The following is a 144,179-nucleotide window of genomic DNA, read 5'->3' as shown; positions in this document are numbered from 1 at the left end:
CTAATTAGTGGATGATTATTGTGAATTTGGTTACCTTAATTTAGAGTTGGGTGAGCAGTGTTTTCGAGAGAGAGACGATGTCTGCGTGAAATAAACAAAGTGCCTGTCCGCGTCCAAAAACATCGGGCCCCGGAGAGAGGAGACGCCCACTCTCTCCCAGCTCTCTCACAACCCCCCTCACCCCCTTACCCTTATTTCCACTAAATTCTCCCAAATTTCATTTCGCTCTGGAAAATTTCCGCTACATATTTTCCACTCTCCAATATCCTAGAATCGCTCTCTCAGCTTCAATCCCCCCACTACACCTGAATCCGCTACTACCATTTCAACCAAAATAGACCACCTGAGTGTCCCCTCTCTCACCTCACACTCTTCTCCTCTCTCTCCTTTTGTTAGAGATCTATTTCTATTCGAGCTCATTCTTAGAATTCGGTCGAATCCATCCACTTCTGTTGATTATTGGTGGACCATTCTTTTTCCCAGATCTCATCATTTCTCAACCCATCTCTTTCCAATTCTCATGAACCTCTCATATCCTTCACTTTTAATCATTTCTCAATCTCCCAAATTTGCACTCGCATCCACTCCCTCTGTCTCTCTCTTGGTAGAGAGTTAGTGGGGAGGATATTTTTAATATTCTTTCCGAAGAATGGACATTGGTATGTCCAAAGCTCCGCCAATTTATGTAGATGCATAACAATATAATATCTATAGTTATTATATTACAAATTACTTTTTCATTTCATATACAGTTCAATAATTATTTTCTTAGTCTATATTATGTAAATTCATCTATAATTTTGCTGTATTGTAAGCTATTGTATATAAGTGTAAAAGCCAGTATATATTGTAATCTACATAAATAAAGTACTCAATCAATCAATCAATCTCTCTCTTGGTAGAGAGTTAGTGGGAAGAATACTTCGAATATTCTTTCCAAAGAATGGACATTGATATGTCCAAAGCTCCGCCAATTTATGTAGATGCATAACAATATTATCTATTTTATCTATAGTTATTACAAATTGTTTTTTTTTTTCATATTATATACAGCTCAATAATTATTTTCTTAATTTATATTTTGTAAATTCATCCATAATTTTGCTGTATTGTGAGCTATTGTATATAAGTGTATAAGCTAGTATATATTGTAATCTACATAAATAAAGTACTCTGTCAATCAATCTCTCTCTCTATTAATCAATCAATCTATCCATCCTTTATCCTTATTCATCTTCCATCTGACATATTTCACAATATTAGGTAATATCGATATTCAAATAATCGCATCCAATCTTCATTCATATTAATAATGATTCAATGATTTTTCATACATTGTAGATTCGTTTGATAATTAGCTATACAGTCATTCATTGTAAATTAGTGTATAAATCAGAATTTAATGTAACTTGCATGAATAAGGAACTATAATCCTTATTGATTCAAGTCAATCAGATGACCAGATATGAAAATATAAACAGATATACAGAAATTGCTCGCTTAATATAATAGGTTAGGATATCTGGTTATTTTTATATCTGGATATTTATGTTCAACGGATCTCGAAAACGGCTCTAACTATTTTCACAAAATTTGGAAAGTAATCCAAATTTCAAAATAATATGATAATCCAGTATCTGGTAATCTGATCAAATCTTCTATCCTCCATCTAATCCTCCTCTTCTATCCTCCTTCGTAATCCAAATTTCATAATAATATGATAATCCAGTATATTATCTGGTTATCTGATCAAATCTCCTATCATCCATCTCTTTCTACTTCTCATACCTGCCAGACGTGTGCCATTGTTTCATCAAACTCTTTTTTCTCGCATTTTCTGCGACCCTCCCACTCTCTCCCCCTCTCCATCTAATTCTCTCTCTCTTACTCTTTCTCTCTTTTGGGAGAGAGTTAGTGGAGAGGATGTTTTGAATATTCTTTCCAAATAATGGACATTGATGTGTCCAAAGCTTTGCCAATTCATGTAGATGCACAACAATATTATCTACAGTCATTCTATATTGCTTTTTTCATATCATATACAATAATAATACAGTTCAATAATCATTCTCTTAGTCTATATTATGTAAATTCGACTATATATTTTTTGTATTGTAAGCTAATGTATATAAATATATATTAAGCCAGTATAATATTAAAATCTACATAAATAAAGTACTCACTCAATCAATCAATATCTCTCTTGTATCCATAATCCACTAATTAGATTATAATCTAATCTCTCTCCCTCACTCTTCAATCTAATCTTATATCTCTCACACTTTCTAATCTTATCGAATCTGATATCTCTCTCTCTTTTTCTCTCTCTCTCTCTTTCTCATTCTCTCTAAAAATCATTCATCCCATAATCTCCCAAATTCACTCACTCTCTCAATTTCTTTCTATCTATCCTCTTCCCACTCTTTTCCTTCACAATTTTATCCTTAATTCCCCCACTTTTTCCTCATAAAATACTGTATCCCTATCCTTCACTTCTTCCTCACTCTTCAATATCCTCTTCTTCGCTCTATTTCGTCAACCCAATGGACAATCCATAAATATATGAATTCAACATTAATAATACCCATATAATAATGGGTGATGCCCATATAAGCTCTAAGACTTGTGCGTGGGTAATGAGTGAGAGGGATGATGATGAGAGATGACGACTACTTTTTAGGTAGTCGGGACCGACGGGATATAGTCTTCTCCGAAAGACGGAAAATTATACTTCGAATTGGTTATCTCTTCAACTTCCAAATTTATCTTCCACTCCAATTCCCAACCACAAAATTTTAGCTCTATTTTTATTATTCACCTATCATCTTTTCATTTTCCCTGAGTTATCACTCAATCCTGAATGTCCTTCCTGTCTCCCTACATATCACAAACTTTTCTTATAGTTTTTCTCACTAATTTCTCTATGGTTTCTTGTTAATTCTCTCCCTTACCGTTTCCCAGGTTTGGATTTCTCTACAATATTCCAGAACTGTCATCACACCACCAGTATGATTGTATTTTATCCGTATTCCATTTGGTAGAGAGTTAGTGGGGAGGATATTTTTAATATTCTTTCCGAAGAATGGACATTGAAATGTCCAAAGCTCCGCCAATTTATGTAGACAATATAATTATCTACAGTTATTACAGATTGCTTTTTTCATATCATATACAGTTCAATAATTATTTTCTTAGTCTATATTATGTAAATTCATCTATAATTTTGCTCTATTGTAAGCTATATATAAGTGTATAAGCCAGTATATATTGTAATCTAAATAAATAAAGTACTCAATCAATCAATCAATATTCCAATATTTTTCCTTTCCATCCTATTTCTCTTTCTGGAAATTTCTGTTCGACAGTAAAGTTACCTTTTCTCTCTGACTAGCATCATTTCCAACTTTTCTTTTCACTCTAAACCTCTTCCTTTCTCTCACTGACTCTCTCCCACTCTCTCTTGTTTCCCTTCTCAAGCTATTTTGTGCCTCTTTCTGGAATTTTTTTTCGTGGGTAGACCTATTTTCCTCTTAGTCGAGCATTATTTCCGACGTTCCTTTTCTCTATGACCCTCCTTTCTCTCTTCCACTCTCTTTCTCTCACTGACTCTCTCTCTCACTTTGTCATAGATTTTCTTCTCATAATATCTATTTCAAAGAATTGTGGAAATTGTTGTTCGTGGGTGGATCTATCTTTTCTCTCAGTCGAGCATCATTTTCGACTTTTCTATCTGAAAATTTTTTCTCCCAAACTCTTTCTCTTACATCACGCTATCCTGTACACATTCTGCTTCTCTTCCTAGAAATTTTTGTTCAACAGTGAAGCAATCTTTTCTTCCAGTCCAGCATCATTTTCAACTTTTCTTTTCTCTATGAGCATCTTTCTTTCTCTCACTCTCTTTCTCTTTGGTAGAGAGTTAGTTAGGATATTTCTAATATTCTTTCCGAAGAATGGACATTGATCCGCCAAAGCTCCGCCAATTTATGTAGATGCATAACAATATAATTATCTATAGTTATTATATTACAAAATTGCTTTTTCATATCATATACAGTTCAATAATTATTTACTTAGTCTATATTATGTAAATTCATCTATAGTCTTGCTGTATTGTAAGCTATTGTATATAAGTGTATAAGCCAGTATATATTGTAATCTACATAAATGAAGTAATCAATCAATCAATTAATCTCTCACTGACTCTCACTCTCACTCTCATAACTTTGGTTTTTATACTATCCTTTTCAAAAAATTCTGGGAAATGTTGTTCGTATGGGTAGAGCTAGCTTTTCTCTCAGTGGAGCATCATTTTTGACTTTTCTTCTTTCTATCAGTCTCTTTTCCTCTCCCACACACTCACTCTCTGTCTTTCACACACACACACACCACACACACACACACACACACACACACACACACACACACACACACACACACACACACACACACACAATTTCTCAATATTTTTTCTCTTTCTAACCAGTTCAACCATCGCTTGTTCCTCTCTTTCATTCTTCAACTCTATTCGGTTGATATTATTTCGCCGATTGTCAGCATTTTTACTCTCACATCTCCTGCCGTCCTTTCAAAAAACATCATTACATCCATCATTCCGTGCCAGTCGTGCTCAACTTTTCATCAGACTCTATCCTCTCGCATTTTTTGCTACCGTCCCACTCTCACTCCCTCTCCACCTGATTCTCTCTCTCTCTCTACACCTCTCTCTTTCTCCGTCAGCCTCTCTCTCTCAAGATCTCTCACTCTTTCTCCCTCTATCGCTCTATCTCACACTCAACCTCTCTTTTTCTCTTTGTTTCTCTCTCACTCTTTCTTCTCTTTTCTCCCTCTCTTTCTTTCTTTCTCTCTCGTTCTCTCTTTCCCTCTCTTTCTCACTCTTTTCCTCTTGTTTACTCTCTTTTTCTCTCACCCACCCACTCTCTCACTCTTTGTCTCTCTCTCACTCTCTCTTAATTTTCCTCTCTCACACAGACCCTCTCTCTCACTTACTCACTCCTCACTCACTCATTTACACTCTCTCACTCACTCACTCACTCTCTCTCTCTCTCTCTTTCTCTGACTCCCTCATTTGGTAGAGAGTTAGTGGGAAGAATACTTCGAATATTCTTTCCAAAGAATGGACATTGATATGCCCAAAGCTCCGCCAATTTATGTAGATGCATAACAATATTATCTATTTTATCTATAGTTATTACAAATTGTTTTTTTTTCATATCATATACAGCTCAATAATTATCTTCTCAATTTATATTTTGTAAATTCATCCATAATTTTGCTGTATTGTAAGCTATTGTATATGAGTGTATAAGCCAGTATATATTGTAATCTACATAAATAAAGTACTCAATCAATCGATCAATCTCTCTTTCTTACTCTTTTCCTCTTGGTTATTGTCTTTTTCTCTCTCCCACCCACTTTCTCACTCTTTTCCTCTTCTTTTTCTCTCTCTCACTCTCTCTTAATTTCCCTCTCTCACACATACCCTCTCTCTCACTTACTCACTCCTCACTCACTCATTTACACTCTCTTACTCTCACTCTCTCTTCCCCCCTCATTCTATTTCTCCCATTCTCTCTAACCCCTTCTTCATTTCACTCTCTCTTACTCCCTCACACCCTCTCTCACCCCTTCACTTCCTTTCTTTCTCTCACACACTCTCTAATGTGTGATCGTTTAGGGTTGTGTGGCAAGAGAGGACCAGGAGTCCTAACTAAGCCCTAATATAGGCAAATGATCAATCAATCAATCTCTTTCTCACTCTCACTCTCTTCTCTTTCTCTCTATCTCTCTATAGAGAGGACCAGGAGTCCTAACTCCGCCCTTATAAAGACATATAATCAACCGATCAATCAATCTCTCTCTCTCTCTCTCTCTCTCTCTCTCTCTCTCTCTCTCTCTCTCTCTCTCTCTCTCTCTCTCTCTCTCTCTCTCTCTCTCTCTCTACCACTCGCTACCCAGGTGGCGCGGTGGTAGGGAGAGCAGTCAGGAATAATCCCTCTAGAAAGAGAAAAACTACTGGAGAGCTTTAGACTGTGACCGACTAGAAGTATCAGATAGACGTTTGTTGTGGTAGGGGTAGTTGAAAGGAAATAGAGAGAGAGAGAGGGTGAGAGAGAGAGAGCGAGAGAGCTCACCAGTAGCTTTTCTCTTTCAAGAGGGATTATTCCTGACTGCACTCCTTACCTCCACGCCACCTGAGTGCTAATTGGTCGGAATGCGAAATTACACAAAAAAACCTCCGGTATTATTTTTCCGGGTAGGAATTTCAGTCGTTTGTTGTGCTGAAATCTGGGGAACTCTTTCTATTGTCGACAATGTGCCTAACACAAAGCACATTCATCTTGTATAAGCGTATCACTTCATTAACCAACATCTAAGCTTTGTCGTTCTGTTAGGTTGATGTTTCTCAAAATAGCTGTAGAGAAAAAGTTGACAGGCAAAATATACAGGCAAGTGTAATAATAATTTGTTCCATCTTTCTGATCAACCGAGATACAAAATTTTTAGTATAATGTATATTTGGACTGTAAATTTTGTGATTTTTATAAAAGTGTTTTCATAACCTCATTTGGACAATTTTTATCAAAATTAGGGAGAGGAACAGTTTTGGGTTTATCCTGTTGATTCTCTCCCAATCATTAATTTGATGTTGTGATTAAGGAATGTAATAAATGTAAAATAAATATAAGTCATATAACAGGAATTCAGGCTACCGTATTGATATTGCATTAAAAAAAATGTTGTGTTTTTGAGAATATAGTGAGTCCCACGTTATGATGGTAGTGTTTGATCAGCAATGGTATTGCTATCCTTGTCTATCATTCAACAAAGTGGATAGCGCTATCGCTTTCTCGCTTTGCTCTGTTGCCAGATCAACAATGTAGAATTATTAATAAATTAACAAGATATTCCATCTTCTACATTTCTAGGTGGCTTCCGAATCACTGGAATTGGTTCTCTGCAACAAACTACACAATGCAATGCTTTCGATGATTTCAGTGCCAAGTTTTTCATTATCAATTTATTCAATAATTAACATTAAATGATTATTAATCATCATTATTATGATCATTATCATTCATAATTTATTCAATTATTTACACAATTTTTATAAAAGTGCCAGTCTTGATAAGCCCATTACACAAAGCGTAGTAATGCTGTGTAGATAGTGAGTGAGGTTATTATTGTAATCATAAGTATTTCAAAATACAGTAGCTTACTTGAAATTTGCAACTTCTCCGTTATTTTAATTATAGGGAACTAATATTGGCCATCTTAGTTCTAGCGGTTACATGGATGATATAGATCTGACTAATATTATAAAGTGGATTCAACAACTTGCAATCCACTTATTGAATTTCAATCTGTGAAACACTGTTATTGAACGAGCGTTAGCAAGTTCTCATATTTGATATTGAATGGAAAAGACTAAGAAATTGTCAAAAAACCACTGATTTATTGATAATTAGAAAGACCGGTTTCGGTTTTTACACCATTGTCAATCTCTGAGAGTTTATCAGAAACCGGTCTTTCTAATTATCAATAAATCAGTGGTTTTTTGACAATTTCTTAGTCTTTTTCATTCAATATGAATAATTACCACAATATCAACTTCTCAACTACACAAAAAGTCTCATATTTGACTTGCTGAAAGCTGAAGTCATTGTACGTCTGTTTGTATATTCTACAATAACTTTAGAAAGAATTGGTCAATCAGCTTCAAATTTCGAACACGTATTTTTCGAACCTTTTTACAGGTCAAGTATGGCGGACAACAAAATTGACTCACTCCGTCATCCTTTTTCAGGATAACAAAATAACATTGAAAGTGCATGAGAGAGAAATTGTTATGATTTAGTCAGCTGGAGGATTCATTTCATACAATTACTTCAGTTTTCCATTCATTCATCATAACATCAGCTGAGGTTATCTGAGAGCTATTACACGCGCTGACACATGATTTCAGCTGGTTAATATAAAATATAATAATACACAACTTTTACATAAACAAAATTATACGTGTTGATAGAACACGTATAATTTTTACATAACACAACTTTTACATAAACAAAAAAATCTGGTGTGGTGCACTCACACAACGTTTCTTGCCCTTATGAAAATTTATCAACTGACGCTAGTGTTCCCGCGCATCTCAAGTCTACTTTTCTAAGATCTGAGTCAGCTGGTGACAGGACAATAGCGCTGCAGACACACGAAGTCTGCTATCTCTTCATAGTGAATAATCTTATTTTCTCGAATTTCGAGCTTATTTTCAATGTTAGGTGAAAATGTTACTGAACATTAAATGTGGAGATTTTTATGCTGGATCTTTTCCACTTGATGTTTTTGTTTGAATTGTATCTGAAGCCTGATAATTGGGAATCGAAAACCAAACTTTGCATAGATGGTGCAGTGCTCCTGAAATTTTTACAGATATGAAACTTGTGGCAGTTAATAGAGCTTATCAATAACCTTTCTAGGTATGAATTTGATCAAAATCGTTGGTGCCGTTTTCGATAAAATCGCGAAAAACCATGTTTTTGACAACATTTACGCCATTTCAGCCGCCATCTTGAATTGCATTTGATCGAAAATGTTCGTGTCGGATCCTTATAGTGTAAGGACCTTACGTTCCAAATTTCAAGTCATTCCGTTAATTGGGAGATGAGATATCGTGTACACAGACGCACACACAGACCAATACCCAAAAACCACTTTTTTGGACTCAGGGGACCTTGAAACGTATAGAAATTTAGAAATTGGGGTACCTTAATTTTTTAATATACTTTCCTTGCTTTGCAATACTTTCCTTACCTATGGTAATAGGGCAAGGAAAGTAATTATACGTGTTGATATAATTATCAATAAGCAGTTTTCACCATTTATTTTCGTCGTAATTTAATATTCAAGTATCTTAAAGTGATAATTTACAAGCAGTTCGTAATGGAAGGAAACATTGAAGATTATGTATTTTTTGACTTGGAACTCTGTATCGAAATCATGTACCACATGACCACCTTCTCATTTTAAAAAAATGAGTTTGAGGGTCAAAAGATGTTGAAGCCAATACAGAGTAATACCATAGAGAAACGATAGCATGAGTAGATATCCCATGGTATAGGGTGTTTATGTCGCAACTTTTACTGTTATCCCAAGCCGATAGTTCACGTAGTTCTTTCTTATGCAGCAGTGTGACGCTGGTAGTCTCTCAAATTGTGCCGTTCATACACTATCACCACAACAAAACAGTAGAAATTGACAATAATCGACAGTAATCGGCTTGAGATAACAGTAAAAGTTGCGACATAAATTCCCTATACCATGGGATATCTACTTACGCTATTGTTTCTCTATGGTAATACAGAGTAATATTTGAAGAATATAACTAATTGTTAGGCCCGGTTGCACAACAGCCGGTTAAATTTTAATCGTGATTAATTTCACGAGAACCAATCAGAGAAGGCGGTTTTGAAAATACGGCTTCTCTGATTGGTTCTTGTGGAATTAATCAAGGTTAAAATTTAACCGGCTGTTGTGCAACCGGCACTTGTTATAACTAATACAGAGTAATATTTGAAGAATAATTTTTCATTTCATAAAGGATCCTCAATGAACCCTACTGTTAGATTATACTTGTTAAAGAGAAATTTAGCTGTTATCATAATTTTCATCAACTCTGTATAATCAAAAGTTGCAGTTTCCCGAAGATTACAATACTTGAGTCCTCTAACCCAGGGGTCACTAGTGGAACAAGTGTTCGTAATCAGAATAATATTTTAAATGTACGTTGAAATTGAGCGATATAGAGGAATTTTTGTCTGGTTTAAAATCGAAGAAAGGTTGAAACTGGGACGTCTGTGAAGTTAGCAGGCATGATAACAGCCCACCAAATTAAAATGTTATCCTTATTGAATGTAATCCCTAGTCCAGCGTTAGTTTGGACTGAACATTGTAACCTCCTTTTTACAAATTTTATGCTTGTTTAAGTGGCTAGATTCCAGATCTGGTAGTTGGAATTGGTGCGGACCAACTTGGGCGCAAAAAAGGTGGCACAGTACATTATTCTATGCAAGTGTAATGGATTTGTAGGATAGGAATGAAAACACGATACTTCAAATTCCAAATTTGTAACCTGTAATGCAGGTTGCATATTCTGCTCCTTCCAACCTGTAATGCGGGTTACATACACAGCCCCTTCTAACATGTAATGCGGGTTGCATATACTTCCCCTTTTAACATGTCATGCGGTTTGAATCACAGAATTAATAATAGCTCCTATAATTAATTATAGGAGTTTTCTCTGGTTTGAATACACTGCTCCTTCTAACATGTAATGCGGGTTGCATAGAGTGCACCTTCCAACATGTGATGCGGGTTGCATATACTGCCCCTTCTTACATGTAATGTGGGTTGCATACGCTGCCCCGTCAAACATGTGAGGCGGGTTGCATACACTGCTCCTTCTAACATGTAATGCGGGTTGCATAGAGTGCACCTTCCAACATGTGATGCGGGTTGCATATACTGCCCCTTCTTACATGTAATGTGGGTTGCATAGACTGCACCTTCCAATGCACCAAAGGTCAATTAAAATATTTCTAAGCTCCTAAATCGAATACTCCAAATGTTTAGCACAACAATTTGAAAATTTTTTTGATTCTCTAATTTATCAAACTGCTTTGTTTCTCTCAGTAAAGCAAAAATAATTCACCTCATATTGAAGTTCAGTCTGAATGAACTTGAATAAACTCATTTAAAATACTCCTGAGCTTCTAAATCGAATTCTCCAGTTTCATTAGAACACTTTGTAGTTGTGTGTGACTTCAATTTATTATTGTAACTGGCAGGAGCGTAATTGATTCATCTAAATTACTATTTAATTATTATTTAACGAACATCCTAAATAAATGCTGTGAATCACCCCGAAGACTTCTGCTACTGCAGACATTGACAACAGGGTTGACAGCTAGATGGAAATTCGATGAGAACTACTATCCAAAAATTAGTTGCCAGCCCGGGAATCGAACCCGGTACCTCCCAATTGCTAGTCATTAATTAGCATTTGAATAAATGCATTCTCTATTTAATTCCATCTGTAAATTACTATTGCTACACTACGACATTGTTACGCTGGAGTGAGTTAGACTCTCATTCGAAATCACAGGTTCATGGCACGTATTTCTGGCCTATTCAGCATAACCCGACCTGTTTGTTATGCTGTGCTGTATGCACGGAGCGGGACACCATTAAGATTACGGAAGCTGTTTAGAGATACAACAAAGTGAGAGACAAGATTGAGAGAGAGAGAGAAAGGAAGAGAGGAGGTGATTCTTGACGAAATTTCACAGTTCAAAAAAGACAAGGGCGAACAGAATGACTGAGTCAGCAGAACTGCTATTTGTCACTGGGGTCTCTCAGAAGGCATACCACCCGCATTGTGTCAAACATCTTCTATCTATATATATAAAAGCGAAATGGCACTCACTGACTGACTGACTGACTCACTCACTCACTCACTCACTCACTCACTCACTCACTCGCATAACTAAAAATCTACCGGACCAAAAACGTTCAAATTTGGTAGGTATGTTCAGTTGACCCTTTAGAGGCGCACTAAGAAATATTTTGGCAATATTCCAACTCTAAGGGTTATTTTTAAGGGTTTAAAGTTCGTCTTTTAGCATATATATTCTTCTTCTCCCAATCTCTTAATTATAATATTGAAACTTCCATATCATATGTTACTATAGAACTATAATCTAGATAGAGTACCTCTTCGAAGCAGTTGTTAACTGGCAACTAAATTAATAATTTTGTCAAGTTGGCATTAAGTTGAGTTGAATTTGTTAGGTTGGCACCAAGTTGAAGATTTAAATGCATTTATCGCGGAGAAATTGATTGGGCACTGCTACTTCAATCCTGGGAATATTATATTACGAGCAGTCAGGCTCGCCATATCCGTTTAGTCTGGACCCCCGACTGGATTGTCCTAACATATGAAAAAATTGCCCAAATGAAAAATGCAGGCGAGCGAAGCGAGCCTGCTGATCTCATTCTTGGACGATCCAGCCGGGGGTCCAGGGGGCGGAGCCCCCTTTCTAGACGGATATGGCAAGCGAAGCGAGCCTGACGGCTAGTATATTATAAGAACGTAGCAAGAAATTCATGCATGCCTGCAGAAAAAATCTGGTGTTGCGCACTCACACAACTTTCCTTGCCGTTATGAAAATTGATCACCTGACGCTAGTGTAGTCGCGCATCTCGAGTCTACTATTCAAAGATATGAGACAGCTGTTGAAAGGTCAATAACGCTGGAAACACACGAGGTCTGCTATCTCTTCGTAGTGAATGATTTAATAGAACCAACAATTGCCTACAGTTTGCAATTTAATAACCACATTTTCTCGGATTTCAAGCTTATTTTCAATTTTGGGTGGAAATGTTACTGGACATTAATTGCAGAGATTTTCATGCCCAATCTTTTCCACTTGAAATTATTTGTTTAAATTGTATATGAAGGCTGATAATTGAGAATATAAAATCAAAGTTTGCATAGATGGGGCAAAGCTCCTAAAATTTTTACAGATATATGACTTGTGGCAGTTAATAGAGCTTATCAATGACTATTTCAGGTATGAATTTGATCAAAATCGTTGGAGCCGTTTTAGAGAAAATCGCGAAAAACCCTGTTTTTGACAACATTTTCGCCATTTTAGCCGCCATCTTGAATTGGATTTGTTCGAAATTGTTCGTGTCGGATCCTTATAGTGTAAGGACCTTAAGTTCCAAATTTCAAGTCATTCCGTTAATTGGGAGATGAGATATCGTGTACACAGACGTACACACACACACACACACACACACACACACACACACACACACACACACACACAACACACACACCACACCACACACACACACACACACACACACACACACACACACAACACACACACACACACACACACACACACACACAACACACACACACACACACACACACACACACACACCACACACACACACACACACACACACCACACACACAACACACACACACACACACACACACACACACACACACACACACACACACCACACACACACACACCACACACACACACACCACACACACACACACACACACACACACACACACACACACACACACACACACACACACACACACACACAACACACACACAACACACACACACCACACACACACACACACACACACACACACACACACACCACACACACACCACACACCACACACACACACACACACACACACAACACACACACACACACAAATCATGTTTTTTGGACTCAGGGGACCTTAAAACGTATAGAAATCTAGAAATTGGGGTACCTTAATTTTTTCGGAAAGCAATACTTTCCTTACCTATGGTAATAGGGCAAGGTAAGTAAAAATAACAGTTGACCGAAAATAAATGGAAACTCAATTTTAGCAGATGCTATCAGTCAACTGTTAACGTCAGACGTGAGGTATGGAGTGACGTCATCTTCTTGCCGTTATGTTTTTACGACGAAAAGGTGAAACAGAAGGGAGAGGGATGTGTGTGTATTGGAGGGAGAGAGAAGGGAAAGTGATGATGATGATCTAGATGATGATGTGGCAGGTGTGAAACTGACTTTCTCCCAATCTCCTTCCCCTCCATCGACACACACTCTCTCTCACACACACACACACACACACACACACACTCACTCTCGCGTTAGGGTTCAACGGGGCAAGACCTACTCTGGAAGAAGGGAAACGCGTAACATAAAACAGAGTTAAGTTTGGGCCCCACGTTTTGGAGATGGTATTTGATGGAGAGAAATTGTAATGCTCAGCAGTCACTGGAGAGTCGTCATTCCCCACAGGGGTCCCCCCCCCCCACCTCGCAGTCTCATATAACCCAGAAAGCAAGTCATCCATCTCGAAGAGTTGTCTGTCCTTGTCCTACTGGTGCCTCGACGGTCATCCCTCAGGATCTCAACCCATGCATCACGGTCAGACTCTATTAAATGCATTTCGAATAGCTGCCGCTTTGTCTATCTGCTGCGTTCATACTTTATTCATTTCTCTCTCACACACAACACATACACTACCTGTCTTCATCGCTCTCTCCTCCCACCTGATTCTCTCTCATTCCTTTTTTATCTCTCTCTCTCTCTCTAACTCTCTTGGTAGAGAGTTACTGGGAAAGATTTTTTATATCCTTTCCAAAGAATGGACATTGATATGTCCAAAGCTCCGCCAATTTATGTAGATGCATTACAATACTATCTTGTATAGTTATTCCAAATTGATTTTTTTCTCCCATATCATTGTACAGTTCAATAATTATTTTCTTAGTTTGTTATGTAAATTCATCTAAAACTTTGCTGTATTGTAAGCTATTGTATAAGTATATAAGCCAGTATATATTGTAATCTACATAAAAGTACTTAAATCAATCTCTCTCTCTCTCTCTCTCTATCATGCCTAATGAAGGCATATAATCAATCAACCTCTCTTTTACGGTTAATTGCTGAAGGGAGCGTATCCTCGATACCCTCTCTGGAAATGTACTTCTAAAGGTCCAAACTTCACCACTTCATAGGAAAGCATTACAGTAGTACCTTAGCTTTCGCATATTTCATCATTTTTCTTGCTCAATATTATTGTAGAACTCTTCAGTTTGATATGATTCACCATGTTATTTTACTGCTACTGATATTTATTTTCAACGCTAGAACACAAGTTGAATTTTGTTTTGTTAAACACATGAATAAAGGAATCTAAATCGCTCTCTCTCTTTCTCTCTTTCCCTAGTTCTTTTTCAAATTATCTTAATTGTTGATAAGTTTCTTATTTAAACATTACTTTGAGTTATGGAACACCGCCTATTCAAGTAGTAAGTTACATCAAAATATTATATTCCCGTTATTCAAATTGACAGAATGCAAAATGATGATAAAAATCTATAGTCAGCTCCATGTTATAATGACAGTGTTTAATTAGCAATGTTATTGCTGTACTTTTCTATCGTCATTCAACAAAGCGAATAACACTATCTCTCTCTCTCGCTTTGCTCTGTTGCCAGATAGTCTTTTAAAAATGTAGACTTAATAATTAATTAATAAAATATTTCATCTTAATTATGAAAATTCATTATTGACCGAACGTAGTGAGGTCTATGTTTTAACTCGGATTAAACGTATACCAAACGTGTTGATAGAATTCGATGAGATTTGGCAGGAATATTCCTTTTTCAACAGCGCGTCGATGTATACACGTTTTTCAAAATTTTGCATTTTAAGGATAATATGAAAAGAACAGGAATTCCTCCATACTCTGATGATATGATTAATAAGACTATAGAATAATTCATAATCAATCGTCTACAGAAGGCATTGACAAGACAGAGGGTCGGCAACGTTGTTCTCCTATCTTTCTCCACTGCCATTATAACGTGGACCTCACTATAGTTTTTGATAAGTTTCTCATTTAAACATTACTTTTGAGTTATGGAACACCGTGGATTCATGTAGTTACATCACAATATTATATTCTCCTTATTTAAAGTGACAGAATGAAAAATGATGATAAAATCTAGTAATTCTGTCCAACGCATCAGCTTTTCTTTTTACTTTCCTTGCCCTATTACCATAGGTAAGGAAAGTATTGCTTTCCGAAAAAATTAAGGTACCCCAATTTCTAAATTTCTATACGTTTCAAGGTCCCCTGAGTCCAAAAAAATGGTTTTTGGGTATTGGTCTGTATGTGTGTATGAGTGTATGTGCGTCTGTGTACACGATATCTCATCTCCCAATCAACGGAATGACTTGAAATTTGGAACTCAAGGTCCTTACAATATAAGGATCCGACACGAACAATTTCGATCAAATGCGATTCAAGATGGCGGCTAAAATGACAAAAATGTTGTCAAAAACAGGGTATTTCGCGATTTTCTCGAAAATGACTCCAACGATTTCGATTAAAGTTATACCTAAAATAGTCATCGGTAAGCTCTATCAACTGCCACAAGTCCCATATCTGTAAAAATTTCAGAAGCTCCGCCCCATCTGTGCAAAGTTTGTTTTTAGATTCTCAATTATCAGGCTTTAGATTCAATTTAAACAAAAAATTTCGAGTGGAAAATATTGAGCATGAGAATCTCTACAATTAATGTTCAGCAACATTTCCACCTAAAATTGAAAATAAGCTCGAAATTCGAGAAAATGTGATTATCCTATTGCAAACTGTTGGCAACTGTTGATTCTATGGAATGATTCACTATGAAGAGATAGCAGACATCGTATGTCTCCAGCGTTATTGCCCTTTCACCAGCTGGCTCAAATCTTTGAATAGTAGACTTAAGATGCGCGGGAACACTAGCGTCAGATGATCAATTTTCATAACGGCAAGGAAAGTTGTGTGAGTGTGCCACACCAGATTTTTTCTATCCGCACCTCTTACACGTCTCTAATAGGCCTTAACACTTGGTTGCATAGAAGCCTGTTAAATTTTAACCGTGATTCCACGCCTCAAGAACCAATCAGAAAATACTTCTTCCCAATAAATCCTTGTATTGATTCTCATGACATTTAATAATGTTTAAAATTTAACAGGCTTGTGTGCAACCAAGCCTTGAAAAATTATTTTCTCCACAGTAAAATAGTTATCAGCTGATAAAATCTATCAGCTATGAATATTCTATTTACAATGTGATACATTTCAATATAATTCATTCAAAATCTCGTCAATCTCAGTACAAGAATCGGAAATGGTTTAATCAAAATCAACTAATCGAAAATGACGGACGTATCTGATACATTTCAAGTAAGGCTCGAGGAAGAGTCTTTTAATTTGTCTGTGTTGTGTAATAGATGGCAATCTGTTCTTGATTCAACCGGGAGTATTCCCAAGGAAATGGAAGATGAAATACGAGGTGCTGTAGGTAAGATTCAAAGACAGACACTCTTTCATAAAGTTGACATTAGAAATAGGTGAATTTAAAATTTTTTAAATAATTCATATGCATTGTAAATAAACAAATAAACAAAAATAATTATTCCTGGACCAAAAATCAAGTGACAAAGCAGTGTGTGATTACATAGTAACCTTAACTTTTTGAAAACATTTATCAACACAAGAAACATTTATCAACACAACAAACATTTTTACATTTTATCAAAATTTTTGGAGAGAAATAGAAGGCTAAAGTGCACGTCCAGTTTTTGGTTGGGATCGATTTAGTATGTTATTTTGAGCACAAAATCACAAAAATTAAACGGCGCTCACTATTGTTTTTATAATAAACTAAGTTCAAAGTAGCAGAACTTTACTACATGCATTCAACCAATAAGTAGCAACCATAAGTAGCTAAGGTTAGGAAAAGCTGTAGGTTAGGAAAAGCTGTAGGTTAGGAAAAGCTGTAGGTTAGGAAAAGCTTTAGGTTAGGAAAAGCGTTATGTTAGGAAAGCTTAGGTTAGGAAAAGCTTTGGGTTAGGAAAACTCAGATTGGGAGTATCATAATTTGGTGATTTCAATAATCAAAATGGCTGCTACTCATATAGGTTAAATGCATGTAAAATTGTGCTACTTTGAATATAGTTTATTTAAAGAACAATAGTGAGCGCCGTTTAATTTTTGTGATTTTGTGCTCAAAATAACATACTAAATCGATCCCAACCAAAAATTTGATAATAGGTATGTTGGCACAGGACGTGCACTTATACCCTAATTTTTCCTCCAATTTTTTATTGTATTATGATTATAGTGTTTTATACAATAAATGAATGAATTTCATTATTTTGATTCAAACCTATACTTTCCTATACTATTGTCTTTTCCTTTAGGGCTACTCTTGAATATAAATAAAAATAGAAATCTAAGTACCCTTTCCAAAATTATATAGCATTATATAGCTGGAACATGATGTGACTATAGTTTTGAAAAGGGTAGGCTAATAAAGCTGCGTTTACACTAAAGTTGATAACAAAATGTTTATAACTTAATCCTTATTAATTCTATTAGATTGAACATATCTTATCATGATGAACATATTATGTGTTTGTTAAGTTCTGTCCAATCTAATAGAATCTATAAACATTAAGTTATTAACATTTTGTTAATAACTTTGGTGTAAACCCAGCTTTAGACTTCTATTTTTATTTATATTCCCTATACTACTTTGTGTATTAAGTTATGTACAGTGTTAATAAGGTAGTCTACATTTTAAACAGTACATTGTAAGTAAACTAGGTATATCTTCAACAACATTTACACTAGAGTTGTCAACAAAATAATGTTCAGTTTTTCTAAGTTGTACATTTTTTCTGTAGAAAAGAAGTACCTAAAATGATGCTATGGTATTTTACAAACTATAGTGAGGTCCACGTTATAATGACAGTATTTGATGAACTTTGGTTTTGCTATCCTTGTCTATCATTCGACAAAGACGGTGGTACTATCCTTTTATAGGTCCACAACGATGCCAATTATGTTTTTGACAGTGTAGAAATATAATTAATTAATGCAGAGAATCGGCATCACTATTCTTCTATCTTCATCCACTGCCATTATAACGTGGATCTCACTATAGCAACAAATTGCCGAAATTTGTTGAAAACTCTGATATAAACTTGTCTTGTCTACAGCAGGTAATATATTATAGTATTTGCTGAAGCTGCGTTTACACCAAAGTTATTAATAAAATGTTAATAACTTAATCCTTATGGATTCTATTGGATTGAACGGAACTTGACAAACACATATGTTCATCATGTGTATGATAAGTTATGATCAATCTAATAGAATCTATAAGGATTAAGTTATTAACATTCTGCTAATAACTTTGGTGTAAACGCAGTTTTACAGTCTATTATGTTGATGAAAAGATAGAATTTATTGAAGGTGGGACTTTGAGAGGGCCGACTGCGTCCTAATTCTGCCCTCCTTAGATTTAAATGAAGGCAAGAATTGAATTAAATTTCTATAGCAATGGTTTACAAATTTTACATATTTCTTTCAATGTTTATAATTTTGCTATTATGTTGATGAAAAGATAGAATTTATTGAAGGTGGGACTTTGAGAGGGCCGACTGCGTCCTAATTCTGCCCTCCTTAAATTTAAATGAAGGCAAGAATTTAATTCAATTTCCACAGCAATGGTTTACAAATCTTACATGCTTGTTTCAATGTTTATAATTTTGCCAAATAATTACAGAATTATTCTTAATTCGCTATAGGTCAGACCAAATTATTGGTAAATGAAAAATTAAAGCAGTTCAAAGACCTCCTGAAGAAGTTCCAAAAAGGCGATACTGATGAGAGTATAACGCCTAATGATCTCGAAGGATTTTGGGAACTTGTTCTAATACAGGTAAAATATCAAAGTATATGATACTTTCTAGAATCACTTTACTGGGGCTACTTTATTCAAATTAATAAAAAACAATATAAAAACTTGTAGTACCCTTTATTAAAAACTTTAAAATATTTGAACTAGTTTCGACCATTGGTCATTTTCAAGTTAAAATGTAAAAAATCTGGTGTGGCGCACTCACACAACTTTCCTTGCCGTTAAGAAAATTGATCACCTGACGCTAGTGTTCCCGCGCATCTCAAGTCTACTATTCCAAGATCTGAGCCAGCTGGTGACAGGACAATAACGCTGGAGACACACGAGGTCTGCTATCTCTTCATAGTGAATGATTTAATAGAATCAACAGTTTGAAATTGAATAATCACATTTTATCGAATTCCGAGCTTATTTTTAATTTTTGGTCAAAATGTTACTGAACATTAATTGTATAGTTCTTCATGCTCAATCTTTTCCGCTTGAATTTTTTTGTTTAAATTGTATCTGAAGCCTGGTAATCCGGAATCTAAAATCGATCTTTGCATAGATGGGGCGGAGCTCCTGGAATTTTTACAGATATGGGACTTAAGGCAGTTAATAGAGCTTATCAATGACTATTTTAGGTATAATTTTGATCAAAATCGTTGTATTCGCAAGAAAATCGCGAAAACCCTGTTTTTGACAACATTTTTGCCATTTTAACCGCCATCTTGTATTGCATTTGATCGAAATTGTTCGTGTCGGATCCTTATAGTGTAAGGACCTTAAGTTCCAAATTTCAAGTTATTCCGTTAATTGGGAGATGAGATATCGTGTACACAGACGCACATACACTCATACACACACATACACACACACACACACACACACACACACACACACACACACACACACACACACACACACACATACAGACCAATACCCAAAAGCCACTTTCTTGGACTCAGGGGACCTTGAAACGTATAAAAATTTGTAAATTGGGGTACCTTAATTTTTTCGGAAAGCAATACTTTCCTTACCTATGGGGCAAGGAAAGTAAAATGATGCTATGGTATTCAACAAACTATAGTGAGGTCCACGTTATAATGACAGTATTTGATGATCTTTGGTTTTGCTATCCTTGTCTATCATTCGACAAAGACGGTGGTACTATCCTTTTATAGGTCCACAACGACGCCAATTATGTTTTTGACAGTGTAGAAATATAATTAATTAATGCAGAGAATCGGCATCGCTATTCTTCTATCTTCATCCACTGCCATTATAACGTGGACCTCACTATAGCAACAAATTGCCGAAATTTGTTGTAAACTCTGATATAAACTTGTCTTGTCTACAGCAGGTAATATATTATAGTATTTGCTGAAGCTGCGTTTACACCAAAGTTATTAATAAAATGTTAATAACTTAATCCTTATGGATTCTATTAGATTGAACGGAACTTGACAAACACATATGTTCATTATGTGTATGATAAGTTATGTTCAATCTAATAGAATCTATAAGGATTAAGTTATTAACATTTTGTTAATAACTTTGGTGTAAACGCAGTTTTACAGTCTATTATATTGATGAAAATATAGAATTTATTGAAAGTGGGACTTTGAGAGGGCCGACTGCGTCCTAATTCTGCCCTCCTTGAATTTAAATGAAGGCGAAAATTCAATTAAATTCCTACAGCAATGGTTTACAAATTTTACATATTTGCTTCAATGTTTATAATTTTGCCAAATAATTACAGGATAATTCTTAATTTGCTATAGGTCAGACCAAATTATTGGTAAATGAAAAATTAAAGCAGTTCAAAGACCTCCTGAAGAAGTTCCAAAAAGGCGACACTGATGAGAGTATAACGCCTAATGATCTCGAAGGATTTTGGGAACTTGTTCTAATACAGGTAAAATATCAAAGTATATCATACTTTCTAGAATCACTCCACTGGGGCTACTTTATTCAAATTAATAAAAAACAATATAAAAACTTGTAGTAGCCTTTATTAAAAACTTTAAAATATTTTAACTAATTTCGACCATTGGTCAGTTTCAAGTTAAAATTTAAAAAATAAACAAGTTCATACCAGATAATATGAACATTATGCTTATTTTTAAATGATTAATTTATTTTTGGTTGAAGTTATTCAATTTTCATCATTATACTTTTAATTTTATCAAAAATAGGATTATTCAAGTCAATTTGAATAATATCATAGCCACCTCTAATACAAGGCCGCGGCCTACGATATTGCAACGTCGCAGTGTAGGCCTACAATCTAATACATGATTGGTTAAAAAGATTTTTATAAATGCCAGCTGATTTTTTTCACCAATCATGTATTAGATTGTAGGCCTACACTGCGACGTTGCAATATCGTAGGCCGCGACATTGTATCAGAGGTGGCTATGATAATATTTATTGAATTATTCCTATTTAATTTTGTAGTTTTATAGAAAAAAATTCTTCTTTTAAATTCAATTTATTACTATCATTACAAAAGCTTAATACTTTTATATTAGAATTTATATCAATATAACTATGATTAGTTTCAGTTGAATGTTCAGCATGATTAAATATTTTAAAGTTTTTAATAAAGGGTACAAGTTTTTATATTGTTTTTTTTTTATTAATCATACTTTCTATATTTTCATCAATATAAATATGAAAATATGCAAAAAGTTCCTTGAAATAAATGTATAATATACAGGAAATTCTGGGAGAGCAATAACCTATAGTGAGGTCTACGTTATAATGGCAGAGTCTGATTAGCAATGGTATTACTATCCTTGTCTATCATTCACAAAGCAGATAAATGGCAGAATATTTTAAACGAGAATGAACAGTTAATATTACATCAATAAACCTGTATCAGCTACCTTCTATAGAAGGTATTGACAAGACAGAGGATCGGCAACGTTGTTCTCCTATCTATCCCCCTGCCATTATAACGTGGACCTCACTATAGGTCTATAATATTATAGTGCTCACGTCAAGTTTTATTTTGTGAGGCAATAATTTTAAAGTATTTCAAATTAAGTATAATTGCAAATGTTGATTATTTCTAATAATAAGAAAACAAAGATATTGTCAAATTTCACTAAAAAATTATTAAAAACTTTAAAACAGAACCATGGTTTCACATAGTTAACCAACGCATCACCAGCTGTACTGAGGAATTTGTGTTTATTATTTCTGTGAGCAGCAAATAATTTCCAATATTTTTCCAATTTCTGTTTTTAATTGTTTGCAGGTCAATGACGTGAAGGGTAAATTTTCGAAACTGGAACATTGGAAGAAAGGGAAATGAATAGATAAGTGGAAATAATATGAGATGTGAAAAAGAAATAACTAATCTTCTTTCCTTCTCACATCATCTATGAAATATGTAACATGAAACACTAAAATACGACTTAGAAAAATTTATAAATTGCAAACAAGTGATAAGTCTGTACTAGTACTTTGAATCTGTCAAATTAAATAAATAACAGAGGATAATAAAATTTCTAGTCCTTGTTAAATTCTGTTCAAATGTGAAGATCAATGCATTACCAAAATAACCTGAATTAATCCAATGAATTAATATTATTTGAAATAGTTATTTGTGCAACTAGTGCGCAAAGTGACAGTTTGCTGCACGGAAAGAAACGTTTATGCACGAGCCATAGGCGAGTGCGGAATAATTGTTTCTTGAGTGCAGCAAACGAACTTTGTGCACGTATTTCACATTAAATTTTTCCTACAGTTACCATTGAATATGAAAAGTGGGTAATTATGGGTAAAATTCCCTGAAATCAATCAAATGTTTTTCTGTGTAATTTTATTATTATAAAAACCTCAATTTATTTAAAATTGAATAATAATAATTGAATTATAATGATTAGTAATTCAATTGAAATTTATCTGACTGCTTGAAGGGGGTTTATCTTATGTAAGCATTGAAATGACTATAATGAAGGCACATAATGGCAAGGCAACGCTGTTCTCCACTGCCATTATAACGTGGGCCTCACTATGAGTGCAGTTACCAACTTAATTTTGATTTTGCAGCACTGGTGCTCCATAAAACCTACTAACTATTTTGCGTTGTCATGCTGCAAATCTGGAGTACGCAAAGTACTCACTTTGCGCACTAGTGCGTAAAAGTGATTCTTTGCGGCCTGCAATCAGTGCAGAAATGGTCACTTTTCAAGGTATCTGTAGGAAAAGAATATTTTCTCAATATTCTTAAAATTGAAGACATTAAAATTGTAACTTGTTTCACAAGATGGCAGTTGAGTGAGTTTTGATGATTTTGTCACATATTAGTATTTATCTACTTCATAACAGCTAATTTATAATATGCTTCTTAATTTGTTTATTTCAAATACTTTACTATTATTTCAAATAAAAAAGCAGCGTCTTAGCCGTAAGAAGCAGAGCCATGGGCCACATGAATAACACTCACGTGTATGATCACATTTTGTATGCGTGTGTGTGTGAATGTGCACGACAGATCATAAACATAAACTTACATTTTTACTTTCCTTACCCTATTACCATAGGTAAGGAAAGTATTGCTTTCCGAAAAAAAATTAAAGTACCCCAATTTCTAAATTTCTATACGTTTCAAGGTCCCCTGAGTCTAAAAAAGTGGTTTTTGGGTATTGGTCTGTATGTGTGTGTGTGTGTATGTGCGTCTGTGTACACGATATATCATCTCCCAATTAACGGAATGACTTGAAATTTGGAACTTAAGGTCCTTACAATATAAGGATCCGACACGAACAATTTCGATCAAATGCAATTCAAGATGGCGGCTAAAATGGAGAAATTGTTGTGAAAAACAGGGTTTTTCGCGATTTTCTCGAAAAAGGCTCCAACGATTTTGATTAAATTCATACCTGGAATAGTCATTAAAGAGCTCTATCAACTGCCACAAGTCCCATATCTGTAAAAATTTCAGGAGCTCCGCCCCATCTATGCAAAGTTTTATTTTAGATTCCCAATTATGGGGCTTCAGATACAATTTAAACTAAAATTTCAAGTGGAAAAGATTGAGCATAAAAATCTCTACAATTAATGTTCAGTAACATTTTCACCTAAAATTGAAAATAAGCTCGAAATTCAATAAAATGTGATTATTCAATTGCAAACTGTTGGCAACTGTTGATTCTATTAAATCATTCACTATGAAGAGATAGCAGACTTAGTGTGTCTGCAGCGCTATTGTCCTGTCACCAGCTGGCTCAGATCTTAGAATTAGTAGTCTTGAGATGCGCGGGAACACTAGCGTCAGGTGATCAATTTTCATAACGGCAAGGAAAGTTGTGTGAGTGCGCTACACCAGATTTTTTATGCATGATGACGCGTGCACTTGCACATAAACACATCCAATGTAATCATACTCTAAGTCTAGTTTCACACGCAATCGGTTCGGTTCGTTACCGAAAACGAATGAGGCTTTCATACATGTCAGGTTTTAATTCGTACGGTTCTAATTAGGCATTTTCTTCTCAAGCACAGCTGTGTTTGGATTTTCACAGTTCATGCTGGTATATTTAAATATAACAGCTGGTGCTGAATTGTAAGGTGTTATTTCTTGAACAACAACATTTTAAAGTTAATTAAAAATTGTGAATAGGTTCTTTTTGAGGATATAGCCTAATTGAATCCAGTAGATTATAAGAATTAATTATTTATATACCTGTGTACTTTTCTTCGTCATACTCGATAAGTTTGATCTCATAGATCTTTCTGAGTCTGAGCTAGTTACTTTTGGATGTTCAGAGAGATAATTTTTTTTAATTGAAAATTTTGTTCCTTGTTTTGACACAAATGGTATATAAACTTCATCTCTTCTCTCCATTGATGAAATCATGTAATATTCGTCGAAAAAAAATAGAAATTCTCCCTGAGTTTTAATTTATATCTTTAATATTTTTTTAGCAAACTATTCATTGAGAAAAAAATGATCCTGTGAACTAACAGAAATGAATTGACCATATGATTTTGACTTGGAAAATTTTGAAACAGATAATCACGATATCAGGTTAGAATAAAAACAAAAAAGACAAGCGCGTGTAATAGTATATTTCGCACCTAGGGTCGAAAATGAGACTTTTCCGGCTCGAAATCGGTTTTCAAGCCTGAGGCCGTAGGCCGAGGACTAGAAAAGATTGAGAGCCGGAAAAACATTTTTGCCCATGGTGAGAATGTTATTTTTCGCCACACAGAAAAATAAAAAATATAAATATGAGAATAATTATTGTTTATTAGGCACTTCCAAAAGCAAAACAGGAAGGTCATAGCTCTAGCAAATCTGAGGTAATCTGAATATCAGGAAATTGTCCAAGTATTTTTATTTTTATTCTGATTTGTCTAAATAACCTAAAAGATTATGTTCAATTATGTAAGAGGTTGAGTTTATACTTTTTATTCTTCCATATGACAATAAGATGATATTATTATAAATGTTTTGATTCTTGAATAATAAACACAAATAATGAAAAGTTTTTTGATCAGCTGTTTTAGCACACTTGACATTTGGCCAATCTAAATGTCAACGTCAACAATGCTTGTTGTTGACTTCTGAAGTTTAGGTTAGAAGTTCTATCATACTCTGAAAATCGAATTTGAATAGTTTATAATAAATATCTTATCTGTATTAAATTCATCCAAATAAAATGATAGTATCTTATTGCAGAATACTTATTCAATTCTAGAAGCATAAACTGATTACGTTTCATAAACCATTTTGTAAACACGTTCACATCAAATCAGAATCAGCTGACTTCAAGGTTATTTTACAGCCCTAGGGCCGTAAAACTTTTACCGTCAGAAAACAATCATTTTCGGCCTCCATATGACGCACGAAAACCAGCTCATTACATCCAAGTGGGGCGAAAAAGATTTTGTTTTTTCCTGTTTCCCTAGCAACGAATTCGAATATGTGATGAATCCTATTGGTGTCGAGGGGGCGTTCGGTGCTATGCGGTTGCTATTCGGTACCGAATTCAAACCGAATTACTTATCGGAATTTGCCGAAAACGAAACGAACCGAACCGAAAGTGTGTGAAAGTAGCCTCTCGCTAGCAACGAATTGAAACCTGGTGGAATTTATTAGAGTCAAGTGGGCGTTCAGTTCTATGCGGTTTCTATTCGGTACCGAATTCAAACCGAATTACTTATCGGAATTTGCCGAAAACAAAACTAACCGAATGAGTGTGAAACTAGCCTAAGGTGGGCAGATGCAGATAAAAAAAAGTTGGGGACAATCCCCCTGCCGTACTGAGGGAGTCAAAATTCTAAAATGTATTATGGATGAGTAACAATAAACATAAATAATTGGATAGGAATCAGCAGATTTGAGAATAAATTAAACAAATTGCAATTTGAAAGCACATATTTATCTTCATTGAAAAAAGTATACAAAATAAATTTCAATCATAAGAACTAAAAATTATAACCAGAAATCAACCTATCTCGAGAAAAAACTTTATAAAGAGGAGCTTTAATATATTTTTTTTAAAGATAAATATGTGAAGAACTTAATGGAGAAAATAAACTATTATCCAGGGCATAATAAATTAACAAAAGAATTAACTCATCTGAGATTATAATCTGTTTCTAATAATCAAGTTTTATGAATAAAAAAAGTCCGGAATTCATATCAATGAAGCTCAATAGTTTAAGCTTAGCTTAAAGTTTATAGCTTGAGCTTAGCTCACTAGTTTAAGCTTAGCTTAAAGTTTATAGCTTGAGCTTAAGCTCAATAGTTCAAAATTAATTTGCATTGGATGTTATTGTAGCTCACTTATAATAATTTTACAAATTCTCAACCAAATTACATTGAATGAAGAAAATGATTCCATATTTCAACTGTCGATTTGAAAAACAGCTTTCAACTTAAGTACAACATGAACAAATGGAATGAAGAGGAGATTCAGTGTGTATAAACTATGTATTCTGTCAATAAATCTACTTTGAAGTCGATTTGGCGAATATAGCATAAATCACAATTTGATGGAAATACATTATTAGCACCATATAATCTTATCAGCACTGAATAATGGGCATGTTAATTTTGCGAATATTTCAACACTAAAATGAATGATAGGCCTATTTCACTTAATATTGTACTTTTGGAATAAGAATAGTTATATTGCCTGGATAGATTGTACTATTACACATTAAATGGTCGTAAAAGAATGGTTAGAATCACAAGAACCCACACTTTAAAATGGATTATCAATTTAGTCAACTACAATCTCAAAGTAGCCATGAAATCATAAATATTGCAGGTTGAAAATTAAGAAGGATAGCTCAAGAAAATGGTTGTTAGATCTTCGATTTTTACCTGAATTTCAATAACGTACTGGTTCAAAAATGAACTGAATTTTCTTTGACCAATCTTGAAATTCTTTGTATGATGCTTAGTGTCGCGTTTATGAACTACGCCTAGAAACAGTTTCAAATAAGCATGCTTTGAGAAAAAATTAGAATCGTTGAACCAGATAATTGAATTTCCCTTATCATTCCCCTTATTCCCTCAATCCATCTAATGGTCTATCAAACCTGATTTTGAATTATCGATTTATAACAAAACCTTTTGAATAGTTACAAACGGTAAATCAATTTATTGTATCATAGAAAATGCTGATACATACAACTATTCACCATTGAGGATTGTGAAATTGGCCTTTTGATGCAAGACAAGTTTGTAAAGCTTGGTGCTTGATTAACTTATAATAAACTACGAATACAATATCTTTATACATAACATCTAGAAGAAGAAACACAAAAGAATGGGAATTTTACACTGCCTACAACAATAAAAAAACATTTACAATTTTCATAAGTTTACACTCGCGTACAATAAATTTTGACATTTAAACATTCTTCAAATATGAAATTTTCATATAAAGTTCAATTATTTTATAGGGTATTAATAGTATGGGTCATAAGAAAGTAGCCATGAGGTCATATAAATTGCAGGTTGAAATAAAAGAAGGACAGCTCAAGAAGATGATTATTGAATCTTCGATTTTTACCTCGATTTCAATAACGTACTGGCTCAAAAATGAACTGACTACATTTTCTTTGACCAATCTTGAATGATCTCATGATAATATTATGATCAAACTTATAATATCATGGTTACTTTCTACCCTTAATCTAATAACTCTGTTGGTTTAGATGTTATAGTTATTTATCATTAAATATCATGAAAATCAGCCTTAGAATTTACAACTTCAGTACAAAAAAGTTATATTTAGAAATGATCAATTTTCATAAATTCCTTCATCTTGAACAACTCTATGAAATGTTCTCAAATTAATTTAAAATAATATTTGAATCGAGTTGAATGTAGAACATTCTAATATCTTTTGATGCAAGAAAATTCATTCCCGATTTATTTATACAAAATGTCTTCATAGACAGGCTAGCGGGATAAGGAAAATTACTCGAATGATGAGCACAAGCTTTTTCAAGGAGTGAAAATCTAGTAAATAGATAACATTAAATTACTCACAGTAACATTAACATACCAACATAAATTATTAGAAGAAATATTTACACTTAGTTGACATTAATACGAAATTCAATTACTTATACCAAAGGAAGCTATAAAAGCGATAATATATATAAAACTCAAAAGTTTCAAATGGTTCAAAAAACGTGATTCTTCACTCTGTTATTTCAATCTTAAAAATATTGTAGACCTGCCATTTTTATTATAGTCCTCAATTTTAAGTTAAATTTGCACCACTAGTTGGATGCTATTGGAAATTGTTTATTCAAATTGTATCAAATATAGCAAACAACATCAACAGATATAAGACATACAAATAAGAGCCAACTGAGGAAACAAATTTTCTGATTGAAACCCTTCGTAATAATCAAGTGTAGCTTACAGCAAAGTTTTCAATCCATTTTTCATTTGGAGCCTAGTTTTTGTGAGAATTCACAGAGAATAGAAACACGTATTTACAAGGACTTGAAATAACATACTTTTCTACATTGGTATTATACGAATAGCCTAATCAAGTTTTTCAACTTCTCCAAAGTGATGAATAACTTATGCATGATACTATAAAACTATAACAATATGACTGGCTTTTGATACTGCAATATAGATTTATCAAGGATAATTCATCAACATTTAAAAGAAAAATCTGTTCCAATATAATATATTGCTCTAAGTAGGAGATTGAGTATGAAAATCCAAATTGCATCATGTTTAATAGAATATAACAAGAAAAATACGTAAAGGTATGATATTTAAACTCAATTGTACGGTACATCAATTTTTAAATCATTCTACAATCCTTGACAACATAACATTTTACAAGCTGTATCAAGAGTTAGTATTACCCAAAACAATAACAACATTTTCTAATTTACAAAAGCAATGAGAGATAATTTTTAACTAGTGAAGCAAAAAACATTTTTCCAAAACTTTGCGCTATCATTGTTGCATTCAAACAGGACCTCCGATATACTATATAGGAATTATATATAGGTATATAGGAAGTCCTGATTCAAAGTTTTATCTCATTTTTTCATTTCAGTTATGAAAATGCTCACTTAATTATTACAATATTTTATATTTTTTGCAATCTCATGACAACATCAAATTATCAATTAAATCTGTTACATGAAATGTGATCATTTTCATTAATTCTAATAATTTTTCATATTTTTTAGTAGGCTGCCTCTTTCTATCACAGTCTCCACTCTGCTCTGTCACATTGAAGAGCCAAATCAATTTGGCATAAATTATATCAAAAAGTGCCATAAATAAATATTTAGAGGTCACTAACGAAAATATTATCACATTCACAATACTGTATTGTATCACAAAATAAGACATTGTTAGCTTTGAAGATTATGTAGCAACAACGTCGTATCAAAGCCATAACAGGATACATTTTGATTTCTCATTTCTGGATTATTAAATTGAATTTTTGGTGAGTGCAATTTTTTTAGGCTGGTAAGACTAGCAGTTAAGAAGTAATCAGAATTTATTCTGAACACAATAAATTATTTATTTCCATTGAAAAGTTGAGGCCTAATTAGTAATGCACATTTCAAATCGGATACACATTAAAAAACATCAAACATTAAAATAACAAAGAATTATAGATTATACATTAGAACTGTACATTTTTCGTGTCATAACTTGAAATACATAGACAGTGTAAATTCCCACGATGGACGCCCTCCAAGTTACACCCAGTTTAGCCAACCTTCAATACCCATTGAATATTTTATATTACAGTAACTATATTACCCTTAGTTATAGGGTAATATAGTTACTGTATTTTTTATGAGGTACTGTATATTAAACATTTTAGCGCAAGATGGGAAACTTGGGAGCTTTAAGGTAAAAATTTGTGATATTCAAGCTCAATTTTTGCATTTCATCAGTTCTTAATACTCTAAAATTATTTTGAGAGATATCTCAATAATTAAAATGGCAGTGGAGTAGCATTTTAAACAATAATATCATAATCTCAACTATTATCCTGAGCATGCGTGTGAACCATACTCCAATCTTGCTAAATTTTCGTTGCGTTAGCACCAATCTCACAATTTCTGACTTATATTAATTATTCAACATAAAATAGTAGTAATGACATGTGAATAGTTGATAATGAAAGGAGGGAAAACATAGAAAATGACTTAATTGGCCCAGCAACAGTTCAAAACAGTCGATATCCTTAGGCCTATAGATTAACAGCAACAGTAAGAATAGTAGTTGTAACTACTGATAGCTTAAAACAATATTAGTTACAATCTTCATTTTTTTATTTGGCGTTGTTGAAAAAGAGAGCTATCTTGAGATATGTTTACACAATAATTTAAAACATGGATACAACGCAAACTAAATTATGCTTAGAGTTCAAACCAAATTCTATCCTATGTCCAGCCATAAAATACAATATTGTTCAACGGGGTGGAAAACCATCAATATAGTGCGTAGAATAGAAACACAAATTTTATTTGGTAGTTTGTGCTGATTGATATTTATGTTTAGCTACACAATATTACTATGTATGTTGATATAGGAGACTTCATACATATTTATTCACACCAATGTACAGATATCAATAATGTAAAAATCTAGTCGCCGTTATCAAACTCTATACTAGGTAGAAATAATTTGTGAAAAAATAGGTTTATCTACATTTTATCTACATCGTTGGGTCGATGTCACATCATTGGAGGAGTAACCTGATCAAACTTATGTATACTAGAGCTTGTAATATAATACACAAAGCTCAACCTCTCCATAACAGTCTTGATCCACATATTTTCGACAATATCATAAGAAAACTCCTGAATCATACAAATGTTAGGTTATATCATTGATCGTTCCAAGTCTCTTGGATCACAGCTTCAATTCATGAGAAAATAATGTTTTTGAGTCTGATATTAGAAGTGGTGGAAGTGATTTGGCTGATTTCAAGTGGCAGTTATCGCGTCAATTCTATGATAGTTGGGTTGTCACAATCAACTAGTTAACGTCCACAAAAACAATCGATTAGTTGCGCGAATTCAATGGGCGATTGGTTGTCACAATCAACTAGTTGAATATTCAAAATTGCAATTAATTACTTGATTGATTAGATTTCACGGTAGTTTGGTTGTAACAATCAACTAGTTAACTGTCAAACAATCAAGTTGTTGCGCGAAATAACTGGCCAATTGGTTGTCACAATCAACTAGTTGACTATCGAAATTAGCAATTAATTACTTCATTTGCAGATAGAATTCACTGGTAGTTTGGTTGGCACAATCAACTAGTTAACTGCCACAAATAAATTGATCAATTACTTCATTAGTTAGACTACACCAGTAGTTTGGTTGTACAATCAACAAGTTGACTGTCACAAATAACATTTAACTAGTTTCCCTACTTCACCGGTAGTTCGGTTATCACAATCAACTAGTTAACTGTCACAAATAACAATCAATTGATTCATTAGTTAGAATTCACTGGAAGTTTGTGCTGATTGATATTTATGTTTAGCTACACAATATTACTATGTATGTTAATATAGGAGACTTCATACATATTTATTCACACCAATGTACAGATATCAATAATGTAAAAATCTAGTCGCCGTTATCAAACTCTATACTAGGTAGAAATAATTTGTGAAAAAATAGGTTTATCTACATTTTATCTACATCGTTGGGTCGATGTCCCATCATTGGAGGAGTAACCTTATAAAACTTATGTATACTAGAGCTTGTAATATAATACACAAAGCTCAACCTCTCCATAACAGTCTTGATCCACATATTTTCGACAATATCATAAGAAAACTCCTGAATCATACAAATGTTAGGTTTATATCATTGATCGTTCCAAGTCTCTTGGATCACAGCTTCAATTCATGAGAAAATAATGTTTTTGAGTCTGATATTAGAAGTGGTGGAAGTGATTTGGCTGATTTCAAGTGGGCAGTTATCGCGTCAATTCTATGATAGTTGGGTTGTCACAATCAACTAGTTAACGTCCACAAAAACAATCGATTAGTTGCGCGAATTCAATGGGCGATTGGTTGTCACAATCAACTAGTTGAATATTCAAAATTGCAATTAATTACTTGATTGATTAGATTTCACCGGTAGTTTGGTTGTAACAATCAACTAGTTAACTGTCAAACAATCAAGTTGTTGCGCGAAATAACTGGCCGATTGGTTGTCACAATCAACTAGTTGACTATCGAAATTAGCAATTAATTACTTCATTTGCAGATAGAATTCACTGGTAGTTTGGTGGGCACAATCAACTAGTTAACTGCCACAAATAAATTGATCAATTACTTCATTAGTTAGACTACACCAGTAGTTTGGTTGTACAATCAACAAGTTGACTGTCACAAATAACATTTAACTAGTTTCCCTACTTCACCGGTAGTTCGGTTATCACAATCAACTAGTTAACTGTCACAAATAACAATCAATTGATTCATTAGTTAGAATTCACTGGAAGTTTGTTTGCCACAATCAACTAGTTTACTGCCACACATGACAATCAATTACTTCATTGAACTTCATTGGCAGTTTGGTTGTCACAATCAACTAATTGACTGCCACAAATGACAATCAAATACTTCATTGAACTTCACAGGTAGTATGGATGTCACAATCAACTATTTAACTGTCACATATCACAATCAATTACTTCATTAGTTAGACTTCACCCGTAGTATGATTACCACAATCAACTAGTTAACTACCACAAATGACAATCAATTACTTCATTGAACTTCACTAGTAGTTTGGTTCCACAATCAACTAGTTAACTGCCACAAATGACAATCAATTACTTCATTGAACTTCACTAGTAGTTTGGTTCCACAATCAACTAGTTAACTGCCACAAATGACAATCAATAACCTCATTGAACTTTACAAGTAGTTCCGTTATCACAATCGACTAGTTGACTACCACAAATGACAATCAATTACTTCATTAGTTGGACTTCACCGGTAGTTTGGTTGTCACAATCAACTAGTTAACTGCCACAAATCACAATCAATTACTTCATTAGTTAGATTTCACCGGTAGTTTGGTAGTTACAATCAACTAGTTAACTACCACACATCACAATCAATTACTTCATTAGTTAGACTTCACCGGTAGTTTGGTTGTCACAATCAACTAGTTAACTGCCACAAATAACAATCAATTACTTCATTGAACTCCACTGGCAGTTTGGTTGTAACAATCAACTAGTTAACTGTCACAAATGACAATCAATTACCTCATTGAACTTCACAAGTAGTTCCGTTATCACAATCAACTAGTTAACTGCCACAAATCACAATCAATTACTTCATTAGTTAGACTTCACCGGTAGTTTGGTTGTCACAATCAACACTAGTTAACTGCCACAAATAACAATCAATCACTTCATTGAACTCCACTTGCAGTTTGGTTGTAACAATCAACTAGTTAACTGTCACAAATGACAATCAATTACTTCATTAGTTAGATTTCACCGGTAGTTTGGTTGCCACAATCAACACTAGTTAACTGCCTCAAATGACAATCAATTACCTCATTGAACTTCACAAGTAGTTCCGTTATCACAATCGACTAGTTAACTGCCACAAATCACAATCAATTACTTCATTATTTAAAATTCACAGGTAGTATGGTTGTCACAATCAACACTAGTTAACTGCCACAAATAACAATCAATTACTTCATTGAACTTCACAGGTAGTATGGATGTCACAATCAACACTAGTTAACTGTAACAATCAACTAGTTGCGCGACTAGTTAGTTTGTTAACTAGTCGACTAGTTGTCGGTCGTCGTCGGCTCTAGCGACGGGCGCCTCACAGCCGCAGTAGGCATCGCGTTTGATGCAGTAGTCGAGCACCGTGCGCCAATAGGGGTCGTGCACCAGCAGGTGCGGATCACCGATGATGACCAGCAGTGCGCGTGCGCGCGTCAGCCCCACATTCAGCCGCTGCGGCGACGAGATGAAGCCCATCAGCTGCTTGACGTTGCTCTCGTCTCGGGTGGTGCGTACAGTAGATAGCAGGATCACCAACCGCTCCTGGCCTTGGAACTCCTCCACCGAGCCCACTTTCGGCATGCTCAGCTCCAGTTTGGTCAGCAGTTGCCGGATTTTGAACGCCTGAAACAGTCGAAATGAAATACCGGGTGTTTCAAAAAGAATGGCTCAATTTTAAACAATTATATTTATTATATTTATTTTTTTATCAGTACTTTTGTTCTTTGAATTATATTCAGGATAGATTTTTTTTGTATTTTTTAGTTCTTATTATTTTTTATTGTATTTCTTTTCTCAACTATAATATATTTTATCTATTGTCATTATTATTTATTAAGTTAAGTTTTGCTTGTTTTGAACTGTCCTTTAGTTCTGTTCAGTGATGCTCCTGCAATGCGAACGTGACCTTGTCATCAAGGTCTTTGCATGCAGTATTTTATTTCGTGCATTAATTATGGTGTATTTTTGTAAAACAGAGTAGCTGTGCTAGATTACATTTCATCATCCTATAATAAGAATTAATACAATTAGTATTATCAGCAAATTTCATATTTATTCAGTTAAAAAGTTGTCTTAAGTATTGTTTTATTATTCTTATTTGCTATCTTTTTTTTAGTTTTGTGCGCTGTTCTGTTGTTGTAAATTGGATGCGAAATAAAAAATCTTATCTTATCTTAAAAAAATGGTGTATACAAACCAATTTTACATTAAATTACTAACAGAAGTATCAAGTTTATGATGATGTGTTATAAGTGTTCTATGTTCCCTCTTTTTGAGGCTCGGACGACATCAAGACGGTAGTAAAATTAATCCCAGACTGTTTGCAAGATGTCTGTCTTCTCGGACTATAGCTACTGCATCAGTTATCCTGGTTTTTAGCTCCTCAATATTTATTTATTTATTTCATTGACAATTTTTTTTAAATTACCTCAGTACAGCTGATGATGCGTCGGTTAACTACGTGAAACCATGGATCTGTTTTAAAGTCTTTAATAAATTATTAGTGAAATTTGACAATATCTTTGTTTTCTTATTATGGAGAGATTTCACAACATCACCATCAATTCTACTAAATATAATATGATTGGGAGAAGACAACAGGCAGTTTGGTTGTAACAATCAACTATTTAACTGCCACAAATGACAATCAATAACTTCATTGAGCTTCACGGGTAGTATGGATGTCACAATCAACTAGTTAACTGCCACAAATAACAATCAATTACTTCATTGAACTTCACAGGTAGTATGGATGTCACAATCAACTAGTTAACTGTAACAATCAACTAGTTGCGCGACTAGTTCGTTTGTCAACTAGTCGACTAGTTGTCGGTCGTCGTCGGCTCTAGCGACGGGCGCCTCACAGCCGCAGTATGCATCGCGTTTGATGCAGTAGTCGAGCACCGTGCGCCAATAGGGGTCGTGCACCAGCAGGTGCGGATCACCGATGATGACCAGCAGTGCGCGTGCGCGCGTCAGCCCCACATTCAGCCGCTGCGGCGACGAGATGAAGCCCATCAGCTGCTTGACGTTGCTCTCGTCTCGGGTGGTGCGTACAGTAGATAGCAGAATCACCAACCGCTCCTGGCCTTGGAACTCCTCCACCGAGCCCACTTTCGGCATGCTCAGCTCCAGTTTGGTCAGCAGTTGCCGGATTTTGAACGCCTGAAACAGTCGAAATGAATACCGGGTGTTTCAAAAAGAATGGCTCAATTTTAAACAATTATATTTATTATATTTATTTTTTTATCAGTACTTTTGTTCTTTGAATTATATTCAGGATAGATTTTTTTTGTATTTTTTAGTTCTTATTATTTTTTATTGTATTTCTTTTCTCAACTATAATATATTTTATCTATTGTCATTATTATTTATTAAGTTAAGTTTTGCTTGTTTTGAACTGTCCTTTAGTTCTGTTCAGTGATGCTCCTGCAATGCGAACGTGACCTTGTCATCAAGGTCTTTGCATGCAGTATTTTATTTCGTGCATTAATTATGGTGTATTTTTGTAAAACAGAGTAGCTGTGCTAGATTACATTTCATCATCCTATAATAAGAATTAATACAATTAGTATTATCAGCAAATTTCATATTTATTCAGTTAAAAAGTTGTCTTAAGTATTGTTTTATTATTCTTATTTGCTATCTTTTTTTTAGTTTTGTGCGCTGTTCTGTTGTTGTAAATTGGATGCGAAATAAAAAATCTTATCTTATCTTAAAAAAATGGTGTATACAAACCAATTTTACATTAAATTACTAACAGAAGTATCAAGTTTATGATGATGTGTTATAAGTGTTCTATGTTCCCTCTTTTTGAGGCTCGGACGACATCAAGACGGTAGTAAAATTAATCCCAGACTGTTTGCAAGATGTCTGTCTTCTCGGACTATAGCTACTGCATCAGTTATCCTGGTTTTTAGCTCCTCAATATTTATTTATTTATTTCATTGACAATTTTTTTTAAATTACCTCAGTACAGCTGATGATGCGTCGGTTAACTACGTGAAACCATGGATCTGTTTTAAAGTCTTTAATAAATTATTAGTGAAATTTGACAATATCTTTGTTTTCTTATTATGGAGAGATTTCACAACATCACCATCAATTCTACTAAATATAATATGATTGGGAGAAGACAACAGGCATATCCCAAAACTGACTTCTCCCAAATTTTCACAAATAAAAGTTTCAAAAAAGAATAAGGTTAAGATTTCACTTTCACTTCAAAAAGTCCAATTTCCACTTCAAAACTAATGACTAAACTAAAAATTTTGAATTTTGATATTTAAAAACTGATTAAAAACAAAAATATTTCACTCAAATCTCTACAAATTGGAATTTTTTGAGTAATTTTGCAAAATTTTGAGCCAGAAAAGAAACACAACTCAATATCAAGTGCTAAAGGAGGAACAAAGTTAAAAAGATCGTGTTTATGTTCCTCCCTTAGCACTTGATATTGAGGAGCTGAAGACCAGGATAACTGATGCAGTACCTACAGTCCAAGAAAACATCTTGCGAACAGTCTGGGATGAGTTTGGCTACCGTCCAGATGTCGTTTGAGCCTCAAAAGGAGGGCACATAGAACACTTATAATACATCATCATAAACTTGATACTTATGTGAGTAATTTGATGTAAAATTGGTTTATGTACACCATTTTTTAAAATGAATATAACTACTTAAAATTAGGCCAGTCTTTTTGAAACACCCGGTAGAATGCACAAGCCAAAATGAAATGATTAAGGGCCGATTTCCGAGCTCGAGATTCAGCTAAGTTCTAGACTTTAAACAGCTGGAGTCAGAAAATTGGCTTCCCGAAACGGGGCATAGTTCTGTTGCAGTCCACGTTTGAATAAAATTTCGAAAAACTAGAAATTGAGCACAAAATAAAATAAAGAAAAAGTAGTATTTATCATCTATTTTGAATCATTTAAGAATGTTTCGTCAAGGAAAAATGTTTCCAATTATATAAATGAGAAAATAAAGATCATCATAAGAACTGCGACTACATGCCGTTTCGGAAAGCCAATTTTCCGACCTCAGTCTATAACTTAGCCAAATCCCAACCTCGGAAACCGGCCCTAAAAATCTGTGTGTGGGTCAATGAGTCACTTTGCTAATCCAAAATTGATTTTATAGAAATATAGTTGAATGGATAAAATCTGTTAATATATCTTACCTCATCCATGATTGATCTCCTTATCTTTCGTCATGTCCATTCAGATTTTAGTTTCAATTTAGGTTGTTCCCTAAATATATCTATAGTAAAGCACTACTGTTGTTTCTATTTTTTTTATATTGATCTATCGATAAAATGGTTTATTAATTTTTATTCAGGACTAGCAGGTAACCCGTGCTCCGCAAGGATCTATTTTAAAACTTTACAAACTGAAAACTTGACGTAGGCTAATAAATCTTGAAGAATTGAAAATAGGCAGCCATCTCCAGTTAATTAAGAATCTTTATGCAAAATTTCAAGTTAATCAGTTTAGTAGTTGAGACGTGATGATGCGTCAAACATAATTTTCCTATCCCGTACGTGTAAAATCCAGTTCTTTCCTTTATTGTAGTATAGATTTCCAAGATTGATGCTCGTTGCAACAAACAAGCTACTAGTTTTGTTGGCTACACCAATAAGGTTATGTTGAAAGAATTATATGTATCTAATTAAATATTTTAATATTGTTTTTGTTTCAAAAATTGTAGGATATGACAAATATTTTTCAAGTGTTCGTGTTTTATTTCAATGTGTAAATTAGTGAAGAATTGGAAAGTCGCACATAACCTTTATTTGGACAATTTATTTTATGAAATTGGGATGAAAAGAAGTTTTGAACTGTAGTCTGTTTCTTTGTCCTTAAGTTGATTGTAAATGATGAATAAATAAATAAAGAATTTGATTTGATAGTAATATTTATTTCAATTGCCTACCTGTTTATTGTAAGGTGTGATAATGCCGATATCATCGCCTTTGAGCCCGTAGCTGATGAGACGCATAACGTAGGCGATGGTCTGCACCACCTCGTGTGGGTTGAACCAGGACGGTGAGTCGTCCTCCTGGTAGTTGAGGCCTTTGACGCCGTGGAAGACCAGCGCCGGTGGTAGGATATTGGCAGTCGACTTTCTAGGAGGCAGCTCAGCCTTCAGTCGCATCAGAAGGCTAGCTTCTAATCCATCTTCCGGCACCTGACATTTAAAATAAAATGATCAATTTATTTTATAGATATATTTTATCTGACAATAGATAATTGAATAAAAATACTAAGAAATTGTCAAAAACGACAGATTTATTGATACTTGGAAAGACCGGTTTCGGTTGTTACACCATTGTCAATCTCTGATAAATCAAAATCTGATAAATCAGAGATTTGACAATGGTGTAACAACCGAAACCGGTCTTTCTAAGTATCAATAAATCATTACAAGTATCAATAAATCATTACTAGTATCAATAAATGTTACACCATTGTCAAATCTCTGATAATCTCTGATTTATTAGAGATTGACAATGGTGTAACAACCGAAACCGGGTTTTCTAAGTATCAATAAATCTGTGGTTTTTGACCATTTCTTAGTATTTTTATTTAATATGAATAATTACCACAATATCAACTTCTCAACTACACAAAGCGTGACAATAGATAATGTTTTTGTAATTATTTTCATTTGTATGGCTTGAATTAGAAGATAATATTTTATGATTTATTTTAGTTTATTATTTTGTTTAAAATTATTGTTCTGATTTGTTTAAGAATATAGTTTATTAATTTTGTTTGAACATATCAACTAAGTGTCAGTGTTATGAACAGATTTCAACCGAAACCGTCTTTCTAGGTATCAATAAATCTGTGGTTTTTGACAATTTCTTAGTATTTTTATTTAATATGAATAATTACCACAATATCAACTTCTTAACTACACAAAACGTGACAATAGATAATGTTTTTGTAATTATTTTCATTTGTATGACTTAAATTAGAAGATAATATTTTATGATTTATTTTAGTTTATCTTGCTTAAAATTACTGTACTGATTTGTTTAAGAATAGTTCATTCATTTTGTTTGAACATATCAACTAAGTATCAGTGTTATGAATAGATTTCAATTTATTGAAAATCATAAAAACCAACTTACTGAAGGTGGGAAAGCATTCTTGAATAAGTGAAATTCAGAGAGAGTAAAATTAATAATATTTTCTTGTCAGATTGCCACAAAGGCAAGATACAACGCCAACAAAATGCACATTAAAATACATAAAAAGTACCTAATTATCACGTAATACATAATATTCATAACACTCTACTCTCCGATAGAAAGATGAATCAATAACACTAATTTTTCTCTCAGAATTCATCCAGCTTATATAGTGTGTCTACTGTCCTGGGGGGTGCTCAGGAAACTCACTGCCGGTTTTTAGGGTCCAAAAGAGATTCGGATTATATTTAGAACGCTAGAAGAAGAACGATTGACTTGGAAGTGGGAGAGAGAGTATTTGAAGGGATGAATGAGTTTAAGTAACTTGGCACTATCCTCAATGCTGGAAACAATAGACAGATGAAATTCAGAGACGTACTGTGAGTGGGAACAGAGCATACTATAAAAATAAGAGACTAATGCCATCAAAAGTATTAGGTAAAAACAATAAAATGAGGCTTTATAAAACTCTGATCAGACCTATTGTATGCTATGGTTCTGAGTCATGGACAATGACTAAGAAAGACGAAGAGGCATTGAGGGTATTTGAGAGAGGAATTGTGAGGAAAATGTTTGGTGCGATAAGGGTAGCAGCGGATACATGGAGGAGAAGGATCAATGCAGAGGTGGAGGAAGCACTGCAGGGTGAGAATATTGTTAGATTTGTCAAGGCCCAGAGAATAAGATGGCTTGGCCATGTGTGGAGAATGGATAATGAGAGGCTTCCAAGAGCGACACTGAATGGAAGAATAGATGGACCTAGAAGGAGAGGTCGTCCAAGAAAGAGATGGATAGATGGTGTGGAGGAGGACCTTAGAGTGATATGAGTGAGAAACTGGAGAGAGTTGGGTGAGGATCAACCGAGATGGAGGAGAATCGTGGCGGAGGCCAAGGCCCACAGAGGGCTGGAGCGCCATAGGGTGAGTATATTTAGAAAGCCATCAAGATCCTCATACCGTTCCCTCTTCCGATCAGCAGCAATAATGACTGCACCTGCTCTTTATATTCACTACTTATCTATATTTGCCTTTAAATACAAGACAAATTGGACAAAAGGGTCAAATATCCAAAATCATAACACAAGATCCAGAGGCGCATTGAGAATTGAACCACAGAGAACGACCTTTTACAAATCTAGCTCACAGGTTAAAAAAGTATTTAATTTGTTGCCGAACCACTTGAAAGAGGCTCAAACACTGACAATTTTTAGGACAAGACTAAGAAGCTGGTTGATAGCCCAGTGTCCCTATAGTTGGCAATCCCTGAAAAAACTGATCGGAGAGAAACAAAATATGACTGAAAAAAATTATTAAGAATCTATCGTGTTTCGAGTGTAATGTTCATGTTTCCAGATTTTATTAATGACTGTTTCTATATAGGATTGGGCTGTAACTGACATTATTATTTACTAGTTCTTAAATTATATTTTCACTATTTATCAAGATGAACTTTATATATATATATGCATGTTATAATTTTTATGTTTTCAATGTACATGAAAATCTACATGACTATTGTCAATGCTTACTGTTGTTTAGCCTGTGACAATAATAATAATAAAATGAATTGAACCATCATTGGTTGCGTTCAAAGCCACTGATCAAATCCATCGTGTTCTTTTCTACGTTCAGTAAAAAACCTGATCACAGATGAACCACAGAATGAAATGTCGGTTAGGATCCTGACACCAAAATCCGCCATATTGAAAGAAAGTGTAGCATTGTAATATAGCGATAGTTTTAATTTCTAACAAGATGATGCAGTCATGTATCGTGGTCTTGCACTCAAGTCTTGGTTAGATTGATACCTTCCATTCTGTATGCATTCTGTGGCTGAACGGTTGCTCATGAGTCATGACTGACGGATGTTTTCTCTGCTGTTTATTTTGTAAACAAAACTAGAACCTAACCTATCTCATTGAATAATCAATTGAAATTAAAACCATCAAGTGATTGGAGTTGTTAAAAATGCTTTGGATAATATTTTAAATGTTATTGAATTAATGTAATCATGCATTTCTGTGCTCCCAAATACATTTAATGGAGTTCATTATAATTGTAAACAGCCTCGTATTCAGCCATGTCTGTTTACGTTCAGCTACTCTACGTTCTTTTCCATCGGTTAGAAAAGTATGATGAGTTGATCAGTGAACGAACCGGATATGAAGTTTTTTTTATCAGTTAGACCAAAGTCCTTGAAGAAGTATAAACTCACAATGCCTATGCCTTCTCAATGCTAGCTCTTACTTGAAATTAAAGGCTGCCATTAAGGTATTTTAGCGTGAGATATTATGTAATATATATTTGTAATATTATAGATTAAAAAATCTTCAAGGTCTTTGGTATGTAATAATCTTCCAGGTTGTCCCCTCAATGGCCGACTTCAACTCCAAGTACAGTAGCGCTTCATGTGAGTCTATGCATTGTTTAAAGATCAAACAGTGCTTCGTTCAGAGCCACGTTCACTCATCGGTCTCATCGTTCACTCACCGATCAGTGGCTTTGAACTCAACCAATCTTTGTAATTATCATGAGAAAAACGTGTGTTGGAGTTACTGACATGCGGCACCAGCCGATCCTCGTAGAACATCTGACTGGGCAGTTTGAGTATCTCGGGCAGGCTGCGATAGTTGTCGACGAGCTGCGTGACGAGGCGCGGGTCAAAGCCGTGTGTGGTGGGGAAGGAGCGCGCATCGCGGCAGTAGGGGAACGAGTCGAGGAGGCGGCCAATCAGCGACGTGCCCAGACCCAGTTGTTTCGCGTGCCGGCTGAATATCACCGGACCCAGCTGTTGTGGATCCCCAACCAGCACTGACTGGCCTGTCTTGTTGTCTAGCAAACCTGAAATGCATCACAATATAAGGTTACTTTTTCCTCCACCTACTTAAAATACTTACTTTAATCCCTGAAACATAATATCAAAGTGTCACTTTTTCGCTCTCGGGACTAAAGAGCAGAAAAACTCCCAAGGGAATATTGTTTATTGTTTTTGAAGGGACGGATTCAAGGATCCAAAGGTTCAAAGAACCCCACACGTCAACCGAAGCTTATTGTGTTCCCAAGTAGTATGTTAGTTAGGCAAACCAATACCTATGTCCTTTACAAGAACCAGGAGTTTTTCCCTATACTAACATTCCATTCATCACCTGGTTGCAATCCTTGTCGCAATCCAGTGTGATATGCTTGGTAGTCTCTTCAGACTGATTAGTCCTCGTGACCTACGTGAATTCCACTCCTGGTCTTTTTTTAGGTCCTTTCCGCTAAGAGAGGGGACGCCAAACTGCCTCTAGGGCGCCGGCGCCCGGCCACCCTCGACTCAGCCTCTTGACCCACATTCATGCCTAGAGTTTTACCCATCTCTGGTCTCTTGGGTTTATCTTTTTGCCCCTCCGAAACTGCCCTGATGGGGCAGATCCTGTGGGTTTGAAGGCAAGGCAACTTCTGGAGTTGCCTTCAGGTCCATTTTAGTCGCTTCCTACGACAAGCATGGATGCTGTGGGTCAATTCTGGTTTTCAACACATTCTTGAGTACGATGATCGACTCAAAGCTCCCCCAACCCATAGGGGGCCCCTAGGGAGTAAAACTAACTCCATTTAAATAACATGGAAAGCATCTCTATTTTAAAAACTTACATTGAAAATAGGTTGGAAGGTCGAAGCTCAGATGAGGAAACATGATAGAGTTGTCTGTCATTGAGCCAATTGAATTCAATACCTCAACCAGAAATTTGATCAACTCATGAAATATATGTTTGTATGAAATTACATACTTAATATTAGTAGACGATAAAAATTAATACACATTTTTAAATATGTTATTGTTTTTTTTTTATTTCAAGTGTTTTTATTTCTGACATAACTATGACAAGGAACAAGTCAGGTCCACTTCCAGACACAACACAGTCAATCCAGGTTTCTGGTCATGACTAAGGAGACAAGTATGAAGTAAGTATGACCAGTCTTGACTATTATACAAGTTAGTGGCCAGTAGTCGAATTATTCTTGTAAAAGAAATATTAGATTGTTTCCATAATTTCTACCAACCCCGTATATCACGTATTAACTGATGGACTGAACACAAAATATAATTTATTAATTCAATGAAACACGATTATTCAATAAAATGATTGGTGGAGTTTCAAAGGCACAACCCAAAACAATTACTCGATAAAACTATTTTAGTTAAGATAATACTATAGTGAGGTCCACGTTATAATGGCAGTGTAAGATTGACAATACTGTTGCTGTCCTTTTCTATCATACAACAAAACAGATAGCGCTATCTCTTTCTAGCTTTGCAATGTTGTCCGTTTGCCAGAATATTTTACTTCTACTTTTGACAGTGACTGTACAAAAGTAAACAAACTATTTTCGCCATTTTTTCTTCATTCTATCAAAATACTTTAGTACACAAGTCGTATAATTGATTTAAAATGTATTTTTGAAACAATGGAATAAATTTTAGACATTACCGTACGAGAAACACAAATTCAAATACCTGAAATGACATTTTAAAAGTTGATAACTAACCATCCTAGACTTCATCCATGCTTCAGTTAGTCTACACGTATAGGTTGGACCTACTCGTACCGGTATAAATAATATTGAAAGGTTATTTCAGAATTATTTCCATTGAAATTACTTATTTTAAATAGGATTTCAATTTTTCTATCATTTTTAAAAGAGATTGATATAGAATACCTGCCAGATAACTCAATTTCTGTTGTTTTGAAATTGAGATTGGTATATCACAGCTTTATAAGGCTGTGCAAAGGCTAAAAATAAACTTTCTACAGCTGATATTTTTCAAAGTTTTCGATTTGTATATCATCAAGCTATCAAAATGAAGAAGTTTTCTCAGGAAACATTTTTTCCCTATCATTACTTTTTGAGATATGAGCGCCTAAAGTTTAAATTTTTGGGACAGAACATTTCAAATTCGGTATGAGATTCAGAGGATAGATTCTTCATGGTATTGTTTATCTAGTAAAATAAAAATTACCTGAAAATAACAATTTTTGAGAAAGTTATTCAATTTACCTTAAATGACCAAAAATAACTTTTTTGGGTTTTTTTGGTAAATTGAATAACTTTCTCAAAAATTGTTATTTTCAGGTAATTTTATTCTACTAGATAAACAATACCATGAAGAATCTATCCTCTGAATCTCATACCGAATTTGAAATTTTCTGTCCCAAAAATTTAAACTTTAGGCGCTCATATCTCAAAAAGTAATGATCGAAAAAAGTGTTTTCCTGAGAAAACTTTTTCATTTTGATAGCTTGATGATATACAAATCGAAAAAATTTGAAAAATATCAGCAGTAGAAAGTTTATTTTTAGCCTTTGCACAGCCTTAAATTAGCCGCCATTTCAGGTTGGTATCAAAATAAAAATCTGACCTCAGTTATGGAAGCAAATTTTTGAATCAAATTATGAAAAAATATATTTTCTTGATTAATTTGAAATTTAATTGATTATTTTATCAAGGAAATGATAATTATTATTAGATCAAATTTAATGGGATGAATTGAGTAACAGCTGTGTACACTCAGTGGCAAAATGGAGAGACTTGGTAAGAATTTGACATTACAATTGATTATTTTATCAAGGAAATGATAATTATTATTAGATCAAATTTAATGGGATGAATTGAGTAACGTCATAGCCACCTCTAATACAAGGCCCCGGCCTACGATATTGCAACGTCGCAGTGTAGGCCTAGAATCTAATACATGATTGGTGAAACAGCTGGTATTTTTTCGAATCTTTTTCATCAATCATGTATTAGATTCTAGGCCTAGACTGCGACGTTGCAATATCGTAGGCCGGGGCCTTGTATTAGAGGTGGCTATGGTCAAAGTTAGTAGACAGAAGGTTGGTCACTCATCTATAGTATTTTCGTTGAAATGCAATTGGAGTGGGGGAACTGCAGCCGTGACGTAGGCTGTAGTACAGAGTAGGCAGAATATCGCATTCTTGAAAATCATATGGTGTCGTATAGTCAAATTATATAACACAAACATTTTCTGACATGCAAGCTTTCTGTTTCTGCTTTACAATAATTATTAAAACATTTGAATAATACAAGCATTTTGCCATATAAAAGCAAAAACCCCACCTTCTAACCTTCCCTTTCAAACCCTAAAGGTTTCTTCATCTTCAAGGTCGTGTTTATATTTTGTAGTTTGGCTATACATCAGCTTGTGAATTTCGGGATGAGATATTTTGATTCTCGTAGAACATGTGCTCGATACCAGCATGTGTTCAGTGCATTTACAATGAATGAAATTCATCGGATTTATTGGGATCGGTTTATCGGTTTATTGCGATGCATTGGTTTATCAAGATTTTTTAAGGGTTAATCTGAAATTATAATAGTATAACATTGTCTACTAATGCTTTTCCAGCTTATTAACTTTTTCGTGTCATGTTTTTAGATTCATGAAAAACTTTCAACTTCATTTTATTCATAAAAATTGAATGAACTTGAAATATTTAACATCATTAGAATCGGTGGTTCATTCGCTATAAGTATGGATAATTTTAAAGTTCTAGGTCAATCTTGAGGAGATTAAACGACAATATATTTGAAGATACAGTGAATAAACTGTATGCTCAGTGTGGTTACTCTAGAACATTTTTACTACACGTGACGTCACGCTGGCGTTCCCCCCACCACTTTGAATCATACACCTGTGAGTGATCAACCTTTTGTCTACTAACGTTGGGCTATGGTAACATCTGTGTACACTCAGTGGCAAAATGGAGAGACTTGACAAGGAGACTTTCGCCTATCTTCCTTCACTGCCATTATAACGTGGACCTCACTATAGTAAAAGCTACTCACTTAGAGGAACGAGTATCTCGGGCTCAGTGGCCTGTCCTGCCTCATCCACAAGCACGTGTGTAAAGTGGCCCTGTGGAAAACCCATGTTGTAGAGAGAGCCCAACGTGACGCAAGTTCCCACCGTCACACGATGCCTGCCCAACGCCTGACGTGTTGAACTCCTCAATCCTGCAAGACCACCATAAACACCATCACAATTGCAACTCAAAGAGAGAAAAATCAATAAATTCATCATGAAATAAAAACACACGCATATTGTCAAATTCTACAGTTTTATGGAACGGTTCTACAACATCGACAGTGACTAAGGGTAAGGCCCGTTACAGAGCTCGACCGACCGTCAGTGCGTATGTACTATCCTGACCATACGCATCCATAAGTCAGTTTTACATATTCAGAGCTCGACCGACCGTCAGTGCGTATGTACTATCCTGACCATACGCATCCATAAATCAGTTTTACATATTCAGAGCTCGACCGACCGTCAGTGCGTATGTACTATCCTGACCATACGCATCCATAAATCAGTTTTACATATTCAGAGCTCGACCGACCGTCAGTGCGTATGTACTATCCTGACCATACGCATCCATAAATCAGTTTTACATATTCAGAGCTCGACCGACCGTCAGTGCGTATGTACTATCCTGACCATACGCATCCATAAATCAGTTTTACATATTCAGAGCTCGACCGACCGTCAGTGCGTATGTACTATCCTGACCATACGCATCCATAAGTCAGTTTTACATATTCAGAGCTCGACCGACCGTCAGTGCGTATGTACTATCCTGACCATACGCATCCATAAGTCAGTTTTACATATTCAGAGCTCGACCGACCGTCAGTGCGTATGTACTATCCTGACCATACGCATCCATAAGTCAGTTTTACATATTCAGAGCTCGACCGACCGTCAGTGCGTATGTACTATCCTGACCATACGCATCCATAAATCAGTTTTACATATTCAGAGCTCGACCGACCGTCAGTGCGTATGTACTATCCTGACCATACGCATCCATAAATCAGTTTTACATATTCAGAGCTCGACCGACCGTCAGTGCGTATGTACTATCCTGACCATACGCATCCATAATCAGTTTTACATATTCAGAGCTCGACCGACCGTCAGTGCGTATGTACTATCCTGACCATACGCATCCATAAATCAGTTTTACATATTCAGAGCTCGACCGACCGTCAGTGCGTATGTACTATCCTGACCATACGCATCCATAAGTCAGTTTTACATATTCAGAGCTCGACCGACCGTCAGTGCGTATGTACTATCCTGACCATACGCATCCATAAATCAGTTTTACATATTCAGAGCTCGACCGACCGTCAGTGCGTATGTACTATCCTGACCATACGCATCCATAAGTCAGTTTTACATATTCAGAGCTCGACCGACCGTCAGTGCGTATGTACTATCCTGACCATACGCATCCATAAGTCAGTTTTACATATTCAGAGCTCGACCGACCGTCAGTGCGTATGTACTATCCTGACCATACGCATCCATAAATCAGTTTTACATATTCAGAGCTCGACCGACCGTCAGTGCGTGTGCACCATCCTAACCATACGCATCCATATATCAGTTTTTCTGACTCACAAAATGGACGCCTTTACAGATTGTTTAATTGCAGCTTATTATCTCAGCTTAAACGGAAGATTAAAAGACGAAGAAATGAAGTTTACCCGATGGTCGCCCAAAGAGCATTTCAAATGGAATCTAGTTCCATTATATACATCATTGCTTGGGAATGGAGATAAATTTTTCAACTACTTCAGAATGTCCATAAGGAATTTTGATGAGTTATTTCGAGCTTGTATCACCATTGGGAATACTTGCAATCACTTTAAGCTACGGATCAAATAAATGTAGATAATAATATATTATTTTTCCAATAAAAATTTAGACTTTAGATTTGTGACTTTGAATTAACTCATTATGCTATTCAGTTCAATATCATCTGATTGTCAGGCAGAGGTGTCAGCACATTGGTTATGTTGCGATCGGGCTACTGATCAGTACAGCTCAGAAAGCTTTCTACTTCCTTCAATAGCGCGTCAGTCGATCGATGGAACGAATGAGCACGAGCTCGACCGATGGTCTTCGTACGCAGTGTAAAATGCATGGTCCTGACCGTGCGCATGCGTGCCGTCAGTCCTGCTCTGTACGGATACATGGAATATCTATGGAAAAGACAAGCGCGACTGACGTACGCACTGACGATCTGTCGAGCTCTGTAACCGGCCTAACCATCTACTGGAACCGTATTCAACCGATCCGTTCGGCCGTTGGATGAACGAATCTGCCGGCCGTTAATTCGGCCGAATATGGTGGTCCATTGGAACCGTTTACTTCAGTCTAGATCAGAAGTTGGCTGGTTGCCAATTAACAGCTACTATCATAGCCACCAAAATTTTTCATAGACAATGATTCTATTGAGATCTTGAAAATTGAATAAACAAATATCTACTATTTTTTGTGAAGTTGAGAAGTTGATATTGTGGTAATTATTCGTATTGAATGAAAAAGACTAAGAAATTGTCAAAAAAAAACACAGATTTATTGATACTTAGAAAGACCGGTTTCGGTTATTACACCATTGTCAATCTCTGATAAACTAAAACTAAATACAAGGATACAGGAACTTGGTTCTTATTTTGTACTGAAAGTAAATTTTGTTATCATGGCGATTCTGTTGCTTAAGCCGCCATTTTGTCACAGTTGAGTGGAAGGAGACTGTCTAGCTGGGCCAATGGCAGGCGCTCATGCCCTTGACCAATAGCAGTACTCGCCTACTAGTATAAATTCTTCTGCTCTTGTATTTAGTTTTAGTTTATCAGAGATTGACAATGGTGTAATAACCGAAACCGGTTTTTTTAAGTATCAATAAATCTGTGGTTTATTTGACAATTTCCTAGTCTTTTTCATTCAATAAATATCCTCTAAATTAGTTATTCATTACAATAATTTTACCTTCAGATCCTATTTGTTCAGCAAACTTTGTCCACAGATTCCTATGAACATCACGACGATGATATCTTTTGCCTCGCGTATCCCACAATGGAACATGTTCTTGAACCAAACTTAACAACTATTCATTGTCCATAGTTACAACTTTATAAAGCAGACCAACTTTAAAAAACAAAACCAAACAAGACTGTGAAACAATTTTAGGTAAGGAACACTTTGTTGTCACTCGATTTATTGGAAATTTTATCATCTTTAATTTTGTCTAGAATGATTTTTCTCCAAAAACTCGAAGTCTTCGAGATTAAATGGGAAAATCGAAAAAAAAATCCGAAATGTTAGGGTTTTTGGGGGTTTTGGGGGTAAAGACGCCCTCTGGCGTGTCAACAAATTTCATATTCGAATTCAGCGCCCCAAAATACATATAGAACGGTCGAGAAAAATTCTTTCGGTGCTGTTTCCTGAAAAACGACCATTTGACTGGACTATATATAATTGACCGAGCGAAGTGAGGTCAAGATTGAAGTCGACGGTTTGGCATTTCTCTTAATGTTTAAATGTTTATATGTTGCGCATTTACGGCGAAGCGCGGTAATAGATTTTCATGAAATTTGACAGGTATGTTCCTTTTTTAATTGCGCGTCGACGTATATACAAGGTTTTTGGAAATTTTGCATTTCAAGGATAATATAAAAGGAAAAAGGAGCCTTCTTCATACGCAAATATCAGACTATATTACGAGTAAAAATCAGACTATAGAATTATTCATATAATTGATATTGTAATAATTATAATAATATCATATAATTGATAGACTATAGAATGATTATTCATCATAAATCAGCTGACAAGTGATTACACAGATGTGTGGAGAAGCCAGTCTATAGCTGTATTTCCATAAGGTCTATAGTTTCAATCAGGTACTACTTGTGGATGAGAATACTGCGTGAGGTCTACTGTTTACAGAACTACAAGTATTCCATATTACAAGAGCCTTTAAATTGAATCGATTTTACAAGTTGTGGCCCAATTGCCCATGGCAATCATATAACCGTAACACCTCATTACGTTATGAACACATGACGAGTAAAAATGTGTAAACATTTTTCTGAATGAACTCACCATCTTCATTGATGAAGGTTTGTTCTCCTGACCTAACCCGAAACTCGGCAGATGTGCAGTAGGGTGCCAGCTTCTCCGAGCACCTCTCGTTCGACATGTAGGTGAGCGAGCACAGTCGGGCCAGAGTGCCGACCGGGAAAAAGCCCGTGTCAATCAGTTTCTCACTGATGCAATCGGCTGCACTGTTCGAAGGCGACGCTATCAGTAATCTGCAACAATCACATTCAATTGCATTAAACTCAATCTGCAAAAGTTAACACATTACACTTTTTGTGTAGTTGAGAAGTTGATATTGTGGTAATTATTCATATTGAATGAAAAAGACTGAAAAGTTTATCAGAGATTGACAATGGTGTAACCGAAACCGGTCTTTCTAAGAGTCAATAAATCTGTGGTTTTTTGACAATTTATTAGTCTTTTTCATTCATTTCCTCTGTTTTCTTCCTTCCCCCCATTTCTCCCTTCCTTTTTCCTCATTACTTCTCTTCTCTTCTTTGCCTGCCTATTACATGGGAAACCATAGTTGGCTAGGTATCTTTCTCTCTTTTTTTTTCTCTTCTCCAACACACCCAAACACTAAGCCCATGGTTTTTTATATTTGTAACATTTTATTGTGTTTTATTATTTTCGTAAATCTTTGTAATTTTGTTTTGTCTTGTTTTGTGTGTTTTTAATAAATTTTGAATTGAAATTAACACATTACATTGGGCCCGTTCTGTGTACATGGAATGTGGGAAATTGCCCGATTCACAATTTACCAGTTAAAACGTTCCGCATCCCATGGGAGGAATTTTGACAGATTCTGTACCAGAAACCAGTTCCAGTTCCAAGTTCCAGTTCCAAAGTTCCAGCCACAGTCCATTACCACAGTCGAAGCGTGGTAAATTGTCCGGCCTGGTACAGTTCCAACTATCTGAGCTCTCTCATTGGACGATTGAATTGTAGTCTGCTGGCTTCTCTGCGCATGCGCTGATAGTTTGTTCACCATAGCATAGCCATAGAATACATAACCAACAAAATAATGCTTGATGACCATTTGTTAGAAGAATTTTTCTCTATAGAAAATTTGAGAGTGATGGAATGAAAGAAATGCACACTTTTCTAGACGGTAAGTTTATAAAACAGCTTCTCTTCACTCACGCAGCTAGTAAACGACACATTTTGGTGTAAGCCAACTTTATAAGTGCGCGCCAAAAGTTTGAACCAACGATTTTGAAATGGCGTTTCATGGGAACATTTTGCTCTATAGTGTGGTCCACGTCAAGCTGCGTACACATATTCGCGCTTCCAACCAGCACCGAGCACGCTCCTCCCTCGTAACGCCCTCGTACCGCCCTCATACCACCATCGAACCACAGTCGCACCGCCCACGCACCCATCATGAACGTTATGGAAGATGTTAGATCTTCTCGCGTTCCCCGGTCGAACGACTCTTGCTCGCCGGTCGATCATCAATCGCTCTGCTGGAGTGACGTTCGGTTGCGGAGCAGAGCGACAGTCTGTACGCACCTTTATAATGGCAGTGGATAAAGAAAGAAGAATAGCGATGCCGATTCTCTGCATTAATAAATTATATTTCTACACTGTCAAAAACATAATTGTCATCGTTGTTGACCTAGAAAAGGATAGTACCACCGGCTTAGTCGAATGATATACAAGCATAGAAAAACCAAAGTTGATCATATACGTGGATATGTAATATTTATAACGTGGATTTCACTAAAGTCACGTGATGGAACAATTTACTGTTGGAACTGGAACAATTTACTGTACACAGAACGTACACATTAAGGGCGGTTGTAGACGAACCACAATCGCATGTGGGATGTGGGACCGACATACCACAGAACAATACGACTAACGCAGAGAGACTTTCACACTACATTCGAGAAAACGCACATTAGTACAGTAATGTTATGTAATGTTTAAGTTGTAGGTTATGAGGTGATTTCATAGTAATAAAGTTTGTAGAACAAATATTATTGATATTGTGATATCTTTCCATAATTGAAAAAAAACTATTTAAAATTGTCAAACTCCACTTTAATAAATACAAAAATCTGGTGTGGTGCACTCACACAACTTTCCTTGCCGTTATGAAAATTGATCACCTGACGCTAGTGTACTCGCGCATCTCAAGTCTACTATTCAAAGATATGAGACTGCTGGTGATAGGTCAATAACGCTGGAGACACACGAGGTCTGCTATCTCTTCGTAGTGAATGATTTAATAGAACCAACAGTTGCCAACAGTTTGCAATTTAATAATCACATTTTCTCGGATTTCAAGCTTATTTTCAATTTTAGGTGGAAATGTTACTGGACATTAATTGCAGAGATTTTCATGCTCAATCTTTTCCACTAGAATTTTTTTGTTTAAATTGTATATGAAGGCTGATAATTGAGAGCCTAAAATAAAACTTTGCATAGATGGGGCAAAGCTCCTGGAATTTTTACAGATATAGGAGTTGTTGCAGTTGATAGAGCTTATCAATGACTATTCCAGGTATGAATTTGATCTAAATCGTTGGAGCCGTTTTTGAGAAAATCGCGAAAAACTCTGTTTTTGACAACATTTTCGCCATCTTAGCCGCCATCTTGGATTGCATTTGATCGAAATTGTTCGTGTCGGATCCTTATAGTGTAAGGACCTTACGTTCCCAATTTCAAGTCATTCCGTTTACTGAGAGATGAGATATCGTGTACACAGACGCACATACACTCATACACACATACAGACCAATACCCAAAAACCACTTTTTCGGACTCAGGGGACCTTGAAACGTATAGAAATTTAGAAATTGGGGTACCTTATTTTTTTCGGAAAGCAATACTTTCCTTACCTATGGTAATAGGGCAAGGAAAGTAAAAAAATTTAAACGTGTTCACTTTGAAACCATGGTCCTGTAAGCTTTGTGTTTATTAAAGTGGAGCTTCACAATTTCAAATATTTTGTTTCAATTTTTGAAGTGAGTTTTCATATGAATTTTCATACAGTGATTAACATTCCATACTCTGGTGTTTCAAAGTCCCACAATGTAGGTCTTGATTCAATTTCAAAAATAAATTTATCCGTGTCAAATTCCGAAATTATGAAGTACACAATAAAGTACCAATTACAATTAACTACCGAGCTATCTAAAGGTGCGTACAGATATACGCGCCGCGAACATGAGCAATTCACTTTTACTCAGATGACTATATCTGTATTTTTACAGAAACGGTAAGATATAGATATAAAAAGCTTGGCATCAGCTGATTAAAAACGAATTGCTCATGTTCGCGGCGCGTATGTCTGTACGCACCTTAATATAACCTACAAATTTGGAGTGAAATTTGGAGGGAACACTATCACAGCGACTGCGATTGTGGTATAGAAGCTAGGTGAAGCTTGATGCTCAAAACAGTGGTACCACAATCGCAAAGAAAATAATCACTACCACAGCGCGCAACGCCATGTGGAAGTATCAGTGCCACTGCCATGCCTGCCAACTACATATTAATTCTAATTCGGAATTAACAAATTCTGGATAATGCTAGCATATTGCCATTTTAAATCCTAACCCCAAACCTTACACTAAGCTAATTTTAACCTTCCATTAAGCCGTTCGTGCACTCCAGATCCATTCATTGGATACTCGAGACTGAGTTTCAAGGTGACTCGACATGCTGGTCGCCAAGAGACAGGAGATTTGAGTATCCTAATGTTCAATAAAATGGTGTGAAATAGCGTGAATAAAACGAGAACACGTTAACATTTTTGTTGAAAAGGTAGTACAGTTTCACATTCTACTCCATTGAAAAAAGGTTGATCAAAATAAACCTTCAAGCATGGTTTTCATTAGTAGAGTTAGATGTAGAGTTCCCTGGACAAGTACTAACTATCTTGTGAACTCTCCCAATGAAAACGTTCGTGGTAGAGTAGTCATGGTAGAGTACTGGTTTTTAGTAGATTAGAGTGGGATAGTACTCTACCACTTGCCTTCCCCCACCACCGCTTCTCACCCTACTCTACCACTACTATGCTAATGAAAACAGTCTCGAGCTAGTAGAGTAGAGTCGTGCCGTAGGCTATCTAGTCATGTATTGACATTTTAAGGTTAGTTCTCTTCACTAGAAAACACACTTTACCTACTATTCTCAATTGTAGTAAAAACAGTTACTCATTCAACCAAGTGAGTAGAGTTAGCTCGGTAGGGTTAGCATGCCAGTTACTTGACCACTAACTCTACTGGTGAAAACCAGGCTTTAATTACACACAAATGTCGGAAAGTCTGATATCTGCGACTGGGGTCGTACGATTTGAGTCACGCTAGTATGACTAGCGCCTAACTTGGATTATAAACTAAATCTGCAACTGCAACAACCAACACATTACGTTATCTTGAATTGAACTGAATCTTAAACCATTAACACATTACATTAACTTGGTTTAAACTGAAATGAGGCCGTGCAGCCTATTTTTGTTTTTGAATGAATAAAAATATCTCCTGGTCCTAATGGGATTTTCCCATTCAATCCCATACCTACACTTCCTTCCTTTGGTCCTATTATTCCCACTGACTTAATTCATTTATTTATTATTTATTCATATGCAAATACAATTCAGGTAAAAACAAAAGGCATTCGCTCAAAACTGCTTTAAACATTAATTTTTCAACAAATTTACACACTCTAAAGGTTATGTAACTTACGTAACGTAAATGATAACTTAATTAGAAAAAAATAGTATTTAATCTATGATGTGAATCTCATTATAGAAGGCGGTGGGAAAAAAGCATTTTGAATATTTTTTTACAAAATAACTTGATGATTATAAAAGAAAAGAATGCACTAACCTGCTCTCGGTACTTAGAGAGAGAATTTGCAGAGCCGTCTCGACAAGAGTGACTGTTTTGCCCGTGCCAGGTGGTCCAAAAATAATATAAGGCAAAGGCCTCGCCTCATTGCGTAGAATACGTCGTACGGCCTCCTTTTGATAGTAATTCAACCGCGTGTTGAACCAAACCAGTTTCACCTTCACTTGACACTCTTCCACTTTGACATCTTTGACAACCGCCTTCTTCGCGATGCTGCTATCGTCATTCCAAGCCACTTTCTTACTGTTCTCCTCAACTGTGAAACTTCGAGATTTGTCCAGCAGAGGTTTCTCGATTTCGGACAAAGTGACCATATTCTTCGGCGGGGATTTCATCATCATTTGCTTCTCAACCTCCTCGAGAGTCTGGATTTGGCCGGGAAAAGGCGGAGCCTGATTGCCGTTTTGGCACGCAGTCATTTCCGTATTTTTCTCCTCGTCCATGTTTAAAAAGTCCATCAGGTTGCGACGTTTTTTCGACGTTTTCGACAACCAGTCAGCTACTGGAAGTCTATTACACTTATTCACGTTATCAGTCTCATTCATATTACTAGCCACAACGTTACCATTATTAGCATTTTTCAGCGGCATTTTGAAAATCAAGTCTTTCAAATTTGGGGAGATGTCAGTCTGCGGAGAACTGGTTGACAACTGATCTTGAGAAACTTTTTTGAACAACTCTTCAACACCATTCGACAACTTTGTGGAAGTGTCAACCTGCTGGGTAGTAGAACTAGCTAACAACTGACCATCCTTTTCTTGAGACACTTTCTTGAACAATTCTTCAACGCCGTTCGACAACTTCGGAACAGTTTCCTCACAATTCCCATTGACCTCAATATTTTTTGTTTCATTTTCACTAACAGTGGACTGTGACTGTTCGACATCATCCACACTCTCTTGCTCTTGATCTTCTACATTGTCAGTGTCATCCTCAGGAACGAATAGAGGCGGAGACGGCTTCAGACTGGACGGGAAGAGCCAACTGGTGGTGAGGTTCTTGTAGGCCACATTCACCGCCTGGTGACACTTTCGAAAGGCAGCACGGTTCGACACGAAGCTGACGTCGTAATCCTTCTCGTCGAAGCACTGGTGGAAGTTAGGGTTGAACTTTATGTACAGATCGTTGCGCACGATTTTATGAATGAATCCTTCGTATTTGATACCTGTAATAGAGAAAAACAAATAAATTTATTCATTTGATTCTTATTGTAAGCAGGATGTGGAACGGCGGGAGAAGCCTCCACCAAATATGTAAGCACGATGTGCCCCTTCACCAATTATGTAAAGGGGGGAAAGAACTATGATAACGAAAGAGACCAGAATAACTAGAACTTTAATTAATGAATCTTTAACATATATACATTTAAACAAAACCAGATTATTTTTTTTATTATAAAAACATTATTGATATGAATTTAATGAGGAAAACACTCGCTTGATGCTAATGATGATTCAACCTTTGTGGTTATGAAAATTAAGAACAATGATTTTATCCAAAAGTCATCTAACTTTTGAATATGGCTTCCCCCTTTGGCATCCACTGGTTTAATCGTGACTTTACAGTTAGTATCTAAAAAAAACAAAAATTTACTGAACCAATGAATAGGCTTAGAACCCGTCTTCCTTAACAATACAATTATTTTTAAACTGCCCGATCTGTGACAGAATAACTGAAACGAAACGAAAATCTAGCCTTTTTCACTAGATCAGCCGGACTTGACTCACAGTCCTAACGAACGAGTTCTGCACAAAAGTTAAATTTTGGGTATTAATATAAACTCAGTCAATGCCAAACATGAAAGCCATTTCAAGTACATATTTTTATCTGTCGCACAAGCGGCACGTTTGTTATTAGAAACAAAAGAGAAGCTACGTTAATTTTGACAACAAATGAAATAAACAATGGCCCATATGAATAAAACCAGAGCAAATGCTCATGAGCAAGAGCATGGAGCATAAGGTTTTGCTCATGAGCAAAAGGTAGAAGCAAAAGCATTTGCTCATTTTTATATGAATAAGCTTTACCTTATGCTCCTGAACTCTGGAGCAAATGCTCACGCATTTTAGAGATTTTTCATCAGCTGATTCGCTTTTGTAGCCTTAGTTTGTATTTATAGCTCACGGAAGCGCTAAAATATGCAAATAGGGTGCACCGCTTGTGTTTGCGTCGTCTGCTCTGTTAGTGTTAGTCTGTTTTCTATTAAATTTTATGAATAGAGTTTTAGGTTAGTTGAGTTTAGAATTTTGAAGTAATAGCGTGAAAAAATGTCATCTATATAATAATCTTCAGCATATTCTTATAATATCAATAGCCTTCTTATAATCGTCTACACTTTCATCTTCTTAAATACCTATTTCCTATTTTGTGATGGCTATCTTTATAACAGGTTTCTAACAGGCTATCTTTATAACAGGCTATCTTTTGTATTTATTCTTTTGTAGGGATAATGGTGATATGTATCATGGTTGAATCTAAAAAGAGTTTTATGGTTCTCAACTATTGGTTGTGACCGTATCTGGTATAGTTTCCTCTTCCTCATACGAATTAGTTGAGCCATTTTACTATGAGCAAAAGGTGATAAGCTGCTTTAGACTAGACTCACCTTTTTTGAAGCATTTGCTTCAAAAGTTGAGCAAATGTTCTAGTTTATTCATACAATTTTGAGCAAAAGCTTTTACTTTTGAGCAAATGCTCGAACTATTTTTTGGATGAGCATGAGCAAAAGGTTTTGCTCACGTTTATTCATAGAAAATGAAGCAATTGCTCTATATTTTAGAAGTATAAGCAAATGCTCAACTTTATTCATATGGGCCAATGTTTCTGTCGATGACAAAGATTGTTCAAAGACAAAAACACTGTTCATTGAACTTTTTTAATTTGAAACTCTAAAATCCTGAACAATATGAGATAAATATATGATTCATATGTATGTCCCATATGACCAGGTGACATTATCAATTCAATGAAATAAAAATGGATAGCGAATTTATTCATACATTGTCTCTTAGAAAAATATGAAGACACCGAACATTTTTAATAAAAAACAAACTTATTCACTACAAGTAAATTGGACATTTTATTACATCAGTGTCGTTGATAACATCATTTCAATTATGCACTTATTGTAAGATTAAATAATAGGAGAGACGTGGAAGACAACAAGAGACTGGAATAAATTTTGATTATTAATAAAAGTTCATTTCCCTTTTTCTATAATAAATAGCAAATAAGTTTTGACATTTAGAAAGGAAAAAGAAGAACGAAGAGAGTATTTATATTTTTCTGCTTATTCACGTGCAGATATGACTCTGGATGAGCACCCGGACAGTGCTTGTAATGGTAGAGGGGAGAAATTATTTTCATTTAATTAGGAACTATGAGTATCTTTCCAGGTTTGTAGACAAGTTGAGGTGCATTTTCGTTAGTGCGTAAACTTCCGCAGTCTAAAACGACAAACATTGTTGACATTCGTACTGTCCAGATTTCAAATGTGCTAAAACAGCTGATCAAATAACTTTTCATTATTTTGTGTTTAAGAATTGAAACATTTCTAATAATATTAACATATTTCTAATAAAAATGATAAACTCAACCTCCCCCATTAAAACATAATTGAACATAATCTTTTACGCTATTTAGACAAATTGAAATCCACCCAATGTGAGATCCTCACCCTGTCGTGGTCGACGACGGCATTTACGCACAAACGAAACCCCAGCTTTTGAGGATGCGTCCGACCCACGTACTGCCGGAACTGCAGCAGTGCCACGTCCGGGATGACTGGACGATCTGTGGGTGGTTCCTTAGACCAGTTATAGAATAGACACGGCCCATTGTATATTCATACTGACAGTCGTTGAAGCCAACATCTATTGCCATATCACCATATCGTGACGTCAGCATCGGATAGAAAACAATGTAAACAAACTCTGCAGAAACGTTTTCTATCCGATGCTGACGTCACGATATGGTGATATGTCAGTAGATGTTGGCTTCAGAGGCTAGACTTCCCAGCGTGTCTATTCTGTAACTGGTCTAAGGGTGGTTCCACTGCAACTCATCTGTGATACTTGCCTAACGATTTGACAGTGGCGTTGGATAGGAGCTCGCGCGTCACACCTCACGGGATAGCATGTGCCCATTTGCAGGTGTGGCTTAATGTGTGGTTCGCAACCGAAAGCTTGTTTGTTTGTTTGTTTTTAAAGCTTCCCAGAGACTCTTATTATAGTATAGAAATTGTCAAAATTTATCGGTAGGTAACACAAAAAAACTACAGATGGAAATGCTTAGTTTTCTATTACTCTTAATTTTCACTTGTTTTGTATATTTTCACGCAGAAATAAAGTCAAATTGATTATTATTATTAAATTACTGAGATGTTGCAACTATTCAAATGCTAATGAATTAATAATTATTATTGAACGAAAATCCAAATTAAATGCTGTAATTCACCCCGAAGACTTCTGCTACTGCAAATATTGACAACAGGGTAAACAGCTAGATGGAAATTCGATGAGCGCTACTATTCGAAAATCATTTGTCAGCCCGGGAACATTATTTTGTTAATAATATTCGCAATATTTGCAGTAGCAGAAGTCTTCGGGGTGAAATTACAGCATTTAATTTGGATTTTCGTTTAATAATAATTACAACAAAAATCTACACACAAAATCTTCTGTGGTATAGAATACTCCAACCATCAAAAGGATTTTCAACTCCTTCTCAAAAACATTGATATCTTCACAATTTTTTAAATTAGTAGGGAGCTCTCTAATAAATTGAAGGCCCATGTTGGTTTTGTGCCCAAGAGAGATGTTCTGTGATACAGTGAAGCATAGTCTCCTCTTGTCAATTGATGTTTTCTTTTTTGGACACCTCTGTACTCTCTTTTTAAAGCTTCCCAGAGACACTTATTACAGTATAGGAATTGTCAAAATTTATAATACATACGGTAGGTAACACAAAAAAGAAGGAAAAAACACACGAAGGAACCCTCTCTACACACAAAATCTTCCGTGGTATAGAATACTCCAACCATCAAAAAGCTTTTCAAATCCTTCTCAAAAACATTGATATCTTCACAAATGGGTAGGAAGCTTTCTAATAAATGTTTTTTTTTTCTCAAAAAGAGCTGTTCTGTGATACAGTGAAGCATAGTCTCCTCTTGTCAATTGGTGTTTACTTTTCTGGACACCTCTGTACTCTGTACATTACTATAATTTTTTCTAGTGTAAAAATATTATATGACTTACCAATTTCTGGCGCAGGCGCCCCTAGCGGCGGCGTAGCATACACGGCATCGCCGACAATCAGCGACGGTCGCTTCTCCTGCACGCCAGGCACTTCGAGCACGAGATGTTCGCCGCTCGGGCGAAACTGCACGCGGCGCATATCGTAGGAGCGCAACTGCAGAACAGAGTTGACCTCCTCGACGTAGAGCAGCGCGTGCCAGCGCTCGCGGTAATTGGCTGGCGTCAGCTGTTTGTCCAGGCAGGGGATCGCCGATATCAGGCGTGGTAGGAGTTCGTGGTAACTGCAAACCAACATAATAGCCGAATATTTATTTTATACTAGCAGGTAACCCGTGCTCCGCAAGGGTCCATTTGGAAACTTGACAAACTGAAAACTTGACTGAGTGGAATATTGTAGAGTTTGAAGTTGGCATAGAACCATCCTCAGTTAATTAAGAAACTGTATGCAAAATTTAAAGTTGAATTCAGTCCAGTAGTTTAGACGTGATGATGCGTCAAACATAATTTTCATATCCGGTATGTGTATAAGCCAGTTCTTTCCTTTATTATAGTATATATAGATAAATTATTGATACTAACATATCATAACTTGATACCAACATAATAAAGTGATATAACTCAAATCTTGTTCAGAAACCTTCCTTAACTTGATGTCAACCTGAAAAAATTGGACTGTCTATTAATTTAGTTACAAATTTTAACCATCTGTTTCGAAGAGGTAGTCTCTCTAGATCAATGTACATCTAGATCAATGTAAAAAATAGAATACGTATTCTAGGTACCTTGCTCTAGATTATAGTTCTATATTAACATAGTTATGAATTCATGTCCCATGAATTAAATTTCAACATTAATTCTGAAAAATCTAGAAGCAAAATTGCAATTTGGGCTTCGAGGTGCACGAGATTGATATTTTTAGAATCTATGTGCAAAATTTGAAGATCTAAATCATTCCCGTTTTTCCGGTATGCAATTCACAAGTTGGCATGTTCTGATGCGAACAAACACAACCCTACTCTCTCTTATTATATAGATAAATAATTTTTCTTAGTATATTCAATAATAGTATAGTAAATTGAATAAATAAATTTCAAGTAGATCACTTGAAAGGAAAGTTTTGCGATAGGTCTGATTGGTGATCCTATTCAAATAAAAATAACTACGCTTCTGTCACATCAAAATTTTGGTCCATCAACTTGGAACCGCCATTTTCAATCCAACTTAATTTTTTAAATTGGAAGATATGATACATATTAATAACAGTAATATGATACATGATTTCGATACAGAATTTCATGAGAAAACGAATGGTAAAAACCGCACATCAATATCATAACCCGTTCAAATGTTATTCACATTGAAAGATACTTATAAATCATCATCTATTCATCTATCATCTATCTATATTATAATAAAGGAAATAACTGGCTTATGCACGTACGGAATAGAAAATTCACGAATGACGCATCATCATGTCTGAACTACTGAACTGATTAACTTGGAATTTAGGAGAGCGATTCTTAATTTACCGAGGATGGTTAAAGGCCTATTTCATCTTTTTCAATATTTCAGTACGTAAAGTTTTCAGTTTGTCAAAAGGAAATAACTGGCTTATACACGTACGGAATAGAAAATTCACGAATGACGCATCATTATGTCTGAACTACTGAACTGATTAACTTGAAATTTAGGAGAGCAATTCTTAATTTATCGATGGTTATAGGCCTATTTCAAGTTCTTCAAGATTTCAGTACGTAAAGTTTTCAGTTTGTCAAAAGGAAATAACTGGCTTATACACGTACGGAATAGAAAATTCACGAATGACGCATCATCATGTCTTAACTACTGAACTGATTAACTTGAAATTTAGGAGAGCGATTCTTAATATTTATCGAGGCCTATTTCAAGTTCTTCAAGATTTCAGTAGGTAAAGTTTTCAGTTTTTCAACTCGTCAGGTTTTCAGTCCGTCAAGTTTCCAGTTTGTGATAATTAGTTCAAGTGACCTTCTATCTATAATCTATAATCAGTACATCAAGCTTGGTCACAGTTTTCAACAACAGCAAAGCAAGATCAATAATTAAACTTTGTTGAAAAATGTTGTGATGTAATTTCATGAGTATAAAATAAAAATATAATTATTTCAGTTGCAAATTCATCATTGAATAGGAAGTTGATTCAATTCTGGGGGTTAAATAATGAACCATTGAACACATAGGACGAGCCGCCACTGCCTACTATAAATTATATGTGTTGGGGTATAAGTTATTATTTTTTATTTTTATTTATTTACAATGCAAATGACACTAATGTAATAACATTATTAGTTGCTTGTTGCGTGTTATAATTACTATTTAAAAACTTCATTCAGTGATATATAAAAAATTATATTGATGCTATGCTTATTATAACTGTATTTGTGTAGAAACAGTAAGAGCCAAGCCACATTTGGCGTCTTTTCCAGGCGTTTTTGCATTAATTGATTATAAGGTGATTGGACGGGCGTTCAGGAATCAGCTGATAAAATCAGTCAATCGAAGAGCTTCCAGCCCTGCCGACTCGTCCAGCGCCAGTACAAAAGCGCCTGAAAAAACGCTTCATGTGGCTTGGCTCTAATTATAACATGTATAAAAATTTGAGAGAGAAATAAGTTGAAGCTCAGCCTGCTGTCCTCTCAAAGTCATTGTATTTAATGACTTGTGACTCTCTTAATAAATTGATTGGATGAATAAACATACTTAGTATAGTGAGGTCCACGTTATAATAGCAGTGGAGAAAGATAGGAGAACAACGTTGCCGATCCACTGTCTTGTCAATGCCTTTTATGTAGGGTAACTGATACCGGTTTATTGATGTAATATCAACAGTTCATACTCGTTTAAAATAATCAATCATATTTTATAAAGCAAGAAATTATATTATTCAATATTTTCATAATTAAGATGATAAATTTTGTTAATTAATTATTAATACTACATTTTTAAAAGACTAGCAAAGCAAGAAAGAGATCAGCCTAGATAGAACAACGTTGCCCATCCTCTGTCTTGTCAATGCCTTCTATGTAGGATAACTGATACCGGTTTATTGATGTAATATTAACTGTTCATTCTCGTTTAAAATAATCAATTATATTTTATCAAGCAAGAAATTGTATTTTTCAATGATTTCATTATTAATTTTCATAATCAAAATCAAATATTTTTCTAATTAATTATATTTCTACATTGTTGAAAAACGATCTGGCAACAGAGCAAAGCGAGAAAGGGATAGCAATATCCGGTTTTCTATGATAGACAAGGGTAGCAATCCAATTGCTAATCAAACACTGGCAATTAAATATTTTCCTAATTAATTATATTTTATCTACATTGTTAAAAAACGATATGACAACAGAGCAAAGCGAGAAAGAGATAGCGATATCCGGTTTTTTTAAAACAAATACGTCTTCAAACTCAATAGCCTAATGAATTTTTATTCCAAAATCACTGGTGAGGATCAATGATCAATAATAGCATAAAGTAAAATGAAATGTTTATTCATTCACCTTTCAAAGGTTTTGCTTTGAATAAGCCAACAAAAAAATCGGAACGTATTTTTACAATATAGTTTGGAAAGCATGCTCATTTGCATTGTCCCGCTGTAATCAGCTATTTCCGTTTTGCTATAATGCCAACAAAACAACAGCAAAATATTGTGAATTTCCCTCACGTTTAATGCGTTAAAGTCCTGGACTCAAATAAGTCGAGAGCTTGATAGACTCCGGAGTTGAGAAGATAAAATCGTGACTCAGAAAGTCAATTTAGACCTGAAAGCTTCTTTCAGTCCTGGACTCTGTAAGTCCAGAACTTATAGATCCGGAGCTCGGAAACCGAACCTAACTGTTCATTCTCGTTTAAAATGATCAATTATATTTTATCAGGCAAGAAATTTTATTTTTAAATGATTTTATTCTGAATTTTATTTATTTATTTATAAATCACATTGTGTACAAATACTTAGCATGAGGAAAGACACAACAGGCTTATGCCCAAAACAGTCCCATTTCCAATTTATACTATACTATACAAAACAAAATGTTGGTTTGATTTTTCATAATCAAAATAAATTAAATAATTAATCAAATAATTTATTATATTTCTACATTGTTGAAAAACAATCTAGCAACAGAGCAAAGCGAGAAAGAGATAGCGATATCCGGTGCTACAAGGGTAGCAATACAATTGCTAATCGAACACTGCCATTATAACGTGGACTTCACTACAGGAATCTAGGATGATTGTTGAGAAATATATTGTTAGTTTGAATAGTAGTTAAGTAGTTACGTGCAAGTGTTGTCGGCCATTATATCCCAGAATTGGTCGGGAACTTTGAAGAGGGCGAGCTTGATAGGAATGAAGGGTGCTTTCTGCGACGATCTGACGCCATTCACGACGAAACCATGCTTTGTAGGAATCAGATTTCTGCAAATAATATTCATAATAATAATAATTTAAAACAATGCTTAATAATTATACACAAATTTAAAAAAAACAACGCTAGTAATTTAAAACAAACACTTTTCGATTGTATTTCTGTACGTGAATACTCAATAGGGGCCGAAGCTTAGACATTAACTAGAAGAGAAGAAGGTCTGCTACAGAGATGGGGAAGAAAGATTTTAAGAAGAATTTTTGGAGCAATCAAGGAAAATGAAATATGGAGGATAAGAACCAGCGAGGAACAAGGATGATTGATCGAGGAGACCAGTATTTTATCTGTTGTGAAACGTATGAGGCTGAGATGGGCTGGTCATGTGTGCAGAATGCCGGAAGGGAGGGTGCCAAAGTTGGGTGCTGGAAGGCAGACCCGGAGGAAGAAGACTACAAGGAAGACCAAGAAAGCGGTGGGTTGACGATGTGGAGGAGGATTTGCGAAGACTGGGTGTAAGAAGATGGAGAAGAACAGCAGAATGTCGAGAGAGATAGAAGGATGTGGTTGTGAAGGCTAAAGCTCTACATGGGCTGTAGTGCCAATAATGATGATGATGATGATGATGATGATGATGTGAACTCAATAGATTAAAAAGATAGAGTGCCGGTTGCACAAAATCCGGCTAAATTTTAATCGTGATTAATTCCACGAGAACCCGTCTTATCAAAAAGGCGTCCTCTGATTGTTTCTCGTGTAATTAATCACGATTAAAATTTAACCGGCTTTTATGCAACCGGGCCAGAGAATGGAAAGTACGACAGACAACTAAATAGATAAAACAATAAGCTTAACATTAATTTGTGACATTAGAACTAACAACGCAGTAAAAATGTTTTCAAATCTAATAATTGAGAATTTCAAGTGACTCAAAGTATCTCAAGTGAACCTCAGTAAAGTATTAATAATCATAGTAAATATCGAGGTTGGGGGGTAGAGAGAAAGTCCTAACTCCGCTTGATAAAGAATGTTTTCATTTCATTACAAAAATATATTATATATCACGCATTTAATAGTTTGGATTTCAATAGGGCTACTTGAATGTTTTTTTATTTATTCAAACATGGCATAGGCTCTTACAATATAACATACAAAGTTCAATACACATGACGTCATACAAACAATAATTTAAAACTTTTCTATTATATTTCTGTAGATCAAAAGAATACTCGATAGATTGAAAAGAGCACAAAATATGAAGTGGAAAGTACAAACTACTTAAACATATACAGTCAGCATTTTGAAAAAAAGATGCAAAGTTTCATCCTACTAGAGCCTACCAACTAACTTTACGGACATTCATCTATCATCCAGTCCTTAGTCCTCTTCTTGAATAGGCCAAGTGACTGTGATTCCTTTAACTGGTTTGGCAACCTTCCTAATCATGTGCTCAGTACTCAGCTTGTAAAATCTTGTTCGGTGACGCTCAACTCTTACAACATTACTTGTCCTGGTGAAATGATTGTGAATGTGGGAGCCTGTGGTTTTTAATCTAATAAGAATACAAACTCAAGATTTTTTCTGAGGGTGATGCACACATGATCTCTAGGCTTGTGCGGACCTACAGCTTAATGTGGGATCCGAGCCACCAGGAAGCGATTTTTAAACTCATAAATTATACTTAGAGGAGTCGACTCTTGAAGTGGTCACACTTACAATGGGAGTGTAGCAGACGTTTGTAACTCAAATTATCATGACGATAGCTTATCAGCGCAACTACTAAGCCAATCACTCCCCCAATCATTAACTTATTCAATAATTATCTTAATTATAAAATTTTCTTGTCTCTTATTATGTTGACAAATAGAATTAATTAAATATATGAAATGAAATTACTTATTCATTATTTAACCTTCGTGATCACCAGTAATCTTTTAAATTCAATACAATCATGTAAATAAGTGGAATTCTGTTACCATTATCTCAATTAGCCTATCTTAATTATAAGATTTCTCATTCATAAGCCTTCGGGATCACGAAATCTTCTAAATTCAATAGAACTATGTGAATTTAATCAAATTCGGTTTGTCTGCATCTTCAGTATTCATTTAATTTCTTGACAAGGAGGCAAACCTCTTAATCACAATTAGTACTTATAAGCACTCAAGTTCTTTTAAGGATAGTATCATAGAGAAACAATAGCATAAGTAGATATCCCATGCTATAGGGAATTTATGTCGCAACTTTTACTGTTATCTCAAGCCGATAGTCCACGTAGTTCTTTCCCATGCAGCTGTGTGACGCTGGTAGTCTCTCAAATTGTGCCGTTCCTACACTCTCACCCCAACAAAACAGTAAAAATTGACAATAATCGGCTTGAGATAACAGTAAAAGTTGTGACATAAATTCTCTATAGCATGGGATATCTACTTACGCTATTGTTTCTCTATGATAGTATATACTCACTCCCTGTCGATGTCGACCTTAGGTTTTCTCTGGTATTTATGATTTTTCACTTCCCTCAAATAATCGTCATCCACTTCAACACGTAAAAAACGACCAATATTGAATTTTTGGAAATTCCAAACAACCAATTCTTCTGCGTTTCCATAGAACCTGTAAATGACATTGCAATGATGAAATTTACTGATAAGTGTGTGTATGTGTGTGTGTATGTTTGTGTGTGTGTGTGTGTGTGTGTGTGTGTGTGTGTGTGTGTGTGTGTGTGTGTGTGTGTGTGGTGTGTGTGTGTGTGTATGTCTGTGAACACGATAACTCCATTCCTAATTAACCGATTGACTTGAAATTTTAAACTTAAGGTCCTTATACCTTGAGGATCCGACAATAAGAAATTCAATCCAAGATGGCGGAAAAAATGGCGGATAATTACTGAAAAACCATGTTTTTCACGTTTTTCTCGAAAACGGCTCTAACGATTTTTTTCAAATTTATACCATGGATACCATGGATTCATAAGCCCTATCAACTGGCATAGGTCTCATTTCTGGGGAAATTTCAGGAGCTCCGTAATATTCTTGAGAAAAATGAAATATTTCATCTTTATATTTCATCTAATATTCTAAAAAAAAATGACGACTGAAAAAAATAATCGAATTTTACAATTCACACAAAGAAAAAGTACTCTGAAAAGAATTATATATTTACATATACTGACAGAAGTCTGATCGTAGTTTCAAATATGAGCAAGGAAAGTTGTGTGAGTGTACCACACCAGATTTTTCGAGCTTGTATCACCATTGGGGATACTTGCAGTCACTTCAAGCTACGGATCAAATAAATGTAGATACTATTAATAGTATATGATTTTTCCAATAAAAATTTAGAAATGATTGAAGAAATGTATAGAAAAACTCTGAATTCAAATATGACACTATTAATTAAATTCATTCATGCTATTCAGTTCAATATCAGCTGATTGTCGGGCAGAGGTGTCAGCACATTGGTTATGTTGCGATCGGGCTACTGCGAAGGCTATTTCCTTCAAAAGCGCGTCAGTCGACCGATGGAACGGATGCGCACAAGCTCGACCGATGGTTTTCGTACGCAGTATAAAACGCATGGTCCTGACCGTGCGCATGCGTGCCGTCAGTCCTGCTCTGTACGGATACATGAAATATCTATGGAAAAGACAAGCGCGACTGACGTACGCATTGACGGTCGGTCGAGCTCTGCAACCGGCCAAAGTGTTTACAGATGTGGCATTGTTAAACTGTGTTTACTTAAAATCACCTAACCTTGATGAAAATATATTCTTTATTCGCCACTGTGATGAAGCCTTGTCCAAGGAAAATAAATGAAGTTGGTAATATTAACATTGAGTTAAATATAGTAAGACATATAATCAAATAAGACACATTGCCCTTTAAAGAATTTCTATCAATTAACCAAAGCTTCAATCCGTGGATGTAACTTCGAAATTTGGAACTATAGTGCACGACTTCTTAAACACTTTTCAAATCTAATTAACTATTGAAACTACAGATTCCATACAGATTCAATGGTCCATTAGATTTAATAAATCTTTTACAGATCACAATGAAGTAAACTTTATCGATTGAATTAGAAATGAAAGGCTTTGAACAGTAAATTTTGAATACATTCTAAAGCTGGATTCGCACGCATCACTATCAGTGAACGTAACCGGCACAGTAAAAATATTATTTCCATGAGATCTAATAGTACAACTCACTCAACCCGGCCGAGGGAAGGGCGAGGCCACACGAGCGTTTTATCGGGCGTTTTTGAGACGAGTCGGCAGGGCAGTTAGCCTGATTATCAGCTGATTCCTAAACGCCAATTCAATCAGCCAATCAGAGAGCTTCATGACCTGCCGACTCTTCTCAAAAACGCCTCAGAAAACGTTAGTTTGGCTTCGCCCTTAAAATAGTCCTATTAGAACGCATGGGAATTATATTTCCACTGAACTGGAAACTTCAATCAATCAATCAATCAATCAATCAATTCATTTATTTCACAAACAAACTTTCACTTAAACTAATGTGTGACAATCCAGCTTAATGGTTGCTGATTATTAAAACCTTGACTATATAATTCAACTTTCTATTCTCATACTTTCTTTTTTCAAGTATTTTTTCATTCCTATATGATGCTAATGTACAGTTTTAATACTGTGCATGTATCTCTATTTAGTTTTAACTCCGTATTTTTGTATGGCCTGTTCAACAAATAAATAAATAAATGTTTGTTTCCCAAAAAAACTAAAACTACTACATCAATAACAGAAAATATTAGATAAATTACAATTACATACAATAGTTAGTTACACAAAATTTCTTATAATGTGTCCTCTACATGTTTAGTTTTCTGTGTGAAAATTGACCTACTCCACTATGGCGTACCATGTTCTAGAGTAAGTTAAATAGAATGATGATTATTATTACATATATATTACTATTATTACTTTTTATGTTGACATGTAATTCATGATTCAGTTTATGGTGTGAGAAAGTTAACAACCATTATAACTAATCCGTTCAAAAAATTCGATGTTTTCAAAATTGAAAATGGGGACGAGATAAAATAATAATTACAATAATTTAATAAGGTGATAATAAACCGCAAACTTACTTTGCTTGACATCGGAAGACAAACTTGATAGTTTCACCGGTTTGGATCTGAAGGAACCGGAAATTGTTCTGGAAAACTGGCTCAATCAGCTTAATCTGGCTTTGAAATTTATTACAAAATCCAACACTTTCAAGCTGATGAACCATTTTGCTGGAATTTTTCAACTCCACCTGTGAACAATGCAACCATAGGATTACAATATTTAATATAAGTTGGTATATTTTTATTGTGGTATTTAAGAAAGAATTGATTTATTTATTTATTCGTTGATATAATTACAAATCATATGAATATGATCGGAATAGAACAACAGGCATAGCCCAAAACTATTCTGTTCCCAAATTTTGATAAATAATACCCGAAAAAATAGGTTATGTTCTCACTGAGGAAATTTAAAGTTCAAAGTTCTGTCCAAGAATATATATTAGCTAGAAATTTTGAATTTAGAATAATTAAAATACCAAATTATAGTCAAATTTTGCACTTAATATCACCGCACTTTGAATAAATTAAGTTATTTCAGAAAATTTTGAAGCCAAAAATATACACACAACTTTCAATTAGGCACAGCTGTGTTATGTTGATGAGACTGAATTCCCGTAAACCTCCATCACAGAACACATACAGTATGGAATCTCGGCTAGTTTCCTGTCACAAAAATCCGCCATCTTGTAAGAAAGTTCAGCATTGTAATAGTATAGATGGGAGGTTCGGATCACTTTATTGATCCGGATCAAGGGTTCACGTAAAAAGCATTGGTTGGATAGGCGATTGATTGATAGTTTCCATTCTGTATGTATTCTGTACCTCCATGGCTGAGCTGCAGAATAAATAATCAGCAACACTTGACTACATGGCAAGAGCGATGTCAACTGTTAGGAGGTGAGAATAGAGATAGGATCAACGTGTCTGCCCTCCCGATAGGTTTCTCTCTGCCTAGAAAAACATGGGTGCGCCTCAATAGAGCAAGGACTGGTTGCAGTAGGGTAAAAGCATAACCACCTCTAACTTGACATTTTGTATATAGATTCGTAATTTACTGAGAATGGTTCAATTCAATTCAATTCAGTTTATTTCCAAAAAACATAATACACGAATAAGAAATACAATATACAACATATTTTGGAATCCCCCTACTAGACTATCCATCTGTGTGTAGGGGGGGAGTTCCACTTTATACATAATAAGCTTAATCTGCTCATAGAAGTAAATAATAGAGAATACACTTATATTATGGATGTATTATTAATATTCTGATTATAAAATAGATAATATATTGTGCTGATGTATATTTAAGAATGAGTATGTAGGAATATGTATGTAGGAATAAGTATACTTAATACCTTGATTGATTAAAAGAATAAATAAAGAAGAAAAAACAATATTTTTTTGAAGACCGCAGTGGCAGGGATTCCAGAAATTCTCAGAAGAGAGAATGAAAAAAAGCATAAACCAGAAAGGCAAAACAGTCATATAGGTTATATCAATCATAAAATAAATACCAATCAATTGTCTGGAAACCTTGAAGTCGTGTTGGTTACCAAGCATAACGAGATTGGAGTAGTTCTTCTGAAGCTTCCCAACCAATCTGGTACAGCCACCTGTCCACCCTCTTCCTAAACACTACCAAACTAAACGCCTCTGCTTCCCTAATCACCCCTGGCACATTTCTGTACAAGATATGGGCCAGGTATGAAGGATTTGTCAATTCAGAGCCGTGAGTCAGCTGAGGTATCTCAAAGCTGTAATTGGATCTGTGGCGAGTTGAGTAGCTATGGTTATCTCCCAGAAGTTCAGTTTTGTATTTTTTGATGTGGATCAACAAGGATTTAATAAAAAGTTGTCTAACATTCAGTACGGGAAATTCGATAAACAATTGTATTGTTGGGTATCTAAAGTCTCTCTTTAAAATTGTTTTTATAATTGATCTTTGGGTGACTGCGAGAGGCTCAATGACTGAGGAGGAAGCCCCTCCCCAAGCTAGAATTCCATATAGTATTATAGATTGGACATAGGCAAAGTAAACTACTTTGCACTGATCCACACTCAGAACATTACTAAGCTCTGAAAATGCGTGAAGCAGCTTTCTGAGCCTATTCTTAGCACACTGGAAATGTTGTACCCAACTCATCTTGGAATCCAAGACAACGCCCAGGTATTTGTAATGATCAACGCGCTCAATCATACTACAATTACATCCAGCAGACCTGGGATTATTACAAGAATGCATCGTTAGTATTAGAGAGCCAGGATCAGCTTGATTTCTTGTAACTATTGGCATAAACTTCGTTTTTTCCACATTTACTGTAAGGCTATTGTGATCAAACCAGTTCTTTATTTTTGACAAATCAATTGAAGCACTCATGTAGGCCTCCTCCCAAGTGCTCCCAGTAGACACTAGTGCTGTGTCATCAGCAAACAGATACAACTCACCTTATAGGTTATAAGCCTATTTTAAATACTTCACGATTTCAGTAGGCCAAGTTTTCAGTTGGTCAAGTTTTTAATTGAACCCTTGCGGAACACGGGTTGCCAATTTGAGATTCTTCAAGATTTCAGTCGGCCAAGTTTTCAGTTGGTCAAGTTTTTAACTGAACCCGTGTTCCGCAAGGGTCACCTCATAGTTTATAATATAAAAATGTCAACAATATAAATAAAAAATATCAATACTCACAATCATATCCCTCTCATGTCCGTACTGGAGTTTGCCAAAGTTGCATTTTTTCGAAATGGTTATACCAAATTTGTCGTCCAGCAGATCGTTAGGGGAGTCTTGCGACTTGGCAAGCATGCTCTTCCAGAAATTGGAATCATTTTTGCGCTTGTAGCTGGTGCGCTCGGTTGAAGGTATCACCTTCAGAGCTCTCCATGACAGGGAACCTTGGTTGCTCTCGATAATATGCGCATCAATCTGAAAAACAAACATCAATTATCATTTAAACAACTTATATATTTTACTTCTTATAAATTGACTTACAACAAGAATACTGGATATTCTATGATTATTCCCTATAATGTTCCAGTTTTTTTTTAATAGTAACGAGTTTCAGATGTTTCCATAGAATGCTCAGTAGGATGAAAATCCATTCAACAACTGATGAAATTAATTGATTCGAGACTGTGATATTTAAAAATGGCTGAATTTCTGTTTTTATAAAAGAAGATTCAATATACTAATTCTACGTTGTTGTAGTTGTTGAATTTTTTCCATGTATTTGTTCTATATTAAATTATTATTTTATTTACTTAACATTCATAGAATTTTAGGTGTATTCTTATTTTTATTCTGTATATAACAAATAGGTTCTACTCTTTGTTTCTAGAAGTTATCAACTCATCTACTTATTTATTTTCTGTTCTGAATATGTTAATTGCTCATTTGTTTCCATTATAATGTAGTTAGTATGCAATGGGTCTTGAGCTGAGTTTATTAACATAAAGTTCAAATTCAGATTAAAATTCAAATTCATTTTATTGAGCAAAAAAAAAGCATACAGGCCAAGTCAAAACATAAAAATAGACAGAATAACAATGTAAAATTAAAAATTTAAGTATATAACAATGGTAAGAATACATTTATAATACAACAGCAGAGTTCAAGTGTCATCATTCAGAAATTCATCTACACTATGGTAAGCCCTATTCACCAAGTATGCATAGAGTTCTCTTTTAAAATTTATTGATGGGGCATATAAACATTTTGGTAACTTTTTAAACAGTCTCAAACCAATTACACTAGGACTTTTGTCAGAGAATCTCAATCTGTGGTGATCAATAAATGGGTCCCCATTGCCACGAGTAGAATAACCATGAACATCACAATTCTTTTTCAATGATTTAATCTTATTAACAATGAATAATACTACTCTGTAAATATAAATACATGGAAAAGTGAGCAATTGTAGTTCTTTAAATGCATTCCTGCACGATTGATTGTAATCCAGGTTTGCCAAGTACCTCACTGCACGTTTCTGTAAAATGAATAATTTCTGACAGTTTAAGCCAGACGTACGACCCCAAAGTTCTACGCCATATACCAGGTGAGTATAAATGAGAGAGAAGTACACACACCTAGCAATATCTCTATTTACAAATCTTATCATATACCGTAATACAAAGAGACCCCTGCTAATCTTACCAGCTACTTTATCAGCATGCTCATTCCATGACAAGTGAGTTTTTGATATTGGAGAAAACAAATAACAGTTTTTAAGAGTAAATTATGATTCAACTGTGAATTGTGATTCAACTGAATCAACTAGAACAGGTAACATCAGATACTTGTGGATGAGAAAACTACGTGAGATCTACTGTTCACAGAACTACTGTCTATTATTACTGTTTTGGTCAGATGAGAGTGTAAGAACGGCTCTACTCAGTATAAGAGACTACCAGCTTCACGAGAAAGAACAACGGGGAACATTTTGAGTTAACAGTGTCATTTGGAGCATAAACTCCCTATAACATGGGATATCTTCTAATGCTATTTTTTCTTCTCTATGCTTTACCTCATCACCGACTACCGGCATATAGCCGATCTCACAGGCGTCCAGAGAGAAGTAGGTCTCCCGATTGATGATGCCCACTTTCTTGTCGGCCCTCCAGTGCGTCACCACGCCCTCCGCCATTTTGTAACGAAGAGGCATCACTCCAACAATTTCCAAAATTTCTCCGCAACCGTTCAATGAGTCTGCCGATTCTTCAACCAGCATTTGCACTCTCAACCAGTCACCTAAACAATTATGATTATTCATTGATAAGTTCAATGATTAAATTATATAATATATATTATAATACTAATATATAATATATTAAATCTATTAATATATAATACATTTTATATAATATACAATGTAATAAATCAAATCAAATCATTTATTTGCCATACAATAAATACATATTAAAACAAATAAAAGAAAATACATAATTTTATAATCAAAAGTATAAAATAATAAAATAAAAAGTAAGCATAAATAATACCAAAATCAAAATTAGATACTTTTCATGTGTAATTTGGCATCACCAGCAAAAGGAATTAAGCCTTGCCCGCTGGTGAGAGTTGCAATTAGTTAGCTATGCTTGAATACATTTGTTACATTGGTTTTTTCCTGGTTTTATACAATAATACAGAAAAAATAGTCCACGCTTTAAAATATGTTTTAAAAAATAAGATAATGCTTCCAATTGAAAAGAGTTTTCTATTATCCATTTTTTTAGTATTTTGTAATTAATTCTTGCTTCCAGATCAGAAGGCAATTCATTTTTGAATCTTTAATTAATTCATTCATTTATTCATAGACAATATATACAATGCAGGTAAAAACAACAGGCATTCGCCCAAAACTGCTTTAAACCTTAATTTGGAATACACGGTCTAGAGGGTATGCAAATGATAACTTAATTCACACACTATTTTGAGTCCAAAAATGTATGTACTACAATAATTTGAAATTTATCAGATAAATTAATTTCAAAATACAAATCCAAACAAAAATCTTCCTTCAAAATCACAAGAAATATTAATCTTGTACATATATATAAATGAGCTGTCTTCTAAGTACTATTAGTTTTGTATTATAATAATTTTGTATTTGGTCTAAAATCATATTGAACTATATTATTTAATAATTTTTTTTATACTTAATAAATTATTGATGTAATAAATAAATTATGTTATAAATATTAATCTTGTACATATATATAAATGAGCTGTCTTCTAAGTACTATTAGTTTTGTATTATAATAATTTTGTATTTGGTCTAAAATCATATTGAACTATATTATTTAATAATTTTTTTTATACTTAATAAATTATTGATGTAATAAATCAATTATATTACCTGGTATTGGGACGAAAGAAATTTTGACATGGTCAAGATTAAATGAGTAGTTTCCTGGGGGGTCGATGAATACTTCTCGCTCCTTCCTTTGCGTCACATTGCAAACTTGCTCTCGATCAAATATCTTTTTCTTTTTCCTGCGGAAAAGTGTTCTATTTTAGTATACTTGTATAATTGTCTATTTTAGTATACTTTAAAAGAAGTAGAATCATTATCATTATTACTATTGTATTTTGATAACTTTAAAATTAAAAAAAAAACACTCACATTCTTTTGGTGTGCCGACGACCGTTTCATGCTGGTATTGCACATTCTCAAGCCATTAATGATAATGCGTTGTTAGTTATCCATCTTGTCTTCACTAATATTATTACTATTGTATTTTGATAGATTTAAAGTGAAAAAACACTCATTTTTTTGGTGTGGCGACAAGACCGTTTCGTGCAGGTGTTGCAAATTCTCAAGCCAAACAGAAACTGAAGTAGCTCAGGTTATGAGGGTGGGTATTTGGTCAGAGTGGGGGCGGAGGGGAGTTTTGGCGGTTAATGGAGGAGGATTTAAATGAGTTTGTCAAACAGGGTGTGGGAGGAAAAGTTTATTTGATCATTTAGAATATTGTTTGGTGTACTTGTATATTTCAAACTGTTCCAGTACATCTAATTTCCTGTTTTTGTGGGAATAGTGGAGTATTTCAAGGTTATTGTTTATGTCAGGGTGTATTTATTCAACCAATAAAGATGCGTACTTTTAAATTCATACAAGTTTTCATATTTATTCATTTCATTGCCATGTAGGCTGAGTTATAACAAACTGGCCTACTATTTGGTCAGTGGAGATAATGTGTTTTTCAACTTTTCCTCCCACACCCTGTTTGACAAACTCATCTAAATCCTCCTCCATTAATCGTAAAACTCCCATCCACCCCCACTCTGGCCAAATACCCACCCTCATAACCTTAGCTTCAGTTTCTGTTTGGCTTCAGAATTTGCAACACCAGCACGAAACGGTCTTGTCGCCACACCAAAAAATGAGCGTTTTTACACTTTAAATCTATCAAAATACAATAGTAATAATATTAGTGAAGACAAGATGGATAACAAACAACGCATTAGCATTACTTGAAAATAACAAGAGAATAATGTCTAGGAAAAATAATAACATTATAACTTACTATTGCAATTTACTGCACTATAGAGAAATATAGCATAAGAACATATTCCATGGTATATAGAGCGTTTATATTCGAATTTTCACTGTTAACTCAAGTCGATAGTCGTAGTAGTTCTTCTCAGTGGAGCTATGTAATGCTGGAAGTCTCTCATAATGTGCCGTTCTTACACTATCATCCGGCCAAAACAGTAATAATAGACAATAGTCGATAGTATATCTAATATCTATATGACTAATATCTAGGTATCTGATATCTATATGACAGTGATTGTTTTGTGATATTTGCTCTTATGTACCTGACGACGTCTATGTATTTGTGTAAAATTCTCATGACAATGAAGAATGTATTGAAATCGTTATCGGCTCAAGGCTGTTCTGTACACCTTTTTATTTTTATTGAAATTGGATAATCTTCTTCAATATAATTGTTAAGATCATTATAAGAGTGAGAAAAAGTGGCAACTGAAATTTTTATTTTTTTTCTAATAAGCGAGTTATGGGTTGTTGAAGTGCTAAATTCCGTTTTCTTTCCAGATCAAAAACGGTTTCGAATTTTCCATTGAAGTATTTTTTTAATACATTCAGTATATCATTGGCTTTGTTCTAATATGCGTTTTTTTGCGATCAATGCCAAAATAAACAAGTTATCGAATTTACAAAAAATGTTACTTTTTCATTTATGAACGATATGGGGAATAAGATGTTTTATTTTGGAAAGATACATTTTTTTAAAGAGAAGTTCTAATAATATAGTCGAAACCGTTCATGATCTGGAAAGAAAACGGAATCTGGAAAGTTAGCACTTCAACAACCCATAACTCGTTTATTAGACCACTTTAAAATTTCAGTTGCCACTTTTTCTCACTCATAAAATGATCTTAACAATTATATTGAAGAAGATTATTCAATTTAAATAATAAAAAAATTGTACCAAACAGCCTTAAGTTAACAAGAAATCGGCATGACATTTTGAACATAAACGACCTATACCATGGGATATCTGCTTATGCTATCTTTTCTCTATGACTGTACATAAATTATAATAGTGTACTGGAGAGTAAAAATGTAAAAATAACTGTATTTAATAATAAAATTCTATCAGAAGTTTAGTATTTTCAGATAACCTTACAAAATCAACTTGTTAAAATTACTGTATAAGTAAAGAGCATGAAATGGTTTTGATACTATTACAAAATAACTTATTGATTCTAGATACCTTCAACTTGAGAAGCTTAATAAAAATATTGGATTTGATAGTGTCGGTTGCACAAAAACCGGTTAAATTTTAATCGTAATTAATTCCACGAGAACCAATCTGAGAAGCCATCTTTTCAAAAACGCCTTTTCTGATTGGTTCACGTGAAATTAACCACGGTTTAAATTTAACCGGCTTTTGAGCAACCGGGTCGTAGTGTTCAAGAATAAGTATTCAACATTTTTTGATTCATAACATGCAAAGAATTTTAAAAACATGAAAATAATACTCACAAATTTAAAAACCAATCCAATCGTTAAAACAAATTTAAAATTTAACCGGCTTTTGTGCAACCGGCCGTAGTTTTCAAGAATAAGTATTCAACATTTTTCCATTCAAAGCACGCAAAGAATTCTAAAAATATTAAATAATACTCACAAATTTAAAAACTAATCCAATTGTTAAAACAAATAATAATATAATACTGATTACAATCTGGTTATAAGTAGTGGAATAAATAAGATTTTGAATCCATCCACAACTTGAACAGATTCAATAAAGTTGAAACACAACACTTAGTTGTTGAATCTCATTGAGCAACTGAGTTGCGAATGATCAATGAATTTGGTCACAGCAAGCAGTCAACAGTCTGCTATATCTAATCTTCATTGAACTATAGATAAAGTCCTATCAAGCCTTTCTTTCAGATAGCAAGAATTCGAAAATAAAGAGCGAAATTTTCAGGAACAAAAATAGTTTTGTCAGTCATTTCACATAGGCTGTCATCCAAATCTATACTTCCACACTATTATTATGAAGGAAGGAATTAACTTGAAGATCTACAAGACTTGACCTATTTCGGACTAAGTGTTACGTTATCTAAGTTTGGGAGCGGAATGGCACAAGGTTACCTTATTTTTCCTATCTCTATCATTTTGATAATGTACTTAATGTATAAAATGAATAAAGAATGAAAAATAAGCTTATACATGTACCGGATAGGAAATACATGTTTCATGTTTGACGCATCATCACGTCTGAACTACTGAACTGATAAACTTGAAATTTTGCATAAACATTCTTAATAAACCGAAGATAGTTATAAGCCTATTTTGATTTTTATTAATCAATCAATTATAATTTTAATAATTTATTCAATTTGCGTTAAAAGTTGTAGGATAAGTTCCCAATCAAATAGTTCTCCTATTCTAAATTATATGAGTTGTTAATACTTTTAATATCAGTATGTAACTATAAAACTGAATTCAACCTATTCGTGATTTTAACAAACCCTTGTGGAGCACGGGTAAGACTTGCATAGAATTCTATGGAATTATATATTAAAATTATCATCATCATCATCATCTTCTTACAAGGATTAGGCTCTATTGGCCTGTACCGGCATCCATTTCTTCCTTGGTCTTCCTATGCCTCGCTTTCTTCGGGTTTGTACTCCCATGCTAATATTGGGAGCCTATTGGATGGCATTCTGAATAAATGAGTAGACCAATTTTCCCGATATTTCTTCAGAATATCCAATAGCGGTTCTACATTCGATTCAGCTCTTATGTTGTCATTCCTTATTTTAAAATTAAAATTATTTGTGGTGAAATTATTCATAAATCTTATCAGACAATTATAATATTAGGAAACGAAGAGATCTTGAACGGTAATCATGATGTAAAACATTATTTTTGCTGAGTAGGAATAGTCCCATTAAAACTCATGAGAATGAGACCTCACAACAATAACTGTACAACACACAATAGTAGGATTAGATTTTTTCTGATAATTTAAGATCTGCTGTAGAATAAATATTGTACTTGTAGTTGGAAAATTTATGTACTTCTTAGTCATTCAGGTTATAGTGTGATTAGAGCTAGCATAATCATTCATTCATTTGCCATCCATTCAATTTATTCAATTAGACCATCAAACCACATTTCCTAAAATATCAGCTTCACAGTTTTTAATATGACTTATCTTTTTGACTTATCTTGAGATTAAAATTATTTATAGGATTAGTTCTTTTAATTTTCAAGTTCTTTATGTTTTTAATTACTTTAACTATAAGGATTCTTTCATTTCAATCTCACATTCATTGAAATAGGTTATATTTACAATTTTAATTGGAATGGAAAACAGACTACATTCACCCCTCTCAGCTGTTCCCTAACTTCCAACTTACTTAGGCTACATGATTATTCTTTCTGATTAGTTTCATAGATTAATATATTTATTCAATTCTACTTAATTATTTATAGGGTTAGTTCTTTTAATTTTCAAGTTCTTTGTGTTTTCCATTAATCTAACTGTGGGAATTCTTTAACTTCGATCCTAAATTCATAGAAATAGGTTATATTTACAATTTTGATTGGAATGGTAAACAGACTACATTCACTCCTCTCAGCTGTTTCCCAACTTTCAAACTTACTTAGGCTACATGATTATTCTTTCTTTCTGATTAGTTTCATAGATTAATATATTTATTCAATTCTACTAAAATATATTTTGGAATTTTTAAACATTATTAGATTATGAAACTCACCATTTATTATTGTCTCAATGCATCAAATTATTTAGTAGGCTATTTTATTTCTTTAGGTTAAGTTGGCTACCATGTATTATTTTGAACAGCCCAATATGTCCGTTTTAGTTTTAGTCAGCTTGAAAATGTGACCTGTGTGGTCACGAAACCATGGTCGTGTACCAAATTAAAGTGTAGAAAACTGACAACATCTATGTGTTTTTATTTCACTCATGAGAATAATCAAGGTGCGCCAGAGAAACTTACTTTTTTGAAAAAATTCCCGCGCGGTGGTCGTTTAAAGGGTGAAAGGGTCGTAAATTGGTGTAAGGGGCAGGAAGGGGCGCATCTGGAGGGTTAAGTTCCCAAGTTTATCCTCCCTCAGGTAAGTAGTCATCATGCTCTGGTCTAGAGAGCAGCGGACCTTCGAAGTTGAGAGCTCCTTTCCTAATGTTCGATCACTTGTTGCTACACAACGTGCCTTCCGCGCTCGACTTAAAATTCCTCCTCACACACTCCTTCCTGGCCGTAATTCGATTCTGCAGTGGGTTAACTCGGTTCGGGAGTGTGGAAGTGTCGCTATACCCAGAAATGGACTTCAACGAACCATCAGAGCTCCAGAAAATAACGAAAGAGTGAGGCAGTCAGTTGTGCGTTCTCCCCAGCGTTCGGCTCGTAAACACGCAGATGTTATGGCAATTTCTGACTCCACTGTTCGACGAAATCTCCATGAAGATCTACAATTTCATCCATATAAATCGGCTGTTGTTCAAGAATTGACTGAACGCGATTTTGTTGCCCGTCAAAATGCATATGATATACTGATTAACTTCCTGAAGACGCGGTCATTTTTTTTTTAATGACGAGGCTCGTTTCCTCAATGCAAATTTTTTATGGGGTTATTTGAAATCCCTGTTTGATCGACCACGGACCATAGCACACCTCAAGAACAACATTCGCGACGCCATTGCCAATATACCGATTGATAAACTGCAACGAGTGAATACAAATATCAAAAATCGACTTCACCAGTGTATGCACAATGGGGGTCGCCATTAATTTGATGTGCTTTTCGAGACTGCATGAAAAATAGGGATATTGTATTCTTATATAAAAAAATTAAAACAATAACAGAAGTACTTTTGTTTTTATTGACCTTTCGAATAGGTAAGTTTCTCTGGCACACCTTGTATTATCACATTGTACTGGACACACACTGATATTTGAGAATCCATTATGAAAAATTCTTTTCCTACAGTTACGTTGAAAAGTGGCCATTGCTGCACTGATTACAGAACGCAAAGAATCACTTTTCCGCTCTAGTGCGGGAAAAATTTTTCTACACTCCATATTTGCAACATGGCAACGCAAAATACTTAGTAGGTTATATGGAGCAACAGTGCAGCAAAATCAAAATGAAGTTGGTAACAGTGACTGGGCTGCTATAGTGAGCAGAGGTGCAACGAAGCACAACGCGCTAATTATTAGTATTATATATTATAACCAAGGACAACGAGGACTTTAGGATTTTAGGATTAAGGTTTTTATCAATAATAAAATTACACAGAAAAACATTTGATGGATTTCAGGCAATTTTACCCATAATTACCCACTTTTCATATTCAATGGTAACTGTAGGAAAAACTTAATGTGAAATACGTGCGCAAAGTTCCTCTGCTGCACTCAAGAAACCATTCCGCCCTCGCCTACGGCTCGGGCGTAAACGTTTCTTTCGGTGCAGCAAACTGTCACTTTGCGCACTAGTTGCACAAATAACTATTTTCCATTACTTTAGAACTTAATCTATGATAGAAGTAGGGTACTATGGTAATAGTAGCAAGTTACTGAAAAGATATCTCACTTTGTTTCTTCTGTATTCACGAAAACTTGCTCGGGAACATCTTCAGGTCCCGCCCACAGCTCGTCCGTTATTCTGATGATCTTCCTCACTATCAAGTCATCATCAGCGCATGATTGATAAGCCAAATATTCGACAGTTTGTCCCACTTCCACATGATGCGGAGAATCTTTCAACTGGAACCTACACAATACATACACAACCAATATTAAAGAGTAGCCTTTTTAAAGTGAAACTTACATAATAATGTACTCAAATAATAGTAGTACTAAATAATATGGTGAGGTCCACGTTATAATGGCAGTGGAGAAAGATAGAAGAAAAGCGTTGCCAATCCTCTGTCTTATCAATGCCTTCTATAGACGGTAGCTGATACAGGTTTAGATGTTATATTAAGGGTCGGTTTCCGAGCTCGGGATTTAGCTAAGTTCTAGGCTTCAAACAGCTGGAGTCAGAGAATTAGCTTTCCGAAACAGGGCGTAGTCACAGTTTTTATTTTCTCAATTCTATAATTGGAAACGTTTTTCCTTGACGGAATTAAACATTTCTAAATAATTCAGAATAGCTGAAACTTTACACTATTTTCTCTTCATTCTATTTTGTGTTTAATAGTTTTTGAAATTTAATTCAAACGTGACTTTGACAATGACTACGACTACGCCCCGTTTCGGAAAGCCAATTTTCTTACTCCAGCTGTTTAAAGTCTTGAACTCAGCCTGATCCCGAGCTAGGAAACCGGCCCTAACTGTTCATTCTTGTTTTAAATAATCAATTAAGTTTTATTGAGCAAGACATTGTATTTTTCAATAATTTCATAATGAATTTTCATAATTAAGATGAAATATTTTGTTAATTAATTATTAATTCTACATTGTCAAAAGAGGATCTAGCAACAAAGCTAAGCGAGAAAGAGATAGCGCTATCCGCTTTGTTGAATGATAGACAAGGATAGCAATACAATTGCTAATCAAACACTGTCATTAGTCTATAACGTGGACCTCACTATAGACTACAATACTACCCGTTCAAAAACTAAGAACATTTTTGAAAATGTATCTTTCCATGAGCAACAGATGCTCTTTGTATCTTCTCAAAAGCAACGTGTTGCATCCGAAAAGATACACAAGAAGTTTTTATGTATCTTTCCATAGATTTTAAACAGCTGGAGTCAGAAAATTAGCTTTCCAAAACGGGGCGTAGTCGCAGTTTTTATGTTATCTTTTCTGTAATTATTGGAAACGTTTTTCCTTGACGAAATTAAACATTTATAAATAATTAAAAATTGCTGAAACTTTACACTATTTTCTATTCATTTATTTTGTGTTAAATTTTCTAGTTTTTTGAAATTTAATTCAAACGTGACTCTGACAATGACGACGACTACGCCCCGATTCGGAAAGCCAATTTTCTTACTTCAGCTGTTCAAAGTCTAGAACTTAGCCTGATCCCGAGCTCGGAAATCGGCCCTTAATGTATCTTTCCATGAGCAACAGATCCTCTCTTGTATCTTCCCAAAACCAACGTGTTGTATGCGAAAAGATACACAAGGAGCTTTAATGTATCTTTCAATAAGCAACAGATGCTTTTCTGTATCTTCTAATAAGCCACGTGTTGCATCCGTAAAGATACACAAGGAGCTTTAATGTATCTTTCCATAAACAACAGATGCTTTTCTGTATCTTCTAATAAGCCACGCGTTGCATCCGTAAAGATACACAAAGAGTTTTGATCTATCTTTCCATAAGCAGCAGAAGTTCTTTTGTACCTTCTCAAAAGCAACGTGTTGCATCCGTAAAGATACACAAGAAGCTTAAGGGCCGGTTTCCGAGCTCGGAATCAGGCTAAGTCCTAGACTTTAAACAGCTGGAGTCAGAAAATTAGCTTTCCAAAACGGGGCGTAGTCGCAGTTTTTATAACAGTAGTCGCAGATTTTATTTTCTCATTTCTATAATTGGAAAAGTTTTTCCTTGACGTAATTAAACATTTCCAAATAATTCAAAACAGCTGAAACTTAACACTATTTTCTCTTTATTTTATTTTGTGTTGAATTTTATAGTTTTTTGAAATTTAATTCAAATGTGAATTTGACAATGACTACGACAACGCCCAGTTTCGGAAAGCCAATTTTCTTACTCCAGCTGCTTTAAGTCTCGAACCAAATCCCGAGCTCGGAAACCGGCCCTTAATGTATCTTTCCATAAGCAACAGATGCTCTTCTGTATCTTCTCAAAAGCAACGTTTTGCATCCGTAAAGATACACAAGGAGTTTTAATGTATCTTTCCATAAGCAACAGATGCTATTCTGTATATTCTAAAAAGCCACGTGTTGCATCCGTAAAGATACACAAGGAGCTTTAATGTATCTTTCCATAAACAACAGATGCTTTTCTGTATCTTCTAATAAGCCACGTGTTGCATCCGTAAAGATACACAAGGAGTTTTAATGTATCTTTCCATAAGCAGCAGAAGTTCTTTTGTACCTTCTCAAAAGCAACGTGTTGCATCCGTAAAGATACACAAGAAGCTTAAGGGCCGGTTTCCGAGCTCGGAATCAGGCTAAGTCCTAGACTTTAAACAGCTGGAGTCAGAAAATTAGCTTTCCAAAACGGGGCGTAGTCGCAGTTTTTATAACAGTAGTCGCAGATTTTATTTTATCATTTCTATAATTGGAAACGTTTTTCCTTGACGTAATTAAACATTTCCAAATAATTCAAAACAGCTGAAACTTAACACTATTTTCTCTTTATTTTATTTTGTGTTCAATTTTATAGTTTTTTGAAATTTAATTCAAATGTGAATTTGACAATGACTACGACAACGCCCCGTTTCGGAAAGCCAATTTTCTGACTCCAGCTGCTTAAAGTCTCGAACCAAATCCCGAGCTCGGAAACCGGCCCTTAATGTATCTTTCCATAAGCAACAGATGCTCTTCTGTATCTTCTCAAAAACAACGTTTTGCATCCGAAAAGATACACAATGAGCTTCAATGTATCTCTGCATAAGAAGCAACAGATGCTCTTTTGTACCTTCTTAAAAGCAACGTGTTGCATCCGTAAAGATACACAATAAAGCTCCAATGTATCTCTGCATAAGCAACAGATGCTCTTTTGTATCTTCTCAAAAGCTACATATTGCATCCGTAAAGATACACAAGAAGCTTAAGGGCCGGTTTTCGAGCTCGGGATTTAGCTAAGTTCTAGACTTTAAACAGCTGGAGTCAGAAAATTAGCTTTCCAAAACGGGGCGTAGTCGCAGTTTTTATAACAGTAGTCGCAGATTTTATTTTCTCATTTCTATAATTGGAAACGTTTTTCCTTGACGTAATTAAACATTTCCAAATAATTCAAAACAGCTGAAACTTAACACTATTTTCTCTTTATTTTATTTTGTGTTCAATTTTATAGTTTTTTGAAATTTAATTCAAATGTGAATTTGACAATGACTACGACAACGCCCCGTTTCGGAAAGCCAATTTTCTTACTCCAGCTGCTTCAAGTCTCGGACCAAATCCCGAGCTCGGAAACTGGCCCTTAATGTATCTTTCCATAAGCAACAGATGCTCTTCTGTATCTTCTCAAAAGTAACGTTTTGCATCCGTAAAGATACACAAGGAGTTTTAATGTATCTTTTCCATAAGCAACAGATACTCTTCTGTATATTCTAAAAAGCAACGTGTTGCATCCGTAAAGATACACAATGAAGCTTCAATGTATCTCTGCATAAGCAACAAATGCTCTTTTGTATCTTCTCAAAAGCTACGTATACTGAACTCACCTATGAAGACCATCTATGACGCCCTCCATAACTCCAACAGCTGTCACCTTCCCCAAGGCCTCGAAGCACTGAGGTCCGTCACTTTTCCCCGTCACATTCATCCTCATCGCACGAATTAGACGTCTCATCCGGTGCGTCTAGTATCGCCAGATATTTCGCTTTCTCCTCTTCTATAGCCAAGTTAGCTGATTGTTCTTGTTGGAAAAAAGAATTTATAAACCTGAGAAACGGCAGCATTGTGTTGAGATTCCTGAATCTGATGATCTACTACTAGAAATACCTGCAACCAAAATAGAATAACATTTTTCAATTCGATTTCATTTGCATCAATCAAAGACACGTCTGAAGATAGGCATGTTATATCAAACTCTTATTAATCCAAATTTGGGAGAGGAATATTGAAGGGTTCGCCTGTGTTTCCTCTTCGTATATAATTTTAATTATAATTAATTTTAATTGTAAGTAATTTAATTTAATTTTAATTATAAGTAATATTGTTTATTAAGGCAGTTCGGTACACTTTTTTTATTTAAATTGGATAATATTTTTCAATATAATTGTTAAGATCATTATAAGAGTGAGAAAAAGTGACAACTGAGATTTTTAATTTTTTCTAATAAGCGAGTTATGGGTTGTTGAAGTGCTAAACTCCGTTTTCTTTCCAGATCATAAACGATTTCGAATTTTCCATTGCAGTTTTTTTTTTAATACATTTAGTATATCATTGGCTTTCTTCTAATATGTGGGTTTTTATGCCAAAATAAACAAGTTATCGAATTTACAAAAAATGTTACTTTATTTATGAACGATATGGGGAATAAAATGTTTTAGTTTGGAAAGATACATTTTTTGAATTTTTTAGAGAAGTTCTGTTAATATAGAAGAAACCGTTTATGATCTGAAAAAAAACGGATTTAGCACTTCAAGGACCCATAACCCGCTTATAAGACCACTTAAAAATTTCAGTTGCTACTTTTTCTCACTTATAATCTTAACAATTATAATGAAAAATATTATCCAATTTAAATAAAAAAGTGTACCAAACAGCCTTAATGTAAAAATTACTATAGTGATGTCAATGTTCTAATGGCAGTGTACGATTGTCAATTTGTATTGCTATCCTTGTCTATCATTCAATAAAGCAGATAGCGATATCTCTTTCTCGCTTTGCTCTGTTGCCAAATCGTTTTTAACAATGTCGAAATAAAATAAATTGACTAAATATTCAATCTTGATCATGAAAATTCATTATGAAATCATTGAAAAATATAATTTCTTGCTTGACAAAATATAATTTATTATTTTAAACAGAATGAACAGTTTCGGTTATTACACCATTGTCAATCTCTGATAAACTAAAACTAAATACAAGAGCAGCAGAATTATACTAGTAGGCGAGTACTGCTATTGGTCAAGGGCATGAACGCCTGCCATTGGCCCAGCTAGACAGTCTCCTCCCCCACAACGGTGTGACAAAATGGCGGATCAAGCAACAGAATCGCCATGATAACAAAATTTACTTTCAGTACAAAATAAGAACAAAGAAAACAAGTGTGAAAGATAATAAAACAAATATGTTTATCAATATTAATTTATCTTTCACACTTGTTTTCTTGGTTCTTATTTTGCACTGAAAGTAAATTTTTTTATCATGGCGATTCTGTTGCTTGATCCGCCATTTTGTCACACCGTTGTGGGGGAGGAGACTGTCTAGCTGGGCCAATGGCAGGCGTTCATGCCCTTGACCAATAGCAGTACTCGCCTACTAGTATAAATTCTGCTGCTCTTGTATTTAGTTTTAGTTTATCAGAGATTGACAATGGTGTAATAACCGAAACCGGTCTTTCTTATTATCAATAAATCAGTAGTTTTTGACAATTTTTCAGTCTTTTTCATTCAATATGAATAAATTACCACAATATCAACTTCTCGACTACACAAAAAGTAAGTACTGATATGATTGAACTCACCTATGAAGACCATCTATGACGCCCTCCATAACTCCAACAGCTGTCACCTTCCCCAAGGCCTCGAAGCACTGAGGTCCGTCACTTTCCCCGTCACATTCATCCTCATCGCACGAATTAGACGTCTCATCCGGGGCGTCTAGTATCGCCAGATATTTCGCTTTCTCCTCTTCTATAGCCAAGTTAGTTGATTGTTCTTGTTGGAAAAAAGAATTTATAAACCTGAGAAACGGCAACATTGTGTTGAGATTCCGGAATCTGATGTTCTACTAGAAATACCTGCAACCAAAATAGAATAACATTTTTCAATTCGATTTCATTTGCATCAACCAAAGACACGTCTAAAGATAGACATGTTACATCAAACTCATATTAATCCAAATTTGGGAGAGGAATATTGAAGGGTTCGCCTGTTTTTCCTCTTTCAATAGCATTTTAATTATAAGAATAATAATATTAATATTTTATAATAATATTTTTAATAATATTTTTAATTAATAATATTTTTTTACTTTCCTTGCCCTATTACCATAGGTAAGGAAAGTATTGCTTTCCGAAAAAAATTAAGGTACCCCAATTTGTAAATTTCTATACGTTTCAAGTTCCCCTGAGTCCAAAAAAGTGGTTGTTGGGTATTGGTCTGTATATGTGTGTGTGTGTGTGTGTGTGTGTGTGTTGTGTGTGTGGTGTGTGTGTGTGTGTGTGTGTGTGTGTGTGTGTGGTGTGTGTGTGTGTGGTGTGGTGTGTGTGTGTGTGTGTGGTGTGTGTGTTGTGTGTGTGTGTGTGTGTGTGTGTTGTGTGTGGTGTGTGTGTGTGTGTATGTATGTGTACAAGATTTCTCATCTCTCAATCAACGGAATGACTTGAAATTTGGAACTTAAGGTCCTTACAATATAAGGATCCGACACGAACAATTTCGATCAAATTCAATTAAAGATGGCGGCTAAAATGGCGAAAATGTTGTCAAAAACAGGGGTTTTCGCGATTTTCTCGAAAACGGCTCCAACGATTTTGATCAAATCCATACCTAAATTAGTCATTGATAAGTTCTATCAACTGCCATAAGTCCCATATCTGTAAAAATTTCAGGAGCTCCGCCCCATCTATGCAAAGTTTGATTTTAGATTCCCAATTATCAGGCTTCAGATACATTTTAAACAGAAAATTTCAAGTGGAAAAGATTGAACATGAAAATCTCTACAATTGATGTTCAGTAACATTTTCACCTAAAATTGAAAATAAGCTCGAAATTCGAGAAAATGTGATTATTTCAATTGCAAACTGTTGATTCTCTCAAATCATTCACTATGGAGAGATAGCAGACCTCGTGTGTTCCCAGCGTTATTGTCCTGTCACCAGCTGGCTCAGATCTTTGAATAGTAGTAGACTTGAGATGCGCGGGAACACTAGCGTCAGGTGATCAATTTTCATAACGGCAAGGAAAGTTGTGTGAGTGCACCACACCAGATTTTTGTCATAGTTATTCAATCTCAGCTGTTTTCCATGCAAGGAATCAAGCTGGTAAAACAGCTGTTTGCAGAACAAATAAACATATAATTCTCATTACAGCATACTCTACTTTAATGAAACCATATGTTTTCTTTACAGTCGAGTATGTTTCCTAGTTCCAAAATAGGAACGGAACAGCAAAACTACTACAAAAAAAAACCACCTTCAGCGCTCCAGGTGGAAGTTTTGTCAACTTCCACAATATTCCTGATTCGGAATTTGTAAACTAGGTTGTGTTTATAGAATGCAATTATTCTTCTTTAGATTATTATGACAAAAAATAGTGTACGTTTACTTGGACGTGAATGTCTTTTGCAGTGCTCGAATGGAATTCTAGTTTCGGCTGACGCCTTGATTAGAAACATTCTCGCCTGCAAAATTTCCCTTCCCGTCCTTGTGACGTAAGATACTATTAATAATGTATAAATTACTATAGTGAGGTCCACGTTATAATGGCAGTGTACGATTGTCAATTTGTATTGCTATCCTTGTCTATCATTCAATAAAGCAGATAGCGCTATCTCTTTCTCGCTTTGCTGTGTTGCCAAATCGTTTTTAACAATGTAGAAATAAAATAGATTAACTAAATATTCAATCTTGATCATGAAAATTCATTATGAAATCATTGTAAAATATAATTTCTTGCTTGACAAAATATAATTGATTATTTTAAACGAGAATGAACAGTTAATATTACATCAATAAACCGGTATCAGTTACCCTCCATAAAAGGCATTGACAAGACAGAGGATCGGCAACGTTGTGCTTCTATGTTTCTCCACTGCCATTATAATGTGGACCTCACTATAGATATAATAATAATATCAAGTGACCTGGCTGGCTCAGGTCTGGTGTCGCAACTGACCAATTTCAGGGCCTCTGACATGACCTAACGACTACTATTTAGGCAGCCGGGACCGATGACTTAACGTGTCCATCCGTAACACTAGATAAATAGAATGTATGAAATTTGGTAACTTTTTAGATTTGTTACTGTAGGCTACACAGTTCTATGTAAATTTCGAAACAACAAACCAACAGGTTATTGAAAATAACAAATTGCTGATAAAAATACAACATTTTTTCAATAGTAGGTGAAGTTTGAATTTGACTCATTCTTAATATAAACTAACCAAAACAAAGATACACATTCATTAATTTATCATAGGCCTATCAGTCTTTAAAAACGTCAAGGTAATTAATCAATACCTTAAAAAAACTACCAGTATCAGTTATTCTCTATAGAATGTGACAGTGGCAAAGAATAGAATCGGCAAAGCTGTTCCACTATCTTTCTACACTGCCATTATAACGTGGATCTCACTGTATTTTGTAATTCAAATATCAAAAGAACAGGCATAACCTAACTCACTTCACTGGAAAAATTTGTTTACTGTCCGATTTAATTATCAATAGGCTAATACTTCCAACCAAAATCTAAACTATAGTGAGGTCCTTGTTATAATGACAGTGAAGAGAGATAGAAGAACAACGTTGCCGAACCTCTGTCTTGTCAATGCCTTCTATAGACGGTAGCTGATACAGGTTTATTGATGTAATATCAACTGTTCATTCTCGTTTGAAATTATCAATTTTATTAAGCAAGAAATTATATTTTTCAATAATTTCACAATGAATTTTCATAATAAAGATGAAATATTTTGTTAACTATTAATTCTACATTGTTAAAAGACGATCTGGCAACAGAGCCAAGCGAGAAAGAGATAGTGCTATCCGCTTTGTTGAATGATGGACAAGGTTAGCAATATCTTTGCTAATCAAACACTGCCATTATAACGTGGACCTCACTATAGGAATTGAATACAGCAGAAAAAGAACTCACTTGATTGGAAGAGTGTGTTTACTGTCCGATGTATTTGTCAATCGGCTGGTACTTCCAACCAAAATCTAAACTGGAAGTTTAAATACCAAAGAAAAAGGACTCACTTGATTGGAAGAATGTGTTTACTGTCCGATGTACTTGTCAATGGGCTGGTACTTCCAGGCAGTCTCTTGAAGATAGTCGAGCTCTTTGCGCAGAGAGTTGAGTCTTTTCTGATGGGCCTCCTGCTCGCCCACTTGGAGACGACTTTTCTCAACTGTTTCCTCAAACTTGAGCAACGGAAATGTCAAGCACTTGGTGGGTGTGGCTGAGTTCAAACTAGTGCCTTGCGATTCGCTTTGTATTGGAGACGAGAGAACCGTTTTCGGCAGGCTCATTATTCATCTGAAATTAAAACAAAATGATCAATCACCGCATTGAAGAATGAGGAATGTTAGGGTATTACCACATTGGATGTATATACAAATGTACAAGTGCGAGGCAATGCATGCAGATGAGAAACGAAATCTGGAGAAAGCTAATCAATTAGAAATTAGAAACATTCAAACTGAACGTTGGCACTTGCTGGTGGTGTTTAGGTGAGCAGCGTCATGCAAGTCACAACGAATTTTTATGGCTCTTTCGAGATTTTGTTTCCCATCTGCGTCCTTGGTTATACATTGTCTCGCGTGCACTTGCACATATGTGCATCCAATGTGATCATAACCTTAGTAAGGATGAATCAAGCACTTGTAGAGTTACTTATTAAAAAAAGCGAAAAAGACAAAAAAATAGCATAACTTGGGCCAAGTACTAAGAACATATAACTTAAATTTATATTACTGTAGAATTTTGTTATGAATACATTTTGGTGTAAAATTGTTACACAAGTTTCACAATACCGTACTGGGTAAATTTAATTTTCAAAAAGTGAAAGATTAGAGAAGGTAGAGACTGTTTCTACAAACCGATTTAAAGACATGAAACTGATATTAACCAGAAAGAATTTGTGCTGCGTATATTTATAAAACCTTGCTTTATGATATTGACAATTTTATAGATCTCTTCAATGTTTTTTCCATTACGAGCTGCTTGTTAAATAATCACTTTTGAACAACTAAATCACGACATAGCAGTCAGGTATTTATAAATAAAAGCTATTAGCTTCTACTCACATTTTTGGAGCGCTTTCGGACACTATGCCCACTCTGGGTGTTGATGAAGGGCCTAGTGTCCGAAAGCGCTACACAAAAATGTGAGTAGAAGCTGATAGCTTTTATTTATAAATACCTGACTGCTATGTCGTAATTTAGTTGTTCAAAAGTTTATAGAACTGTTAACCTATTATCTTATACACATTTTTAAAACATGTAAGCTTTTTTTATGAGGCTAACTTAGTGTGTTAATAAAACTAATAAGAAGAGAAGAGTCATGTGGGTCACGAACAGTATTGAACAGTTCGTTAATTTATTGCTAAATGGTAGTGAATTTATTGTTTAATTTTTGATAGCATACACTGTGCTTTGATTAATTTTTGATCCAAAGTTATAAAATTATTTCCATTATTTGAACTATGCTACTGTTCAGGCTTTTTCTAATCTTAGATATAAGCTGGCATAGTACTTACAGGAATATTGTGAATACCAGAATTACAATATAAGGTGGTATAAGGTGGTAGGACTAGGAGTACGCTATAATTTATAACTTTGTTGTAGTTTAAACACAGTGTTACATTTGTAAATATTCAAAAACACTTACTTTTTGGCGAATCGAGTTATGCATTTTACTCCTGAGGAGGCAGGATGCATTTTTCTCCTTCTCAGGAGAGGAAATGCATATGTTAATTCGCCATAAAAGTATGTTTTTCAAATATTCACAAATGTAACACAGTGTCTAAACTACAGCAAAGTTATTATATTATAGTGTTTCGTCATGGAGAGCAACATCAAATATAATATTTATCATGGTTTTAAAAGTTGATATGATTGAACATCTCATACGGTACGCTGCACGTAAAGTTAGTCAAATTTGGCGTGTGCTACAGCTAGGAAAACTTTAAATTTTGTTCAATATAGTTCATTGCATGTTATGATATAAAAGACAGAAAAAAGTTTCAGAACAATCGTCCAGAAAATAACTCAAGTGAAGTGAAAATATAATGTAACTAATAAAAATAAAAATGTGAGAGACATTGTAAGAACTGAGGGTTTCAAAAAATAATTGGAAAGTATGAAAAAATTACGATGAAGATAATTGAGAGTAAATTATTTTATACACTTGATACTTCAGTGGTCTTCACCAGCAGCCAGGGCTGCGGGAATCGCCATTTCGTCTTCCCTTTTGTAGGGGTCGTTTATTCCTTATGGTCTTTAGGTGTGCTCGTCTACAAACTCGTCCAGGCTGTAGTATGGTCTATTGCTTAGGTAGTGCTTTAGTTTCCTGATGAAGGCTTTCCTGTCTTGGATATTTTTTAGGCTAGATGGCAGCTGGTTGTATAGGTAAGGCCCGCTGTACATAGGGGACCTACTGTACTTCTCGAGTCTGTGCTGAGGGAGGTCTATGTTATTTATTTATTTATACGTGGATACAATAACAAATCATATAAATATGATTGGGAAGGAACAACAGGCTTGGCCCAAAACTATTCCATTCCCAAATTTTGATTACATGTCCAAAAAATAGGTTATGTTTCTTCTGTAAGAAGTTCAAGCTCAACTTTCGTCCAACTTTTTATATCTATGTTCTGTCTGTTTCTAGAGTTGTAACTGTGTCGATCCAATCTGAGCACTTGGGTTGATTTCTTCACTTCGATAATAGTTTCCAGGATGAACAATGATATAACACATAATGATATACACATAAGTCAAAGTTCACTGGACACACAGGCAGTGGTCAAATACAAAGTTAATGTTTAATGTTCATTCACAATTATCCGACTAGAGCCAGTGGAGATCTTCACGTACCTAGGTGCAGACTTACTAAATCTCTTTCGAGTTTTCCAGTAGTGGTGATAAAATTTTTCAACCTTCTACCAACCTCTTTCCGTACTCTTCCCCTGCCTGCATTCCTTAGAAATTTAAGAAAATGGCTCATTGAAAATCCATTCTACTCTTTAGGAGAATTCAGGACAGGAGTATGTAGAATAGATTATTAAAATAAACTATTATATGAAATAGTTAATTATAACGTAGCTCTATTATGGGTGAACTATTGAATGTTATTTATTGATATAGATGTCTTCATTCATTTTAAGGATTTATTATTATTGATTTTATTATATATTGTGACCTAATTATGATTTCATTATGTACGATATTGTAGTTTTATAAAATATTTTGACATAGCCTTATGTACTACTGTATAGTCAGGCTGAATAATGAACACAAATACAAATGTATGTCAAATTTCATGAAAATCTATTACTGCCTTAATGTTTAATGTTCAATGAGATAAACGTGATATTAATTCTACAGTAATTGGTTTCTTCAATCGAAAATGCCTAAATTGAATCAGGAATGTATATCCATTTAATGCTAAAATTGTTAATCCTTTAAATAGAAGCTGCAATCCCAGTTTAACAAATAATAATTTGTCTTATTAATAATAAATTAAAAAAAATAATAATTGAGATGACAAGTGGAATAAACAGCTAAGTTACAATGAGAAACTACCTTCAAATTTAATTGTATAACATATTTTATTTAAATATTTCATTGTATAAACATATATAATCTTTAATAATTTGATCACATTTATCACAATCTGAAAGAAAACCAAGAAAGTTCAAATTCTGAAGATACATTTGTAAATTATAATATCCAATTATAAAATTAATAATAGAATTTGAATTACAAAATTTGAAGTTTCACAATTTACTAAAATATAAACCTAATACATATATTACAATAACTTTACTACTCTGAAAATACATTTCATCATTATTACTAAAAACTATATTTTGTAAGGAGGGGAGAAATTTTGAAGAAAATTTGATTAAGTGTTCCAACATTTGAATTTTGAGTGTTCCTAATGAATTTTATAAATGCATGTACCAATTCAATAGCTAGAATTTACAAAATAGTTCTTAGGCAATCGTATTTTGAACTTATGAGTTGTCCAACCTTATCTAATATGTATAAATTTAAATTTATTTTGATCACATTTATTCAAGTTCAGCCATTAATTCAGTGAACTACTTACAGAGAAATTTAAAAAATACAGCAGTTTTTTGATATGTGATTTATTTGAAAAACAAACATGACTATCACTGTATAAACATGAAACCTTGATAATTAATAGCAAACTATTTCAACATACAGTAATTTTATAAACAAGATTTACTTATTCATTATTAGTTTCTGTCATGATAAGTCATATCCACATTTGAGCGATACATTTGCAATATTTGTCTTTTTGATTGCGGGATACACAATTTGAGGCAGCCATCTGAATAATAAAAGCAATATATATATATTTAAAGTTTAATTGATGAATAATACTTGGAAGTTTAAAAACCAAACAATGTCAACAGTAATTCGTGAATTAGGCTATAATAATTATTCTTAGGACACTATGAGAACTGAATTGCAAGTGTAGGAATGTGGATATTCAATGATTGTTCAATGATATATGCTTAAACCATAGAAGTTATTCTAATAAAATTGTGGAATGATATGTTGAAAACAGAATCGAGCATGAGATCTCAGTCATGTTTATGTTCTCATAGTTTACACAAGAAAAGGAACAAATCAAAATTGAGCACACTTAGTGACTAATTCAAACAGTTTTGGAACCAAAGGACTCACTGACAGGAGTGTCAACCAACAGATTTGCATCTCCCTTCTCTGTTCAACCATCTCCATCTTTGGCTCCCAAACTAAGCGTGGTTTAGAGACAGGGAATTAAAAAATGAAACAATTACATTAAAATTTATGTTGCTTTCTATGATGAAACACTTCATAATAACGTTTTTGTAGTCTAGACACTGTTTTTCTATGTAAATATTTGAAAAAACTCTTACTTTTTGATGAGAGATACATTTAACTCCTGAGGAGGAGCTTCATCAGCCTCATTTCTTATCAAAAAGTAATTTTTTTCAAATATTAACATGGAAAAACAGTATCTAGACAATTAGTTACAATTATATTGTTTTGTATCAATGTAGACCACACTAAAATGATTTGGACATCATCTTGCCTCTGGATTAAAATTAATTCAAGACTATGAGCTAGACAGTATTATTTTGTTGCATCATTAAGACGTTTATAGACTTCAAATGAGCTAGACAGTATTATTTTGTTGCATCATCAAGACGTTTATAGACTCCAAATGATAACAGAGAACCTATTCCTGACATGTCTATTGATACACAACATAGCTATGAAAAATTCGAAGACTCCCCTTAGTCGGCTCTAATGAAAGCCACACTTTCGATTATGTTGATGAAAAGCAAGTAGCTGAAGTTATGTAGATTAAGGCATTGAGGCAGTCCCTAGACCGTCAATATTATTATTGTATGATGTACTACCTACTCATAACATCAGGCCATACAACTCTAATAAACACCTTATGGACACTTTGAACACTTCATAGACCTACTTATAAAATCAGGTCACAGTATCTACAAAGTGTTCATTACTTCTGTGTGGTCTCATGTTATATGTAGGTACCGATATTACAATGATACTAATATCAAGTGATAATGAAGTGAGTCATTGTACAATGATACTAAATATCTAGGAATCGTTGAAAAGAACATGTGATTCAAATATGTTCTATGTTCTAGTTTTAGTTCTAGTTCAGTTTCTAGTTCTATGGCCCGGTTGCACAAAAGGCGGTTAAATTTGAATCGTGAATAATTTAATTATAACCAAACAGAGAAGGATAATTTGAAAAGAAAGCTTCTCTGATCGGTTATCATTAAATTATTCACGGTTAACATTTAATAGGCTTCTCTGCAATTGGCACTAAGAGTATTTACTTGTAAACTGTATTTAATTTGATAATTTTTTGTAAGGCAATTTTATATGTCTTGAAAGTACTTCAATTATTGTTATGTGGTGTTTCATTCATTTCCCAATTCCCAGCCTCTAAACCAGCTCAAGTTCATTACAATTGGGTAGAAGTTAACGCTACAATGACAAGGACCTACAGCAAGTGACTACTAAAGTAGTGTTTTGTGTTGTCGGCCAACTTTGACTACTACTAAGGTGGTGTTTTGTCGTCGGCCAACTTTGACTACTACTAAAGGTAGTGTTTTCGTCGTCGGCCAACTTTGACTACTACACGAATAGTGATCTTGTCGTCGGCCGACTTTGGCGACTTCTCAGGTAGTGATTATCGTTTGGTATCTGACGGGAGCGACATTTGGATCTTTAGCGCCTGTTGCTGCCTCATGGAGCTCGATGCCGATTGGGTGGAGGCAAGACCTGAGGCGGCTCGCTTGCTGAAGTGACGCTCGACCCATTTGAGCATCGTCAGTACAGAGTCAGTGCTTGGCAGTCTTCGCTGTGCGGATGTCTTCACAATGCTCGACTGAGCCACACGGAAAGTGGCAGCCATTCCTTTCAGAGCCTAAGAAACATTTAATTACACCAATTATTCAAATCAAATTTTATACACACGAAATATATAATTGATAGATGGAAATTACTGAGATATTGCAATTATTCAAATGCTAATGAATTATTATTAAACTAAATCCAAATTAAATTCTGTAATTCACCCCGAAGACTTCTGCTACTGCAAATATTGACAACAGGGTAAACAGCTAGATAGAAATTCTATTTGGATTTTCAGTTAATAATAATTATAAATATATGATTCATTACAGTTATTCGAAGTGAAAATTTTGTTGTTGTGATGTGAACTTGACCATACTTTGGACATTCGTAGTTACATATATTAAACTAAATTCGAGACGAAGTTGAGAACTTGAAGCGTTGAGGGCTGGCATTTTTGCCCGAGTTGCGACCGCTATTTTTCACCACATCACAAACAAAACTGAAAAAATTGATGATATGGAAACTTGACAAATTGAAAACTTCACGAATTGAAAATCTGAGTAAATGAGAAACACAAACAGAAATCCTGACATACTGAAAACATAGTAACGAACTAGAAACTAGACGAATATAACGCTTGATGAACTGAACACTTGAAGAAATGAGAACTAGAACAAATTAAAACCTAACGTACTAAAAACTTGGCGTAGGCCTACCAAAACTTTGAAAACTGGACACTTGACAAACTGATAACTTGTCAAGATAAAAATTCGACATACTGAAAAGTTGAATAACTGAAAATTAGAATTACTGAAAACAAGAAGAATTGAAAACTTGACAAAGAGAGAACATAACACAATAAAATCTTGATGAACTTAGAATTTGTCAAAAAAATTGACAAACTGAAAACTTGACGAATTAAAAATTTGAACTGAAAACTTTAAAGGATTGAAAATTTGAACTAAAATCTTGACAATATTGAACTTTAAAACTTGAATTGCAATTTTCTGGATCGGGCACTACAAGCTGTTATTCAAGGTAATTTTCTTTACTGACCTAGACCATAAAGTGAACATTTTCGGCCATTGAGCGGCAAAGAAAGCATTTTCAGGCCTCCAGCTGATCTCGCCGGAAACTGATCTTTTTAGGGTAACCGTCCACTGGAACCGTAATCAACCACTACCTCCGTAAACAAAGCCATAGTACATTCTGGTGACGTCAGCACAAGTAGGGCTCCTACACCAATAAAAACACTAGCTGATATAGATCAGCTGAACTCAACGAATTTTTATTGGTATAGGAGCCCTACCTGTGCTGACGTCACACGAATGCACTACGGATTTGTTTACGGAGGTAGTGATTCAACCGATCCGTTCGGCTGTTGGATCGGACGAATCTACCGGCCGTTGATTCGGCCGAATATGGTCGTCCATTGGAACCGTTCAGGTCGTCTAGTTCAGAAGTTGGCTGGTTGCCAATTATTGAATAAACTACTATCATAGCCACCAAAATGTTTCATAAACAATAATTGTATTGAGATTTTGAATATTGAATAAACAAATATCAACTAAATTAGTTATTCATTACAACAATTCTACCTCCAGATCCTATTTGTTCAGCAGTCTTTGTCCACAGATTCCTTTGAACATCACGACGATGATGTCTTTTGTCTCGCATATCCCACAATGGAACATGCTCTCGAACCAAACTTATCAACTATTCATTGTCTATAGTTACAACTTTATAAAACAGATCAACTTCAAAAAACAAAACCAACAAGACTGTGAAACAATTTTGAGATTAGGATTATGTTCTCAACACGACTTCGGCCGGATAGAGCCGGAAAATCCCATTCAATTCGGATCGAAAACTTGATCGGCCGGAGACGACCGTGCACGGACGTATAACTTCTTCCAATGGACGAGCATCTATAGCTTCCTTTGTTGGGAGATCGTTCGGACGAGTTCGGTAGTTTTCGGCCGATGCTAGTTCGGACGAAATCGGTTCCAGTGGACGGCCCACCTTAAACCTCCATATTAGGTGGATTTCGTGGAAGAGGGGGCTCTTATTGCCTCAACTTCGCTCACATCACTTGTAATGTTATAAAGTGCAAATGAAAGACATTTATCCATCTATCTATGATGTCCGAAAACAGCCATTACGTTCTAGTGTGGCAAAAACCAATTTACCTCCATTGCATCCTCATCGGTGACGTCATCGCCGGCGTATATGATGCGGATGCGTTCGCTCCAGTCGAGGCCGAACGCCGTGCGCAGAATGTAGATGGACGCGCGGCCCTTGTTCCACTGCACGGGCGGCTTTGCCTCGAGCGCACAGTGTGCCTCTCCCGCACGGAAGCCGTGCGCCTCGATCAGCGCCCTGGCCTGCGCCACCATCTCCGGACGCACGTCGATCGGCGTCTCGCGGTAGTGAAACGTCAGCAACGCGCCTTTGTTCTCCACCCATGCGCCCGCCTTGCAAACCTGCAGACGATCAACATCGTAAATCAAATCACAAATCGTTTACTGCACAAAAAATACATGTTACAAATATTTTTTTTAAATAACGGAACTGTGCTACACGTCGGCAAAATAAAACTTGTACGCCGGCATGGAGTCTTAACATAACTTAATATTACTCACTTGCACACTAATCAAGTTTATACAAAGATAAGATCTACGAAAATACAATTAAAAGGAAATATTACTAAACCTATAATTTAGAAATATAGTACTACTAGCCGTCAGGCTCGCTTCGCTCGCCATATCCGTCTAGCCGTCTGGACCCCCGACTGGATCGTCCAAGAATGAGATCAGCAGGTTCGCTTCGCTCGCCTGCATTTTTCATTTGAGCATTTTTATCATATGTTAGGACAATCCAGTCGGGGGTCCAGACTAAACGTCTGGCTAAACGGATATGGCAAGCGAAGCGAGCCTGACGGTTAGTAATATGATATTCCCAGGATTGAAGTAGCAGTGCCCAATCAATTTTTCCGCGATAAATGCATTTAAATCTTCAACTTGGTGCCAACCTAACAAAGTAAACTCAACTTAATGCCAAACTGACAAAATTATTAATTTAGAAAAAATATTAATTATTAAATTATTAATTTAAGTTAACAACTGTTTCGAAGAGGTGCTCTATCTAGATTATAGTTCTATAGTAACATATGATATGGAAATTTCAATCATAATTAAGAGATTGGGAGAAGAAGAATATACATGCTAAAAGACTAACTTTAAACCCTTAAAACAACCCTTAGAGTTAAAATATTGCCAAAAGATTTCTTAGTGCGCCTCTAAAGGGCCAACTGAACATACCTACCAAATTTGAACGTTTTTGGTCCGGTAGATTTTTAGTTCTGCGAGTGAGTGAGTGAGTGAGTCAGTCAGTGAGTGAGTCAGTCAGTGAGTGAGTGCCATTTCGCTTTTATATATATAGATTAATCAAAACTGCATTGAACTAAATCATTAATTATGAAGAATTCTTCAGATGTTGTTGTATTGGTTCCTCAGTGGCTCTTTGTTTGTAGGTAGCATTATTTAGAGACTGATATTTTCTTATTTTAAAATCAGCTAGGAATCAAATTAAGAATAAACATGATAATATTTCATCAGCTGCTTTTATTTCCTCCACATTAAATACAATTTCCATGATTATTTGATTATTGAATTGAATGTTAATGAAGAAATAGATTTTGGATATATTGGAACACTGTATGACAGGCGAGGCCCCAGCTTAACAGTTCAATACGTGTTTCATCAAATTGCAATTATTAATCTGGATTATTATTATTGTCAGTTGAATGATAGCTATCAACAAATCACCATAAATTCGAAATTTAAATACATTTCTGACCTCTTCTTGAAGTAATTGTAAGAGAGCGTATTGCAATTATCATTCCAGATTATTTTTGATTTGCAATTATCATTCCAGATTAATTTTAAATTGAATGATAGCTATCAACACATACATTTCTGACCTGTTCTTGAAGTAATTGTAAGAGAGCGTACTGCAATTATCATTCCAGATTATTTTTGAATTGCAATTATCATTCCAGATTAATTTTGAATTGAATGATAGCTATCAACAAATACATTTCTGACCTGTTCTTGGAATGCTTGTGAGAGAGCGTATTGCAATTATCATTCCAGATTATTTTTGAATTGAATAATAGCTATCATCAAACCACCATACATTTGAATACATTTTTGACCTGTGATTTTAAGAATGCGTATTTCAATCATTATTCTACACCTTTTACAATTGTATTAGAGAAAGTATCAATTGTAATTATTGAGAATAGTCATTTGTATTTGAGAGAACATCATAATTATGTAATTGAGAAAAGTGAATTCTATTCGAGAAAGTATAATTTCAATTCGAGAATAATCATTTGAAATTGAGAAGTTGTCAATTATTGTAATTGAGAAATGGGATAAAAATACCAAGTAATGGTTTTTCCCATTTTCAATTGAGATTTTCTCATTTATATTTGACACTTCTCAGATACAATTCACTATTCTCAATGACATAATTATACTTGAATTTTAAAAACACTTATCGAGTAAAAATACACTTACATTGGTAGTCACTCCATAAGTGTTTTTAAAATTCAAGTTTAATTTTAATAGTGAAAAAGTATGAATATGCAACAGAGTACATAATTATGATGAGTTCTCAAATACAATTGACAACTCTCACTTACATCAGACATTTTCTCAATTACAAGTGACTAGTCTAAAATACAATTGGTGGTTTCTAAAATTAAATTTATGCTCTCTCGAATACAATATTGGGAAAGGTGTAGATTATTTTTCAATGGAATGAAGCCAACATCATATTTGCTGACCTGTTCTTGTAGCGCTTGCAAGAGGGCGCTGCATTTGTCCTCGAACTCAGTTGGCATCGGATGCATGAATCGACTTCCGTCCGGATGTAGAATTTCCAATCCATGGTTGCCTGCATAGGTCAGCCCGTCGATCCCAACCTACAACGAATAACATGGTCATAGATCTTCTCCCTAATGAGTCCTAAAGCCAAGAGTTCATTTTTATGAATATATTTCAAGTCTTTTCGATTCAATTCCAGTTTTAAGCCTGGTCCACACGCTCCATAGCGCAATAAAACTTTTACTATAGTGGGGTCCACGTTATAATGGCAGTGGAGAAAGATAGGAGAACTACGTTGCCGATCCTCTGTCTTGTCAATGCCTTCTAAAGACGGTAGCTGATACAGGTTTATTGATGTAATATTAACTGTTCATTCTCGTTTAAAAAAATCAATTATAATTTATTGAGCAAGAAATTATATTTTCCAATAATTTCACAATTAATTTTCATAATTAGGATGAAATATCATCGGAATTCCGATATATATCGTCCGAATTCCTGTATGCGGACGTGACCTCTCTCTTAAGGTCATTTGCATACAGTAATGACTTATTTCTGCATCGTGTATATGTATTATAATCTTTGTAACTTGTGAATCTCTATCTTGAGTTGCTGTCCACTGTTATTTTATTGTATCTCTAGTAGAGAAATCTTTTTTATGTATTTTTCGTTCGCAGTGTAGCTCTAGTAGAGTAAGCCATTAGCTGTATTGTTTTTTTTTGTTTCTTTGTTTGGTTTTTTTCTCATTGTATTTCTATAGTGGAGCAGAATGATAATACTGCATGCTTAGTTTTCTATTACTCTTAATTTTCACATGTTTTGTATATTTTATCGCAGAAATAAAGTCAAATTTATTATTATTATATTTTGTTTATTGATTATTAATTCTACATTGTTGGAAGACTATCTGGCAACAGAGAAAAGCGAGAAAGAGATAGCGCTATCCGCTTTTTTGAATGATAGACAAGGATAGCAATACTATTGCAAATCAAACAGGGCCATTATAACGTTGACCTCACTATAAGCCGGCCACTGAAGACAAGACAAGAGTGTCCAGCATGTGTGAACGGACATGTATTTGAAAGAAAAAGACAGTTTATGCTAAAGGCTTCGAACGAAAAACAGCTGTTCGACAGCAGCTTATTACATGAAATAAACAATAAGGCACAACTCACACTTACGCGACTCAGGTCGAGAAGAGACTCGACTCTAGTCGAGAGCATATGTTTTCAAATGGTGACACTCAGACCAGTCGATTCTAGTCTCCGCGACATCACCATTTGAAATCGACGTGAGTCGCGTGAGTGTGAGTTAAGCCTAAGGGGGTTACGCCATCAGAAGTGTTTTTGCACTAGCGGCGGACTATTGGCTGATTTTCAGCTGATTCATCATGAAATTATTGAAAAATATAATTTCACTAGCCGTCAGGCTCGCCTCGCCTGCATTTCTCATTCGCGCATTTTTATCATCATATGTTAGGATGATCCAGTCGGGGGTCCAGACTAAACGTCTGGCTAAACAGATATGGCGAGCGAAGCGAGCCTGACGGCTAGTAATATAATATTCCCAGGAATAGCTCTGATTGAAGTAGCAGTGCCCAATCAATTTTTCCGCGATAAATGCATTTCAATCTTCAACTTGGTGCCCACCTAGCAAAGTCAACTCAACTTAATGCCAACCTGACAAAATTATTAATTAGTTATCAGAACAACTGTTTCGAAGAGGTACTCTCTCTAGATTATAGTTCTATATTAACATACTGTATGGTATGTTCATTTTTCAATTATAATTAAGAGAATAAGAAGAATATACATGCTAAAAGACGAACTTTAAACCCTTAAAAACCACCCTTAGGGTTAAAATATTGCCAAAAGATTTCTTAGTGCGCCTCTAAAGGGCCAACTGAACATACCTACCAAATTTGAACGTTTTTGGTCCGGTAGATTTTTAGTTCTGCGAGTGAGTGAGTGAGTCAGTCAGTCAGTCAGTGAGTGAGTGAGTGCCATTTCGCTTTTACATATATAGATGCTTAATAAAATATAATTGATTATCTTAAACTAGAATGAATAGTTATTGATGTATAAACCTGATACAGGTTTATTACATCAATAAACCTGTATCAGCTACCGTCTATAGAAGGCATTGACAAGACAGAGCTTCGACAACGTAGTTCTCCTATCTTTCTCCACTGCCATTATAACGTGGACCTTACTATAAGGAATGAATTATTTAAACAAGATTTAGGTTCAACTCAAACTTATGCGACTCAGGTCGAGAAGCCCTGACTCGACTCTAGTCGAGAGCATGTGTTTTCAAATGGTGATGTCGCGGAGACTAGAATCGACTGGTCTGAGTGTCACCATTTGGAAACATATGCTCTCGACTAGAGTCGAATCTCTTCTTGACCTGAGTCGCGTAAGTGTGAGTTGAGCCTTCATTAGTGCAACAGTAATGTTAAGGTGCGTACAGATATACGCGCCGCGAACATGATCAATTCAATTTTAATCAGCTGATGCCAAGCTTTTTATATCTGTATCTTATCGTTTCTGTAAAAATACAGATATAATCAGCTGATTAAAAGTGAATTGCTCATAATAAGAAAACAAAGATATTGTCAAATTTCACTAAATTTTTTTTTGTAAGTAATGAGCTATTGTAGCCTTTATGGCCATTCTGTATATTTTCCATCTTATTTCTCAAGGTTTTCTGGTACAATATAAACCAATATAGGACTGTTGTTATAATTTAGAAATCATGCATTCAAAACAAGTGAGACTGTCATTATTGTTTCTTTTAAATTTTTTACATGTTCTATTCTTATGCTGAAATACTTGCTCCTCACTCGAATTTATACTGGTTGTTTGACGATAGTGATTAGCACAACTGTACTAGTAAAAAGGATATTTTTATTTTTCGTATCAACAATTATCTCAACCCTAATAAATTTTCGTCTACTACCCGTCCAGTTAAATGTTTCGGTGTACATTAATAAATTATGGTACTTGAATATTTTGGAAAAAAGAGTTGCATAAAGATAAATTATTGGTAGTTTATGTGAGCAATAATAATATAAGTTCAAATGATGATGCATATTGTTTCGCATTGAATGGGCTTTTACACGATTTGAATAGCTTAATGTTATTATGATTATGTACTGTATATTTCCGTCCAATGACTGAACTGAGTAATGATACATTTAATGACGCTCACCATAACGACATTGTAATTGTACAACAGAATATCCGCAGTTTAAGAGCTAATTTCGATGCTTTCAGCCTCCAGTTAGAAGTTTTAGAAAGAATACCTGACATAATAATACTAACCGAGATATGGGTTGATGAGAGTGAAATCAATCAGTATTATTTGACAAATTATACAGTACATTTCAAATGCAATAATTCAAATAGAGCAGGGGGAGTAGCAGTGTACGTTTCAGATAGGTTGGCTTGTGTTGGCCTTGATGATTGCAACATGATAACAGCAGATTGTAAGCACCTGATACTATCTTATCCCACACAAAAATCGACTTACTGGCTATCTATAGATACCATGCTTTTTCTGAAGAAGCATTCACTAGTGAACTAACCTCCTCGATAAAGCTTATCAAAAACTCCAATTTAATTATTAAGGTGACATGAACCTCAATATCCTGCAACAGAATAGAATTTCTGATTTTTATTTGGTTCGAATGGCTAGTCTCGGCCTCAAATCCCTTATCAATGAGCCCACGCGAGCTACTAATACTTCCGAAACTTGCATAGATCACGCATTCATTAGAGACAAAATCAATAGTAGACTGGGTTATAGTTCTAAAGTTATCCAGACATCTATCACGGATCATTGGATGACTGTTCTTTACATAAAAACTAATGATAAGGAAATGTTTCCGAAAATAAAAGAGCATAAAAGAGTTGAAGAAGACAAGTTTATAGCACTGATGGGAAATGTGGATTGGAGCGACGTATACTCATGTCATTCCGTTTCACAGGCGGTGGAAAAATTTATTCACAAAGTAAAAAATTGCATTGAACAGTCCTATAAGACAATAAAAAATAATGCTAAGCTTTTGAAACCGTGGATGAATGCAGAGCTAAAAAGAGAAATTGATAAGAAAAATAGATTATACAAAAGGTGTAGGCAGCAACCAGAAAATACTAATCTTAGGCGTGACTATAACATCCAAAGAAATATCCTACTGAACAAAATTAGGTTTAAAAAACAGGCTTATTACTCTGCTGAACTTGAAAAGAATATGACTAACAGCAAAAAACAGTGGGCAATAATTAAAGACTTAACAGGCGAAAAAAAATTAATAAATCTATAACACTAAGCGATGAAGCAGGGTCCCTGATAACATGTGATAATGAAGTAGCCAGAATGTTTAACAATCACTTTTGTACGATAGCTGATGATCTGAGAGAACAAATAGTAAATGATAATAGACAAATAAATGATTCGTTCAAGAAGTTCGAGAAAAATTTCCAATGCAATGGAATAAGAAATTCAATTTTTTTCTACCCAACAACTAAAGAGGAGATCTTGAATATTATATCACAACTACAAAATAATAAATCACCTGGATATGACAATATAACAACATCCCTAATTAAATCTATTTCACACCTCATTATTGATGTTTTGATATTCATATACAACCTAAGCTTAAGGACAGGAGAATTTCCTGCAGAGTTTAAGAAAGCAGTAGTTATTCCTCTGTATAAAAAATAGCAAAATGCAGGCTACAAATTATAGACCGATTTCGCTGTTATCAATTTTCTCTAAAATACTTGAGAAAATTGTCAAGAACCGAGTTACTAGTTTTCTGGAGCAGCACAACTTTTTCAGTAAAAACCAATATGGTTTTCAGAGCAATCTTAATACGGGTTCAGCAATCATGAAACTAATGTCAGGGGTTTATGATAATATCAATGAAGGTATTCCATGTGGTGCCTTGTTCGTTGACGTCATGAAAGCCTATGATATGGTTGATCATGAGATTCTATTAGATAAAATGTACCTGGCAGGAATAAGAGGCATTGCATACGAGTGGTTCAAATCATACCTCACCGGAAGACTTCAGCAAACTAGAGTTATAACGGTGTTGTTAGTGCATTCAGAGAACTGAAAATTGGTATACCACAGGGATCAGTATTATCCGTTTACTTTTTCTAATATATGTAAATAGCTTATGTAATGGGGGTTTCAAGGGTAGCTTGGTTGCTTTTGCTGACGACACTGCACTTCTTTATAAAACAAAATCATTTGCAGAACTGCAAGAAAACATGCAGAACGACATAAATGCGCTTAGATGGTGGTTTACTCGCAATATGATGGTGATGAGCCCAAAAACAAAATATATCATATTCAGACTACGGAGAGATGTGCAATTCCCTTCCCCACTCAAATATCATGAAATCGCATGTTCCTTGGCTGCTGATTGCGATTGCCCACCCCTAGAGCAGGTCAAGTGCATCAAGTACCTTGGAGTTTGGGTGGATAGTAGGATCAGTTGGAGAGAACACATAGGTTATATAAAAAAGAAATTATTGAAATATATTCGAATATTTTATCTTCTCAGAACTGTGTGTAATTCGGAATTGATGAGAAAGATCTACTTTGCTCACATAAATTCCAATTTTGAGTATGGCTTGGAAATTTGGGGGGGGGAACATATAAGGCTGCTTTACATCCGTTAATCATTTTACAAAAAGCATTTATGAGAATAATGTCTTACAAAACGAGATATGATCACTCTGCACCAATTTTCAAAGAGCTCAGAATACTGCCTATCAGGAACTTATATATTTTTAAAACCCTAAAGCTGTTTTTTGATAGGAGTGGTGAAATGCAGCTGATTAATATGCGCAGGGTTGGGAGGAATCAACAAAATGTGCAAGTCCCTAAGCCCAACCTTACAATTTTCAAAAAATTCTTCAATTTTTTAGCACCAACGTTTTTTAATAGACTTCCTGTGGACATAAAAAGGTGTAGGCAGAAGACAACTTTCTGCAGATTATTACAGAGCCATCTGATACATGAAGATGTTTCCGGTTATTATGAGAATATTGTTTGAACTGCAGGCTTGCACTTTATTTAGCACTTTTTTACAACTGGTAAGCTCGAAATTTTTTTGTTTTAGTTTGTAATGTTACTGTTTATAGTGTAATATTGTTAGTATTTTAATGATGTTAAACTGATACTGAAGTTCTTTTTCCTTTTTTCTTGTCTTTTTAGTTTTTTATACTCTTTCTTAATTTGCTTTGTAAACTGTAACACTTCTTTTTTATTTTAAGTAGTTTTTTTTCTGCCCAAACAGGTTTTTGTAACCTTTGGGATTATTTTCCATGTATATTTGATTTATGGTAATGCTCTTCAGAGTATGTTTGTGATTTTTTAGTTATATGGTAATTTTTTAGTGACTATGGTAATTTCATGCTCTGTATATATTGTATAAATGGAAAATAAATTGATTTGATTTGATTTGATTTGTTGTATTGAATTTAGGACATTGGTATTCAACTCATTTTTATCATTGAAATTTGTGTTAAACCTTATTTTGCTGTAATTTTTTAAAGGTTTGAAATATAACCTTTCTTATAATTTTTTTCTCAAATAGCCTATAGATTGTCAAGCCAAATACCAAAGACATGATAGACAGTCTCCAAGTCAGAGACAGAGTAACAGACCAGCTGTATAGAGTGGTCATAAAAAAAAATTATCCCTTTTACTAAAAGAAAATTTAATTTTATCTAGAAAATAATTACAAAGGTGTATATATTTTGATATCATGTATAATATTCATTACTTTCATTACTTTAGTTATTGCCACCCAATTATTTAGGAGCTCTAGACAACTAAGATTAGTTAAGAATGTTTCTGTATCCTCATTCCTCAGTACAGCTGATGATGCGTTGGTTAACTACGTGAAACCATGGTTCTGTTTCAAAGTTTTTAATAAATTTTTAGTGAAATTTGACAATATCTTTGTTTTCTTATTATGGAGAGATTTCACAACATCACCATCAATTCTACTAATTTTATTGAATTGCTCATGTTCGCGGCGCGTAAATCTGTACGCACCTTTAGAGATTGAATACAGTTGAACCACGTACCATTTCCTTGACATTGTGAACGTTGCGGCCGGATATGATGGAGATGTAGACCTCGGGCATGTTGGAGAGCCGCTCCAGCACGTGTTTGGTCTCCTGCGGCAAGATGGCGAGGTCGGGATGCGGCGCTATCGGAGCCAGAGTCCCATCGTAGTCCAGCAACAGTGCCAACTTATTCGTGTTCCCAATGTACCTGCCATTCAAAACCAAATCTACAGTCAGTCACATTATACTGGGTGATTATAAAAGGACTTTACAACTTGGAAAGCACATAAATACAGTCAAACCTCTCTATAACGAACCTCCACTTAACGAAATCCTCTACACAACGAATTTTTACCTGGTCCCATGACATTTTTGAGTTTTGGCTGCTTATTTACCTCTATTTAACGAATTTCGGACCTCTCAACAACAAAGTATTCTCTTGACTTCAACATAGGAAGTGTAGTATGTATAGGAAGCAGATGGTCATTTTGAAGGAATTTTTAGTTTCAGCAGAAAGGTCAATAGACTAATAATAATGGCAATTCAGGTAAAAAGAAGATAGGGTGGTAGACAGTCAATAGAGGGTGAAACACATGTCAGAAATTGAATGCAAGTTACTGGAAATTGAATTCCAAGAACTTGTCATTATTGTGGACCAGGCAGGTGAACGACTGGACTTTCCCATTCTTGCTTTTGTCACACATTCAATTCTTGAAATGACTATGATGATGATGATGGCTGTGACGAACCTGAGGAGAAGAATCCGTCAGAACAAGAAGTTCAACCAAAAATTACTCACTTTTTAAATATCAAACATAAAAAAATAGGAAAATTGAGTTATTATAGTATTTATAGTGACGTTATTGACAAAATAACAGTATTTTGCTTTCCATCTAATAGCAGTGTAAAAAGTTGAAAAATATTGCTAGAGTATGTACTTTGATTAAACTATATTAATAGTACAAAATCAAGCTTTCTGGAAATAAATTGGTGAGTTTACTCACTCATTACATTCTATAAATATTAAAAAAAAACATGTTTTTTTAAACAGCATGAATTTTCAAATTTTCATATTAATATTGGCCTAATAGGTACCCTACCTACGTTCGCGATATGTTTTATGTACCATATTCATTTATTTACCGCCGTGATACGATATTATAAGATCCATAGGATCCTGGCACTTTTCTTGACAGAACAACCTCTCAATAACGAATACCTCTCTGCTGCGAATTTTTTCTCGGGATAATCAACTTCGTTATACAGAGGTTTGACTGTATTTATTAAAATTACATACAGAATTGAGAAAGGTGTCATTTTTTTACAAAACACTCCAAGTTAAAGGTGTGTGAGTTATATTGGTTGGATGTGACAGCCATTGGTAATGCAACATACATCCCACCGATAATCGATTTCTTGCCACACTCGTACCAGCATATCAGGCGTAGCTTGTGCAACCGCAGCGATCCGAATGTGATTCGATTTTGGAGGTTATACACAATAAGCGTTAATGTATCTTTTCCATAAGCAACAGATGCTCTCTTATAATTTTTTGTGTAGTTGAGAAGTTGAAATTGTGGTAATTATTCATATTGAATGAAAAAGACTAAGAAATTGTCAAAAAACCACTGATTTATAAATACTTCTTAGTCTTTTTCATTCTCTCTTATAATCTTCTCAAAAGCAACGTGTTGCATCCGGAAAGATACATAAGGAGCTTCAAATGTATCTTTCGAAAAGCAACAGATGCTCTCTTATAATCGTATCAAAAGCAACGTGTTTTATCCGAAAAAGATACACAAGGAGCTTTAATGTATCTTTCCATAAGCAACAGATGCTCGTTTGTATCTACTCAAAAGCAACGTGTTGCATCCGAATAGATGCACAAGAAGCCTTTTGGAGTTAGGTACTTTTATTACAACATAGTCTATAAGCCTGTTTTTCACTAGTAGAGTTAGTGGTCGAGTAACTGGCATTCTAGCTCTACCGAGCTAACTCTACTCTACTTACTTGGTCAAGCAACTGTTTCCACTACAATTGAGAATAGTAGGTAGTGTGTTGTCTAGTGAACAGAACTAACTTAAAAATGTCAATACTTTTTAATAAATCAACACTTGAACACTTATTAACAATCACTTTTGAACAACTAAATTACGACATAGCAGTCAGGTATTTATAAATAAAAAGCTATTATCTTCTATTCGATTGATGAAGAACCAGTGTTGATGAAGGGCTTAGTGTCCGAAAGCGCTCCACAAAAATGTGAGTAGAAGCTGATAGCTTTTATTTATAAATACCTGACTGCTATGTCGTAATTTAGTTCTTCAAAAGTGATTATTAACAAGCAGTTCTTAATGGAAACAAACATTGATGAGACTTTAAAAAATTAACACTTTTTAGTAAATTTTAATAAAGTCATTATCGACCTCCGTCTCCAGTTGCCCGGGATGCGGTTTACGATGCCTCGCCATGTCTGTCTGTCCAAGTTGCTCCTCTCCTCCTTCAACCTCCTCCAGTCCAGTCCTCTCTCTTGGATCTCACGCCTAACCTGGTCTCACCATCTTCTTCGTGGTCTTCCTCTAGGTCGTCTTCCCTCCACCTCTCCGTGTAGCCACACCTTCTCCGTTCTAGTATTCTCCATTCTTTCCACATGTCCGTACCACCTCAGCCTTGCATTTGAAATGTGGGTCAATAGGGTCTCCCTCTGCTCCACCTCCTTCCTTATTTCGTCGTTCCTCACTCTATCTCTCCTCGTTTTCTGCACGAATGTCCGCAAGAACTTCATCTCCCCCGCCTGCAGCCTGCTCTCCTCTCTCCTGTTTGTGGTAAAGGCCTCCAAGCTGTAGCTGGCAATCGGCACATAGTAGCTACTGTAAAGAGTTTGTTTGGTCTTGAGTGGTATTTCCTTATTCCACAGAAGTGTCCTTACTTGTTGGTAAAATTGGGCTCCCTTCCGTACTCTGTTTATTACTTCCTTGTCGTTTCTGCCCTATCTGTCCAACATGCTACCCAGATAGCTAAAATCTTTCACGCTCTCAACTCTCTGTCCTTCTAGTGTGATGGTGCATGGGCGGTTGTCTCTACTCACTTTCAGTACCACTGTGTTGCTCTTACTGATTTTCATACCAAACTCTTTGAACTCTTGATACCATAGGTCCAATTGCTGCTGTGCTTCCTGTTCTGTGTCTCCATATGACAACATCATCGGCGAATGAAGTATTTTTTTAATTAATAAAAAAGTAATACTTTTTAATAAATAACAATACTTCTTAAACTTGATAGCCTACGGCACGACTCTACTCTACTAGCTCGAGACTGTTTTCATTAGCATAGTAGTTGTAGAGTAGAGTGAGAAGCGGTGGTGGGGGAAGTGGTAGAATACTATCCCACACTACTCTACTAAAAAATACTACTCTACCATGAACGTTTCAATTGAGAGAATTCATAATATAGTTACTACTTGCCTAGGGAACTCCACCACTATCTCTACTAATGAAAACCAGGCTTTAGCTTTCAGCTATAATGACACAACAATGTAAGTCGACTGTGTATGTGCATGCATGTTCTACCGTTGGTGGTGAGCCTTAAGCTGGGTTTTCGTTGCGCATGCGTAAAAGCCGTCGTCGACCACGACAGGGTGAGGATCTGAGATTGGGTAGATTTCAATTTGTCTAAATAACCTAAAAGATTATGTTCAATTATCTTTAAATGGGGGAGGTAGAGTTTATACTTTTAAATAGCATATGTTGATATTATTAAAAAATCTGGTGTGGCGAACTCACACAACTTTCCTTGCCGTTACGAAAATTGATTACCTGACGCTAGTATTCCCGCGCATCTAAAGTCTACTAATTCAAAGATCTGAGCCAGCTGGTGTCAGGAGAATAAATCACTGTAGACACACGAGGTCTGCTATCTCTTCATAGTGAATGATATTTCATAGAATCAACTGTTGCCAACACTTTGCAATTGAAATAATCACATATTATCGAATTTCGAGCTTATTTTCCATTTTAGGTGAAAATGTTACTGAACATCAATTGTAGAGATTTTCATGCTCAAACTTCTCCACTTGAAATGTTCTGTTTGAATTGTATCTGAAGCCTGATAATTGAGAATCTAAAATCAAACTTTGCATAGATGGGGCGGAGCTCCTGAAATTTCTACAGATATGGGACTTGTGGCAGTTGATAGAGCTTATCGATGACTATTTTAGGTATAATTTTAATCAAAATCGTTGGAGCTGTTTTCGAGAAAATCGCGAAAAACCCTGTTTTTGACAACATTTTCGCCATTTTATCCGCCATCTTGAATTGCATTTGATCGAAATTGTTTGTGTCGGATCCTGATATTGTAAGGGCCTTACGTTTCAAATTTCAAGTTATTCTTTTAATTGGGAGACGAGATATCGTGTAGACAGACGCACATACACTCATACACACATACAGACCAATACCCAAAAACCACTTTTTTTGGACTCAGGGGACCTTGAAAAGTATAGAAATTTAGAAATTGAGGTACTTTAATTTTTTTCGGAAGGCAATACTTTCATTACCTATGGTAATATGGCAAGGAAAGTGTCACCTGATCATATGGGACATATATATGAATCATATATTTATCTCATATTGATCAGGATTTTAGAGTTTTAATTTAGAAAAGTTTAATGAACAGTGTTTTTGTCTTTGAACGATTTTTGTCATCGACAGAAAGATTGTTTATTTCATTTGTTGTCAAAATTAATGTAGCTTCTCTTTTGTTTTTGATAACAAACGTGCCGCTTGTGCGACTGATAAAAATATGTATTTGGAATGGCTTCCATGTTTGGCATTGACTGAGTTATATATTAAAACCCAAAATTTTACTTTTGGTGGTGTGTGAGTTCGTTCGATAGGAAAATCCGGCTGTTCTGGTGAAGGGGATAGATTTTGTTCTTGTTTTATAATACAGTTTTCCTGTCACAGTTCGGGCAGTTTAAAGAGAATTGTATTATCGAATAGGAAGGGATCTGAACCCACTTCATTAGATCAATTTTTTTGATTTTTAATTAATAATTAACGTCGTGTTTCAACCAGTGGATGCCAAAGTGGGAAGCCATTTTCATGAAGGTAGGTGATTACTGAGTCATTGTTTTAAATTTTTCATAACCACAACAAATGAATCTTCTCTAGCAGCAAAGCGAGTAGCCCTTGAAATATTCATCTGATTATTATTATTTCGTAATTCCTAGTTATAATTCTAATTTTTGTAATAAATAATTTATTGTTTTGTTTTAAATATCAAAAACTTGTACGATCTTTTCTTGTGGTTCTTGTTTTCCATTTCCCCACCCTTACATATTTGGTGAAGGCATATATTGCTTACATATTTGGTGGAGGCGTCACGCTTATATATATTTGGTGGAGGCTTCTCCCGCCGTCCATATCGTGCTTACAAAAGTAGAAATGTTTTGATTCTTGATTCTTGAATAGTAAACACAAATAATGAAAAGTTATTTGATCAGCTGTTCTAGCACAATTGAAAAAATTTGGACAGTATGAATGTCAACAATGCTTGTCGTCGTCGCCGACTGCTGAAGTTTACGCACAAATGAAAATGCACCTTTAGGATGAAAGTGTTAATGAACTTACTTAGACAGGTATTCATCGAAGTCATCCATGGTGACCGGCTGCATTGTGGTGGGAAGCACTTCCTCGCCATCCTCCGAGATCAGGGTGCCCATAGCCTTCAGGAAACTCCGCATCCAGTAGTCCACGTTGTGCGTCTTCTCCCGTCTTCTCAGATAATTCATGCGCAGTGTTCTCTCATCTTCGGGCATGGTCAGCGCCCTGAAAATCAACAAACATTCAACAGGCTAGACAAAAAACAACTACAACATTCAACAAACTGGACACATAGTGCCGGTTGCACACCGTGTTTAACCGTGATTAATTCCACGAGAACCAATCAGAGACGGCTTCTCTTCACGAAATTCAGAACATAGTAGGTTTATCATATAAAAAATATATTGCACTAGGTCTCATCCCTGGGAAAACTCGCTGAAGGACATTAAAAGGATAATTATTATTCATCCTTGGAAAAGCAGCTGATAATTTCGTCGTCTGTCGATGATTGATTGATTGATTGATTGAGTACTTTATTTATGTAGATTACAATATATACTGGCTTATACACTTATATACAATAGCTTACAATACAGCAAAATTATAGATGAATTTACATAATATAGACTAAGAAAATAATTATTGAACTGTATATGATATGAAAAAGTAATTTGTAATATAATAACTATAGATAATTATATTGTTATGCATCTACATAAATTGGCGGAGCTTTGGACGTATCAATGTCCATTCTTCGGAAAGAATATTAAAATATCCTCCCCACTAACTCTCTACCAAAATGATGGAAATGAGTGAGCGAGTGCATGTTTGTGGGACTAAGACAAAATTATGACTCAGCTGTTGAACTTTTGTAATCATTCAACCAGGTATGTAGTGCCGGTTGCACAAAAGCCGGTTAAATTTATACCGTGATTACCAATCAGAGAAGCCATCTTTTCAAAAACGCCTTTTCTGACTGGTTCTACTGGGATTAAAATTTAACCGGCTTTTGTGCAACCGGCACTAAGTACCTGATTGAATGATTACAAAAGTACAACAGCTGAGTCATAATTTTGGCACAGTCCCACAGACATGCACTCGCTCACTCAGTTCCATCATCGACAGACGACGAAATTATCAGCTGCTTTTCCAAGGATGAATAATAATTATCCTTTTAATGTCCTTCAGCGAGTTTTCCCAGGGATGAGACCTAGTGCAATAGATTTTTTATATGATAAACCTACTATGTTCTGAATTTCGTGAGAATAGTTAGAGCCGTTTTCGAGATCCAGTAACATATAAACATATAAACAGAAATTGCTCGTTTAATTGTATAGGATTTCAGTTTAAACTGAATTAAATCTATAATATCGGGCACTGAGCTTCGCTCTGGAGTACAAAAGCATAGAAAATTTCTTACGAAAGAAGATATTATAATAACATTCATACAGAAATGTTCTATCTGATCACAGTAAATTGAGATTAATTCCCAGAGGAATGCAAAAATTTCCCTCACAAAGGCCCAGTTGCACAAAAGCCAGTTAAATTTTAATCCTGATTAACTTCACGTGAACCAAATCAGAGAAGGCCATTTTAAAAAGATGGATCTACTGGAATTAATCAGGATTGAAAATAACCCGGCTTTTTTGCAACCGGCACTAAATACCTGATTGAATGATTACAAAAATCAATAGCTGAGTCATAATTTTGACACAGTCCCACACACATGAACTCCCTCACTCACTTCCATCACCAACAGACGACGAAATAATTATTATAAGCTGTTTTTCCAAGGATGAATAATAATTATCATTTTAATGTCCTTCAGCGAGTTTTCCCAGGGATTAGACCTAGTGCAATCGAATCTTTATATTATAAACCCTACACTACCCTACCCATTACACTACATGAATTGTATGTTTACTTTTCCTGTGTCTTGTTTTTGTTACTGTTAGCTGTGTCTATTTTGTTCGACCATTTAGATTTTTTAACAAGTTCCAGATCCCCTGATTAGATGGGCAGAGGATGCTATTTGATCTATCTATCCATAGAATGAAAAGTAAATGTCTAATATTTGATGACTGACCGGTGTATCACCTCAGCTGCGTCATTTATCTCATAAGGGTTGCAAATCAAGGCCTCGTGCATCATTTCTCCTGCTCCAGCGAACGGGGACACGATGAGAACGCCCGGTGGCTCATTTATCTGACAGGCGACAAATTCTTTCGCCACAAGATTCATTCCTGAAATAATCACAAACATTTAGAATACAGCATGTTTCTACGTTTGGTTTTGAAGCATCTAAATTTAAAAATCTACTTTTGAAAATAATGGAGAAGTGAAAAACTACATGACAATCTATTTCGGACTATGTGTAACCTTATCTTTGATTTTGATTTGATTAAATTTTCTCCCCTGGAGACTCTTCAAAAAGTATAGGAAATCGTCAAGGACTATTTGTCAAAAAAATAAAGGAATACATATAAACATGTATTACGTACATCACATTCCACAATGTACATTGCAATTTAATCCTCCCAAAAGCCTCATTCTCCATCCATAAATTCTTGAATACTGTAGTAAACCCCGTTTGCTAAATATTTTCTCAATAGCTTTTTGAAAATATCCTTATTCTCATTTTCTCTCAAAGCTGACGGCAGTTTACTCATAAATTTCATACCCATATAAGAAGGCTTATTTTCATACTGAGCTGTCCTTTGGTATTGTGCAGAAAATTTACTCTTATTTCTAGTGTCATAATTATGTATGTCACAGTTTCTTATAAATCACTTCGAAAATGTACAGTGCAGGCACAGTTAGTAGTCCTAGATCTTTAAAATACTCTCTGCAGGACTCTAATGGCTTAAGACCTTTAATCGCTCTCACAGCTCTCTTTTGCATTCTAAAGATTCTATCTAAATTTTTGAGACTGGAGCCCCCCCAAACCAATATTGCATACCGAATATGTGACATTATGAGGGCATGATATACTGTACATGTTAAGATAGTGTTACCAGTACTTAATCTTGAAATCTGCCTGAGTGAAAACACTCCAGATGATATTTTACAGCACAAATGATCAATATAGTTATCCCAAGACAAGTTCTGGTCCAGCAAGACACCTAGAAATTTCACAGACAGAGGTGTGTTCAACATTGACTCCATTTATTTGAACGTTTATCTCTTCAAGATCTCTATAATTATTTCTATGTTTGAACTGCAAGAACTGCGTTTTAGTTTCGTTTACTTTGAGGTTATGTTGACTGAGGAATCTAAATTTGGAAGAGGAATAGCACAAGGTTACCTTATTTTTTTCTCACCCTATCATTTTTGATGATGTACTTTATTGTATGAATCAATAAAGAATAAAGAGTAGTTTTATCGATCAACAAAATAACATCGAACATACATGGATTTCAGGTGAGTATGTTATTTAGTAGGTGAGGTACAAGGAAGTGACAGAAATATCACATAAATATTATTTTCAGAAGATAATAGGAGACTTTAATGGGGAACTAGCACAAAATAGAAAATATTTTGAACACAAAAACAATCAGGATATCAGGTAAATTGTCATTAGACGTTGTGAAGAGCCAGTGAATACTAGGATATAATAAAGTGAGGTCCACGTTATAATGGCAGTGGAGAAAGATAGGAGAAAAACGTTGCCGATCCTCTGTCTTGTATAGACGGTACAGGTTTATTGATGTAATATTAACGGTTCATTCTCGTTTAAAATAATCAATTATATTTTATTATAAGCAAGAAATTATATTTTTCAATAATATCATAATGAATTTTCATAATTGAGACGTAATATTTTGTTAATTTGTTAATATTTGTTAATATCTGACAATTTACGTATCAAACGGGAATATTCCCGGACATGATTTTTATGTAATGATGAGTAAAAAAAAATAATAATTATTATTAATTCTACATTGTTGAAAGAAGATCTGGCAACAGAGCAAAGCGAGAAAGAGATAGCGCTATCCGCTTTGTTGAATGATAGACAAGGATAGCAATAACATTGCTAATCAAACACTGCCATTATAACGTGTAGGCTTACTTATAGTATGAATCAATAAAGAACAAAGAATCTATGGTCTTCGAAGAACAAAGAATCTATGGTCTGTCACACCTTTCCTGGACACTCTGTATATATATTCAAATTTTGCAAATATTATATGATATATTCCAAATAAATGCAATATTTCTCAAGTTTTTAATTTAAAGTGATACATTTTGTGATTCATTTAAAGTATTACGTCAACCTTCAACATTTTAAAATTATTATTCCTGGCCCGAAAATCAAGTGACTAAGCATTGTGTGAATTAATAACCATAACCTTTGGACAACATTAACATTTTATCAAAATTTTTGGAGAGAAATAGTACAGACTCAGCCTAGTTTTTCCTCCAATGTCATAATTATATTATGATTATAATGTTTTATATAATAAATAAATATTTATTGTGAATAATACCATCGCGCAGTGGCGTGACGAGAGCAACCGACGCATCTCTGTAGAAGGCGGCCAACTCATCCTGACTGACGCAGCCGTAGATGTAGCGAATCGGCGACCAGTTGGGAGTGGTAAATCTGCCATTGATACGTCCCACCAGTTGGTCCATCTCCTCCTTCAATTCCTGGTACTCTTTCACGTCGGTCCGCGAGGGTACCGAAATTTGCAATAATGTCACCTGCAAACAAACATATTACTGATGAAAACACCAAGATATCAAATCAAATCAACAGATCATTCATCTATATGAAATCATGAGAATTATCAGTAAAATAATAGCAGTTTTTTGAGTAATAGAATTTGACAAAAATTAAGATGAGTTCCACCACGAAATAATATTGTTTATTAGCTACATACATTGACAATGATGATAATAATAATAATTATTAATGATGATGATTATGACCAAAAATGATTGAAGTAGTATTGAATTATAGCACGCAAGAAAGAGACTTAGAAACGCAGATATGTGATTGAGCAGTTGTACAATATTACACAACGAAATACACATAATAAATACATGATGAAGACTAAGGCACACACTTACGCGACTCAGGTCGAGAAGAGACTGCGACTCTAGTCTCTCTTCTCTCTTCTCTTCTCTACGACTCTTCTCTTCTCGACGCAGCATGTGTTTTCAAATGGTGACACTCAGACCAGTCGATTCTTGTCTCTGCGACGTCACCATTTGATAACACATGCTCTCGACTAGAGTTGAGTCTCTTCTCGACGCAGCAAAACACATGCTGCGTCGAGAAGAGACTCAACTCTAGTCGAGAGCATGTGTTATCAAATGGTGACGTCGCAGAGTCAAGAATCGACTGGTCTGAGTGTCACCATTTGAAAACACATGCTCACGACTAGAGTCGAGTCTCTTCTCGACCTGAGTCACGTAAGTGTGAGTTGAGCCTAAGTCTAAGTCTGTACGCACCTTAATAGAATTGGAAACTGTGAGAGTGTAGCTACCTTTTCGAGGTGTTGCGGATACTTCTGCAGCAGTATCTCAAAGGCGCGCAATCGGTGCACTAGGCCCTTGGTGTAGTCGAGCCGATCGACGCCTAGCACCACCTTCTGGGCAGGCGCAGGCGCCAAGACGGCAGGCGCCGACTCGGCCAGTTGCACGAACCGGTCGAAGGGGATGCCGATCGGCAGTGGGCGCACGCGCACTGATCGCCCGCCATGTTCCACCAGCAGACCCTTGCGGTCCACACGACAGCCCAGTCTCCGCTGGCAACAGTCCACGAAGTTCAGACAGTAGTCTTCTATGTGAAAGCCGACCATGTCGCAGCCTTAAAACCGGAAAATAAACACCAGACACAGTATTAATTTATTATTTTTATTTATTTAGTATCATTGTTAACGTTTAATTTTATGAAGTGGAGAAAACATAACATATTTCCTGGACCACACCTTTTCCAATTTTATTTGAGAAAGTATCAATTGTATTCAAGAATAGTCAATTGAGAGAATGACAGATGTAAATGAGAATAGTCAATTGTATTTGAGAAGTCATCACATGTAATTGAGAGTAGTGAATTGTATTTAAGAAATCGTCGAATGTAAATGAGAAGATATCAATATTGAAAATGAGAAAATTTTCCAATTGACATGTCGTGGCTCTTCTGTAGTCTACAGTACAGGTTTGATTTGAGCAGGAAATAATACTGTACTATGTATACTGTACTATTCCAATTATTAGCATAGGCTTTGCATAGGGGCAAATTAATATTTTCAATGGTGAAATTATTTCCCCTCTACTATTTACGAATGATTAATGAGTACCATTTCTATGTATGTATTGGCAACACGACTTTTGTCTCCAAACATTTTGTGATAAATTGCACTTGATGAAGATCAAATTCTGTACGTTTACGGCGCAATTGAACTATATCATCAATCAATTGAATAACTTGATCAAGCAATTCGGCAATTCTTCAATGGATTTTGGTGCTTGAAATAGTATATTTCGCACCTAGAGCAGAAAATGAGATTTTTCCGGTTAGAAATCGGTTTTCAAGTCCGAGGCCGTAGTCCGAGGACTAGAAAAGATTGAGAGCCGGAAAAACATTTTTGCCCGTGGTGCGAACGTGGTCCGGCCTAGGCCGGAAAGAAACCTGTTCTGACGTAAGACGAGAGTCGTCTGCAAACAATGTCTTTCAGATCTACGTAGGGACTGGAAAACAGCTGCTTTCTGTGCAGTGTGGCGAAAATAATTTTCTATTTGAAAACTAAACGTTTTATTGGAATATTAAATATATTATCATATTATTTTTTATGAATACAGTTATGAAAAATTTATGTACTGGAAGCACTGGCTTTTTAAAATCATTTCCCAATAACAACTGAAAACTTCTCGATTTCAATTCGTATGTTCTCAAATTGAAATGATACTTTCTCGAATAAAATTCACTATTCTCAACTACAAGTGATGATTTATCAAATACAATTGACTATTCTCATTTACATTTGACGTTTTCTCAAATACAAATGAATATTCTCAATTACAATCGATACTTCAAATCAAATCATTTATTTGCCATACAATAAATACATATTCAAAACATAATGAAAGGAAATACTTAATTTCATAATCAAAAGTATAAAATAATTAAAATAAAAATTAAGCATAAATAATACCAAAGTCATAATTAGATACTTCTCAATGGTAATCCGGCATCACCAGCAAAAGGAATCAAGCCTTGCCCGCTGGTGAGAGTTGCAATCATCTAGTTACATTGGTTGTTTCCTAGTTTTATACAATAATAGAGAAAAAATAATCCACGCTTAAAAATATGTTTTTAAAAAATTAGATAATTACTTTCTCAAATACAGTTGGAAAAGGTGGAGTATATGAATCAAAATTCCAGGGAGGAACAAATTTTGGTTGCACCTGTTTTACACCCCTAAATTATTTTAATGAATGATTATTGAACATTTATTGTGTATCATTGAACCAATACATGAATGAAAGTATAATTCCTATACAATGCCAATGAAATTAAATCAACACCATACACAACTAACATTGTTAACGTCTAATTTCAGATATCACTGAATTTAAGTGATAATTTACCTACATCTGCGTTTCAATAGTCAAGTATTCTTTGCTTCAAATTTTGTTGAATGAAGAAGTTCATTCGAGAAAACTTGATTTAGTGAGGTCCACTTTATAATGGAAGTGGAGAAAGATTGGATAACAACGCTGCCAATTCTCTGCCTTGCCACTGCCTTCTGTGAAGGGTGACTGATACCGGTATTACTGAAGTAATATTAACTGTTCATTCTTGTTTAAAATGATAAATTATATTTCATTTGACAAGAAAATATATTTCTCAATGATTGATTAATAAATGTTTATAATTGAGATTAAATATGTTGTTGATATTAATGTAACTTATTTCTACTTTGTTATGGCAGGATCTGGTAACGTTACGGAACTAGAAAAGGGTAGCGCTTTCTGCTTTGTCAAATGATAAACAAGGATAGCAACAGCAACACCAATGTCAATCAAATACTGCCATTATTAAATGGACCTCATTATAGTAAAGTATTCATGAATTCAAGTATTCTTAAATAACGAAGTTGATTTGAGAAAAACTTGATTTGATAGAGCATTTTCACACGTTTGAGAATAAGGGTCAAGCCACATGAAGCGATTTTTCAGCCGTTTTCAGACGAGTCGGCAGGGCAGGAAGTTTTCCGATTAGCTGATTGGGTTGACGTTCGGGAATCAGCTGATAATCATGTGGCTTGGCCCTAAATTTGGGAAAGGAACAGTTTTGGGCTTTGAGCCTGTTGTTCCTTTCCCAATCATTCATCATTGAGAATGATACTGTATGTATAAATAAATAATTTTGGAGTACAGCATACCTAACATTCCTTGAAGTACCTCATCAGCCCAAGGGAACAATCTGAATATATCCCAAGGTGGAAATGGAATGTGCAAGAAGAAACCAATTTTACACTTCAAGTTCATCTCATCACAAACCTGAAACAGAAACATGATCAAGTGAAAACAATAATTACTTAAATAAAGACTAGGACAACATACTATATTATCAGAAAATATAAAGTCAGCCAAAAGCAAGCAGGCCTAGGCCCATGATTGTTACAACATAACTTATGGAAAGTAAGTTTTGTGATAATCAAGTCTGACTTTTCTGGCTGTGCCAAAACATTAATGGCCGGTTCCCGAACTCGAGATTCAGCTAAGATTCAGACTTTGAACAGCTGAAGTCAGAAAATTGGCTTCCCGAAACAGGACGTAGTCGCAGTCCACGTTTAAACTAGTAGTTCTGTGAACAGTAGACCTCACGCAGTATTCTCATCCACAAGTACCTGATTGAAACTATAGACCTTATAGAAATACAGCAATAGACTGGCTTCTCCACACATCTGTGTAATCACTTGTCAGCTGATTTATGATGAATAATTCTATAGTCTGATTTTTACTCTAATATTGGCGTATGAAGGAGGCTCCTTTTTCCTTTTATATAATTATTATCCTTGAAATGCAAAATTTCCAAAAACCTTGTATATACGTCGACGCGCAATTAAAAAAGGAACATAACTGTCAAATTTCATGAAAATCTATTACCACGTTTCGTCGTAAATGCGCAACATATAAACATTTAAACATATTATAAACATTAAGATGAATGCCAAACCGGCGACTTGAATCTTAGACCTCGCTTCGCTCGGTCAATTAAATTTCGAAAAACTAGAAAATTGAACACAAAATAAAATAAAGAGAAAGTAGTATAAAGTTCCAGCTATTTAGAAATGTTTCATTTTATCAAGGAAAAACGTTCCCAATTATAGAAAATAATGATGAATTATAAATTGTCATAAAAACTGCGACTACGCCCCGTTTCGGGAAGCCAATTTTCTGACTCCAGCTGTTTAAAGTCTAGAACTTGGCTAAATCCCGAGCTCGGAAACCGGCCCTAAGATATAATTTAGTTTTGTCTTATGTATCTTGTATTTTGGCGAAATAAATATTCTATACTATAATTTTAAATTCACATTCACCTAAATTAATGGGAGGTTTTCATAAAATGTATAATCAATTCTCCTTCCATAGGTTCTTACTATTTCTATTGCAATATTAAGAAGATTTATTACTATTTCTTCAAAGAAAGTTGATTCCCATCTTTGACTTATTTACCGAGCGAAGTGAGGTCTAAGATTCAAGTCGACGGTTTGGCATGTCTCTTAATGTTTAAATGTTTTTATGTTTATATGTTGCGCATTTACGGCGAAACGCGGTAATAGATTTTCATGAAATTTGACAGGTATGTTCCTTTTTTAATTACGCGTCGACGTATATACAAGGTTTTTGAAAATTTTGCATTTCAAGGATAATATAAAAGAAAAAAGGAGCCTCCTTCATACGCCAATATTACAGTAAAAATCAGATTATAGAATTATTCATCATAAATCAGCTGACAAGTGATTACACAGATGTGTGGAGATGCCAGTCTATTACTGTATTTCCATAAGGTCTATAGTTTCAATCAGGTACTTGTGGATGAGAATACTGCGAGAGGTCTACTGTTCACAGAACTACTAGTAAGTTAAAATAAAACAATATTGATAGCAGTTACTGTTGATTTTATTAGATGTGGACACTGTTGAATAGACAAAAATATGTATAAAATTAATAGAGGTTAAGAATTAATAAATGGATGAGGAGTTATTCCCAAACAAGTGCATCAAAAATAAATTTTAATTGACGCTGAACTGAGCTTCAAGTGATAAAAAAAGAGATATAATAAGGGTTATTTATAGTGAGGTCCACGTTATAATGGCAGTGGAGAAGGATAGAAGATCAACGTTGCCAATCTTCGCCTTGTCAATGCCTTCTATAGACGATAGCTTATTACAGGTTTATTGATGCAATATCAACTGTTCATTCTCATTTAAAATAATCAGTTATATTTATTAAGCAAGACGTTATATTTTTCAATAATTTTATAATGAATTTTCATAATTAAGATGAAATATTTTGTTAATTAATTGACCGAAGCGAAGCTGAGGTCTTAGTTTCGACTCGATCGGCTTTTGTCTGTTTGTTTGTTTGTACCGCAGTTACAGTCGCAATTATTGTCCGATTTTGATGAAATTTGGTATACAAGTTCTTTGAAACAAGGCGCAGAAACGTATGTGTAACGATTTTTGATAAGACCTCCGGTTTTAATATAAATTTTGCCGCTCTAAAATGTGCTGTATTGAATGAATAGTATCGTTGGAATGCTATCGATAGAGGACAAGAGCTGTCAGCGGTAAACCTTGAAATGTCTGAGCCGCTCCAAATCATACTGTATTTATTAATTGAAGAAAACTACTCACTTGATTGCACCCTTTTCAACACGATATTTCCCTGTTTCATAGATGAATAGTGTCTAGACCTACCAAACCGGCCGGAGACATCACAGCTTAGTTAGTTAGCTCTTGTTTTCGTTTTAGTATGAGATCGGAAACCGACTTGTGAGCATAAACATTCTGCATAGGCATTGTTATGCCGCCATAACATTGAATCCACTTTTCATGAAAAACATTATTAGCAACCTCCTGTAATTGTCACCAACAAACCCATATTATTTAGAATCATTTTCCGTCTCACTATCGTCTGTGAGACGATTCATCGTCTAAATTGTCTACTGCATATTCCATTTTTCTATCAGTTGACCGATTTCTTATAATATTGATTGTTAGGAAAGTTGTAATATTGTAAATATGGGGACAATATGAAGGTACCTCCTTGAGAGACATTTATAAGTCCGGTGTCCCTGGAAACAACGAATGCTCTAGCACTTTCAATGTAGAAAATAATAGATGACATGGATAAATATTTACAAAATACTGTACTTTCTAAATGGCCCTTCTCATTAGTATGAAAGTTGTAGGCTATTCATGAGCAAGGTCTACTGTTCGCAGAACTACTAGTTATTAATTCTACATTGTTGAAAAACGATCTGGCAACAGAGCAAAGCAAGAAAGAGATAGCGATATCCGCTTGAATGATAGAAGAGGATAGTAATACTATCAACTATACAAAGCGCTATCCATTTTGTTGAATGATATTTATTTCCTGAAAATATTTATTATTGAATATTGTAATGTAAATGTTTTATGATGTATTTTTTTATGGAAATAAATTGAATTGAATTGAATGATAGTAATATCATTGTCAATCAAACACTGCCATTATAACGTGGAACTCACTATAGGTGACATTTCATACATCACTTGAGTCTGGCTCATATGAAATATTGTATGAATACTCACGTTTCTGACTGTATTGGCGCACAGCATCAAATGATAGTCATGAATCCAAATGAGTGGCGTATTGCAGGCCACACCATTCGCCTCAGTCTTTGGCAATGATCTCAGTGACTGGATTGTATGATTCGCAAACATCCTGTTCACTTCTTGATATGACTGAAACGCTCCAAATCATACTGTATTTATTAATTGAAGAAAACTACTCACTTGATTGCACCCTTTTCAACACGATATTTCCCTGTTTCATAGATGAATATGTCTAGACCTACCAAACCGGCCGGAGACATCACAGCTTAGTTAGTTAGCTCTTGTTTTCGTTTTAGTATGAGATCGGAAACCGACTTGTGAGCATAAACATTCTGCATAGGCATTGTTATGCCGCCATAACATTGAATCCACTTTTCATGAAAAACATTATTAGCAACCTCCTGTAATTGTCACCACAAACCCATATTATTTAGAATCATTTTCCGTCTCACTATCGTCTGTGAGACGATTCATCGTCTAAATTGTCTACTGCATATTCCATTTTTCTATCAGTTGACCGATTTCTTATAATATTGATTGTTAGGAAAGTTGTAATATTGTAAATATGGGGACAATATGAAGGTACCTCCTTGAGAGACATTTATAAGTCCGGTGTCCCTGGAAACAACGAATGCTCTAGCACTTTCAATGTAGAAAATAATAGATGACATGGATAAATATTACAAAATACTGTACTTTCTAAATGGCCCTTCTCATTAGTATGAAAGTTGTAGGCTATTCATGAGCAAGGTCTACTGTTCGCAGAACTACTAGTTATTAATTCTACATTGTTGAAAAACGATCTGGCAACAGAGCAAAGCAAGAAAGAGATAGCGATATCCGCTTGAATGATAGAAGAGGATAGTAATACTATCAACTATACAAAGCGCTATCCATTCTGTTGAATGATATTTATTATTGAATTGTAATGTAAATGTTTTATGATGTATTTTTTTATGGAAATAAATTGAATTGAATTGAATGATAGTAATATCATTGTCAATCAAACACTGCCATTATAACGTGGAACTCACTATAGGTGACATTTCATACATCACTTGAGTCTGGCTCATATGAAATATTGTATGAATACTCACGTTTCTGACTGTATTGGCGCACAGCATCAAATGATAGTCGTGAATCCAAATGAGTGGCGTATTGCAGGCCACACCATTCGCCTCAGTCTTTGGCAATGATCTCAGTGACTGGATTGTATGATTCGCAAACATTCTGTTCACTTCTTGATATGACTGAAACCAAATCAAATCAAACTTAAATACGGTTTTTACAAAACAAAATATTCGACTGAGTCATTGTCAATATTGTAGAACCGTTCCAAAATTGAATAAAAACACAAATATGTTGTCAAATTCTACACTGTTTTATTTAGTACAAGACCAAGGTATGTCAACTTGAAAATGTGACCGGTGTGGTCACCAAACCTTGGTCGTGTACAGAATAAAACAGTGTACAATTTGACAACATATGTGTGTTTTTATTCAAAACGAAATATATTACAATTACCACCAATAGAACATAAAAGGAATACTTATACGAAATAAAAGTATTAGTAAATATAAAATAGAATTATAGTACCCTTTGAAATTGATAAAATAAGTATACAAATTATAACAAAATCTATTATTTTATTAATTTCAAAGGGTACTATAATTCTATTTTATAAATACAAGAAAGTAGTCCTGTATTAGTAAATATATTACAATTACTACCAATGAAACATGATTCAATACTAATACGAAATAAAAGCATTAGTAACTAATTGATAGTATTGTTCTAAGTATTATGAACGTTTTATATACTACTGCAGTTTGTGATGGGGCAGGTTAAACATGTATGAGATAAACTAGACTTTTCAGTTGGAGTTGTCAGGTCAGGTAGCCTAACCTCATTTTCAAAACAAGCTAAAATAAAGTAAATATGTTATCTGTCAATACATAGAAATAACTAACGATTTGAGAACGAATGATATGATTAAAAGTAACTAGAAATATTCATTAGAGATATACATCCAGTTCATCCAGTTTTTGTACAGCTTCAATGAATAACAAAAACTCCATGAACTTGTAAGTTTCTAAAAATATATTTTGTTACTTTATTATACAACTAGCAGGTAACCCGTGCTCCGCAAGGACAGAAAACTTGAGAAACTGAAAACTTGAAGTAATGAAGTCTTGAAGAATTGAAAAAAGGCCAATAACCATCCTCAGTGAAATAAGAATTTATAATGCAAAATTCCAAGTTGATCAGTTGACTAAAGTACGAGATAAATTACTATTAACATGAAAAGGAGAAAATCATTTCTCCCTCCACAGTTTGTAGCATAGACACAGACGGACATCCTGCGCACAATTGGATGCGCCGTGTCATTTTGCTTCATGTTCTTGTGATGAACACATCTCCGTAACATATACAAACCAATATAGGCTACCTGCTGACCAGTTCACTACTTGGAACATTGCCAGCAATAGATGGAGGGGAGTGTTGCCGCGTCGCGTTACAAAGCTCTCTCACTCAGACACAAAAGAAGGAGAATGCTGCTAGGTAGTGGGAGTGATTAGTGGAGGATAGAGCATCGGACCTCTCCGTCTTCGAGAAAGAGCCGTGTTAAAAGTAATTTATCTCGCACTTTAGTTGAGACGTGATGGTGCGTCATTCGTGAATTTCCTATCCCGTACGTGTGTATAAGCCAATTCTTTCCTTTATTATTAGATTATATCTACAAATCACTAACAAAAATCCAATAATTCTTGAAATTTCCCCTGGAATTTTATTATAATTTATAATACCGACATGCAGACATTATTTCAACTGCAAATACATGCAAAGATTTTACCCACTAACTGAAGTGAGTAGGTAGAAGACTTGGGCTCAGTTGCACAAAATCCTGTTAAATTTTAATTGTGATTGAATGCCACAAGAACCAATCTTAGAACCCTTCTTTTCATAAAGTATTCTTTGATTGGTTCTCGTGGCATTTAATCATAATTAGAATTTTAACAGGCGTTTAAAATAATAATTTATAATTCATGCCGAATTTTAACCGGCATGTGAACAATGCAGATCGTTATTGATCAAGAAACTTGTTCATGAAACTTTTCAAAATCAAATCAATCAAAATTACTTACATACAAGTGTTTTAAGCGCACACATGTTAATCAAATAGCTGATTCAATTGTCGTATTGAACATGGAATTTCATTCGGAGTACAAAGTGACTTAACTGGAACAATATCTGATGCCATAAGAAATATGGTGAATGATGTATCTAAAGGTGCGTACAGACTTTTGCTCTGCTCCGCTACCGAACGTCACTCCAGCAGAGCGATTGATGATCGACCGGGGAGCAACAGCGGTTCGACCGGGGAACGCGAGAAGATCTAACATCTTCCGTTCATGATGGGTGCGACTGCTGAGCGGGGGCGGAGCGACTGCGGTACGATGGAGGAACGAGGGCGGTACGAGGGCGGAGCGTGCTCGGTGCGGATTGGAAGCGCGTATATGTGTACGCAGCTTTATACGTCTCAACTGATGAGACTCAATTTTATTCAATTAATGGCCATTTCTAGTACTGAAGGGGGAAAGAAGTTTAAAGTACTTTGAACCATTCACGAAAGTATAATCCACGAAGAACATGATAAAACCCGTTCATAATTGGACAAGTCCTAACAGGACAAGAAGTAATAGGTGTTCTTCAAATCTTATTATCCATCTTGTATCAGTAAATGTGTTGACATAAGAATTATATAGTTTCTCATAGTACAATGGTCATTATTATATTGCTAACAAATTTCTTAATGATTTAGATGGGTTTATTTTTTCAAGTAAGAAGTTTTTTTTCGATGAAGGGTACTATTTTAATTTCATTTTATTTATTTTTAGTGGAAGTAGCCCTTGTTGACCGAGCGAAGTGAGGTCTAAGATTGAAGTCGACGGTTTTGCATTTCTCTTTATGTTTATATGTTCCGCATTTACGGCGAAACGCAGCAATAGACTTTCATTAAATTTGACAGGTATGTTCCTTTTTGAATTTCGCGTCGAAGTATATAGTATAAGGTTTTTTTGAATTTTTGTATTTTTAAGGATAATACAAAAGGAAAAGGAGTCTCCTTCAAACGCCAATATTACCGTAAAAATCAGACTATAGAATTATTCATCATACATCAGCTGTCGAGTGGATTATTAATTACATGCGATGAGGCATGCAATTAATATATCAATGTAGACCCTAACTTGGTAAGAAATCAGCTGTTGTGTGGACTATTAATTGCAAGCAATGAGGCATGCAATTGATAACTCGAAGTTGCATATTATTTTCCCACGGATTTTCTCTGCTTTCAACTTGGTAAGCTTCTGATGATAGTAGCATAGTTTTTACAACAAATTATTGTCGATACAACAACCCAAAAAGCCACTATTAGTTGTTTACACACCGATATCTCGCCGACTCGTCAGGACAGGACATAATTCACTCTGATGGACAGGCTGTGGTTTTCAACTGCGCGAGGTCTACTGTTTACAGAACTACTAGTTATTCATAATAATTTTATTGCAACTCCTATCCATCGAATTATAGACTAACCTTTGCTAATACAGTGCCGGTTGCACAAAAGCCGGTTAAATTTTAACCGTGATTAATTCCACCAGAATCAATCGGAGAAGCCGTATTTTCAAAAACGCCTTCTCTGATTGGTTCTCGTAAAGTTAATTACGGTTAAATTTTAACCGAATTTTTTGCAACCGGGCCAAAGTGGTAGATTTAGATACTTTATTCACATTTGAATACATTGCCAATTACTTGCGCTATTAGCTTATTATGTCGATTTTTTCAGGAGAAAAGGGTTTTGAATTTCAGTCAAACTAGTTTATAACCAGATTAATCGGGAAATGGAGGTTGAGTGGAAATCGAATTGAATTAATAACGATTCATTTTCATAGTTAGATTAATTTGGTTCAATTTATTCGACTTCTCCGAAGTTCAATGACCGGGGAATCGTCAAAATGTCTTCTACAATAAAGACAAATCAATGAAATTAAAACTACGTTTTACAAAAGAAATCTACGTTTTACAAAAGAAATCTAAGTTTTACAAAAGAAATCTACGTTTTACAAAAGAAATCTACGAATTACAAAAGAAATTAATTGTAGCAATTAAGCTTCATGAGATTAATGATCTTACATGGAAACATTCTTACAAAGAAATCTACGTTTTACAAAAGAAATCTACAAATTACAAAAGAAATTAATTGTAGCAATTAAGCTTCATGAGATTAATGATCTTGAATGGAAACATTGTAAATTTTGAAGAAATTGGAAAATTCTATAGAAATTTAGAAATTCTAAGAAATTTAGAAGAAATAATGACTTTGATAGAATGTTTCTTCCGACAAAAGTGGTATCAACAAATTGATATAGAATTCATTGGAAGACAATCAATAATATTCAAGTTGGAATAAGATTCCAACATTAGAGAAAAAACGTCATTACGATAAAAATATTGTAAAATATATTATTATCAGTACGGATACTAATTGCTTAAGAGTGGAAAGGCATTAATTATGAATCATTGACACTCTACGATTCATTAAAAAATTAAAAAATCTAGTAACATAAACAAATGTAATTCAGATAATGGAAATGCTCCACGCACACGAATCTAATCATGCTAATAAATCATTTTAGATTTGTAAACATCAATAAATTTCATTTGTTTCCAAAACTTTGTAATTTTCAATGGAAACCCGTTTAACACGCAGTGTAACAGATTTGAATAAAATCAATAGTGACCTTTGATATGACTGACACAGTTTGGCTTCATCAATCAGTATTAATTGTATATTATCAAAACATAGGCAACACTTCAGCAACAATATTGTGTTACAAAACTATTAGTTTGACCCAAATTCTCTTTTCAAATTCAGTGGTATGCATGAAATGGGAGTCTCATCATCAGATATAATAATAGCGGAATATCTATTCTACTATTGAGCATTGAAAATACTAATAGAAGAACCACCTGAATCGAGAGAAACCTTTCTTAGCAATAATCATAATTCATATCCCCAGATGCATTTCAACTAAGACAACCGCTGAGATAATAATAACTAGGGAGAGTTATTATTCAATCATTGACACCAAAATGACGATTTGATTAATTTATTCTACAGCTTTTTTGTTGATAAATAGCTATTTTGTAATTATACATAAATTTATTCTTTTCTGTATTTGAGATTGTAACTACAGTTCATATTGCAAAAACGAGTGTTACCTTACGACTCTGTGCCAACACACAAGGTTTCCTTATGTTGGTTGTGGAGAAAGAAAATATACGTTGGCAGTGAAAAAAAATATTTGCAGTTCTTCATTCATTATATTATCATTTTTTATAGTATTTTATATTTTTTCACGAGTATTGAAACTTATATTTCTTGATTTATACTAAAGAAAATATGTTGGCAGTGAAAAAAGAAAATATATTTGCAGTTCTTTATTCATTATAATATTATTATTTTTCATAGTGTTTTGTATTTTTCACGAGTATTGAAACTTATATTTCTTGATTTATACTGTATTGCAACTTGTTTTCGTTTTACAATAAATGTTTTATTCTAATTCATTTACGTAGATTAGAAAAAATGATAGAAAGCTTGGGATGTAAAAAAATGAGATAATCTGGAAATCACAGAAAAATAGGTAAAATAGAGTTAATCTTCAAGTAGAGTAAATTCGTATGACTTTTAATTGGTGGGGATTCACTTGCGAAATCGTCCCGATTCGCATGAATACATAATTTGAGCCATACTTCAGCCAGGATCGTCAGTTCAACGTGTACATCCCATAACGTGGGAGCTAATCTTTGAGAAAGCAAATTTAAGAAAAATGCTTTTTCAATTTAATATAAGTGATATAAAATCTTTCTAAAATACGGTAGTGGTACAGTTGAAATTCGACATTTTACCTTCCAATGATCGGCAGAAAATACAGCTCTGTCAGGCATTGAGTGAAATAGAGGCCAAAACGTTCTGTTGCAACATCCATTGTAGTAGCTGTCGAATACCTGGGGTTCAACCTGAACTGCAACCACCTACAGTTTAACAATATTATAAAGTAGAATATTAAATTATTGATTATTCAACAAATTGCAAAAAATCTAATCAAATAATAAATGTATAAAACAGTTATTTCAATCATAAAACTTACTCATTTCTTTCTACTCTACATAAAATATAGATAAAATACTTTTGAAGAAATTCTATTATGGCATACTGCTTTGGGGTGCTTCAAGAGATGCACTGATGGTTTTCAAAGCCCAGAAGAGAACTGTTAGGATCATATTTGGGAAGCCCCATAGATTTTCTTTTCGGTCCATTTTCAAGCCATCAAGAATCATGACAGTTCCTGCTCTTTATATTTACAACCTGGCTATTTTTGCTTATAAGTCACATGACAGTTGGACAACAGGATCTGATATTCATGATCTTTTCACCAGATCAAGAAATGTTTTATGAACAAAGTACGGAGCATAAAAGTATAAAGGTTTTTAATTCGTTGCCAACCCGGTTAAAGGAGGCTCAATCATTTGGCCTGTTCAAAAGAATGACTAAGGACTGGTTGATTGAGGAGTGTCCGTATAGTTGGCAGGCACTCATAAATTAAATCCTAGGCCTTCCTTTCAACATTTTCAAGATTAATTACTATGTGAAAGAGGCTGATAGACTGACTATATTTAGTACCGTACTCTACTATTCTATTTTTTATCTATAAATGTTTGTTTTTTGTGTTACTGGTATCTATAATAGTGTGCATCATAGTCATAGTTACTTTTGTCATCTTAATATAATGCATTGTTTAGAAATAAGAACTTGTATTGCTAGATTAAGTTATGTTTTTATTGACTGATTTTTGTATGACAATTGTCCATGCTTTTCTTGTAATGGCCTATGACATGTAATATATAAATAAATAAATTATTAAAATTCGTATGATTGTTTCGATGAAGCATCAATCCATTTTCAAAGCAAACTTTTGTTTCACTGTCCATTCTGCATAGTATTTTTAATAAATTAGTTGAATATGATTCATTTCTACCCTGTTTTCCTCATATACCTTATCAGTGCTTGTCCAGTTTAAAAAGACATTTTGCTCAATGATTGACAATTCGTGCACACCTTCCTGATAATTTAAATCATTTAGTGAAAGGCCTCGAGCCTTTAAAATATCATGTATAGTTGATAACTATTGCATTTTGATTGCTAAAACGAAGAACGCTACGAAAATAACACTTGGCGGCAGACTCAAGTGAGGCGGCCATGTTTCTAGATCTTCAACCCAACATCAATTGTAGTAGCTGTCGAATACCTGGGGTTCAACCTGAACTGCAACCACCTACAGTTTAACAATATTATAAAGTAGAATATTAAATTATTAATTATTCAACAAATTGCAAAAAATCTAATCAAATAATAAATGTATAAAACAGTTATATCAATCATAAAACTTACTCATTTCTTTCTACTCTACATAAAATATAGATAAAATACTTTTGAAGAAATTCTATTATGGCATACTGCTTTGGGGTGCTTCAAGAGATGCACTGATGGTTTTCAAAGCCCAGAAGAGAACTGTTAGGATCATATTTGGGAAGCCCCATAGATTTTCTTTTCGGTCCATTTTCAAGCCATCAAGAATCATGACAGTTCCTGCTCTTTATATTTACAACCTGGCTATTTTTGCTTATAAGTCACATGACAGTTGGACAACAGGATCTGATATTCATGATCTTTTCACCAGATCAAGAAATGTTTTATGAACAAAGTACGGAGCATAAAAGTATAAAGGTTTTTAATTCGTTGCCAACCCGGTTAAAGGAGGCTCAATCATTTGGCCTGTTCAAAAGAATGACTAAGGACTGGTTGATTGAGGAGTGTCCGTATAGTTGGCAGGCACTCATAAATTAAATCCTAGGCCTTCCTTTCAACATTTTCAAGATTAATTACTATGTGAAAGAGGCTGATAGACTGACTATATTTAGTACCGTACTCTACTATTCTATTTTTTATCTATAAATGTTTGTTTTTTGTGTTACTGGTATCTATAATAGTGTGCATCATAGTCATAGTTACTTTTGTCATCTTAATATAATGCATTGTTTAGAAATAAGAACTTGTATTGCTAGATTAAGTTATGTTTTTATTGACTGATTTTTGTATGACAATTGTCCATGCTTTTCTTGTAATGGCCTATGACATGTAATATATAAATAAATAAATTATTAAAATTCGTATGATTGTTTCGATGAAGCATCAATCCATTTTCATAGCAAACTTTTGTTTCACTGTCCATTCTGCATAGTATTTTTAATAAATTAGTTGAATATGATTCATTTCTACCATGTTTTCCTCATATACCTTATCAGTGCTTGTCCAGTTTAAAAAGACATTTTGCTCAATGATTGACAATTCGTGCACACCTTCCTGATAATTTAAATCATTTAGTGAAAGGCCTCGAGCCTTTAAAATATAATGTATAGTTGATAACTATTGCATTTTGATTGCTAAAACGAAGAACGCTACGAAAATAACACTTGGCGGCAGACTCAAGTGAGGCGGCCATGTTTCTAGATCTTCAACCCAACATCAATTGACGATCTGGCAGCACCGATCACAGGGAGTTTGGTGGGGATGACAAGCTGTCCAGCTCTGTGAAAATCACCCCTCTACCGCTTGTCTGTGACTTATGATGTATGATCAGTGGTTGAAAAAATTACCCTCGTAAAATGAAACAAATAATGTGAAGAATGTTCCAAACCTGACTAGAAAGGAGTCCAGCTGTGGGTGTTTTGTCATTAGGATCCGACTCAGGAATTAATTCTTCAGGATTATCCAACTGAATCCCTGGCCATCCAATCCATATTCCCTTATTTCTAACCACAACAGGGGCTACAGCTGTTACTAAACCACCAGCACTGAAAACAGAATATAAAATGTATGAAATACAAGTTTCCAAATCAAGTTTTAATATTCACACTTGCATTTTCAATTAATTTATCAAATAATTAGTCGAAGATATAGTAAATTTAGAAACAGACCTGTGAAGATGTGGATTTACCGAGATAATAAAATTCTAACTTTGTTGAAGTTCTGACACTGTGTTACTTGTAAATATTTGAAAAAACACTTACTTTTCTTGGAGTATTGAGGAATGCATAATTCACTCCTGAAGAGGAGCTTCATCAGCCTGATGAGGCTGAGGCCAAGAAAAGTAAGTGTTTTTTTTCAAATATTTACAAGTAACACAATGTCTGAACTACAACAAAGTTATTATAATATAGTGTTTCGTCATGGAAAGCAACATCAATAAAATTCTACTCTTCTTTTCTTAATCTGAAATTTTTAATCTTTATTAGATTTTTATTTCTATTGTGTAGTTACCATTAAACAGAGCAGATTATTTCTTCGCTCTGAATAATCATATAAAATTTTATCGTTGAATAAAAGCACATTACGAATCAACGTTGGATCAATTATTGCATCTGTATATTAACAAGTCTAGAATAATGGATTCAGAGTTAAAAACTTTATTATGTAACATGGAACAATAAGATTCGTTACACAATCATCATAGTGATTACCTCTTTAATGAGTCATACCGTAGTTGAAAAGCTATAAAGAATCGATAAGATGCTGGTGAAGGAAGAAGAAAATTATGCTGAACTTATGTCTAAATTTATAGGCGTAGGCTATATTACTTGAAACGTCCCTTGTGTGATACTTCCAAAAATTCAATTTATGTCATATAAATGGTTATGAATTTGGTAACTACGGTATAACAAAAAAAGATCAATATGTCAATTAGTTATCCACTGTAAAAAAATGATCAATTTTTAAATTTTTAGTTGAATTATATGAGCTGCAGTTTAAAAGATTGTAGGCCTATGTTTTAGGCTAGTCAATACCGTAAAAATTGAGTGCCTCGTTCAAGTACAACTTTTTCTCAGCCAATACATTGTTAAATTTAAAAAATATATTACTGAAATAAGATAAAGTAAGTCTACAATATATATTAATTTATAAATAAAATAGAATTAATAGTAAGTCTAAAATATAGATGAATTAATAGATTTCAGAACTTCCATGGGCTTCCAGAACATTCTCAAGTAAAGAATACAATTTTTAATAGGTTCAACCCGGTCCCGGTAGTCTTTCTTAAAATCCTAATTGTTTCACCAGATACAAGTATTTCTATCCTAGACTCTTGAAAACGTTTAAATAATTCTTGAAATATGTTAAAAGATAAGAATTTTATTCCGATTAAGCTTAAATTAGTTGCAGTTTCTCACCTTGCATGTCTGGACAGGTTTCCACTAGCATCTCTCTTCAACACAAAAGGCAAACGATTTGAAACCACAATGATTTTTCCTCCAGCAATACCATCAGTGTCAGGATTATCAATCATTTTGATTTGATTTAATTTTAGAACATTCAAAATGTCTTGTAAATAGCTTACCTACCAAGTTAATACACTGATACAAACTTTTTGAATGCAGGACTTGAGTGTAAAAAATTGTACCCGGCAATACAATAATACGACTTATCACGACCGAAACTGTAATGAATATTAAAAGAATTTAAGCTCATAAATTTGTAACAAATAAGTAAACGGGTAAAAACACGTGACGCAAATGAACTTTTTTATCAAAATGTTATCTTGATTGACGAGTTTGAAGGTTATGTTTTCGTTGAACGTTAATAACAAAACTAAACAGAACACAATTAAATAAATTTAACAATCCTAGAGCAGACTGCTTGTTAATCAACACGATGCAAAAGAGATATGAATAAACACTAGTTTAAATCATGGACCGGCATGTCTGTTTTATAGTAATTTATAATCAAACAATCTATCAAACTATCTCGAAGCAACCGTTCTCTGCCACTGTCAGTGAAACACTGTTGCCAATATTGCAATTTTATTTTGTGATTCAATTGAAGCGACATCAGCGCTACACGGCAACACATTGCACTATTATAGACAGCGCACAACGAGAAGACCCCTGAGTATCATCTGAAACAATCCTAGTTTAGGACCTTCTCGTCATACCTATGGTTATCAAAAAACCTTGAATTTTATTAACTTCTAATACCGTATTTTGTGTCTTTTGAAAATAATTTATTAGTTTCAAGCTTTTTAAACTATAAAATATAATTGAATAGAATGTAGAAATGAAAAAACAAACCTTTTGATGTCAGTGTCAAACTTTCTAAATTGGCGGGATTTTTTAATTTTTCGGAAATTTTGTTTTTATTACCGGTAATGCATAACAGATGGACAATAATTGTATAATTATATAATAATTTGACAGAAGATAATCATGATAAATTGAGACAGAAGATATTGACAGACTAATATTATTCTAGAAGATATTGTTTTTATAAATCTTTGAATACCATACCTGTTAAGATGTAAATTTATGACCAAATAAAATGGTGAAATATTTTACTTATTTCTATCCACTATTGTTCGGGGGTAGAAAACGACTCGCTATAATGAATGACTCAGTAATAAAGCAAAATAAGGTTTATATTCCACAATATCATCATAACTCTCTGACAAATTGATATTCATTTAACACCGAATGAAATACAAATTTGTGGTAGTAGTTATCCATACTCGATAAAAAGATTAATATAGTCCAACCACAGATTTATTAAGAAACGAGATACCGGTCTCGGTTGTTACACCATTATCAATCTCAGTTTTCCAGAGATTGATAATGGCTCAGTTTACCAGAGATAATTGATAACGGTGCAAGAACCGAAACCGGTATTTCGATTTTTTAATAAATCTGTGATTGGAGAAAGTATCTAGTCTCTCATTCTATATCATTATAAGAAGTAAAAACGGCTTTTAGATATCAATGTGACCAAACATTTGTGACCAGTCACAAATAAGCTACCTATTTGAAAACGTTTCAACTACCTACCTGACTTACATCTTTTCAATCGATTTATATGAATCTCTTGATAACCATTTGTTACAAAGCAATCCATTACAATTAAGGTCTATCGTATAAGTTATTTGAATGAAAGTATCACAAACATTTACCCTGTTTTACAGTAAGAGAAGCATTTTATAAGCTTACACTCAAATTGTATAATAAAATGTTTGAAAAGTGGCACACTCACAATGTATCCTACTCACTGCTGCAGTACATACTACTTTGCAGTAAATCAGGATTCCCACATTACTTTTTCTGCACCAGACTATTTAAGCTTACTACTTAATATCAGGGACCGAGCTTCGCTCTGGAGTACAAAAGCATAAAAAATTTATTACGAAATAAGAAATTATAATAACATTCATACAGAAATGTTCTATCTAAATACAGTAAATTGAGATTAATTCCCAGAGGAATGCAAAAATTTCCCTCACAAAGGCACAGTTGCACAAATCCGGCTGAATTTTAATCCGGATTAACTTCACGTGAACCAAATCATAGAAGACCATTTCAAAAAAATGGATCTACTGAAATTAATCAAGATTGAAAATAACCCGGCTTTTTTGCAACCGGCACTAAGTACCTGATTGAATGATTACAAAAGTTCAACAACTGAGTCATAATTTTGACACAGTCCCACACAATCATATGAACTCGCTCACTCACTTCCATCACCAACAGACGACGAAATAATTATTATCAGCTGTTTTATCCAAGGATGAACAACAATTGTCCTTTTAATGTCCTTCAGCGAGTTTTTCCAGGGATGAGACTTAGTGCAATCGAATCTTTATATTATAAACCTACTATATGTTCTGAATTTCGTGAGAATCATTAGAGTCATTTTCGAGATCCGGTGAAATGCAAACATAGAAACATCTAAACATATAAACAGAAGTTGCTCGTTTAATAGTATAGGATTATAATGTAGGAATTCAGCACATTATAAGTAGTAATAGTCTGGTGCAGTGAAAACTGTGAGAATCCAGCTTTATTCTGTTTTACTGCAGCTGTAAGAAGCTTACATTGTTAATAAATGTTTTATTAAATTATTAAACAAACCTTAGACGGTCATTACTAATGTCATTACTGGAGACTAATGCCATTAATAATGATCGTGTAATGAGGCATAAATAGTAATGATGGACGGTAATGACAAAAATCCGGATTTTATCCAGCTTAATGAAGTTTGCAGATTTGCAGTATTGTGCCAGGATTAAAAGAGTGCATCTTTAGTCCACAAATTGGAGAGCTGCACTAACAAGAGTATTGAAAAGTATCAAACTATTACCACATATAAGGAAACTTTTGAACAAGCAATTATAATAATGCTCTTCAATTTCACTCCATCACGAACTGCTTGTTAATGATCTTTATTCAATACTAAAATTACGACATACCAGTCTGATTTCAAATCAAATGTAGTGAAAAGTATTGTAAAGTAATTATTAAAACTTTGGAATAATTTTACTGAGCCAATTCATTTGTTTATGAAAATATTATTCTTAAACCACAAATCATTTACAAGTATCACTCTTAACTACTCCATCTATAATCTCACTTACTCAACAATAATTATTGTTTAGTAAGTTGATTCCATAATAATTATTATTTTGAAATAAATGATAGAATCAATGTAAATTCTCATATTACTTGTTAATATAAATCAATTATAATTATTGTGAGTTCGCATCTTCCTACATCCAAAAATCCTCCATCCCATTTTCCTATTCTTTGAAAAAGGATGGAATTATTAGCAGTTCTAGAACGGACACATTGTCTCTTTTCAACCAAGGTCAAGAAACAGAAGAAGACTGAGATGATCACGTGACCACGGAGTGATGCTTCTCATGTAATAAAAAGCCGTCTCACTGAGCAAAATCGCCATCCAGTCTCATTAAATAAACACGATTTTCCGGTTGACTTTTGCAAAATCATTTTTAATCATTCAAGGCATTCAAATGAATGCACCAGGAGGAAAGCTTTCATTTGCAAATAGCAGGAATTATAGTAGAGAATAAAAATTGCTATAGTATTATATAATAACCAAGCAATGTTATGGCTTAGATTTTTTAAGAGTGGACCAGAAGTCTGCTACTATACAGCGGTTACTTTTCGTGTATTAATATGGATTGATTATTATTTTGCTTAGAACTGTATTATAGATTACACTATTATTTTTATTGCATTATTTTATTATTATGGCGCGAAATAGAATATGATTTGATGTGATTTGATTTATAAAGCACCAAGGTATGGAAATGTTATAGAACATTAAACTTCTGTTGATTTTTTTATATTTTAGTACAATCTACAATAATAAATTATATTGATTCATTCTTTGTAGTAGAATGGTTGTAGTCTGTAATCCTAGTCCATTCTTTGTAATAAAA

The 144,179-nt window shown here is 34.6% G+C and overlaps 5 protein-coding genes across 9 annotated transcripts in view; 1 reads left to right on the top strand and 4 right to left on the bottom strand.

Annotated features, from left to right (window-relative positions):
* LOC111057280 (thrombospondin type-1 domain-containing protein 7A) overlaps positions 1-117 on the bottom strand; it is a 258,676-nt gene extending 258,559 nt beyond the window's left edge. The window contains 1 exon segment of the mRNA XM_039429587.1: positions 35-117. The gene's annotated coding sequence lies outside the window, so the exon portion shown is untranslated.
* A 16,351-nt stretch (positions 118-16,468) lies between these two features.
* LOC120351492 (disks large-associated protein 5-like) lies at positions 16,469-22,873 on the top strand. Of its 2 annotated transcripts, XM_039429139.1 has the most exons (3): positions 16,469-16,973; positions 19,267-19,400; positions 22,624-22,873. In XM_039429139.1, exons 1-3 carry the CDS (start codon positions 16,829-16,831, stop codon positions 22,678-22,680), a joined length of 336 nt encoding a protein of 111 aa, XP_039285073.1. In that variant the 5' UTR covers positions 16,469-16,828; the 3' UTR covers positions 22,681-22,873. The 2 variants fall into 2 exon arrangements, 1 of the variants encoding a protein (XP_039285073.1); XR_005571428.1 differs by lacking the exons at positions 16,469-16,973; positions 19,267-19,400 and adding an exon at positions 21,121-21,276.
* Positions 22,874-32,355: 9,482 nt separating this feature from the next.
* On the bottom strand, positions 32,356-35,016 carry LOC120351491 (putative helicase MOV-10). Its single transcript, XM_039429138.1, has 2 exons — positions 34,354-35,016; positions 32,356-33,767 (listed from the first exon to the last, which is right to left on the bottom strand). The coding sequence occupies exon 1, from the start codon at positions 34,975-34,977 to the stop codon at positions 34,669-34,671; it is 309 nt and encodes a 102-aa protein (XP_039285072.1). The 5' UTR covers positions 34,978-35,016; the 3' UTR covers positions 32,356-33,767; positions 34,354-34,668.
* Positions 35,017-35,993: 977 nt separating this feature from the next.
* Positions 35,994-87,814, bottom strand: LOC111054810 (probable RNA helicase armi). 3 transcript variants are annotated; one of them, XM_039429135.1, is made up of 15 exons: positions 87,543-87,814; positions 83,772-83,951; positions 77,019-77,155; positions 75,687-75,910; positions 73,853-74,089; positions 71,179-71,348; positions 68,536-68,685; positions 65,985-66,122; positions 61,665-61,945; positions 56,389-57,574; positions 51,551-51,759; positions 47,440-47,607; positions 43,151-43,431; positions 39,328-39,582; positions 35,994-36,561 (listed from the first exon to the last, which is right to left on the bottom strand). In XM_039429135.1, exons 1-15 carry the CDS (start codon positions 87,668-87,670, stop codon positions 36,211-36,213), a joined length of 4,095 nt encoding a protein of 1,364 aa, XP_039285069.1. In that variant the 5' UTR covers positions 87,671-87,814; the 3' UTR covers positions 35,994-36,210. The 3 variants fall into 3 exon arrangements, with proteins under 3 accessions (XP_039285069.1, XP_039285070.1, XP_039285071.1); XM_039429136.1 differs by lacking the exons at positions 83,772-83,951; positions 87,543-87,814 and adding an exon at positions 79,822-79,995; XM_039429137.1 differs by lacking the exons at positions 83,772-83,951; positions 87,543-87,814 and adding an exon at positions 79,677-79,814.
* An 8,998-nt stretch (positions 87,815-96,812) lies between these two features.
* LOC111059194 (alpha,alpha-trehalose-phosphate synthase [UDP-forming]) lies at positions 96,813-140,741 on the bottom strand. 2 transcript variants are annotated; one of them, XM_039429134.1, is made up of 13 exons: positions 140,128-140,739; positions 138,597-138,753; positions 135,748-135,873; positions 128,749-128,901; positions 125,329-125,446; positions 122,425-122,747; positions 121,420-121,636; positions 119,019-119,175; positions 116,960-117,157; positions 111,348-111,537; positions 104,196-104,333; positions 101,533-101,826; positions 96,813-99,413 (listed from the first exon to the last, which is right to left on the bottom strand). In XM_039429134.1, the coding sequence occupies exons 1-13, from the start codon at positions 140,241-140,243 to the stop codon at positions 99,177-99,179; spliced, it is 2,424 nt and encodes an 807-aa protein (XP_039285068.1). In that variant the 5' UTR covers positions 140,244-140,739; the 3' UTR covers positions 96,813-99,176. The 2 variants fall into 2 exon arrangements, with proteins under 2 accessions (XP_039285068.1, XP_039285067.1); XM_039429133.1 differs by lacking the exon at positions 128,749-128,901 and adding an exon at positions 129,870-130,022 and having other exon boundaries at positions 97,065-99,413; positions 140,128-140,741.
* Between the last annotated feature and the right edge of the window lie 3,438 nt (positions 140,742-144,179).

This window comes from Nilaparvata lugens, chromosome 5, assembly GCF_014356525.2.
Source record: "Nilaparvata lugens isolate BPH chromosome 5, ASM1435652v1, whole genome shotgun sequence".
NCBI classification, from domain to species: Eukaryota; Metazoa; Arthropoda; class Insecta; order Hemiptera; family Delphacidae; genus Nilaparvata; species Nilaparvata lugens.
This window is presented reverse-complemented; position numbering and strand designations above follow the sequence as displayed.

Bases quoted from the DNA above. Each gene is read 5' to 3' on its own strand.
- LOC120351492 (XM_039429139.1), top strand. From the start codon at position 16,829: ATGACGGACGTATCTGATACATTTCAAGTAAGGCTCGAGGAAGAGTCT. The intron at 16,974-19,266 runs GTAAGATTCAAA...AATTCGCTATAG, and splicing joins TGAAATACGAGGTGCTGTAG to GTCAGACCAAATTATTGGTA. The intron at 19,401-22,623 runs GTAAAATATCAA...AATTGTTTGCAG, and splicing joins GGGAACTTGTTCTAATACAG to GTCAATGACGTGAAGGGTAA.
- LOC120351491 (XM_039429138.1), bottom strand. From the start codon at position 34,977: ATGCCGAAAGTGGGCTCGGTGGAGGAGTTCCAAGGCCAGGAGCGGTTG.
- LOC111054810 (XM_039429135.1), bottom strand. From the start codon at position 87,670: ATGAGACGTCTAATTCGTGCGATGAGGATGAATGTGACGGGGAAAAGT. The intron at 68,686-71,178 runs GTAAGTTTGCGG...TGTCATTTACAG, and splicing joins GTCTTCCGATGTCAAGCAAA to GTTCTATGGAAACGCAGAAG. The intron at 61,946-65,984 runs GTAACTACTTAA...GTTGGTTTGCAG, and splicing joins ATGGCCGACAACACTTGCAC to TTACCACGAACTCCTACCAC.
- LOC111059194 (XM_039429133.1), bottom strand. From the start codon at position 140,243: ATGATTGATAATCCTGACACTGATGGTATTGCTGGAGGAAAAATCATT. The intron at 130,023-135,747 runs GTAAAATGTCGA...ATTTGGTTTCAG, and splicing joins TTTCTGCCGATCATTGGAAG to TCATATCAAGAAGTGAACAG. The intron at 117,158-119,018 runs GTCAGTCATCAA...GTTGATTTTCAG, and splicing joins GCAGCTGAGGTGATACACCG to GGCGCTGACCATGCCCGAAG.